At 36.9% G+C, this 120,375-nt stretch overlaps 18 protein-coding genes across 22 annotated transcripts; 9 read left to right on the top strand and 9 right to left on the bottom strand.

Moving 5' to 3' along the window:
- Positions 1-6,632: 6,632 nt before the first annotated feature.
- LOC113752797 (AP2-like ethylene-responsive transcription factor At1g16060) lies at positions 6,633-8,499 on the top strand. The gene is made up of 6 exons (XM_027296856.1): positions 6,633-6,960; positions 7,215-7,303; positions 7,388-7,461; positions 7,555-7,605; positions 7,707-7,783; positions 7,928-8,499. The coding sequence occupies exons 1-6, from the start codon at positions 6,633-6,635 to the stop codon at positions 8,497-8,499; spliced, it is 1,191 nt and encodes a 396-aa protein (XP_027152657.1).
- Positions 8,500-10,232: 1,733 nt separating this feature from the next.
- On the bottom strand, positions 10,233-12,520 carry LOC113753212. Its single transcript, XM_027297315.1, has one exon. It carries the CDS (start codon positions 12,383-12,385, stop codon positions 10,358-10,360), a length of 2,028 nt encoding a protein of 675 aa, XP_027153116.1. The 5' UTR covers positions 12,386-12,520; the 3' UTR covers positions 10,233-10,357.
- A 178-nt stretch (positions 12,521-12,698) lies between these two features.
- LOC113751239 (uncharacterized WD repeat-containing protein alr3466-like) lies at positions 12,699-22,666 on the bottom strand. Its single transcript, XM_027295176.1, has 9 exons — positions 22,296-22,666; positions 21,271-21,457; positions 20,979-21,076; positions 19,907-20,012; positions 19,424-19,641; positions 18,939-18,981; positions 18,380-18,630; positions 17,694-18,147; positions 12,699-12,802 (listed from the first exon to the last, which is right to left on the bottom strand). The coding sequence occupies exons 1-8, from the start codon at positions 22,487-22,489 to the stop codon at positions 17,742-17,744; spliced, it is 1,503 nt and encodes a 500-aa protein (XP_027150977.1). The 5' UTR covers positions 22,490-22,666; the 3' UTR covers positions 12,699-12,802; positions 17,694-17,741.
- A 2,529-nt stretch (positions 22,667-25,195) lies between these two features.
- On the top strand, positions 25,196-28,910 carry LOC113752992 (V-type proton ATPase subunit d2). Its single transcript, XM_027297066.1, has 10 exons — positions 25,196-25,598; positions 26,449-26,569; positions 26,812-26,919; positions 26,995-27,097; positions 27,555-27,635; positions 27,731-27,816; positions 27,929-27,988; positions 28,082-28,130; positions 28,226-28,360; positions 28,538-28,910. Exons 1-10 carry the CDS (start codon positions 25,418-25,420, stop codon positions 28,667-28,669), a joined length of 1,056 nt encoding a protein of 351 aa, XP_027152867.1. The 5' UTR covers positions 25,196-25,417; the 3' UTR covers positions 28,670-28,910.
- A 2,776-nt stretch (positions 28,911-31,686) lies between these two features.
- Positions 31,687-35,644, top strand: LOC113751318 (plant cysteine oxidase 2-like). The gene is made up of 5 exons (XM_027295285.1): positions 31,687-32,407; positions 33,666-33,784; positions 33,897-34,059; positions 34,489-34,707; positions 35,233-35,644. The coding sequence occupies exons 1-5, from the start codon at positions 32,215-32,217 to the stop codon at positions 35,358-35,360; spliced, it is 822 nt and encodes a 273-aa protein (XP_027151086.1). The 5' UTR covers positions 31,687-32,214; the 3' UTR covers positions 35,361-35,644.
- Positions 35,645-46,372: 10,728 nt separating this feature from the next.
- Positions 46,373-49,164, top strand: LOC113752796 (probable WRKY transcription factor 72). The gene is made up of 4 exons (XM_027296855.1): positions 46,373-46,444; positions 47,368-47,913; positions 48,007-48,120; positions 48,271-49,164. Exons 1-4 carry the CDS (start codon positions 46,373-46,375, stop codon positions 49,162-49,164), a joined length of 1,626 nt encoding a protein of 541 aa, XP_027152656.1.
- A 1,291-nt stretch (positions 49,165-50,455) lies between these two features.
- Positions 50,456-55,888, bottom strand: LOC113751142 (translation factor GUF1 homolog, mitochondrial). Of its 2 annotated transcripts, XM_027295020.1 has the most exons (11): positions 55,346-55,888; positions 53,956-54,685; positions 53,355-53,511; positions 53,213-53,267; positions 52,674-52,741; positions 52,498-52,602; positions 52,281-52,352; positions 51,951-52,064; positions 51,563-51,703; positions 51,238-51,297; positions 50,456-50,992 (listed from the first exon to the last, which is right to left on the bottom strand). In XM_027295020.1, exons 1-11 carry the CDS (start codon positions 55,712-55,714, stop codon positions 50,827-50,829), a joined length of 2,037 nt encoding a protein of 678 aa, XP_027150821.1. In that variant the 5' UTR covers positions 55,715-55,888; the 3' UTR covers positions 50,456-50,826. The 2 variants fall into 2 exon arrangements, with proteins under 2 accessions (XP_027150821.1, XP_027150822.1); XM_027295021.1 differs by lacking the exon at positions 52,498-52,602.
- Positions 55,889-57,312: 1,424 nt separating this feature from the next.
- LOC113753046 (ubiquitin-conjugating enzyme E2 2) lies at positions 57,313-61,179 on the top strand. Its single transcript, XM_027297120.1, has 6 exons — positions 57,313-57,531; positions 57,869-58,005; positions 58,123-58,148; positions 58,869-58,958; positions 60,246-60,334; positions 60,796-61,179. Exons 2-6 carry the CDS (start codon positions 57,881-57,883, stop codon positions 60,922-60,924), a joined length of 459 nt encoding a protein of 152 aa, XP_027152921.1. The 5' UTR covers positions 57,313-57,531; positions 57,869-57,880; the 3' UTR covers positions 60,925-61,179.
- A 465-nt stretch (positions 61,180-61,644) lies between these two features.
- On the bottom strand, positions 61,645-61,986 carry LOC113752795. The gene has a single exon (XM_027296854.1). The coding sequence runs from the start codon at positions 61,984-61,986 to the stop codon at positions 61,645-61,647; it is 342 nt and encodes a 113-aa protein (XP_027152655.1).
- A 4,608-nt stretch (positions 61,987-66,594) lies between these two features.
- Positions 66,595-72,333, top strand: LOC113751585 (protein IQ-DOMAIN 31-like). Its single transcript, XM_027295638.1, has 8 exons — positions 66,595-66,683; positions 66,895-66,951; positions 67,728-67,848; positions 68,300-68,590; positions 69,089-69,292; positions 69,911-69,991; positions 70,595-71,615; positions 72,008-72,333. Exons 3-8 carry the CDS (start codon positions 67,774-67,776, stop codon positions 72,037-72,039), a joined length of 1,704 nt encoding a protein of 567 aa, XP_027151439.1. The 5' UTR covers positions 66,595-66,683; positions 66,895-66,951; positions 67,728-67,773; the 3' UTR covers positions 72,040-72,333.
- Positions 72,334-72,869: 536 nt separating this feature from the next.
- Positions 72,870-74,097, bottom strand: LOC113754459 (outer membrane protein assembly factor BamB-like). The gene is made up of 2 exons (XM_027298875.1): positions 73,660-74,097; positions 72,870-73,537 (listed from the first exon to the last, which is right to left on the bottom strand). Exons 1-2 carry the CDS (start codon positions 73,915-73,917, stop codon positions 73,103-73,105), a joined length of 693 nt encoding a protein of 230 aa, XP_027154676.1. The 5' UTR covers positions 73,918-74,097; the 3' UTR covers positions 72,870-73,102.
- Positions 73,983-76,347, bottom strand: LOC113752794 (polyvinylalcohol dehydrogenase-like). The gene is made up of 3 exons (XM_027296853.1): positions 75,749-76,347; positions 74,050-74,260; positions 73,983-74,000 (listed from the first exon to the last, which is right to left on the bottom strand). Exons 1-3 carry the CDS (start codon positions 76,345-76,347, stop codon positions 73,983-73,985), a joined length of 828 nt encoding a protein of 275 aa, XP_027152654.1.
- A 4,423-nt stretch (positions 76,348-80,770) lies between these two features.
- LOC113751088 (aldose 1-epimerase-like) lies at positions 80,771-83,456 on the top strand. The gene is made up of 4 exons (XM_027294952.1): positions 80,771-81,050; positions 81,150-81,199; positions 82,315-82,438; positions 82,538-83,456. The coding sequence occupies exons 1-4, from the start codon at positions 80,879-80,881 to the stop codon at positions 83,275-83,277; spliced, it is 1,086 nt and encodes a 361-aa protein (XP_027150753.1). The 5' UTR covers positions 80,771-80,878; the 3' UTR covers positions 83,278-83,456.
- Positions 83,457-83,974: 518 nt separating this feature from the next.
- Positions 83,975-87,362, top strand: LOC113754363 (3-dehydroquinate synthase homolog). Of its 3 annotated transcripts, none has more exons than XM_027298755.1 (10): positions 83,975-84,065; positions 84,246-84,526; positions 84,776-84,942; positions 85,114-85,212; positions 85,317-85,385; positions 85,451-85,591; positions 85,702-85,791; positions 86,124-86,291; positions 86,954-87,029; positions 87,120-87,362. In XM_027298755.1, the coding sequence occupies exons 2-10, from the start codon at positions 84,349-84,351 to the stop codon at positions 87,245-87,247; spliced, it is 1,116 nt and encodes a 371-aa protein (XP_027154556.1). In that variant the 5' UTR covers positions 83,975-84,065; positions 84,246-84,348; the 3' UTR covers positions 87,248-87,362. The 3 variants fall into 3 exon arrangements, with proteins under 3 accessions (XP_027154556.1, XP_027154555.1, XP_027154554.1); XM_027298754.1 differs by having other exon boundaries at positions 83,976-84,065; positions 84,227-84,526; positions 84,809-84,942; XM_027298753.1 differs by having other exon boundaries at positions 83,976-84,065; positions 84,227-84,526.
- A 1,222-nt stretch (positions 87,363-88,584) lies between these two features.
- Positions 88,585-91,968, bottom strand: LOC113753517 (vacuolar protein sorting-associated protein 29-like). The gene is made up of 4 exons (XM_027297690.1): positions 91,660-91,968; positions 91,162-91,357; positions 89,871-90,008; positions 88,585-89,208 (listed from the first exon to the last, which is right to left on the bottom strand). Exons 2-4 carry the CDS (start codon positions 91,291-91,293, stop codon positions 88,900-88,902), a joined length of 579 nt encoding a protein of 192 aa, XP_027153491.1. The 5' UTR covers positions 91,294-91,357; positions 91,660-91,968; the 3' UTR covers positions 88,585-88,899.
- Positions 91,969-93,500: 1,532 nt separating this feature from the next.
- Positions 93,501-99,678, bottom strand: LOC113753227 (probable serine/threonine-protein kinase PIX7). 2 transcript variants are annotated; one of them, XM_027297329.1, is made up of 6 exons: positions 98,395-99,678; positions 96,792-97,132; positions 96,566-96,701; positions 95,705-95,841; positions 95,491-95,614; positions 93,501-94,343 (listed from the first exon to the last, which is right to left on the bottom strand). In XM_027297329.1, exons 1-6 carry the CDS (start codon positions 98,774-98,776, stop codon positions 93,829-93,831), a joined length of 1,635 nt encoding a protein of 544 aa, XP_027153130.1. In that variant the 5' UTR covers positions 98,777-99,678; the 3' UTR covers positions 93,501-93,828. The 2 variants fall into 2 exon arrangements, with proteins under 2 accessions (XP_027153130.1, XP_027153131.1); XM_027297330.1 differs by having other exon boundaries at positions 96,792-97,129.
- Positions 99,679-103,649: 3,971 nt separating this feature from the next.
- LOC113753228 (homeobox-leucine zipper protein ATHB-20-like) lies at positions 103,650-105,147 on the bottom strand. The gene is made up of 3 exons (XM_027297331.1): positions 104,833-105,147; positions 104,352-104,734; positions 103,650-104,213 (listed from the first exon to the last, which is right to left on the bottom strand). Exons 1-3 carry the CDS (start codon positions 104,957-104,959, stop codon positions 103,830-103,832), a joined length of 894 nt encoding a protein of 297 aa, XP_027153132.1. The 5' UTR covers positions 104,960-105,147; the 3' UTR covers positions 103,650-103,829.
- An 11,321-nt stretch (positions 105,148-116,468) lies between these two features.
- On the top strand, positions 116,469-118,847 carry LOC113751472 (uncharacterized protein At3g28850). The gene has a single exon (XM_027295496.1). The coding sequence runs from the start codon at positions 117,362-117,364 to the stop codon at positions 118,685-118,687; it is 1,326 nt and encodes a 441-aa protein (XP_027151297.1). The 5' UTR covers positions 116,469-117,361; the 3' UTR covers positions 118,688-118,847.
- The last annotated feature ends 1,528 nt before the right edge of the window (positions 118,848-120,375 follow it).

Here is a 120,375-nt window from a genome sequence, read left to right as displayed (position 1 = left end):
TTTATTTTTTTAATCATAAGATTGAAACTAAAATGATGAAATAAGTATATCTAATACAAGCCAATGTGTAATATATATATATATATGAGGGAGGTATTGTAAAAATTACAGGCAAAAATTGGTCAAACTTTCTTATACAAGCAAGAGGATTTCATCTTTTATATTTGGAAAATCCATAGTCCAAATATGCACCTGAAATTAAATTACACCCCAGAAATGTCAATTGTAAAGAGAAAAATCAGTAAGTGTTTGTTTGAATTGTAAGTGGGAGTAAGATAAACAAATATACCCATAGTAAAAGAAACATGAAGAAAGCGTCCCATGGATACTATAGGAGATGATGAAATCAAAATTGCGTAAAAGTGCTGAAAGAGGAATACTCGATGTCATGTATTATACTCTATTATTGGAGATAGATCGATTTTTGCCCATTAATGAAAGGTGGGCTTGAACAACTAATCAAATATTAGAGGAAAAATTATAAAATTCAAAAATATTTTACCAGAAATCAGTTAAAAGCACAATTGAAGCTGAAACAAAAATCACGAAAGTTCTCATCTTTAGGTTCCGTTTGATAAAACTGAATCTGAATTCTGAAGTCTGAATTCTGAAGTCTGAATTCTGAAATCTGAATACTGAAACAATTAATTTACTGAATTTTAAGCACTGAAAAAAATATATGAATGTCTGAATTTTAATGCTAAACCTATTTATGCTGTTTGATAAATATTTATAACTGAATGCTTAATAAGTTTAATTTGACAATTTTGCCCTTATATCCTTTCATTCAAAAAAGAAATAAAATCTATGATTTAATTAGTTTAAAATTGTTAGGTATGAAAATGACAATATTTATTTTTAAATCAAATTAATATAAAAGATGAAATATATTATATGAGGAGTATGGAAAAGATGTGAAAGTCATTAAAAAGGGAGAAAAGAAAAACTAAAAATCGTTAGATAGAGAATATTATGTTGTTTAATTAGATAAGAATTTTGAACATAATTAACAAACAAGGGTAGATTTGGTAGATAAGATAAGGTAATTGAAATAATTCTATTGATTCTTATCAGAATTAAGCATTCAGTTAGGATTCTTGTGCTGAAAAAAATACACATAGGTTCAGCACTGCTTAACAAGTTCAGCAAATAGATTTTTATTTATCAAACACTCAAAACATCTGAATGTCTGAAAAAATTCAGATTCAGCACTTTTTTATGTTATCAAACAGACCCTTAGTTTTTTTGAGGAGACACTTTTTTTTTTTGTACCAAAGCCAGAATGACTTTTACGGCATTTTTCTTTGAGGAGACACTTGAAAGCAAGTTTTGAGAGCCTTCGCTGGTTGTGCCTATAAATTAGAAAAATAAGAATAGAGAAATTATGCTTAGAAAGATAAAACTTTTATGAACTTCTAATAAGAAATGAAAAGAGAGGGACGGGGGCCTAGGGAAGGGGATGACAAGTTTTAACTTAAAATTTTAATCTTTTACCTTGAGAATTCAGAGAAAATTCCATGCAAGTTGATTAATACACAATGAAATTAACTGTCAATTCCAAGAAAATGAACTAATACTTAAACCTGATTGCAAAAATGATGAAATTAAAAAAAACAAAAGAAGAAAATAAAAATTAAATAGTTGATCCTTAAATGCGTGGAAATTGTAGATTACGATGACAACAAATGGATTTAATGTTCGATGGAATTTGTAATCAAGTGAATCTCAAATCTGGAATTTGTAATTGGGGAGAATAAATTTTTCAGAGATAATAAAACAAACAAATGTCCCGTTTGGCAAATGAGTTTTTCGAATGTTCGCCTAAAATTTTATTGTAACTTACTGTAAAAGTTGTAGGAAAAATTTTTAAGATGAAAAACTTTTTTTCTTTCTCTCTTTTTCTCTTTCTCTTTCTCTTTCTTTTTCTTTTTTTTCTTTTATTTCCTCTCCATTTCTTCTCCCTTCCCCCTCCCCTTCTCTCTACCCTACCACCCTCCCCTGGTCGCAAGTCTGGGGGAGAGGGAGAGGGGAGGGGAAAGGAGGAGGGAGAAAAGAAAAAAAAAAAAGCTTCTTTCTGTCAGCGCTGGAAAAGGTGTTGGGTAGTGGTGGTAGGTTGAAATGGGGGAGAAAGAAAAAGAAAGGAATAATGAAAATTTTTTTGTGTGTAGTTTAAAAATTTGAAAAGTTTTTTTAGGTTACAATAATTAAAGTTATTAAAAAACTAATAGTAAACAAATTTGGACAAAACCTCATTTGCCAAACAAGTCCTTTGGAGGAAAAGAAATTAAACATACCTTAGTACACAGTACAAAATCCTATAGAAATATGGCAAAATGATAAAGAAGAGAGAAAAGAAAAACTTCAAAAGAATGGTCATTACAATTGTGCTGACTATTAAAGGACAAAGATGAAGGATTAGTATGGGAAAAAATACAAACAATTAGAGTAAGAGAGAAAGATGAAAAATTAGGTAATTAGACAGATAAAGTAACGATAGCAACCATGATTACACATCTAATTACAACTTTAATTAGCCACTTGAATTACAAAACACATAAGTAGTTTCCAAATCATTGATACCATCAACACAATTTGTAGTAGACTTTTGGAAACAAAATTAAGGGCAAAAACAAAATTTCACCAAAAACTCTAACAATCAATTACTTGCACCACATGCCACAAATGTATATAAACCCATGCTGAAAAGACAATCTCAGCCCCTAAGAGGCAAAAGAAATTCAACACAAGAGTTTGACTAAAAGTGCTTTTTATATAATATAAGAAAATATTTAAAAATAATTAAATAAGATAAACTTGTTACCTTTTTCTTTTTTCATATTGCACCCCCGATCATTAATAACCGCTACCCTTTTTCCTTATTCTTCCTCCAATGCTGCTACTTCCTTTCCCTATGATTTTCTTTCCGTTCTCTCTTTCCTTCCTCTTCTTCTTCTATCTTTTCTTTCCTCTCTTCTACTTCTTTTCCCATAACCAGTCTCTTTCTTTCCTCTTCTTAGTGAACTTCCCATTCCTTTCATTCCCTACTGGTTGCCGGTTTGGTCACGACTGTGACTAGTAGGGGAAGAGAGAGAAGGCAGGATGGTCACATCTAATTTGTGACTAGATCTGGGAAAAATGAGGGAGAGGAAGGTGGTTGTAGTAGAAAAAATGGGAATGGAAGGAACAGGAGGGATGGAGAGGGAAGGGACAGGGGAAAGGGATGGAGAGAGGAGAAAGAGATAAAGGATGGAGGCGTTAGAGGAAAAAGAAAGAGAGGGGAGCAGTAGTAGTAGGCGGTAGAGGGACGGCATCCTCCTATAATAGTTAGTAGTACTGAACAAGCGAGTTATCGATGGTTGTGGTAAGTAGTCGTGAAAATTAACAAAATTGGAAAAATAACCCCATAACGTTTTAAATTTTTAAAAATTCAAAATAAATCTCTAAAAATACCTAATTTATACAACTATAGTAGAAAGTTTTCAAATATAATATTACCATGTAATTTTTTAAAAAATACCTTAAAAAAACCTAATTCATACGGACACTTTATTTTTATGGCCAAACGACTGAACCTCATATGCCAACTGACAGGTCAATATTAGAGAATGCTGAAGTGTATGCTTATATTTTAGATTAACATTAGAGCACACTGAAGTGTACACCTATATTTTGAAAACTTGAATTAGGTAGTGTCTTGTAGGCCTGTCAATAGGCCGAGTTTTGACACGGATCCGACCTAAACCCGTTTAATATTTTCGGGTACGGGTGTAGTTACAATTTCATTTACCCAGACCCATTTATGCTAATCTAAAATTGGGTCGAATACAGAATATTGGGTTCCGATTCGAATTCGACCAGGACCCGTTTGAATAAGTAATTATTTTGATAATACATTTGAGTATTTAATATTTGTTTGGATATTTTAGAAAGGGTAAAGAACAAAAAAGCTCTATGTGGTATAACTATCTTACAGAAAAATCCCTTATGATTTCAAATCATACGTGGTGGTACCTAATGGATTGAAGTAATTTGAACATTCACAAAAATCGTTAAAACAAACGGTTTTGAGTGACACGACAGAAATGCCCTAATAATATAAGCAAAAAATAGCCTAAAACAAACGGTTTTTGATTCATTAGTTTCATTCACTAATAATAAAAGTAAAAAAAGTCAATTTCTACAAGTTTGGAGCAAATTTGAAGAAGAATCATGATTGTTTTATTAAGATATGAGGAGCAAAATAGGTATTTCAGGTTAAAATTTACCTTAAAAAACTATTTTTTGGAAGAATCACGCACATTTCCGGCGCATTTACATCACACGCGTTAAATTTAACAATTTTTGTTGATTTTCACCTTACTTCAAACAATGAGATACCTACCGATGTGAATGATTTGAAACTATATGGGCTTTTCTGTAAGGTATTTATACCGCATGGGGCTTTTTTGTTATTAATCCTTTTAGAAATTGTAATTTGTAGGCATTAGAATAATTATCTAAAATAATTTGTGATTTTAATTGGAGTTTGTGGTATGTAATTAATGTCTGTTTAGAAAGATATTTTCTTTTTTGGTCGGGTATACCCGACTCGGACGTAGATGCAAAAGAATAAGTTCAAGACCCGTTGGATATCTGGGTCAAATTTGATACAAGTATGGCTAACGGGTTCGGGTCCAAAATATTCAATTCTGACTCAGACCCAACTTGTTGATAGCCCTAGTGACTCGACCAAGTTTAGGGATCAAAGATATACGGTTCGATTGAAGTCAAATCGGTTTAAAAACTGGGTAACATCATCATAATATCATAAATATCTATTAATTTTATATAAGTAAATAACATAACGAAAAAGAAATAAAACTTGATTTTACTGGTTTTGCCGGTTCGCGATTGAACCCAATTTTTTTTTATCAAATTTGACTGAGTTATTGCCGAGCAGTTTTTTGGGTAAACTCGGACTAGAAACCTGCGTGATTCTTACTTTAATTGGTCAAACCGATCAATCCAATCCGAATTTAAAAACACAGCTGTACTCATATAATTCATCAAGTATGATGAGTTGCCTAATCAAATTTTGCAAAAAACCGGATTTCATTTTGGTAGTTGATCATGTAATGGAAAAAAAAAATGACAAAAAGGGATCTAATTGTGTGCTGAAAATTGCTTAAAAAATCTTTGGCAATGGACATTAAGAATGGGTAGAGTTATCGAGAATACTAAAACAATCATTCACGCAATTGTAACTTTTTGTCAAATTGAAATTAAAATTAATTCTCATGCACAAGCTTGATAGTGTATATATTGAAATAAATAAATAAAAGATGAATCCAAAGGAATAAATGTTGTTATGAATCTCTTCTGCGCATTCGAACCCATAATCTTTTCTCTTACTCAGGTAAACAAATTGCAGAACGTCAATCCTTTTTCCCATTCAAAGTAAGATGAAGGAAAGAAAAAAGCGCTTTTGGCTGGCTCGGCAATATTTGGGAGCGGTAATTGCCTCTCTTCATTCCTTTTATTGTCTTCACTTATTTGTCACGCCTCCACTTTAAAGTTTAAGCATGGCTTGCGACTTAATTAATGGTGCAGCTGTAATATCATCTGCGTTGCACTGGGTCACGATCCAAACCCGTCGATCCTTCAAATTACCTGATTTATTATTAGCTCATGCATTCTGCTACAATTCTTGAAACTTATTGGGAAGAAAATTATACGGTCGATGCCATAGATTATATCGTCTAAAATTTGCAAGTCAGTGAAGGAGACAAAAAGCTAATCAATCTGCTTCCGCACACAGTTAAAAAGACTAACCGACCGCCACACGTCAGACAAGAGAAATTGACCAGACGAAATTTCCAAGGAATAATTCCTCTAGCTGGTAAATAGACACGTCTGGCATTTTCGTGGCATTTGCTATGGAGTTGAGACCAACTTGAACAGGCTTCATAAAGGGGTTTATGCTACACAAACTGCACAACCGTGAAAATCATATGATATGGCTCGGAAAAGTACAATTCTAAATGGATTAATTGGAATTGATGGGTTATTCAAATATTACTTATTTATTAAATGGATATTATTCGATAACTCATCTATACCCATATGTAAAAATTTAACATATTCATATTCATTTATTCATAGGCGAGTACGAGTAAAATTAGTTAAATGGATTTGTTTGTCACTACGACCATATCAAAAATCATAATCTACAAACACGAAATCTACGAACGCAGAATACGCAAGATTTGTTTTTGAGAAAACTAGCACAATAATCGATTTCAATAAGCGGCTCCAAGAAGATGCACCCCAGCGGAAGTTAATCGTATGCATTTGATTCCTCGGGCCGGCAAAGAGTAGAATTAGTGACTACTCATTGCTTGTCCTCAAATCTTTTGCCCTTCGTTGCTCTTATCGCCTGTATTTGTTGTCTTTTTGTCAATCGCCAGTTGTTTACTAGAACAGACGAGACATAACAAGGCCAAAACAAAACCCATAGATGCATTCCCATATATATATATATACATGCATGACCTCGCCTGGCAAAAGCGTAGGAAAAGCATTAGAATTGAAGCTATAGTTGGCGTGGAAGCGAGAAGAAAGAAAAGCAAAACCCATCCGATACAAGACGTCCAATGTCAACTTTGATCAAGAGTGAAGAGAGTCCAGGGAGACGTCGCATGTGCACAGCGGATGCTGGAGCTCCCGGTGGTAGGTCTGTCAAACGACGAAGAAGAGATCAGCAGACAGCTGCAGCTGATGCCTTTCCACTCGCCTGTCCGGGCCAGCAGATGCAGCAACAACAGTTGGAGCAAGTTGTCGACCTATCTTCCGCTCCAACCACTGTGAAAAGGAGTTCGAGGTTTCGAGGTGTGAGCAGGCATAGATGGACAGGTCGATTTGAGGCACACTTGTGGGACAAACTTTCTTGGAATATCGCGCAGAAAAAGAAAGGAAAACAAGGTACTCGGAAATGGCTGCCTAATCAATTACGATATACAGTTTAGTTTTTGTGATTGCTGCAGTTTAATAGTGGTATCTAACGTTGGGAATTTCATTCTCATTCCTCCAACTCCATCCTGGCACAGTTTATCTTGGTAAGTTGTTTGACCTTTTTCATAAATTTGGATTCTGGTTCTCCCTCCTCTTTTTTTCCTTTTATGTTATGAGACTCGTTTTACTTAAAAACTATGTACCTTCACAAAAATCATTATTAGGAGCTTATGATGATGAAGAAGCTGCAGCAAGAGCATATGATTTGGCTGCAATCAAGTACTGGGGAACTTCGACTTTTACTAATTTTCCGGTAACATGCGACCAAACAGAGAGCAACAGTCTTATCTGCTTACTATATGACATCCACCTTCTCATCAATTAATGTTTCCTGCAGATCACTGATTATGAGAAAGAAATTGAAACAATGCAGACAGTAACAAAAGAAGAATACCTAGCCTCACTTAGAAGGCAGACAGCTCTCAATCTATTTTACAGTTGCACCGATTTTGTCTACGATGACCATTTTCATGCCTGACTGTGACTGAGCTTTTCTCATTGCAGGAAAAGCAGTGGCTTTTCAAGGGGGGTATCCAAGTACAGAGGTGTTGCAAGGTAAACTTTTCACCTCATAAAATGGAATTAACTGCATTACAAATGATTTAAATAGCTTAGCTGATTCCGATTCCATTTTCCGTTAAAACTCATAACTGCAGGCACCACCACAACGGAAGATGGGAAGCCAGGATAGGCAGAGTTTTTGGGAATAAATACCTCTATCTAGGAACTTACAGTAAGTCACGATAGCAAGCTGAGACTGCAAAATCAAACTTGCACTTTAAGAAATGGACCTTAGGTAGTAAAATGGAAAGTAGTGATGGTACGATACAATTAATCAAGCATGTGTGATTTACTCAAGTAGCACCCTCCTTCACAGGTACCCAAGAAGAGGCAGCTCGAGCATATGATATTGCAGCAATCGAATACAGAGGGATCAATGCCGTGACCAATTTTGACCTCAGCACTTATATCAGATGGTTGAAGCCAGGAGTAAACCCTGCAGCTTCTGCTCAAGAATCAGAGCCAATCATACATCCACAGACTCCACCGTCCCATGACTTCCGTGCAGGAGAGACCAACCAATCCTTTATCTTCCAAAGGTCATTCAGCACAGGGGACCTTAATAAGGAAGAAATATGTGAACGACAACTACCAGTTTATTCATGCAATAAATCTTCTTCCCCAACAGCACTTGGCCTCCTACTCCGATCTTCAATTTTTCGCGAACTGGTCGCGAAGAATTCAATTGTCTCAGACGAAGAAAATGACAGCGAGAGTGGAAAAGTTCAGCCGCAGGTAGTTAATGATGAATACTTGGCTGAGATGTTTGAGGACGGAAATGGAGCTACCCCATTTGGTGTAACTTCAGAGAGTTACGGCATTGACTTGGAGGAACCATTCCGTTTCAACTATGACTGTCTGGAGAATCCACTACAAACAAGATTATGATCAAAGCCTCTAAAAACTAGTTGATCGAACTTTTTCTATCTGCTTCCTGCGTAAAATGAGAATCTTGTATAAAAGAAAAGATAACGTTTCTTTTTTTAATCCTTCCTCCCTCAAAGATAACGTTTCTTTTTTTAATCCTTCCTCCCTCCCATATTCCCTCCCTAAACCCCTACCGCAAACCTGCCAGGCAGGAGTGGAACTCCTGGCTTGACAGGCGGGAGCATAGCAACAGCCCAAAAGAGGCTGGCTGTTGGTTATTAGATAACGTTTCTTCCTATTTATCTGGCAATAATATCCGGTTATCAAAAGTTGGATGTGGAGATGACTTTTAACATCTATTCTTCTTTGTATTGCCATCAGTCATACACTCGGACTCTTACCAAGTTCCCTTGGCCTATTATGGCCATGTAGAGTGCTAAAAGACTTCTCCATCTCAGACCATGATTTACACATAAGTAAATATTTATAAGCTTAATCCAGGAAAAAACAACAGAGGCCGTCTTTTTAATGTCTGAAGAGAAAGAAGAAGGTAAATTGACAAAAGACCGCGCTAGAACTATATGTAACTAACACCTCTCCTTATACTCCCATAGTCACAAAAGAATTGATCTTTTAACTTGCTACTTCCATGAACATATTTCTTGGCGCAAAGCCTTGGGCACCTACTGATCTCAGAAGAGAGTATTGCCTATGCCTCAAGTTCAGACCAGCTACGTCCAGCACTGTTTGATTATACATGAATTGTCACCTCATCAAATCTTTCGGACACAATAATAGCCACATTTTCTTTGCACCTGTCTTACAACCTACCTGGTCTCCTGAACTGCCAAAATCCACACATGCCAAGAATTAATCATTCAAATCTGCAAACCAACAACCTTCATACCATGCAAAAAGGTAAAAACTGTTTATATAACTTCTGGCTTTGACAAATCTGCAAACTAAAAGACTTAGCAGAAAGGTAACAACTGTTTATCTAAGTTGTGGTTTTGCCAAAGGCATCCCATGATACCATAGCTCAATGACGAATTAGAGTCATGCACATATGGAACCCCTCATAGTTCATACATCTGTTGTTACCAAAACAAAAGAATTTGACATGAAGTTAATGAAAGAAAAGAATAAGAATTTAAACAGTTCTAGCAAGACTTTTAGAGATGGATTACATTCAAACATGCAAGTAGCCCTTAATTATTTATGCATGTATAGATATTGAGGTAAAACACTTTATCGTCAGATGGAGAAGAATTATTGCAAGTACAGCAAGACGATGTCATGCAGAAGTGAACAAGTAACAGAAAAAAGGAAGGATCAATCTAAAATTTGCTAATGATATTAAATCAATTCAAAATCTATATACGCCAAAAAACCTCTCATATGCATATTCCACAAAAGTCTAATACCATGTTGTAGAACAAATCAAAAGTATAATCTGTAACTCAAGTTCATCAGCTACCCAATTGTACAAATAGCTCCCAGAAAAAGATTAATCCGTTTCAAAATTTGAGGGTGCTTAAAGGCATGGAAAGATAGTAATTTCAAATCCAAACTTCAATAGATGGGAGTTGGAAAGTTCAAGATACCACCGTTATTAGGAACCCAACTGCATCATACAATAGAGTAAAAGAAAAACAAGAAGAAAAGAACATGAAAAAAAATTAAAAAAAAGGAAGATATCTGAAAACAAGAAGTCAAAAAATTGAAAGAAATAAATAACAAAAAAGGCAATCAAGTATGTAAAACTGCTGACAATTGCAGCAGCTTCCTTTCAAAACTAAAAGAAAGTATACAGCTTAACTCTCAGGAATACAGGTCTCGTATCAGTTCAAAACACGAAATACCTAACAACTCAAAAGCTTCAAAACTGTTTTCTCTTATTCTGAAACAATGTTTCTCTTTTTGCATAAACATAAACGAGTGTAAAGAAAACACCAGCAGCCATAGAAACTGAAAACCAAGGGAATGGGGGGTCCTTGAAGCAAGTAAGTGAGGCCTCCAAATCTTGAGATGCATGATAAACAAGAGAGTGAATAGCATACAAATCGTGGTCTGAAGACCTCAAGTAGTACAAAGCCATATCATAATCAAAATGTGATAATGCAGAAATGGCTTTGTCTAGCTTGTACTTGAATAGGTTCCATCTCTGCAGGAACTCAGTCTGCTGATTCTGCCTAAGAAGCTTTTTCTCTCCACCATGTGCAGAAATGGATTCAAGAACATCCAAAGCACTTCCAATAGTGTAATTAAATGACGTCAAAAGCACGTTTCTTCTGGCTGCATCCTTCTGCACAAAAGAAAATGAAGAAATGTCGGAGAAGGGTCCAAATGGAGTCTGTCCAACACTCCAGGTATAATCTACCAGCGTACTGTTGTGCCTAGGGCTCCAGACCAAATGCGTTGGTGACACTCCCCACATACTCTGCAGAATGGAACCAACAAGAGGTCTCTCAAGTTGTCGAGTCTGTGTGAACACATGGCGGCCATTGCAACTGTAATCACTCACAGTCTGCGTATTCTTTGTTCTGACAGCGATTACCATATCTTTAAATGCAACAGACTGGTGATACCGATCAAGCAACAAAATCGTACTAGCATCCAAATCGAACACATATACAGGAAGTACTCTACTCCTGAAATCTTCCTCAGGAAGCCCTGCCAATCTCCTGAACTCTTCAGATGATTCAGAAATTGTCTGATGTAACCTTCTGGAGTCCAAGTACTCACTAACAATCAGAGTGTAATTATCAAACAAGTACCTAGAAGTATACGAAGTAGTTGCCCTCCAAATAGCAAAAGAACAAATCGAACACTCTGATAACTTGACCTCATATTTCTTAAAACTCAACCTCTGCTCACCCAATAGCAACCCTTTATCATTAATCTCGTCAGTAAAAGCTCTCTCTATTGATTTCCAGTCTAATCCAAAATTATCCGACGAAGAACCATATATATGTATAAACTGAACAGTCAACGAATTCTCAAAAGGCACTGGAATTCTCAATGAGGGCACAAATAGTACCTGATAAGCGCTCCAAACCAGTGATGCCAAGTCTGCCAGCATCGCCTTCTGCGACTTGGGTTGGCCGTGCATTGCTGCTAGCGGATGAAACTCGCCTCTTGGCAAGACCCCATCACCAGACAACGCCGGCCCGTAGTCCACGGGGCCGGCGCCCAAATCGATCCACAAGTAGCGATCTTTCCCCGTCCAGATAGAGCCCATGCACTTGGTGACCCCTGGGGACGGATCCCCGGGGGTGTAGCTATAGGCATAGGACTTGGACTGAGAGCCCAAATGGAGAATATAAATGTAAATTCCGTCGATAGGTTTTTCGTTTTCGAAGTCTTGCTTTATGATTTCATCGATCAAGGAGTGGGGGACGGAGGCGAAAGGCAGCCGGATGGAGGATGGAGTATTCGAGAGATGGGTTTTGAGAGCTTCGGAGAGGTGAGAGGAGAGCGAAGAGGAGGAAAGGGAGACTTCTAGGTGGAGGGAATGTGAGAGAGAGAGGTGGTGGGAGGCGTCGGAGGAAAAAGGGGTGATAACGCGGAAGCGGTCGGAGGAGACAGCGGAGGTAAGGAAGGAGGAAAGGAGGGGAGGGGAGGATGATGTAAAGGTTGGTCCCACCAGCTTCACGGTAATCGGGACGGAGAGTTGGAGGGAGAGAAGGGAAGCCGGAGTGGGCGGGTTGACAGCGGAGGGGTGAGAGATGGATCTCTTGAGGGAAGAGGGAAGCAAGAGGAAAGAGTCGTTGGTGCCTTGTGGGTCCGTCCGGTATTGTTGAGTCAGGAAGGAATCTAAGCCCAAGATTCCGGCGGAAGCAGCTATGGTGCTGAGGTATATGAGGAGAAGAAGGAAGAGAACGGTGGCGGTGGTGGAGCGACGCATCTCCAGGATGTTGAAAGGGGTTAGGGTTTGGGAATTTGGGAGGAGCTGCGATCACTCAGTCGACGGAGTAGGAGCAAGGAAGGTGAGAGTTGAAACACTGAAGTCGGTCGAAAGGCGGACAGAGGGACGACTTTCAACTTTCTTCCACTCGCCAACTTGGGCGCTCGCTCTACCATAAGTTTTTACTCTTCCATTTCATTTTTTTTTTTTTTTTTTGAAAGTTCTTTTTTCCCTGGGAAACTGTTGTACGAGTACTTTTTTCCCTTCATTTACCAGTTGATCTTAAATCTTTTTAATTCCTGCTACATTCGTCGAATCCTGAAAGCAAAGTTGCGGGAAGCTCTTGAGGATTTTCAATGGGATATCGTTCTCACAAGCGCTTTCTACAACGAAATACAACATGAGCAACAAATCTATGAAAGGGAAAAATGCACTTTTCATCCTCAAAGTTTGGGGGCTTGACCAATTTTATCCTCAATGTTTAACCCCAAACACATTTCATCCTCAATGTTCCGTAATTTTGACCAATTAAGGACAATTGACGGGAATTGGAGGACAAATCAAAAATTGGGACGGAACTTTGCACGTGAGAAGCACAATTCGTTAGATCCAACTTTATACCCAATATAACCGGGTCAAAGCGAATGGATCCATTTTTTCTAACGGACAAAAATGCACAAAATAGCAAAACGAAAGGAAAAAAGCTTCTGTCTTCTCCTTCTTTCTTCTCCGTTGTCAGCCCTAAAAATTTTTGTGCCAATCTTTCCATCCACTTTTCGAGCATCTGCTAGCAAGAAGGAGGGCATAGACGGCATCCGTGGAGCATTTTAGGTGAAGAAAAATATGACATTGCGGAAGAAAGAGCTCCACATTTGTCCACCCCCAAATTACGGTATTTATACCCAAAATCAACAACTACATTGCATAAAGATATGTGTTTTTTTGGAGAAGGAAACCTGATATGTGGTCCCTTGTGTTTGTACTGTTTCCCCACTACAATTTACGGCTATTTTTTTTCCAGATTTGGCCATTTGCATGAGGTATAAATAAATCAAAAAATTTGTCTTGGTTTGATTATTATAGTGTGAATGTGGTCCCTTATGTCTGATGATAGTTGCCGATTGACTATAAATTTGTGGTGAGAGTGACTAATAAACAATAATACTTGGTATATTTTGCCGGCCATGTGTATCTGGCCATGTGTATGGAAAAAGTGAAAGTGGTCCTTGTTTGGTAGTTTTTGTGTGGGTCAACAATTTGTTATGCTGAAATGATGAAGCATTTTTTTTTCCTGAAGAGTCTGATCTATATTATTTTCTTTTCTTTAACCAGAAACGGGCAGCACATTTATTACATTAAGATGTCACCATGGAGGCCTCATTTCATATACTCCTGATCCCCATTACGAAGGTGGAGATTTGTGTGTGTTTGACTATGTTGAGAGTATAGGTCTAAGTGTTTTTGAAGTGGATAGATTAACTGAGAGTGCTGGTGTATATGGTCATAAGGTGTACTATGGTTGGGAAAATAACACCTTTAGGAGGATAGACAGCAGTAGGGAGTTAAATGGTTATGTTAAGGGGGAGGTTGGACCAACTAAGGAAGTTAACTTATATCTTGAAGTATCTTTTCATGAAATTCTAGTGCAACAACTTGGTTATGATCCGTATGAGGTAGATGAGACAGAAAATGAACTCCAAAATGGTGATGGTAACAATAATATTAGGGATGAAGGTCAAGGAAGGTGTGCTGCTAATAATTGTGATAATGATTCTGACGCAAGTGATGAGACTTTTTTTTCAGCTATTGATTCAGATTATGAAATAGGTGATGATGCTGATGATGGTATATTTCATGATAATGTTGACAAAAATGCTGAATGGTTGGGAGTAGATAATCACAGGAAAGAAAATGTGGTTCCTGATCCTTTGAATGAAGCAGAGGTGGTTCCTGATTCTGATGAAACAGAACAGGTTCCTGATTCTGAATCTGATTTTGAAAGCATTCATGAGTCTGATGATGAAGAGTCTAAATTGAGGTCTCGTACTTTTGATCCTAAGCATATTGACAATCCAAAATTAGAGCTGTATATGTCCTTCACAAGTCTGAAACTTTTCAAGACTGCTGTACATAATTATAGTGTGAAACAAGGCAGGCCTTGTAAGTTTGTGAAACAAGATAGAGTGAGGGTGAGGGCTAGATGCAGAAATAGTGAATGTAATTGGGTTATATATGCTAGAAAATTAAGTGGGGATGGAACTATTCAAATAAGAACATTTGAAGATAATCACACATGTGGTTTTACATATGATAATCCTCTTGTGCATTCTGGATGGGTAGCTAAGAAGTACTGTGAAGAGTTTAGGTGTAATCCTAAATTAGATTTGGAGCATTTTAGGAAGACAGTAATGAAAGAAAATAGGTGCTCCTTCACAAAAAATCAAACATATAGGACAAGGAGAAAAGCAATGAAAATTGTTCAGGGCAGTGAAAAGGACCAGTACAGCAAATTAGGAGTTTATATGCATGAAATTCTAAGATCCAACCCTGGTAGCACTGTTATAATGAAAACTGTTGATGGCTTTAGAGACTCAAAAACAGGGAAAGGCAGATTTGAGAGGCTGTACATTTGTTTTGCTGGAGTGAAGCATGGTTTCCTAACTGGATGTAGGCAATTTATTGGAGTAGATGGTACTTTTTTGAAAGGATCAGTAGGAGGAGTTTTGCTAGCAGCTGTTGAGTTGCACATGCCCATCGGAGGGCCCTAGGATGCCCAGCAAACCTCCCCTCTCATCCTCACCCTTCAGGTGAGGGTTTGAGAGTATGTGTTTGATATAAATAGAACAGAAACGCAGCTTTTAGTCATTTTACATAAGGGGGAAACCCGCAAGCGGGTTCCAGGCAGGCAGGAAAACCCGCAAGCGGGTTTCAGGCTATTTAACAAATTACTTAAAAAAAAAAAATTTTTTTTACATGCAAGCTGCGTTGAGTTGCACATGCCCATCGGAGGGCCCTAGGATGCCCAGCAAACCTCCCCTCTCATCCTCACCCTTCAGGTGAGGGTTTGAGAGTATGTGTTTGATATAAATAGAACAGAAACGCAGCTTTTAGTCATTTTACATAAGGGGGAAACCCGCAAGCGGGTTCCAGGCAGGCAGGGAAACCCGCAAGCGGGTTTCAGGCTATTTAACAAATTACTTAAAAAAAAAAAATTTTTTTTACATGCAAGCTGCGTTGAGTTGCACATGCCCATCGGAGGGCCCTAGGATGCCCAGCAAACCTCCCCTCTCATCCTCACCCTTCAGGTGAGGGTTTGAGAGTATGTGTTTGATATAAATAGAACAGAAACGCAGCTTTTAGTCATTTTACATAAGGGGGAAACGCAAGCGTTTCAGGCAGGCAGGCTATTTAAACTTACTTGCTTTTCTTGAATTCCTCTCCTCAACATTGCTCCTTTCCTGCATATTGTCCCCCACTGCCTCCATCATTTGCTTTCTTATGCCCTCCGATTCCTTATTTAACACGATTTGCTTTGATTTTATTTAGCAAAGGATGAACTAGCCATTGCTTTGCCCAATTACCTCTCCATCTGCCTTACTTCACCAGCGGTTCCTTCACCTTTTAATACCAGTAGAAGCATTCAAAGTAGCTTATGAAGGGAAAATATTCTGCCAGGAAAATATTCTCCAATTCATATTTTTCACCTATTGCAACTTTCTTCTGTCACTGTATCAGTCAAACTAAGGGTATGAAGGGAACTAAAATACTCTCCCTCCTCCAAAATGCTTAATCTATTGTTACTTTTGCTTAGAGGGGCTGACATTGTTAAGAAAATGTCAATTCAAGGGGTGGTAGGAGAGATTTCCAAAATGTGGAGGGAGCTTAGTGATATTTCAAGAAACCTCAGGGGAGGTTTCTGATATTATCCCTTGCTTTATTTCATTGAGAATGCACTTTAATTGTATTGAAGTTATGATATACATATATGGCAACTGTTTTCATGTTCATCTGTTTGTATTATTTGCATTTATATTCCAACTTGGTTTATCAGTACATGTGGGACAATCTTGGTTTATCAGCTTAGTTGCCAGTTTGGTTTATTTGCATTTGTTTTCTAGCGTGGTTTATTTGCATCTGTTTGTATTATCAGTACATGTGGTTTATCAGTTCATGGCCATTTTATATTTATGATATGAACAACACTTTGACAAGGACCATTTTCTTACACTCAACGCATAGCTTTACAAACAAAATAAATTACAGAGTTCATAAATTGCATTGTTGCCAAATACATTTCCCTTCCTAAATCCCACCTTTTACATAAATTGCAGAGTTCATTTGGAACCTTTGTACAAACAAAATAAGTCCCTTTCTATACCCTGCAATTGGATATTACTTCATAGGAAAAAATGCAACTCTCGTTCCAACAACAAACACAGCCAGCTTCAAAATGTTCTTTCTTCTGCAATTTTACCAAAATCACTCCAGTCTTAGCAGCAACTTGCCTCCCTTTACTTTTTCCTCGCCTTTACTGCTCCAACTCAGTACTAGCAAAACCACCAAAAGCACAATTATTATAATAAAAAATTTCTCCCTCTTACGCATTCTTTCAACTTGTTCTTCCATTTTGTTAGTCTTTTTCAGCAAACCAGGAATGAGAACTCTCCCTCTTGGACAAATTGGCTCATCAACCCATTCAAAGTACCTGCATCTCTCGGGTCTCTACCATAACAATAATGACATTTCTCAGAAATTAGTTAGCTAAATTAACACATTGAAGGACCAACATTTTTAGACAAATATTTCTTACCGGCCACAGAGAGCAACCAAGGAATCTTCTTCCCGAATTCTCGCCGCGCCAACAGGTGCTCATTTTTGTTCTTAACCCACACTTGCAGAATGGAGTTGATGAACCACTGGAGACTTCAGAACTTCTGCTCCTCATTTAGGCAAAAATGAGAGCACAGGGAGCTCCACTGCCAGATGCTCTGAGGATGAATGTTTAAAGCTGCAAAGATTGGCAAGAAAATTTTGGGGTTGAAGGGCAGAGGGAAAAAGGACAACAATGGAGCTTTTCGTCCGTCCGTTGCATTTTGTTCCTTTAAAGTTAGCTCCATTCGGTTTTACCCATTTTTTGTTGGGTAAAACCGTTGGTTGTAACGGTCAATTGGATATTTCCCGTCAATTGTTCTTAATTGGTCAAAATTACGGAACATTGAGGATGAAATGTGTTTGGGGTTAAACATTGAGGATAAAATTGGTCAAGCCCCCAAACTTTGAGGATGAAAAGTGCATTTTTCCCATCTAGGAAATGAAACGCAAAGTTGTCCTAAAGAGAAATGAAACTACACATTTGTTAGTCATAAGATTCATCAGTGTCGCTGTAAGAACTCGAATCCCAGAACTTTGAAGCAGGAATGCTGTTATCAGATGAAACTGGTTGAGTAGCACTGCTGAAATCTCTGTAGCATAGTGAACCCTCTCCTCCATTGCTGCCAGCAGTAACAATTCTGCATCCCCTTACGGCCACGGCCGAACAGCCAAAACCAGGTGTCGGATGATCTGGAGCGCAGTTTAACGAATTAGTAAATGCACCAGTGTCGACTTCCCAAACCTTTACATAACAATCATCAGGCCCGCCTGTAACTATCTTGTATGCGTCCATGCGTATATGCTTAACTGGGCCTTCATGTCCATCCAGCTCTGCTAACGGTTCTGCTTTGAATGTCTCAGAACTTCTCCTAAGGTCCCAAAGTTTTGCACTGCAATAGTTTTGGCATCATTTATCACCTCTAGTATCTTAAGATCAAAGAAACAAGGTAAAAAACATGGACAGCAAGGAATGAGCATTTCATCTCCAGATGCTGCATTAGTAGCATGCTATTTTTCCTCTTTTCTTTTTTGGGAGAACAATTATATGCATGCAAATACAGGTGATAACCTCCAAGTGATGAAAAAACATCACATTGACTAGTTTTCAAGAATAAGTTTTACCTGCCAGTTGCACCAGTGCATATTAAAGATCTTGAAGGCAGGACATCAAATGAATGCAGTTGGCTTTTGTGCATCACTGTGGAGACTTCACGCATTGTCCTTAAGTCAATTACAACAACAGAGGACCCAGTAGCAACATACAGCAATGATCCATCGCACTTCATACCCACAGGTACACCATACACAGAAGTCATTCCCACACAGCAAGAAGAACGAGCAGCAGAAGACGTAAATGCGTCCCATACTCTCACCTACTTGATATAATTTAAGCATGCTTAGATCAGAAGCTAAATTATCAAATTCTGTTATTCACCAAAGCCATTAAGGACGCTTTAAGTCCAACTAGACAACACTTTCTGGTGATGCAAGTGGTTCTTCTGTTGAAATCTATAATAGGAATTAGCAACTAAAAGCCCAGGTTATGTGCCATTGCAACCAATTTACTATCCCTATCATCATATTTCTTTCTAGGTATTCACTAGAATAACCATCAGAAACTGATTTACATGAGCAAACTGACAACATAAATCAGAAAGCTAAATTCAGAGAATCAAAGTACCTTGGAGTCCTTCGACATGCTCACTAAAAGAGATGATCTGTGCCTGAAGATAACAAAGAAACAGAATGCTTCAGACGGTTAAATAATCTTCTGGAAATGCATATTCTAAACATTCTACTACAGATGAATTATTTAGGGTAGAGCAACTACAAATCAAGTCATATATCAAGGTCTGAAAGAAATCCACTGCAAAAAAGGCAATTGCTCCATGATTCAACGAGAAATGCTTCAATCACATAAAAATTTCATTAATTAGATTTGACTAAACAAAGACTAGCACTTCAATAGAAAGGCTCCTGCTTGTTTTGCAGTGCATATCATTAAAGTGAATTGATCTATTGTTTTAATATATAAAGGGGAGAACCACAAAAAAACTGAACATCCTATCGCACGTTTTGCAAGCACAAGCAATACATACAGAAGTCAAAGCAACCAATAAGATATCAAAAGCCCAAATAGTAAGCTGCAACACATCTCCTACTTACCCAGCCACTACCATCAGTATGACAGGTTTCTCATGGCCATATAGCGTGCCCTTCAGAGCTTGTTGGCCTCGTTTTCCTTTAGGGTAACTAGACCAAAGCCTAACAGTACCATCAACACCTCCACTGGCAAATATTTTCTCATTGCTATCACCCAACAGTTTATCTGAAAGTGTTGTTACTCCACCACTATGGCCCCTATAACATCGGTAGCAAGAGCCCTGCAAATCAGTGATATTGATGAACTTCAGAGGGCAGATGCAAGTAATTTGACAGAATAAGGACAGAATTATGACCCTCAGATAACATAAATCTCAGATAAATTGCAGAAAGGTACTGTAATTCTTTGGGAAATTTTCCTTGCTGAATAATTTTCACAAAATTAACTTTTGTGAGTGATTCGTCATAAGATTTTCTTTCATACACCTTCACAAAACCATCCAGTCAAGGAATATAAAATAAAGAAAAAGAGATTCCTCAAAACACCTTTGACCACAGACGAATTGTATGATCACAGCTTGAGGTGACCAAGACAGTGCTGTTTCTAAGCTCCCCACTTCGGCATACAGTTGTGTCACTGAAGGAAAACAATCTGCATACAGATCAATTGTCATCAAAAGTTTGTCTAAAGCTGGGAAAAATGATCAGCAGAATTTTATTCATCCTTATCAGAAGCTGGTTCACAAAACCAGTAAGTAGCAAATTGAACCTCAGAGATAAACAATGATCAGCGGAATTTTATTCATCCTCATCAAGAATCAGTTTACAAGACTGGTAAGTAGCACCAGAAACTCTGGACAAGAAGGTCTGGTGCCTACTATTCCCATTTTGCATCTATCATTCAGCTAATCTGGTTGTCAAAACCACCGAAATTATGATAAAAAGAGGTGTCGATAACCATCAAGCGAAATGGGTAGAGAGGAAGAAGTAAACAAAGGTATGATTTAGAAGATCATATATCACCAGATAAGGACATATATCTGCACACTTATGTATGAAATCAAAAAAAGAAACATGAGGATGAGAAAAAGTAGGGTAATGAAGGTAACAAATCAGTGGAATATGAAAAGAATATCAGGAACTTCAAATCAAACTAACAAATGGTAATTCCAGAAAGATGAGGACGGTTAAAAGCAGAGATTTGCTGAGCATCTCAGAACACATTGAGAAGTTAAAAAATTTCACATCCCCAGTTAAAATACTTCAGAACAAAATGAACACCTGAACTATTATTCCCGACAGCCAACCAGGATACCTCAAACGTGTCGAGGTAACGAGATATTATTGTCCATAAACGACAAGAAAATGCTAAAGCTAGCTTTCTTCATGAATACAAAAGAGAGACCAGTGAACATAAATATTACTAAAAGATCTTCTCTGATAACTGACATTAGCCTTATTAAATGGAACAAGTTTAGCATGCAAACCAATCCATCAAGTGATAATATTCTACCAATTTTGACTCTTTAAAAAACCCATGTCCAACCACCATCACTCAATAACCTTTCATTAACTTCATGGGTTTGCCCAAATAAAATGAGAAAAGAGAAAAAATAACCTCATACAAGTTATTCTAGCTCGGTGATCATTAAGTGTTAAGACAGAATCATATCCTCCAGAATTAATCCCAATATCCAATGTGCGTATCACGGGACCCTGCACAAGAATGTTTAATAACAAGCGTTATGTAGGACAACCTGATGCCAAGGAAGACTACTTATGATTATAGTTGTATGCTATAGCAATTCTGGAAAAGAAAATATGGGAAGATCATAAGCACCTTCCAGATGCCATCTAAGTTTAGCAAAAATGGAGAGGAGGAAAAGGCAGGAATCTTGTAATTTTGGTACCTCTGATAGTATTATACGATTGTCCAGAAAGAGTAGGTGATCATGAGACTTTAAATTGAATAAGAAATTATCAATCACAGGATCTTCAAACTTCAACTGCTGCAATGCAGTATGCCTGGCCAAGTATGCATCCCTGACACTTGATTTTTGAGAATTGTAATAAGGTATTGGTGAAGGCCATCTTGCTCTGGAAGTACCCAAAGAGGGGGGAAAAACACACACAAATGAGAACCAGAGTTCTTGAGAACATCCATACTGAATACCATCATCTGTTGACAGCTAAATCAGCAAATTCAACAATGAATAAAGAACAACCAAAATATGAGCTACTATTGATTTTTTTCCACGTACAAATGAAAATTTAGATTCTTGCATAGTTGTTCTTGGATTGCAAACATGGCTTGCCATTTTAAGACTTACAAAGTTAAAAAAAAAAAACTGTAATTTTCAAATTGATGTATTTACAAATTAGAAGCTCAATTTGGTCCTCATCATGAATCTGGAAAAATGTAGTACAAAGACGTCATACATCTAGAGCACGCAAAAGAGAATACAACAGTTAAGATGAATTACAAAAATGGATTTCATTGTCTTGAAAAAACATTAAAGGTTTTCAGAGCAATAACCAGGTTGACACGTGGGAAAGAATGGCTGAAACAAAAAGAAAAAAAGAAACAACCACTGAATCACAGTGAGTAACGAAGAGCTTGAGCAAACTTTGCAAAAATTATCTGACACCACAATGTCAGACAAACTTCAGTAAAGTCTTTTTCCTACTACATAATACAGAAACAAAAACAGGATGTGCCAACGGAAGCAAAACAACATCCATAAAGTTCTAAACTTGTGCAACAACGACGTGCAGGGAGAACAAAAAATTGATGCCAGGAAAAAAAATACCATATCCAAGCTCACATTGTATATCTCAGTTCCCCGTTCACATACAATATAACAGTAATTCCACATTTTCCCATAAAAAAATTAAGTATACGAAGCGGCAACGTTATAATGAGAGAGGAGGAAACCTGGAGAGGGATTGCCAGACGGAATCAGAATATGCAACTGCCCTGAGGTATTTACAGGACATGGCCATGTTTGAGATGTCTTGGAGGTTGAGATGGCTGGTGCAGTGGACCAGGGAGTCCATATTTAGATCCATTATCGTCGTGGGTCTCTGCTCCGCAGATGGCAAAGGGTCGACAGTATTATTTCCCGACATTTCTTAGTATTTGATTAAAACCCTAGCTACCAGAGACATCTGAAATTTCAGAACGAGCTACCTTCCACCAGCGAAGATGAAGAAAGAGTGTCAAGACAGAATTGATAACGAAAACACCCGGGCGTCGCATTCATTTCTGGAAGTTTGGCGCCTTGAAGTGAAACTATTGCGTGTCCGTTCACCAAGGGCTCCGACCTGTCCACCGCAGTCATCGTGCGGCATTTTGGACTCTACATTATAGGGATAATTTCAGAAACCTCCCTTGAGGTTTCATGAAATATCACCTAGCTCCCCTAAACGTTTTCAAATCTCACTTAGCACCCTTGAAGTGATAGTAGGGCCATATACTAATATCAAAGGTGATGAATTGTCAATAATACCCTCATATTTAAATTTTCTGAACTTGTTTTTCTTTCTCTAAATTTCCTACTTTTCTTTAACAATGTTTATACAAACAAACATACCTACATACGTGTGTGTGTGTATATATATATGTATGTATAATTGAATTGTAAATGTCAATGAAATATTCAATGCATTTGGAGAAGAAAAGCTGCAGGTTCTTTTTATTTTTTTTTTCCTTTTTTGGTGTTTCACAACTTTATTTATTTATTTATTCCTATTCATGTAGAGCGCAAGAGAAATAAAGTAATTGAAACTCCAAATAGTTTTTCAAATTCTGACTTTTTCTATAATAAAATTTTCATATTTCACACCCGTAAAAAAAGTCTGTCTATTTTAAGTAAATTTTTTGTATGATATTGAAATTGAATTTCATCTAGTATTAAGTTTTTTTTGCTCAAATGTATAATTTTACATGCTAATTACCTTCAACGCTATGAAGGGTTCTATTTGTAGAAATAGTTTAAAAAATAGTATTTATTTTTACTATCTCTTCCTACTGTAAAGGTAACTATTGGTTGTAACATAAAATCTTATCAATTTTTATTTCTTCATTTTTAAGATGGTTCTAATTTAGTATATTTTTTTTCTTGGTTTGTAAAATGTTCATTTTTTTATAGTTTAAGGGTATTAAAGGCACTAAAATAATCTCTCTCCTCAAACATGAATTTTTTAATATTACTTTTGGTTAGAAGGGCATCCAATGTTACCAAAATGTCAATTTAAGAGGTGCTAAGTGAGATTTTGAAAATCTCAAGGGAGCTAGGTTATATTTCATAAAACCTCAGGGGAGGTTTATGAAATTATCCCTACATTCTAATATGCCGCTGGCAAACGGCGAAGCCCGATACTTGTACAGTTGTACATTGTACTACTATTATGAAACCACCCAAAACAAATTCATTATTATTATTATTATTATTTTTTTGTCAATACAGAGGTATCGTGTTCATAGACTGGTTATCGTACGATCCAACTATTCCTCTGCAGGTCGGGAGAGGCTACCCAACATCACTCCAATATTGCATCTTATGTAAATGTCCAATTTGACATTAATTGGTGACTTTCTTAATGACTTATTGACCGTGATTGTTTTTGGTTCTCTGGGGTTATTTGATATTTCTTGAGTGGGGAAAAAAAGAAAGAAAGAAAGAGCTCCTAATGTCTAGGGACAGGAGATTTTTCAATTTGAGTTGCTCAACAAGTTTTTTTTTTTTTTTTTACAACATTAATCTATCAACTAGTTATAGAAGAGTCGAAGCAAAGTTTTGTGATGTCATTTCAAGTGACCGCAATACTAATTTAATTTAGCATTTAAATTTAATGAATTAATATCTTAACAACGCATTTGATAACAAAAAAATGAGTATATGAATTAATTAAGTGGTATTGAATTTTTTAAACAAAACATACTCTCAAAAAATAAATAATAAACTATTTATTTATCACTTAATGTGATATGCAATCAAATATATCGTACTTAACAATTCAATAATATAATGGATTCAGATTTCGAATTTCATTTTCAATTTTATTAAACGCATCCTAAGTTTTTAGTTATTCAAAGTTAACAAGATTTAAATAGTCATATAGGGAAAATGAGCTAAAATCATCACTAAGAGTATTCAAACTTCCAAATTTTGGGTGAAACAATTTAAATCATAATGCATTAAAAAATTGATTTTTTAATTTTGGTAATATAGTTTGGGAATGATTTTTAAAATTTGATTTCTAAATTCTCAACGACCAACTAAATTGTAGAATTCCATATGCTAATAGTAAATATTATGTATATTAGATGCCTATTGATATATAAATTTATATAAATGATTTTTTTTTTTTATAGATTGTGATATCCCATTCAATGTGTTTTCTATTAGTTATTTGCCCTACTTTTTCTCTATAATAACATTCAAGCTGTATTGCATCTTCCAAGGACATGAGAAAATCATCTTTCCGTCACAAGATGGTACAAGGATGCAGTTATAGAATTTACTTAACGTAGGTTATATATATATAATAACATTCAAAAATTGGAGTCTCCAATCCATGTTGGTTTGAGTATATTTAGGAAAAAAAAAAAAAAAACTGTTACGTATAAGATGTGCTTCACCAACTTGTTCATCAAAAATTTTTTTAAAAAATGCGGTATTGAAAGCACATTAATTAGGTAGAAAAAAAAAATCTCTCAATAGTTAAAACCTCGCGTCAAAGCTGTCAAAACTCAGAAATAATAATAATAAAAAGGAAAAGAAAGTGAGTGACGCCGATGAAATGTGGAAGTTGATCTCCCTTTCCATGGTAATTGATACCTGAGTTGAGCTGACACGACACGATTTATAATTACATTTACTTTACTCCTTCCCTCGGACAGGTTGCTTCCAACAGATACCTGTCGCTTGCTAATTGAGTAGTGATCGTTAGGGTTCTCCAGAAGGGGGGAGTCGCTTTCTCTCTCGCATATCCATCGATTTCCCAAATTATTGTCCAGATCTATTGCTGAATTCCCCAAATAGAATTCCCAAAATGTATGGATTTGAAGCTTTAACGTTCAACATTCACAGCGGTTATCTGGAGGCAATCGTCAGGGGCCACAGATCCGGACTGCTCACTGCTGCCGATTACAACAATCTCTGCCAGTGCGAGACCCTAGACGACATCAAGATGCACCTCTCCGCCACCGAATACGGCCCTTATCTGCAAAACGGTTCGTTTTTTTTTTGTTTTTTGTTTTTTTTTTTACCTTGTCAATGCCTTTGGGTTTTGCCTTCTTTATTTCAACGCTAACGGAGATTATAGATACTCGTACCTGTATGGTTCGTTGTTTTTTGTAATTGAATTGGATTATAGTTTTATATCGTAGGCTTTAATATGTTTATTTTTGTGCAATATTGGATACTTTGTTAATAGCTTGTTAATTTATTCTGATTTAGCGCGAAAGCAAGAAATTGAGCTGAATTCTACTCCCTTTTTTTTTTTGGGGCCGAAGTAAGTTACTCGGATTGATGCTAATGTGCATTTTTATGCTTGCTTAAGGTGCTATGAATGCAGATCAACATAACGGTGTGACCATCGCATTACAAATGCAATGCTCTAACCTCTGAGCTAAGCGGGCTCATATAATATCCATTTTATATGGATAGGAATTCCATAAACTATTAGAATCTTAGTTAGTAACTATTACTTCTTATCTATTCATAATCAATATGGATCTAGAAAAGAATAAAATAGAATTTCAAATAAATTATTGAATATTATGGAGCACAACGATTAATATAGCGATTAGAATTTCGGTTTTTGTATGAACACTGATCCCAGTTCTAGTGATAGATATTAATGGAACACCTTTGTTGTTAAGCCGGAATACTAATGGATTAGTTAGCAATTGAACTTAGATGTGCATGTGCATGCTTGCTGGTGCACATTTTGCTTGATGTTTGATGGATCAGCTTTGTCCTTTTTCCTGCAGGATCTGTCTAGTTGAGGGAATAAAATAAAACACGATATGAAATTTAATTTTGGATTGTTAATCGTGCATTTCTTTTTCGAATTTGCAGAGCCATCGCCTTTACATACGACTACAATTGTGGAGAAGTGTACTCTTAAATTGGTTGATGAGTATAAGCACATGCTGAGCCAAGCTACAGAACCCTTGTCAACCTTTTTGCAGTATATCACGTATGGGGATTTTCAGATTTTCTTCTGTTCATTTGGGTTATTTGAATTTTGTGTAATGCAATCAATCATAATGCTTTGCTGTATTTGGTTTGCTTTTATAGTGGATTGGAAGAATCTGCTTAACAAGCCATATCTCAAAAAATAACAGTGGCATACCTGGGATAGAATCTTAACACATTCTTTTCTGGAATAGTAATTTATTCTCTTGCTTGCGGCGGAAATAACACTTGCTTATTTTTCAGATACGGCCATATGATCGATAATGTTGTCCTAATTGTAACTGGAACATTGCATGAGAGAGACGTTCATGAATTGTTGGAGAAATGCCATCCGTTGGGAATGTTCGACAGGTAAAGTATTTTGTCGTGTCTTTTCGGTTACTTTGATTGTCAGTAAGGCTAACATTTAGTCTTTTGTTTACATAGTATTGCAACACTGGCAGTCGCACAGAATATGAGGGAGCTTTATAGACTGGTGCTTGTAGACACTCCCCTTGCTCCTTACTTTTCCGAATGCATTACTTCTGAGGTACTGATTGTGAAACATTTTTGCTTATATTCTATCATACAAGTGAAATGTATTGCTTTAACTACTAGGCTCTTTTCATTTCTAGAATATGAATTCTGGAAATTATGCAGTTCCTTGTGCAGAATCTGTATTTTTACACCTTTTTAAGACTTAAAAATGTTGAATCTAGCACTTTGGCCTGTACATGGGTTGATGGTGCCCTGTTGTTTCTTGATATGACGGATTGATTGTAAAGGGATATGATTCATGTTGTACATGCCTGTGAACTGCAAAGGAATGACACTTGACTCACAGTTCCTGTTTGCACAGTTGGTAATCTATCAGAGCAAGTGTGAAGATGAATTTTTTCATCCTGCATAAGCTATCTCATCTCATTTATGAGGAAGTGTCATCACGTGCAATACATTTAATGTTGCCCTTCTAGTTCATGATTGATGAGGCTTAGTTTTATATTTAGGACTTGGACGACATGAACATTGAAATCATGAGGAATACCCTCTACAAGGCATACCTTGAGGACTTCTATGATTTTTGCCAGGTAAAGACAAATGTTTCAAAAATTTTCCTTGTATTAGATTTTGAAGAAGTATGTCATGCTGCAATAGTTTACTAGCATGTGAAAATGTTAAGTAGAAACTTGGAGGTGCCACTGCAGAGATAATGTCTGACCTGCTTGCCTTTGAGGCTGATCGCCGAGCAGTTAATATCACCATCAATAGGTTGGTTTAACTTCCTTGAGTTTTATATTTGCAATCTGTTTTTGAGTTATACTCTTGACTAGATTCTGCATGGCACTTGTGCTGCTATCTTATGTTCTTTTCTTTTTTGCAGCATTGGGACTGAGCTTACTCGAGATGATCGTAGAAAATTATATTCCAATTTTGGCTTGCTGTAAGTTGTTTGACTAATGCCTTGCATCTTTTGGGATCTTATTATGCATTTTCCTCTCTTTTTTTACCCTGATTTGTTGCCTTTGTCCAACAGTTACCCTTATGGCCATGAGGAACTTGCTGTTTGTGAGGATATAGATCAGGTACTCTCCAAGGGTTTTATTCAACAAATATATCAGCTATTCATTCACTTGTTTTTTTCTTCATGGTGTTTCTTTTTGTCACCTTGCATTTGTAGGTTCGTGGTGTCATGGAGAAGTACCCTCCTTATCAAACAATTTTTGCCAAGTTATCTTATGGGGAGAGCCAGATGCTTGACAAGGCATTTTATGAAGAGGAGGTGAAACGACTTTGCTTAGCATTTGAGCAACAGGTTAGTTTTCAAGATGAGAGCAGAGTGTTCAACTTATTTTGATTTCTTTCAACTGTAATAGCTTAATGATGATATCCACATTTGTTGTTGCTGTAGTAGATATCTTTATGGGTGGCCATAATTTTGTCTGTAGTTCCTTGGTTGATTAATTTTAACTGTTTCCCGTTGGTTTTGTAGTTCCATTATGGTGTATTCTTTGCATACATGAGGTTGAGGGAGCAGGAGATCAGAAATTTGATGTGGATATCTGAATGCGTGGCTCAGAATCAGAAGTCTAGAGTGCATGATAGTGTTGTTTTCATCTTTTAGTTGATTTACAACTATTTTTGGAGCCTTACATTTTATGTATATTCAGTTCCCAGTTGGTCCCTTGATAAATTATGAGATGGTGTCCTGCGCTTGGTCGATTTCAAATAAGCTGTGATGTGGGCTTGATCTGTTAACTCTGATTGGAGAAATCTTGTACCAATATATCCTAGTAAAGATTCTTCTATGTATGATTCCCCAAGGTACTCTTGATTTACAGGTTTTATGAGGCTTTTTTCCCCAAGGTACTTTGTGAGTTTCTTATTTTGCCTAGGCGTGTTTCTTTGGTTCTTGGAAAGGCGGCTTCATGCATGTACTGGACAAGTACTATTTCCAGGAGTTTTTGTGTTTCTTTTTGGCAATAGTCAGTTTTTGTGTTTCTTTGGAGCTGATTTGCGATCTATCCCACCCTGACCTAGTTTTCGACAGGCTGTAGGCATAAGTCCTGATGCCCTCAAGGCAAGAGGTTGGACCACAGGGAATTACCTTTCTTTTGTAACTTAGGCTCTCTAATCTATACATTAAAAGAATTCGGTTAAACTGCGATTGTGTTTCGATTTTAATATGTCATCGGAAATCCTGACGTTGGATGCACGCATTAGTTGCTGTCAAGGTTCTATTGGCTCTTTCCATATAGGAAGAAAAGTGTACTCTCCCCTACATTCTACAAGAACCATGATTCTCGTGCTTTGATTGATTTGTCTCTGTTTGCTATCGTAATGCATCAAGGTAACTAGGACAGCCGGATACTTTTTCTTAAAAGCAAAGATCAGAACAAATTTTAGGACTGATCTAATATTATGAAAATATAGTAGTAGCATTTTTATACGTAGGGAAAAAATTAGGGTGAAAGGTCAATGGAATACCATATAAATTTTTGGATTAACGGACGCGGATCTAAATAAAGAAGGGGATAATTGCAGAAACCTTCCTTGAGATTTTTAATAATTTCATTTAGCTCTCTCAATATTTTAAAAGTTACACGTACTTTCCTTGTCATTTAAAATGATAATACTACTCTTAAATATTTTAATGAAACTCTCTTGTTTGGTATGTTTATATTTAGAATGACATTTAAAATTAGTTTTTCATTCTTTTTCCTTCTTATTCTTTTTTTATTATTTTTTTGTTAATAAAACTATAGAATTACCACTATTACCTCTAGTTTCTATTGTTACCAAATATCAAATTAGTGATTTTTTTATGAGTTAACTTATATGTAATCCAATATTTTTGCTGATCTTTGTTTTCCATTTTTTGATATTAAAATTAACAATAAATGACAAAGAAATGGCCTAAAATCATTACTAAATTATGATAATTTTGCTACTCAAAAAATTTATAAATTCTAAATAAATTATTTCAACATTTTTTTTGTATCTTATAAATCTAAATTTATAATAAAATACCAATAAAAGTATCTTATCATAGTGATAAAATTATTATTAGAGTTGTTTATCAAATAATAAGTATGAACATGAAAATTTTAGCACATTTTTCTTATAATTATACTAGATAATCTTATAATTGTATAGAAAAATAAATTAAAACTCATAATACAAGGGCATTATTAGGTATTCATTTAAAAATTTGACTAAGTCAATATTATTTTAAGGTTTTGTTACTAAAATTATCAAATCAAGGGAGATCGGTGTAATTTTTCAAACTTTAGGGAAGTTCAATGAAATTATCCCATAAAGAAGATGCGTAATTTGGTTATGCCACATTGATTTGGTGATTTGACATATCATGGACGTGTGAAGTTCATCATGTTTTGCTCTTCATATCGCAGGATTTACTAAAGTACGAATAGTTAATAAATAAAGTATTTATGCATTGCAAAAACATATTCAACTTCTGTCAATGGCTTCAAATATTTGGACATAACCGTATGGGCGCTTATATAACAGAAAGAATATATTATGCCGTTGGCAAACGCCAGCGGATTTGCTTGGCGGTTCGGTTGGGTGTTAGGGTTCGACCTGCTACCTGTCAAACGTGTCATGCTCTTGAAAGGGGAGTTTTCATCGCTGCCACCTTCCTTTTATTCCCTTCCCATTGGGATGGATTTTTTGCTAGTCAGTTGTGGTAACAAAGTAAATACCTAATGAAAAATCATTTTTCGGTGATTGCGAAATATGATAAGAAACTCTTTATTAGAGTATTTATGCAGTGTAATTAATTGTTGTTAGGCTGCTAATGCAAATAATGAGTGTATTATTTAAAATATTATTTAGAATAATCACTGCAGTACTTTCTGGAATGTGATATATGTGAGATCAAAAAAATAATTTAAAATATTGAAAAAATAAATTAAAAAAATGTATTTATAATGCAAGTAAAATATTATTTAAAATAATTTAACAATCCAAACACACTCAATATTTCGTACAAGCGGTATGACATATATAAATTGATAATTTACGATCCAAACACGTGACATTTTTTCATCATCGATAAGATTGACATTATTATTAATTTTTTCAACCTCTATGACGGAGACTGCTTTATGAACGGATATCCAGTCGGTATTTAACCAACCTAGTACATGAATGTAAATACTAATAATCATAAATAGTTTGTTTTAGTATCTAAACTACTCCCATCTTAATGACTAATGAGTGCCTAATGAGCACTGGAGACCCTTTGTGAAAAGAAACGGTGGAATCTAATTAGCAAGACAGACTAAAGTCACTAAACAAAATATTACTACTATTTAAATAAAATAAAAAAAAAAAAGTTTGTTGGTAAGGCGCACGTTGACACAAATAACACACATTATTAACACCTCAATAAGTGCAGGTTGTTGAACGGTTTTGTAGCATGATCCAAGGAGAGGGGCAATGAGGCGGTACGAAGATGAGGCTGTGATGTAAAATGCTAAAAATGCAGGGGGCAAAAGTGTGATTACAGTAAAATGGGAGTAAGACGAAACAAGAAAGATAAAAAGCATATAGTAGTAAAATAAAAGAATTCCGCTATCGGAACAGCCCACTGGAATACGAGGGATGGCCCGTGGTTTTCCCCTCCCTTCTCTTGAAACCAACTGTTTTCGTAGCAGAACAAGTATACCACCTCGCCTTCCACTCTTCCCATTTAAAGGTCCACCTCATCCCGTGCCAACCCGTCTCTCTCCCTACCCCGTCCGTCCGTCCGTCGTCATCATCAACAATCCATATCCAAAAACTAACAACATTAAATCACAGAGATCCAATATTTCACATCTCTTGTCTTCTTTTACCGCCTCAAAGGTTTCTTTTTGGACACAGGAAACAGCAAAAACAACGCCACGCTGGGATATATATTATCGGTGTTGCCCAAATACCATCAGCCCGTACAGAAGCATCCCAAAACCCAAAAAAAAGTTCTGTTTCGTCGTCGTTGTTGTAGGTTTTTTACTCCTATCTATGTTTGTATCCCCAGTTTCAGGTCCCAAGAGTTTCTCTTGAATACCAGATCACAGTTTTCTTTAATTTACCTGAGCCCCAAAAGTTGAATTTTTTTTTTCTTCATAAATTGGGGTTGAAGGGTAGTTGACTGACATACAAATGGGGATCGAGAGAAATGTAAGCAAACCAAAAGGTAAAGTGTACGGCGAGTCTAAGAAGAATAGGCGAAAGCAGAAGAAAACAACAGTAGTGGTTCAGAAGCTTTATGAAACTTGCAAGGAAGTATTTTCCGATTGTGGCCCTGGTGTTGTACCTTCACCCGATAAAGTTGAACGGCTTAAGGTTGTTTTAGGTATGATCATCTCTTTGTTCAGGTTCCGTATTCCAGTTTGTGTTTTGTGATCCTTTTCTTTTCCGGGTTGTTTGTTGTTAGTAGCAAAAAAAAAAAAAAAAAAATTTTTTTGGCTTAGTAGCTAATGTTCTAGTATTATTGTAGTAGTATTATTATTTTTTATGCAATTCAGCGAGGCATAACCTTTTCAGCATAATGTACTTGTGTCTGATAATGTACTGTAGTCATTTCTTGTTCCCTCACTGGCAGTGTGGTTAATGACATTTTGATTTATTTTCAGGTTTACTTTCCCCATATTCATATTGAATCATGATTCCTGTTATTGGAAAGTCGGCAGATATTTGTCCTTGTGTGCTTTTCTGGTAGTCTGTTGCCTTTCCACTTTAACATTGTATCGACCCGAGGTTCATTTAGTACAAAAATCTTTACAAAGTACTTGCACATTCTAATTTTGTGTCCGATAGCTTTTATGAATGACGTGTTTGTGTTTCACTGTGTGTTTCATTTGATCAAAAGTTGTCCCAGTTCCGCTTTTCCCTGCAAAATTGGTACTGGTTTCTGTTTACTCATTAACATTTGCCCCAGTTCTAATTCCTGTGATTGGTCTAATTAAAAAGGCCAACAGATTTTTCAAGAAACACTTTCACCATAAAGAGATCCTTATGGAAAGTTTTCGGTTTAAAATTTTGATGTTCGAATTGTCTGTTGGGTTGCACTGTTTAAGAAATTCTCGTCTGATCTTAGTTAAGATGCAAATGGATCCTCATGCCTTTACAAAGCTGAGTTAATTTTGGTAAGATTGTAACAGAAGTTTAATGTTCACCTGGGGTCAAAGGTGGAGTTGTTAATAACTGAAACCCTTGCCGTTCTGTTGGAATTTGTGACATGGCCAGCCCGGGCAAACCTGGAGTGGAAAAAACAAAAATCCGGAAACAAAATTTTTTTTTTAAATATTATTTTGCTTGCATTATAAGCACTTTTTTTCAATTACTTTTTTTTATTTTCAATTACCTTTTTTTTTATCTCTCATACGTCATATCACAGGAAAAAAATGCTTCTACATACACGTTTCCTTACTGTTTCCCCTCCCTTTTTTTTTTTTTTTTGTTTTTGGGGGGCGGGGAGAGGGGCTGTAGGCTGATGTTTTCTTTCATTACGGTGGTCTTGAATTTACCGCAACAAGGCAACAACATCCAAAAAAATATTGCTGAAGAATGCACATTCCTTTGCTCTGATAATCTTGTTTGTATGCATGCAGATAGCATGACTGAAGTAGATGTAGGCCTGAGGCCAGATATGACATTTTTCAAAGCAACAACTGGCGGAGAAATCCCCAGAATCACGTATTTACACCTCTATGCATGCGAAAAGTTCTCGGTATGTTGTTGTTCATGTTCATGACATGTTACTGGATTAGATTATTTGAAACTGGTTTGCTTCTTATGCCTTGAATTTTGGCTTTGCAACCTTATGTATTCATTTTTTGCAGATTGGAATCTTCTGTTTGCCGCCCACGGGTGTCATCCCGCTTCATAATCATCCTGGAATGACAGTTTTTAGCAAGCTTCTTTTCGGAACCATGCACATCAAGTCATATGACTGGGTGGGTAACGGACCTGATGCCATGGCTCTGAATGCTGATCCATTAGAAGGTATGTCTTCTCTAAAGCTGGATGTTACTTTATTTGATTTATTTCTCATTGCTTCTTTTGTCTTTTGGTTGAAGTTGGAACTATTTTTCTGCTTGTAACGTAACTGGTGTAAAAGATTTTGATGCTGCTTTTGATGTTGATAGTGCTGAAATTAGATGTTTCGTGCTTGCACTGCATCGAACATACATTTAGGAATAGATAAAAACAGCGAGTGGATCCGTTTTGCCTTCTGACATTGGTTGCTCCTAATAAACGTTGTCCTTGTCTTTGAGTAGCTAGAACCCTACGTGCGGTCCCTGCTAAATAATTTTTTTTTTGGTATGACATGTTAAACGTGTGTAAATAGTAGCCAGGTGCAATATTTTTATTTAGCCAACTTGTTCTGCTAAAAGCTTTAGTGGATGGCTCATGCTTCATGAGGTTATGCAGAACATCCATCAAGAGTACGGTTGGCGAAAGTGAAGGTCGACTCTGAGTTTACTGCTCCGTGCAACACTTCGATTCTGTACCCTGCTGATGGCGGAAACATGCATTGCTTCAAAGCGAGGACTCCATGTGCGGTACTTGATGTGCTTGGACCGCCATATTGTGATCCCGAGGGCCGCCACTGTGAATACTACATGGACTTCCCATTCACAAAGTTCTCAGGTTAGGGATCATGCATTGCACGTGATTTTAGATTGTTGCTCAATTTTTACTGGTTGACTTACTTCTGCTGCTGTGATGCGCACTCTCTAGTTGTACATTGACTCGTTGTTAGGAAAAAAAAAAGAAAATTAAGTTTTAATATATTATTGTTGGCTCCTCTCCTTATAAGACGTAAAATTACATAGACGTGGGGGGTGCTAGAAGACACAGTTACTTTGAATGTACTTCTACCCTGATCTCCAGGCCTTTGCTTGCTGCTTTGCCTAAATTCTGCTGCTAGATAGTGCTACTTTTTGATGCAAGTATTATTGTAATCATGGGATATTAATTTGTCTTGTTGGAATAAAGTGGCAAATTTTATAGTATTATTATTTGTTGTGGACTTTTTGAGTGTGTATGGTAAGAAGACAGATTTTGTACGATTGATTGTTAATGTGCAACGAACTTGAGAGTGAGTATTTTATATTTATATAAGCAAAGCATTCATTCACACACTACTGGTTCTTTTGATTTTGTGTGACTCAGTCGTCAACAGCATATCAGTGCCTGTGGAAGAGAGGGATGGGTATGCATGGCTTGAAGAGAGGGACAGACCTAAGGATGTAACTGTAGTTGGGGAAGTGTACAGCGGGCCAAAGATAGTGGAGAAGTGAGATGTCTGTCCCCAGTAGCATACTTTCTGACCGGTTGATCCATTGGAGCAGAGTGCAACATTTTGATGTGTACATACTAAGATAGAGAGCTTGAAAGAAAAAATGAAATGATTTTCCATAGTGCAGCACAAGGTAAGATTGTGGGAGTTCGTTCATCTGTTGTTAGTCAGTCAGTCAGTCAATGGTACTGATGAAAGACCACATCCTCTTTTTCATCTTTTAATTCTCTCCGTGTCTTCGAAATCTGACACTATTGCATATGAAATTTGAAGTATTTCCTTCAATCCTTAGCAGTTCTGATTTTAGAAGAAGAAAGATGATAACACGGAAATCGGCTGACGGATAAATAATATATTCCGAGCGCGTTCTGGTTTTTCTTTCTAGTTCTGATGCAGAAATACGTACGTAGTACTTGCGTATGAAAAGTCGGACCCGTTTGTTTGGTACTAGCTCCTCGCCAACCTTTGCGCGACTTCCATCCCAAAGTCCCTCCCTGCTCCAGTTTCCAACTTGGCAAAATCTCACGGGATGCCATCTTCATTGGTTCCATTTTCTTGCTTTCTCCCGGTACCAACAAAGTCCTATTATTAATTATTATCCCCGCCTGCGGGACTTATTAATTGGCATAGCTCTCTCTTGTTCAAAGAACTTCGGTCTGTCAAGTTTTGATATCTTAGCATGAGGGTGGTAATAGGGACAGACCCTTTGTCATTTGGTAACATCATGCTACTTTTTTTTTTTTTGGGGCCTAATATATGTTTGGCGCAATTGATTTTCTTCTTCTCTTTATGGTAATATAAGGAAAATGTTAATTGTATTCAATTATTTATAGGATTAATCTTTGCTACACAGTTCGTACACTGTCAGCATTTGATGATTGACAATTATGTAAAATTTGAATTTGAAAATTCAACTTTTGCACATGAATCCAACGATGACAGTGTATACACCGTATATGAGAGATTTACTCTTATTTATAATGACACTTTTACTATCTCTTTTATCATATAATCTAATAAATGAAAATTATATAATAAAAATGATAATAAAAAAGTATTATTTTAAAAAAGCATAAAGTAGAATTAATAATATAGGATAAATTTTATATATACTGACGGTATATATATTATCATGGTTAGATATATGATATATATATATATAATTTAAGTTTCAAATTCAAATTCGAATTACGTGATGAAAATGTATATACTATTAATATATATAGAAAATTAATCCAATAATATATTGCAAATTTGCAAGTGCTTCGTGTTTTTGGCGTGGTGGTGTTATATTGGACCCTTTAGATAAGCCTAAGAACATACCTGCATCTGGGCGAATTTCTCAGAATATTGTTAAAATTAAAAATCGTCACAAAATTGGTGCTGTTTGATGGAGGGTTCTTGATTAGGGGTTGCCGCAACTCCGATATGCGGTTTCAAGTAAAAATAATTTTTATTTTTATTTATTTTGGATTGCTTCAGTTTCCCTTTTTTTTCAATTCCTTCAAATCATCGCCGCTCATTTGATTAGCGGTGAAGGTTTTTTTTTAAATTTTTCTTGCATCGCTCATGAGATGAGCGGAAATAATTTTTTTTTTTATATATTTTTAATTTTTTTTTTGCAAAATTCTTTTGATATATTGTTCATATATGGAACGATGGAACGATTCCTATTCCTGTAAAAAAATGAGTTGTTCCAAATAATTGTTCCACAATGCAATCAGAGAAGGGGGAAACCTGGTGTACATATATTCAAGACGGTTGAAGACGTGGTGCTTTTTCCATTCTGATTTATGTTATATCCTATTTGCCACGTTGAATGAATTATATGAAATGAGGATCTCAGGCTATGTATTACTTATTGCAGCCTTCATCTTATTCACTTGTGGAACCTGGAAATGATCACAAAACTAAGCATTGCCTTCAAGGCTGGGTTTACTCCTTAGTATGCCGCTTGTGTTTTATTAAAAAAAGAAAAAAGAATAAGGAGAAAAAAGGTATCGCCACTCATCTCATGAGCGGCGATGCCAAAAAAAAATTTAATATGAAAGTTTAAGTTAGTCAAAAAATTCTTCATGATTAAAAAACATAAATAAATATGAAAAGAAATCTGCATTGTTAAATGCAGAATTTGTCATAACTTGGAAATCTTTTGAAAAATCTACTATTTTATATACCGATAAATGGGTTTTGTAATTTGGATAAAAGATTATTCAGAAACTCTTTTTTGAAATTAATATGTAATACTTTTCTCAAATGTGATATATGAAAGATGAAAATACAGTCATAAAGGTGACACTTTTTCTGATGTGAAATACAAAAGATGAAAATACAGTCATAAAAGTAACTAACAATGCATTTATATATAATAGAAAAATCTTTACAAAAAAATATATCGTATGTATAGTGCAAATCTTTCTTGTTTATCTGTTCACTTTGTAAACACCAAATTTTTGTCAATTTTTAATATTTTCCTAAGATTTTTCTATTTAATAATTTATTTATTTTCTTAATTTTAATGTGCATTTTTCTTATTTTTGCAGGTTTGTTTAGAAAAGAAAAGAAAAAAAAACAAAAGAAGAAAAGAAAAATAACAAAAAAACAAAAATAAAACCCATTTGAAAAAAAATCTCTCTGCCATATCCCTTTTTTTTTGCTAGTTGCACACAACATACAAAACACACTCCCTCAATTCACTCTCTCGAAGGGAGGGGAGTGACAAGAAAGGACTTTTTGGGGCTCAAAAAATCTGTTCTCTCAGCTCAGACAGAGGACAAGAAACAAAAAAAAAACAAAAACAGAAGGAGAGGAAGCAAAAGCAGGGGCTCTCCCTCACTCTCTCGGCTCTCTCTTGGAAGTCAGAGACAAGAAAAAAAAAAAAAAATTACTCAATCTCCCTGACTCTTCTCTCGGCTTGGCTCTCAATTCCCCCCGGCTCATTTTTTTTGTGAACAACATACAAAACCTCACCCTTTCCCTCTCGGTTTTTCCCAACACACTCACACACAACAAAAAGAGGGGCAGTTACCAATTGGATAATCATAGCTAGGAATTTCCCCACAAAGCTCAAACGAGTGACTGCAATATTCTGGAGGTAGTTTCTTTCTCGTTTTTTTTAGTTTTGTTTTTCACCTTACACTCATATTTTGTTGCTTATTTTCTCCTGTTCGGTTGCCTTTCAGTGTTGTTGTTCTGTTGTTAAAATTTTGGGAAATGGCATGAGCCAGTTTTAGGAAAAGGAAATGTTTATTATGTATGCATGTTAACTGTTTGGTAAAATGCCGAAAACGGAAAAATGGATTAAAAAGCTGAACATTGTGCATGTTGTTGTCAAAACGGATGACCGTTAGCTAGCACCAATATCTGAAAATGTTGGGTTATTTAAGTATTTTGAAGTTTTGAGCCTTTAAAGGCATTGAAATATTTTCTTTATTTTTGGGGCTGTTTTGATTTAATGCATTCTTTTGTTGTTGTTTACTTGTCAAACTAAGATCATAGTCGTATTGTAGAAGTCATAAGGAGGGTTTTGGCATAATTTTTATGATTTTTGGTGAAGATGTGAGGGTTTTAAAAAAAATAAAAACTGAACTGATTTCTTGGCATTTTGGCCACTTTTGGGTCATTTTCTGTAAAAACTAAGTCCAAAAATGGAACCTACGCGAAAAATGGAGTGGGGAGGTGTATTTTGAGAAGTTTTGATCACCGGAAAGGTCCCCGGCGGTGGCGGTCCGGTGGCGGCGGCGCCACCATGGCTGCCAGCTGAAGCTTCTTCGGTTGGCCGAAGAAGAAGGAAAGGAAACGTATGGGGAAGAAAAGAGAAAGAAAAGAAAGAAAAGGAAAGTGGGTTGGGTTAAGTTAATTTTTTTAGTGGGCTTGTTTCTTATTTTTTGGTTGGGCTAGAAGGTCGGAGCCCATGTTTTTTTTTGGTTGGGTTTGAGGGATAAAATGACGGGCTGGCCTGCTCGTTTGTCTGGATTTTCGGTTGGGCTTAGGTAGTATCTGGCCCAAATAAATAAAAATAACGGCCTGATGGCCTTTCTTCTCCCAAATCAGAAACCGAATTTTGCACTTTGGCCCCTGATCTTTGGAGTAGTTTTACTTCGGCCCATAACACTTTAAATTCTTTTCAACTCGGTCCTTATAGTAATTGTACTTTGGTCCCTGAATTTTATCTTTTATTTAATTTTTGACCTCTGAACTTTGGAAAAATATAATTTTTATCCCTGAAAGTTTTTCAATTTTTGCAATTCAGTCCCTGATGAATTTTGACTCTCTTTATTATGATTGTTTCTTTTCTTTAATAGCTAATTATGCTGCTTTTGAATATACTTAATTTTGAATATTTTTAGATTTACTTAAATTTCTTTACGTCTGACATATTAGCGTGAATTTAGTACTTGTATTATTATTTTCTTTTTCAATTAAATTGGTGCCATGATCCTTTTGTTCATTGTGAGTATAAATAGGACAATTTGACTCCATTTAGTCACCACTTCAAACGGGAGGTACTCCTTTTTTATTATTTCAATGTCAATTACGTGCTCTTATGTGCTCCTATGTGTTCCTATGTGTTTATATATTTTTATATGTTTTATTTATTTGATTTAAATATTCATTCAAATTTTCTTATATATGTTTTAGTTAGTTTTTATAATGATTCGAGAGGTATTTAAATACCTCAAAAATGTAATAGATAGGATAATTAGATTTGTTTTATTATATTTTTCCCTCCTAGATTGTAGTTAGGCGCTCCCCGGTGTAATAGATAAGTTGCGTGTTTATGTGGCTTATGTGTTATGTGTTTTATCCGCTTTTCTTAGGATTTTGGCATCTAGATATTATGCTTACGTGTTATGTGTTACGTGCTCTTATGTGTTTATTTGTTTTAATTTATGCTTTATTTGCTTCACTATGAATTGTTAATGCATGACGTCACCACACTAGTCCAACGCTAGTTGTGGCTTCTCCCTCCGCTTACTTGCTAGTCCAACGCTAGTAAGGATTTTTAGAAATGGGTTAGTCCAACGCTAGACCTTTTAGGTCGTCTTGCGCTAGATTCATCTTTGTGAGCTATTCACTACATTCTCATGCATATTTTCATTTTTAGGATCTTTTCTCATTTGCATGATATTCCCTATTATATTATCCCTTACCCTCTGTAGGTACAAATCATGTCATTTAGAATTGCATCTCATTTAAGCTAGTTCATTTGCTTGTTCATGTTAGGATAATTATTTTTCAAACATGGGAAATGGGTGATTATAACTTTTTAGTTTAAATACCCTATTAATCCATGTATAAGAAAATTATGTCACAAGTTTTTGCTTCCCACACCCTTTATGTTGCATTCCCTTTTTCTTTGATCACTTATATATATGTATATAATTTAATTTCTTTTCTTTACTTTAAATTCATCATTTGCATACTCGTGACACCTTCAAGGAGTTATTTTGGCCTTCGCAATTAATGCGATTGGTTCAATCAAACCCTTGAATGAACATTTTGTCCCTTTTGATGTTTTTTATAAATTTATATTTGCATCCATGTAGGAAACATCCAAATATGATAAAATTAAGGGTTAGATTAGGAAAATTTTGACTAAACCTCGCAACTAGCTTAGACTAGGTTGAAAGGGTGCCTTAGGTTTGAGTCAGTTGAACCTTTGCCTTCCCTTTCTTCAACCGTGACTCTCGAACTCATTTTCTCTGTTTTCAAAGACCTGGAGTTGTCGAAAAGGGTTTTATTTTATTTTATTTAAAAACGCTTTTTGGGTGACTTGGTACACCCAAACTCGATACCAAGTGACGACTCCTATTTTTTCTTAAAAAATCCTTTTAGACTATATTTTTGGACCCAAATTGTCGCATTTTTTTTAAAGTCCCATTCTAGGTCCCTTTTAACTTGTTTTAAAATAAAATCACATCTTTTCTAAATCACCTTTTTATTTTTATTTTTCTCGCGAAAAAATGGGGCGCGACACACTTAACTATAATTATCTGGTACATAAACTGATCAAATTTATGATTAACAAGATATAACATTTATTTTTTCACATCATTGTGCGGGACAGCATGACTTGCGTTTAACCTGCGAGTGTTTGATGTCACCTTGGAAGTCCTGTTCCTGAATTTGTCCTTTCTTTTGTTTGGCCTCTTTGGCAAATGAAATATATACCTCAATAAAAAAAATGAAGAAATATATACCACAAGATTTTGCATCGCGGCTGATGAAATATGTAGCACAAGATTTTGCATCGCCGCTCATGAGATGAGCGGTGATGCAAAAAAAAAAATAAACAAACTTATTGCGGCTCATCTCATGAGCCGCGATGCAAAAAAAAATTTTAAAAAAAACCTTCGCTACTAATCAAATGAGCGCGATGTTTTGAAGGAATTTAAAAAAAAAAGAAACTGAAGCAACCCAAAATAAATAAAATAAAAATTATTTTTACTTGAAACCGCACCTCGGAGTTGCGGCGACCCCTAATTGAGGACCCTCCACTGGACAGAACCAAATTTGTGACGATTTTTAATTTTAGCAATATTATGAGAAATTCACCTTGCATCTGGCAAACCCCCTTGTTTTTTTTTTTTTTCGGTGTATGGCACGGTTGGGAGGGGGGGAATGGGAATCGGTTATCTGGTACCCGATTCAAAGGCTAGACATTCCATATTCGCTATCTTGTACAAAGTTAACTAAGATGAACAGAGGAGGGTCCTGGTGAATATAAGGCCCATAGGCCGAAAATCGAAAGTCTAGTATCCTTGTTCAGCCTTAGCTCAGTCCGAAGGTTTTTGTGTCGTGCCACCACATTATAAAGTTATAATTCATAAAAAATAAAAATTTAGAAAATAAAAAAAATATTTATAAAGAAATACACTAGCACCAAAATTTAACTCTATATACTCAAAATTGATTTCTTATGAACTCTATATTTTTTTTTCTAACTGTTTTTTAACCCATGACCTATGCCTTTGAGGTGCAGTAATCATTATAAAAATCAACTCAAAAAAAAAAAAAGAGAAATCATACTTCCACTTTATCACAATCATAAAAAATAAAAGATAAACAAAATTTATTTTATTTTAATTTACAAATGAAAAATTGCATAGTCATCCCAAAAGAGGATTTAGAGAGACTGTTGGATAAAGGGGCGAGACAAGAAATCGATTTTTTTTTATATATAATATTTTGAATTCCATTTATTTGATATGTGAATTACGTATCAAGTGAGGATTAATATAATTAATCTTCTTGCAATCACTAGGGGAGATAAGTAATATTTTTAAAATTTCAAAAGTGTTAAGTGATAGTAGGAGAAACCTCAACAGAGGTTTATGATATTATCCCTAAAAAGTGTGAGGGTGAGTGCTAGATGTAGCCGATAAGAATATGCTTATGGGCATGAAAAATTAAGAGCCCGCTTGGATTGCATCTTTTGAAGAGTTTTTGGAGCAAAAAAAAATTTACTATAGCACTTCTTTATGATATGATGTATGTAAGATAAAAAAATTATGTAAAAGAAATATTCGCAAAAAAGATAAAAGAAAATTTAAAAATAACAATCAATCCAAACAAGGCCCAAAGATTTTGTAATTGTCTTCTTCATGGATGGTCGTACTGGATCGTATGTATTAGTTGCAGTTGAAAACTCGCATACGTGCGAATTCTAATTACTACTCGCTTCATTAGCTCATACACAGTCGTTGTGTACGGTATAAATAATACTAGACTCCTACCGCTGCATAGCCATATATTATAGGCATAGCAAAGCCATCTTCAACCTCAGTGGCTGATATTTTGTCAACTAATATGCTTTGGTCAATGCTCTTAATCAGTCTTTACTTTGTTTTTAAATACTAAGTACTATGTTTTTCCAAGACGCTGCCAACCCTTCAAATAAAATAAATGCTCGAGCTAATACTAACCCTAATCTAACGTTAAAAACTACTACTACTACATACTAAGTAGTACTTAATTGCCCGATTATCTCATTCCTTTGACCTAAATCACTAAAATAAATCACAAGTTGGCCTCAAAGCCTCCACATATTCAGGTCAGTTATACAAAAGCTTGTCCGGATTGTCTGACAACGGCGGGGCCACCATCTTAGTCATATCCCTTGAATAGTTACTGAATGCGCATTAGTAAATGCAGTACTGGAGTGATTTAACAAAATTAATTACAGGTCAAGAAAAGTAGCAGTTCATAATTATTTTTCCTGTTAATTTTTTTTTTTTGGGCTAAGATGGAGGCAAAGGGACACATACAAGTCATACTATGATAATTGCTGTAATTTTTCTTTAAGTGTAAAGAAAAAGTTTTTTTTTAAAAAAAAAAAAAAAGAAAGAAAGAATTGAGCGGTAATGCCTGCTAACCCATTATCATTTATCAGCTGTTGAGTGTAGTAAATTGATTAATTTGGTGAGTTACACCCACCCGGATCATAACTTGGATTATATATTTTTTTTTGTAGTTGTTTGCCTAACGGAGCGGTTAATTAGTCTGCGTATGCATCACTTGAATTTTACGAAATCAGTTAAAAATCTGATTCTCAAGATTTCCACCGTCTAAAATAAAGCACTGGGTATATGATGAAAAAGCATTAAACATGTCATTTGGATGTCTTAAAACTTAGGATTAGAATCTCTGAATTAAATATTCTCATGTATGTTTCTTCAACTACAAAAATCTTGTGGTCTACTGGTCTTGGTCTTGCTCTGGCATGCCAGTACCATATATTCAATATATATATGATTAATTTTCTATATACTGACAGTGTATATGTCTTAATCATTAGATGCATGAAATATAATCTAAATTTGAATTTAAAACTCAAATTTTACATATGTATCATATATCCAATTGAGATAATGTATACACGTCAGTGCATATAAGATTTACTCACATATATATGGTTTCCTTCTTATACCTGCAGGCGCTACATCTCTCCCTCAACTTGACCGCCGTTTGATTATCAAGGGTTCAGTACAGTTCATCCATCTATTTTTCTTTTCAAAAAGTCTTAGCTGATGAGAGTCGCAAGTTCAAAGGATAAATTTACTACAACGGATCACCCTTTTTATTTTTTATTTTTTAACTTGGTTTGGGCGTCAGGGGTGGAAGAATTCGACATCTCCAAAGAAAGTACAGAAAGGAAAAGGAAAGAAAAGGAGACACCGGTGCCATTCAGTAGAATCAGTACGCCTACTGGCTGTAGTGTGAAAGAACAAAGTAGTCGGCTCTAGTGCAGTAGCTGTTGGCCTGTTGCTGCGGCGAAGGGTCCGATTCCCTAATCAATTCTTATCACTTTACATTCCAATATAATATCGTCGCAGTATGACAAAATGGTGACTATAGATAAAAAAAAAAAAAAAAAAAAAAAAAGATATGCTGAAACGATAGACAATACAAGCATGATGATTTCTAAAAATCAAAGAACGAGCCATTTTTAGTCTATGTCTATAATATTAATTGTACGTCATCTAAAGTAGTAGGATTTTTCTTTTGTCTCATACCCTATTTGCCTTGGAGACATGGACCCTAGCTAGTTGGTCTTTGTAAACTAATCCGGTCATGGAAAGGAGAATACACTCTGATATCGGCCCAGAAAATTAAAAATCGTGGTTGGCAGATTAACACTTTCATGCTCACCAACGATAATGCATATGAGACTCGTTGATCGGTATAGTAGTGTTAAATTGTCAGATCCCAAGAGAAAGCAAGAAATCTTGAGGTCAAAAGACCCGAGTTAACGAAGTTTCTGTTTTCTTTTCTTTTCTTTTCTTTTATAGGCTTAAGAGTTAAGAATCGTATGTTAGGAGGGTTGAACGTGCCTTCAAAATTTACTGTTCCTTGAGGGGTGTTTTCTTGGAACTCGTTAACAAACCGCTCAGTTAATGCTTGACAGCATGAAAAATCTGCAATCATCGAAAACAAAACTAGAGTATGGTCGGCATTCGAGGTGATGATGACCGATGAGACACTCAAATTTCTCAAAAAAAGTCAGCACTATATCCACATGAAATATATCAGGGACAAGGATACATACACTAGCTTTAACATTACAGGTGCCCCCCAAGTTCAATTTCTGATTACTTTTTCTAAACAAGTTCTGGTTAGATGGAAGTCTATCTAGAATTAAATAATATCATGCTTGGCACTACCCTTTTCATTTCGTGAAAGGGTATTGCATGGATGGAAGTTCTTCTTCTTCTTCACCTTGTTTTGATTACGCTAGTTGTAGTTGCAGTACCATCCGCAACACACATCAAGGCTTCTGTCAACGAACTAATATACAGTTGCTATGTGAAAGTGTTATCAGTTTCACTTATCAGTTCCACCTCCTGAAATAAATTATTTTTTCCTAGAGGAATTCGAATTTTTCTGACTGAAACCTAAAAAGTAGATGATGAGAATTGAGTGTATTTTCAAGCAAATTTATCAGAACGAAATCTACTTGCCAGTACCGAGCCTGCGGAGCATAGAAGGTAGGATGCCTCCATGGTGCCCTGACTGGTTGAACAATAAAATCCTTAACATTAATTATACACCTCAGTTGATAATACAACACACTTGTATTACAATATTTGTTGACTACCGAACTTTTCGTTACATCTTTATGTAATGCATAGCTCATCTGTCATTAACGTTGAAGTTGAATTCTTCCTTCAAGTTCAATTTTTTTTAGTCTCTACTTGTTTAAATACTAGTACTAATTATCAGTAGTCTTTTTGCCATTTAAAAAACATACATGATCTATGCGGGCAGTTGACAATTTTTTTTTTTTTTTTTTTGAGTGTGTGTGGAAGGACGAGAGACTTAGATTTAATTCACATAAAATAAAGGTAATAGTTTCCAACCGACAGGCTATTTTAAAAGAAGAGATACCTGCAGAGATAGGAATTAATTCAAGAAAGGCTACAAAGAGAAGTTTCGTCGTCTAGCAACACAGAGTTGGGGAAGATTGAACATCTTCATCTATATATCTTTCTGGAGAGGTACGGTACTCCAATGGCAGAAGATAAGATAAGTGACGATTCTGTTAGCCATCATGCTGTGGAATGCAGTAAAGAAGCTTTCAAGGTAAACATGTCGAATTATTTATTTCTGTTTTTCATTTTATTATGTATTTCAAAAAATAAAAATAAAAAATAAAAAACAACACCTATAGTTCTTGGACTTGGAAGAAAAAAACCACGCACCCTACCGTTTTTGTTGTTTATTTTTATTTTATTTTCTTGTTCTTGTCATTTTATTCGTGGAAGTTCAACTTTTCTCCATCATTCTTGAAAACGAGATGTACTGTGAGTTTTGAGTAGTATCTCACTAAACACTGGAATTTTATTCAAATTTCAACAGGAGTTTTCCACGATGAATATATAGCTTGTCAAGAATTACAGTTTTTTACATGAAGGATCAGGAGCGGATATATAGCAATATCCGATGGTTTTATGATAATGAATACTAGGATGTTCAAACCCGAGCTATCTTTCACTCTAGAGGCCACCACCTTAATGATCTTTACCATCGGATCAAGGTTTGATTAGTTGTTTTATTGCAATATCTACAAGGAGAAAATGCCAAGATCCTGAGAATGATCAGTTTTTAAACTTTTGCAGCTAATTTAAGAACTAATGCCCTTTTTCAGTCAAATATTAAGATAGTTTCTCAAAAATAGGGGATTGATTCTTTCAAGAATAGTGTATTGGTCAGTAAGAAATCATGATCAACCAAAGTAATCACGATTGACCTATCAATTACCCCTGCAGCTATGGACATATATGTCATTTATCCCTAGGTCTTAGGTCGATTGCCTACTATCTAATACATGCATGTCCTAATCTAGGACTCTGTAGTTGTTGAATTCAAGCAAGTAGGCTGCCAGTCACTAGAAATTATAATTAGAATGCAAGAACTCCTACTAATGCAACCGGTAAGGGTTGACAAATTGACGGGATTATAAACGTTTTAATCTTATTAATTCTTTCGTATCTTCACAATTTTAGGATGATGAATTTGAATCTGCAAAAGCAGAAATGAGTGAAGTCAGAGAAGAGAATGCCAGGCTAAAGACACTGCTGGAGAAAATAGAGAAGGACTACAAGTCCCTTCAAATGCGCTTTGTTGATATTTGTCAGCCAGAAGCCAATAAGAAAAGCGATCATGATCCACCTCCTTCAGGAAATGGACAAATTGAAGAACTTGAACTTGTATCTCTTTGTCTTGGAAGAAGTCCAAGTGACCCAAAGAAGAACAATAATGATAGCAGCAGCTCTTTCAAGAATAGAAAAGAGGATGAAAATTTGAAGGAAGGTCTTAAGCTTGGTTTAGACTTCAATTGTTTCCAAGACTGTAAATCAGATGCTATAGATCTCAGCACCGATCCAAGCCCTGACAACAGCGCATTAGAATCCAAAGAAGAGGAAGCTGCAGGAGAAACATGGCCACCCAGCAAAGTTCTGAAGGCAATGAGAAACGAAGATGACGATCTTTCTCAAGCTAGTATTAAGAGAGCTAGGGTTTCTGTCCGAGCAAGATGTGATACCCCTACTGTAAGCATTTTAATTACATCGTGCATTGTAGAGTCACTTTTGATACGTAAATATATGCACATTTTTTCTGATTTGAGGATCGATCTCCTGCAGATGAGTGATGGATGCCAATGGAGAAAGTACGGACAAAAGATTGCTAAGGGTAATCCTTGCCCTCGAGCATATTATCGTTGCACTGTTGCTCCTTCATGCCCGGTTAGGAAGCAGGTTATTTGATATGGCATAAAACGATTAGTTTTTAATTTGTCTTTTGGCAACAGATCTTTTATCATTGAATTAACATTTAGCATGTCTTCCCGTGTCAGTACCTTATCTGATATGTACAAGGTTCTCGTTGTCTAAGTAACTTCTTTTCAGGTGCAACGATGTGCTGAGGACATGTCCATATTGATTACTACCTATGAAGGAACCCATAACCATCCACTTCCAGTTTCAGCCACAGCCATGGCCTCAGCCACAGCCGCAGCAGCGTCCATGCTTCTATCCGGCTCTTCGAGTTCTGAACCTGGACTCGGACCAGCAGCTACGACTAACTTAAGAAGCAATCTACATGGCCTAAATGTTAACCTGTCCGACAACTCAAAATATCATCCATATTATCTGCCTAACTCTTCCTCATCTCCATTTCCCAGTATCACTCTGGACCTTACCACTAATCCATCCACTTCATCTGCTCAATTCAACATGTTCTCCTCCACCAGCCTTCAATCTAGACTTCCTTCAACAAGTTTGAGCTTCTCACCATCACAAACAAACGTCCCCCCAGCACTTTGGAGCAATAATAACCTCAATTATGGTGCAATATCCTATAACAAGAACCAAATGATTAGCACTTTATCATCTGGAAGAACGTCCCAAGAGCACCTCTACCAGCCATTCAAGCAGAAGAACTACCAAGCACCAGCCTCACAGCAGGCTTTGACAGAAACATTAACTAAAGCAATCACATCAGATCCTAGTTTCCGTTCAGTTATAGCAGCTGCAATTACAACAATGGTTGGTGGAGGTGGTGCAACTCCAGCAAACATTAAGGTGGAAAATTTAGGCAAAAAGTTGAAGTGGGATGAGCAAATGACCGTCACCTCTTCTAATGGTTGCACATCAAGCTTTCTGAGCCAATCATCATCTTCAGCTTCGCAAAGTGTGAATTTGAGGAAGCAACGAACTCAGCCGGCATTTTCGGTATCCATTGGTGCTCCGTCCGCGACTCCTGTTGATGACATGGATCAAACCAACTCTGGAGAGCCATGATAGAAATTAGGGATAATTGCAGAAACCTCCCCCAAGGTTTTGGATAGTTTCAGTTACCACTCCTAAAGTTTTAAAAATGTCACTCATCTTTCTTATTTGGGATAATTGCAGAAACCTCCCTTGAGGATTTTCATAATATCACTTGACTCCTCTGAGATTTTTAAAATCTCATTTACCACACTTGGATTGATATTTCTTATAACATTTTAACCCATTTAGAGGAAATATAAGAAAGATAAAACTTTTATTCTAATACTACCCTTATGTTATCTTACTTTTGAAGTTTACAACAACAATAAAAACTGAAATAAGGTTGAATTTTCATAAGGTGTAAATTACTTGACTTAAACTATTTATTTTTGTTATATTAGAACCAAAGCAAAATTTATACCTTGAAAAATTCACACGTATGAAGAAATTATTTTAATTTTCAGTAGAACTTAAACTAGATCATGTATTAAAATATATTTCCTAAAAAAATCTTTTGACTTCCTTCTAACTGTCCATGAAAACATTCAAGGTGTCAATTACCCATAAAAATCTTTTTAAGTGATTAACTTCAACTAGATTTAATTTACCCACGTTCTTTGTTGTCCAACCACGACCTCGATATAAAGAAACATGGGTCATTATTAGATGTCAATTTATTTTTTAATCTACATATTTTGGTTTAAATTTTTATTTTATTTTATTTTTGGTTAAATACTTATTAAGAGATAGGGTGATGTTGTCGATTTGTGATATTTAATAGGAATATTTAGTATTGTCAAACCGATATAAGCGGTAAATAAAATTTTAAAAATCTCAACTCTTCGGAGAAATTAAGTGATATTATGAGAAACCTCAAAGGATGTCTCTAAAATTATCCCTTCTTATTTTGAAAATTTTATAACATTCTCAACTCAATTCAAATTATATAATTAAAATACTTAATTTTAGAAATACAAAATAATTTATTTCAACAATACCTGAGCAGATGGTAATCAGAAACATTTTTTACCGGTTCACATGCAACTGGCACCTAAATACTTGGCCAATCAATTTCTTGCCCAATATTGGGATTTTGCCATAAGCAAATCTTATATGCATTGACAATATATACATTATTATCGTTGAATTTATGACATCATGTAAAAATTAAATTTTATATTCAAATTTTATATTATTGTCATTCATCTAATAACAATGTATATATTATCAGTGTACGAAAAATTAATCCTTTTTCTATCAAAAGAGTAGAATATCAGCAATTTCTCCTACAAAAATTTTTTGTTATGTTACAGTCCACAAAAAAGGACAATCTATTGAAGATACGCTATATATTTAAAAAAAAAAAAAAAGAAGAAGTCCAAAGGAACCGAACTACGACGTCAACGTTATTGCCGGTCTTTCCGATGCTCGACCAAATACGCAAAAGAGAACCCAGCATACAATTTGGACTCCGTCAATTGATCCAAACCAGCAAGTAATTCGGCTACCTTAATTTTTTTTCCCCCTTTTTCAGGAAGGCTGCCTTGGTTGATTCAACGATGCCACAAAGATAATCCGAAACTCATAACGATGGTTTAATTACCAAGCGAACTGTTCAGGAAAACTCAATACTAGACAAAAATCTCTTCATGGAGTATGGGCATGAACGATGAGCAAAGAGCTCTCCTATCTTCATGAACTCTTCAATAGCTCATGAAAAGCCTCTTGAGGTATATCAACAGAGCCAACACGCTTCATTCTCCTCTTCCCTTCTTTCTGCTTCTCCAACAATTTCCTCTTTCTGGTAACATCACCACCATAGCACTTTGCAAGTACATTTTTCCTCATAGCCGAGAGCCTAAAAGACAGGAAGCAGAGAAAAAGAAATCTGGTAAAGAAAAGGGATATCAAAGCTTAAATTTTTAGGCTGAATTCAAAGTTTACTTTGACATCCATAACATTAACTTGGCTTTTAGCACATAACAATAACAGGTTCACACAGCAAGAGACACCAGCAACCACTGTGGTCTTAAAACATTATCCAAGAACTAATTTGATGATGTCGTCCAAGAGTTTTTCTTTGAAATCAATTAAGCAACTTACGTTTCTCTGGCAATGACCTTTGATCCAATGGCAGCTTGTATTGTTATCTCAAACATTTGCCTGTTCAGTTGTCAGGGTCAGAAACTGAGGGAGTTCCCAATAAAAATCAGACAAAAGCTTCATCATAGTGCTCAGATAGAAGATTATTTGGGAAAATTGTTTAGAATGAACCTATAGCACTTTCTAGGATGTAATGTATGTGAGATACAAAAGTAGTTGGAAAAAAAAAAGGTGATTGAAAGACGTGTTTATGAAAATTTTCCCCAAATAATGGGCTATCTGAACAAAAATTTATGATGAAACTACTAATTTTTTATCAACTTACCTGTCAATGAATTTCTTCAGCTTCTCCACAAGTTCTCGGCCAACACGTTGTGCCTTTGATTTATGGACAATAGTCGCCATAGCATCAACTGATTGACCATTTAAGAGAACATCAAGTTTCACCAAATCTGAGGTCTGGTATCTGTTAATAGAACAAATTTTGAGACAGGCCCCCCCCAAAAAAAAAAAAAAAAAAAAAAAAATTCAAGCCAAGTGAGCTACTGATTATACAAAATGACACGACTTGATGGGAAGATTATTGTGGAAACTCTAATGCACTTCACATCTCTTTGATGTCTCTCTATGCATACATGTGTGCTTTTATGTGGCTGTGTGTGCATGAGAGAGAGCAAGACAGAGCGGGTTGAGCGGTGAGGAAAAACACTTACCCTGCATCCTCATAATCAAATGATGCGTATCCAGATGTTATACTCTTCAATTCGTTGTAAAAGTCCACAACAATTTCTCGTAATGGTAAACGGTATTTCATAAAAGCACGTTGACTGAAACACATTGAATATGAACGATCAGTATTTACATGAATCTTGAACTTTATAGAAAGCAAATAAAAATGCATTGTAGGTAACTGCAATGAAACACAAGATGAGGAAGTTAACTCAGCCTCAGTCTGATAGTCATTGTAGACCCGCATCAACTAAAAAGGCTAAGAAAATTTTAGAAATTAGGAAGGTGGTAATCATGAAAGAGTGTCGATATACCTATCGATAAATGAGTACTCTAGCTGCTCCCCCCGCCGCTCAGAGCAAAGAGTTATAACAGACCCGACATACCTTCAAGTGGAAAGGCAATCTAAGTAAATGACTTCCATCATCTAGGTTTCAGCAGCACACATAAACAAAGCACAACAGAAAGCTTGCACACTACATAGAAAATTGATAGGATAATAATAGTAGCTACCCCAGTGTGAGAGCTTACTCACTAGGGATAATTATCGTAGCTACCACAGTAGGTTCCAAGCAAGCTGTCAAACGATGCTTGGGATTTGAAGGCAATGTAGCAGGATTCTGAACTATTAACTTGCTGAAAGATGGATAAACAAAAATCAGAGGAGAAAGCATCCATACCATATTCGTCAACATATATCCACATACCTTCCATCTGAGTACTCGAAAATATATGGTACAGTCGGAACAGTTGAAATGACATGTGCTTCATGTTCCTATTATGCATAAATCAAAACTTCATAATATAAGTAAGGCAAGGATTGAGAAAACTTTGTTTGGAACAGTTCATAGAGTGTATAGCATGTTCCGTACAAGAAACGGACAACATAATAAGAATTCAAAATTTTCATTCTTATAAGCAGAAATACTAGTTCCTGCTGTTCTTCCAGGAAATAGAAGCAACTATTATGTGGGTCTATTGATCAACCTAATTAGCCTTCAACTTCAGACTTTCTCAGTGAAAAAGTTGTTCCCTCAACAATATCAAAATAAAATCAGGAAAAGACATATCTATAACTTAAATCTCAGGTGCATTGACTTTTGAACAAGCTAAAATTTGTGGAAACTTTCGACACAACAATTGCAACCAGCAGAGCACAATAAAACGTAAAAATCTAATACATGCATCCACGATCCAACAGTCAATCATTTTTTATTTAAAGATTATGAAAGAAATATAACAATACCTGTTCAAGCCTCTGGTGAAAAACATCCATGTGAAGTAACCCCAAGAAACCACACCTATAGGCCAAAAAACAAACACGTGAGGAGAGAGTAGGCAGGAAACCAAGACAAACTCTAAATTTGTAAAGCTTAAAGAAGGTAGACCTAAAACCCATGCCAAGTGCTGAGCTAGTCTCTTTAGTAACAGAAACACTGGCATCATTGCACATCAGTCTCTCTATAGCATGGTTAAGTGCTTCAAAATCAGATCCATCAGCAGGATATAGGCCAGAAAATACCATATGTTTTGCTGGCTTGAAACCTTCAATTAACAAAAGCACGAAAAGCATTATCATAGTTAGGAAAAGCTATGGATAAATATGGAATATAATTCACAAATTAGCAGAGAAAACAAAACCAGGTAGGACGAATTGCCCAGATTTCTTCTCCAGCTGACAATGACTGAAGTTAATTAGATGCATGGATTCATGAATCAAAAAGTGCAGCAATACTCATCCTTCGCCTCTTGGCAGGTAACTTTAGTTTCAAAAAATGTTAACATCTCCACAATAACGAGTCAGTTCAACAATTCCCTTCTTTGAGACTTCAATTCAACATATTATTATCAAGACAACAACTACTTAACAAGAGCAGCAAATGAAGTAAAAGTTCAGAATCTGATCATGAGCCAGTTTTTTAGCATTTCATAGTCTAGGATCACCTGATATTAAGAACACTAGTAGGAATTAAGAAAACCATAAAGTACCTGGAAGGGGTTCCACAGTGCTTCGACAATGATGAAGAGTGTCTCCAACACGAGCCTCTTTAGTTGATCGCATGCCACTGACTACATATCCAACTTGTCCAGTTAAAAGCACTCCAGTAGGGATGAGTTCAGGATGCATGATCCCAACGTCCGAAATTTCATAGGATCGACCAGTTGCAGCAGATGAAATCTTATCGCCCTTTCTTACAGCACCATCAACAACTGCTACGTGGCATATAACTCCCTTGTACTCGTCATAATAAGAATCTAACAAGAGCATACGTAAAGGGGAATTACTTTTTCCAGGAGGAGGAGGTATCCGCTCAATGACAGCCGGAAGAACCTTCTCCAAACCTTGTCCTGTTTTTGCAGATGTTAACAGTGCGTCACTTGGATCAAGATCAAACATGGATTTCAATTGTGCTTTCACACGGTCTGGATCAGCAGTTGGCTGATCAATTTTGTTTATAACAGGGATTATAGCCAAGTTGGATTCAAAAGCTAAATAAAAGTTTGCAACAGTTTGCGCTTGGACCCCTTGTGCTGCATCAACCACTAAAAGGGCACCCTGGCAAGCTGCCAAAGATCTCGAAACTTCATAGCTGAAATCCACATGCCCAGGCGTATCAATCAGGTTCAGTAAAAAGTACGTATCACTCCCCAAGAAGTTGTGCTTATGAAACATAGTTGCTGTCTGCGCCTTAACAGTTATTCCTCGCTCTCTTTCTACCTAAGCCGACAAGAATGTAACAACAACAACAAAACACATATGTTAAGAGAAAAAGAAAGCAACGAGGATAGGGGAAGAAAAGCAAGACTTTTGTACACCAGCTAAAATCCTGTGCATCAGATGATTGTAGAACACCCACTATCAAGTATGTCAAGCAGACGACTTGAGCATGCCATCAAGTATTCCACACCCTGCAACCAGTGATTACTAAAATTGTGCTGATGTAGAAACAATACCTCTCAGATTTCTCTCAATTGAGAGGAACCTTGACTACTTTTTGATTACAGTCTCAGAAGGTCATTATCTTTTTCTTCTGCATGCAGAATCCCTCCTTTACGATCCACACAAATAGTTTACAATTTAAGCACATACCACTGACTACAATTCTTTAGTGTAATTCAACTTTGTAAAATGCTCATCCACTTCACACAAAAGTGTGCTACTAAATGTCAAATCAAGCAATTTTTCTAAACTAAATTCAGTGGAAAAATATAGATACCATACTATAGACATACCAAATGACTGCAAAAGAGATACCAGTATATCAGCAGCAGAGAACAGAAACTTTAGCCCCCCAGATAAACGTACTTCATGTTCATACCAACATAACTAACAAGACTCTGGAAAAGAATTCGGTATATAAGTAAAAGTACTAAGTACCTGCAATTTGTCAAGGTACTGAGGTTGACCGTGTCCTTTTCTAATGGTACCAGTGAGCTCCAAAAGCCGGTCAGCTAAAGTGGACTTCCCATGATCAACGTGGGCAATAATTGAGAAGTTACGAATTTTATCACAAGGGTATTGACTTAAATCTATGCTTGAACCGTCTTTGATGCTATGTCGACAAGAATGTGAGCAAAAGAAGGCATTTTGACCCCAACCCAACTGGCAATAGGGTGAAACCAATCTACTATTACAACTATTGGCTACTGGGGCTGTGCCGTTGTTGGCCCTGCCTATGAATATAAAATGAGAAAATTGAGCGTATTTGGATTTCAGGGTTTTAGAGGCTCTGCTGAGAGAGACCATTTTCAGGGTTTATCAATCAACTGTGGGAACAAAAACAACTAAACAAGCCTGAAGGTTCTCTAGTGACGTGTCATTGAAACATTATGATGACGGAAAAGCTAAAAATGGTGGTCTCAGAGTCGCCGGCTATGGTGTCTTTGGGAGGCCGGCGTGTTTGGTGGCTGGAGAGGGCTTCATTCATTCAATTTAATTAAGACAGAAGGAAAATAAGTAGTCATTTAGTTTGTTTGGACAAAGGAAATTTGGAAAAAAAAATTTTGCCTCACAAATCCCAATCACCTTTTTATCTTCCTAACCACCTTTTTATCAAACATACATCACATCACAAAAGTGCTACAGTAAATATCTCAAATAAATCATCCAAATAAACTCTTATCCAAACAAACTCATTCTTTTTCTGCAATCTCAATGCGGCCTGATTAAATTTAAACTTACCCCCACCCCTGAAGTTGGGAATAGTTACAGATTTTGCCATCTAGTTTCTGTAATTATTTTGGTAGCCACTAACTTCCTTCATATTTTACATTTCATGTCCGCAAGTGTGGCAAGGCGCAAGCCCCCTTCCTTTTGCAAGTTGTCAAAACCAGATTCCTATATGAGGAAATTAGTCGCTCGGGCTCCTAAATTATTCTTTTTGCACTCTTTTGACCCTAGAGTGATATATTATTGCAAATAATTCCCTCAATAAAAATTGTATTACGTTTATGGACTTCACATATCCTTTATTGCCTTCTCCCAAAATAAATATAAAGATGAGGGTCAAATTTCAAACTACTTCTTGAAAGTCCATTAATATAGTGGGAAAGAATGATGGTAATAAAACTAATTGCATTGCTAAACTTCATCTCGATCAATCTAATATACATATTTATCAGTTTGCGTCTTTTTACAGGTTTATAATGCTCTGACATGGGTCATTCATTACTTATTTTATTCTTTAATAAACTTGATTGGTATTATCCAATGGTTATATATTAATTAAATTTAAATGTTTAAATTCCGATGAGACATAAGTTTAAATGTCTAAATTGATAATATTTTTAGAGTAAATCTTATATGCACAGTCAGTGTATATATTATCACAGTTAGATGAATGAGACATGAAAATAATTTAAAATTTTACATATGTGTCATATATTTGACGGTGATAGTGTATATATTGATCTAAGAATAATAATATATACATTAACAATATATACAAGATTAATCCATATTTTTATTCGTTTATAATTGAACATGAACAATAGTAAGCAGGAGCACCACAACATTTGCATGCCAATGCTGCGTCAAGTCTAAAACTAGTTTTTTTATGAGTTCGTTTGGATAAGAAGTTATTTAAAATATTTATTTGAGATAATTATTGTAATACTTTTTATGGTTAAAAATTATATGTCCGATATAAGCAAAATGCAAAATTTGAAATTTTTGCATTTTGTACTGCCTGCCTGCCAGGGCAGCATACCGAGCACAGTAGGAGCAACTTGGTGAAAAAGATCTGCAGCTCCGAATCCGGAATTTGATCTGTAAGACCTGACGTGGACCCCGCGATACGATAAATACACAGCTTAATCCGTGGGTAGATACGCGCATAAAATATGCCTCACCAGCTTATATATGACGCCAACTCTCCCCCATAATCTCCTGCCGTCGTCTGTGTAAAATATATGAGAGGCCGACGGATCTCCAACACTGCCATAGAAGAGAATTCCCCAGTCCCCTGTCAACTCTGCCCGAGGCCGATCATCCATCTTCAATTCAAATCTCTCGTCTCCCCGGCGCATCACCATCTCTAATTTTGCTGTCGCTTCTTCTTCCAGGTGGTAATTCTATTTTCTCCTTCCATAGTCATTTGTGCACAAGCTTATGGACATGGTTATATTTCTCGCATTTGTATATAGGTTTGTTTATGTCTACAATCTAGTGTTTAGGCATCCTCTTTTTTTCAAATTTTCTCTTTTCCGGCTGAGATTCTGGTGATGTGTATGGATCTAGGGTTTCTGGTTTGTACTTAATGGGTTTTATTCAGGACTTCTAGATTTAGCTGAAAATTTTTCAAAATGGTATCTGAATTTCCTGGCGTTAGATTGGTTTAGTATCTTGGATGAGGAAATTTGCTTTTCTGTGCAAGAACTGAGCTTACTTTTGATTATTCAGGTGGCGCGGAGCATGTCGACGCCGGCGAGGAAGAGACTGATGAGGGATTTCAAGCGTTTACAGCAGGACCCTCCTGCCGGCATCAGTGGTGCCCCTTACGATAACAATATAACGCTTTGGAACGCTGTTATATTTGGGTATTTACTGCGTGTAATTTTGAAGCATACCTTTTTATTTAAGCAGCTCTCGGCCCTAATATTAATTCGTGTAGCTTTATATTTGATTTGCTGATTCCGTTGGTTTTTAATGTGCAGCCCAGACGACACTCCTTGGGATGGAGGTAAGACAGATTTTGCTGTTAAACATGAGTTTTAATCAACTTTTAGCTTGAACTGGATGTGGTTCTTTTTTTAAATTTCTTTTTTTCTGGAACATACATGTTTGTAAGCCCTCCCTTTCTTCCTTAAGACATGTTTTTTGCTTTTCTTTTTTGGTATTTTATGCTTTTAATTATTGTATTTCATCCAACTACATTTTTTCGATGGTGGAGTTTATTGAGTAGTTTGAGGCATCCGTAATCACACATTTTCTTTTGGGATTTTGTTAGTGGAAATTGGACTTTTTGCAGGTTGAATAGGTCTTAGTTGGGCTTTGTTGTTATATCTATTGCTTTAGTAATTTGTTCAATTTATTCCTCATTTGTGGATCTTGTTGTGCTGTCCTTTGAAACCTTTTGTAGGGTATGCTTTTTCTATTTCATGACCAACAGATGGAATTTTTTCATGCGTTAAGTGGCATGTTCTCTTTTGGTCTATAGCTGTGATTTTAACATTCTATGTAACATAGAAGCTGATGGCTTTTTGTCATTCCTTAAGTGGACCATTAGCATGACATTCACTTAAAAGGTAGCAATAATCATGTGCATTTTTTTTTTTAATATTTGGGGGACAACATTAGTTGACAAGGCTTAGGACACATTCTTTTTATTTTCAGCTACGACGCTATGCATTCGTGTTTTTGGTGATGTATACATTCATTTTTTGCTTGTTTTGTTTGCTAGGTACGTTTAAGTTGACACTTCAGTTTACTGAGGATTATCCAAATAAGCCACCGACAGTGCGGTTCATTTCAAGAATGTTTCACCCAAATAGTAAGTGAATAATGTTCACCACTTCCTCGAGTCGGATGAATGGTTGCTGTTAAAATGATGGTACAAGATAATGTATCTTTATTGTAGTAATGAATTAGCAAATAATTTGATATCTGGACAAGTCACGGAAATATGCTCAAGCTTTGTTATCAGCTTTATTCTGAAATGTGCTTTCTTGAGGAGAGTTGCATCTTAATGTGCTAGAACTCTGTTGATTGGTGGTCCTATTTGGAGAACTTATGATGAGACGAAGGAACTTACTTAAGGTTTCTAAGTAGACTTCCTCTCTAATTATTATACTTGCCTGGAGCGCTATTCTCATCGTGTGCGAGATCCTCAAATTTGCTTTCTGTCTTGGCTTGGTGAGTTGCTGGAGTTGGGTTGGAGTGGACAGTGATAACCATGTAACAGGCTTTTGCATGTTTGCTTATTGACAAATGGCGGGGAATGATAAGATAATGCAATCATGATGGTGTTTATCTAGTAATACAAAATGCTGTGCTTAATTTCTTGCTTTGATATTTTTCCTACCTCATGCCAATAACATTTTGCTTTCTTAGAGCTTACGAGGTGGAAATCTCCATGGCCTTGATGAAATTCATTTGTAGATTATTTCTCATCTTAATTGGCTTTTACACTGGTCAAAGTTGTACCACGGAATCACAGGGAAAGTAGGCTTTGGGAACTGAAGTGTCATGGCAGATTCTGGGAGGGGCAAAAGAATAGGGACAGGGAGAGTTAGTGGTAACGAGGCAGAATTTTGGGGTCGATGATTGGATTGGCTGGGTGCTTCTGGGGGAAGACCACTGTGTTTTGGTGTGAGTAAACACAGGATGAGTGGCAGTGATAGCAGGTGGCTGATAAATGAAGGATTAGACTTGCTTTTAAAGTATGGGCCAACCATTTAAAAGTAGTTTAAGGTTTTTCCCCCACTTTTCCTTTTCCAATTATTGGTAATTGTTTATTATTTAATAGGTCTCTATTTAACTGAAGTAAACAACAGGCAATGTCTCTGCAATTTAGTGAACCTACAGGGCAGATGTCTAGTTTGTGGCACAAACCGGAGGAGAGGTGGGTTGGGAGAAGGGGGGTTGGTTTTGAAGTGTTACATTCTATTTTTTGTTTCATGGGGGGAAAAATTGGTCCGATCTTTGGTTGGTTGCAGTAGTAGCTATTTCTATACATCTCAGTGATATAGTTTTGTATGCTTTTCATTAGCTTTCAGTGTGTGTGTGTCATCTGTGGTTTGGTTAACCACTGCATCTCTCTCTCTTCACTCTTTACCAGTTTATGCTGATGGAAGTATTTGCTTGGACATTCTGCAAAATCAGTGGAGTCCGATTTATGATGTAGCAGCTATACTTACATCTATTCAGGTACGATAATTGTGTTAAGCATTTCATCATTTGAAACATAAAAGGTTGAGAAATTTTTGTGGTTCACATGTGAATGAAATTGTGATGATTGCTTTATGTTGTTGTGCATTTTTTCTCCGTTTTATTCAGCATTACATGGGTAGGCTCTTAACGTACTTGTGTATAATCTACGTATATATATACACACCCATACAAATGCACTGTTGTGGGTTATTTGTAGATAAGCATTTTATAAGTTCCCAAACCATGAAGTATGCCCAGCAAGCATCTGTGTGCTTTTGGAGTGGGATCAGATTATTTGTTCCTTAACTACTGTTTGTAGGGCATTAACTTCTGCATGGTATATATACAGTGCATTGGACCATGGTGCAGTATTAATTTGTTTGTTTGTTCTCTTCTTTTAAAGCTTTTGGAGGTATTTCGTTTGCTTGATACACAAACCTTACCTTTATGAACTGCAGTCGCTGCTTTGTGATCCAAATCCTAACTCGCCAGCCAACTCTGAAGCAGCAAGGTTGTTTAGTGAGAATAAACGTGAATACAACAGGAAGGTGCGTGAGATAGTTGAACAGAGCTGGACAGCCGACTAGAATGACTCCTTGCAAAGGTGAAGGAGATTGCTAAATGATGAGCTAAGCTGGGTAGCAGAAACTCATTTCTCCTGGTTAGAATGGCCTGTGTTTCTTTGAAATGTCGTCACTACATTGTTAACTGATGTAGTTGAAACAATTTGGCAAATTTATGTGATGTATTGGCTTGTAGGGACTCAAGTGTCACTTGTCCCGATGGATTGGCTTTGCTTGGATTGCTATTTTCCGTAGAAAAATTTCGTCATTTTCCGTGAACACATTTCCCCATTACCTTTTTTCCTCACATACATCAAATCGCTACAGTAATTTTTCCATGAAAAATGACGGAAAATGCAATCCAAACGGGACCTTATGTGAGTCTTTGTACATAATGCCTTTCTTGTATTCGATATGCGTGGAATAGTAGGGGTGAGCATCGAATTCGAATTCGGTAGCTTGAAATCGGTAATTTTCGGTAAATGGTTCTGGAAATATTCGACCTAATTCGCATTCGAATTAGACACTACTGAATTCGAATTCAACCCGAATTCAATTCGGTAAACAAAAAAATACCGAATTACCGAATTCCAGAAAACTGCTTCTTCGGCCCATTTTTCATCAGCAAATAGCAATGCTATTGAACTGAGCCACAACTTACAAATTGTTCGAATGTAACTGATCACAAATCACTCCAGAAATTCGAAATCAAAACAACACACAATTCACATTGATCATTAAAATTCAGAAATCATAATTTAGGACCCTCTTGGAGAAGTGAATGGTAATAGCTAATTTGAGCATCAAGAACCTGATTCCACCACCGGGGAAGATCAGAAATGAAGCAAGATCCGCAACGGCTGCTGGGCTGTAGAGTAGAAGCATCCCAGTTCTGCTGGGTAGTTTGATTCCCCCTCCAGATTTCTGTGAATTGACGTTCCAGAATTTGGAGTACTTGAGGTGATTTCCCAAGGTTTCTGAGATACCCAAGTAAGCCAAAAACAAGAGAGTTATCCCAGATAGGGCTGTTGTGTAAATCGAAGGAGATTCTTCCTGGTACACAAGATCCTGCAACAGTTTCGCCATCTCTGCTTCTCCTTTGATCGATTTCTTTGAGCAAAATATTCAGTATTTATGCTTTAATAAACTAATATACGGATAATAGTGGAGTCTGCTCTAGTCCTATAAATTGACGAAGATGAACTGCCCAGGTGTGAATGGTTTTAGGTTGTCATAACGACGAGGCTTACGTGTGTTTGTTGAGTTGTGAATCTTCTTCCGTCTTTCGCTTTTTGTTTCGTTGGAAACGACAAAAGCTTGAGGTATAATATTATTCGGAATTTCGAATTTGAAAACGGTAATATTTTACCGTTTTACCGAATTCAATTCGAATTCGGTAAATCCGAATTCAAAAACCCCAAAACCAAATTCGACCCTAATTCGATTCTTACTAATTCGATACCACCGATTTACCGACCGAATTACCGAATTCGAATTACCAAATTGAAATCGATTTCGATCGGTGGTAATTCGGTAATTACCGTAATTGCTCACCCCTATGGAATAGTATGAAATTGTTTTTACGCAAGCAGTCATGTCATGACTTGCAGGACTCTGTATCAAATAAACCACGACATGGCTAATCAGTTGAACGTCTTAGATCTATAGGCCAAAGCACTTACCAGTTCAAGTCAACGGACCGTCCTTGGTTTTCTCTTTTTTTAAAAAAAAAAAAAAATTTCAATGCTAAATTTTCGGTGAAGCCATTAAAAATTGATGGAGATAAGTGGGATAAAGTCCAGCAGAAATTGAGTATGGAGTCAAGACCCCTCAAAAGGAATTACATGTCAGAGCGGATGTATCACCTGAATAGTAATATGGGACTTGTCTGGTAACGAATGGGGGCACTTTCTGTCGAATGTGTGGTTATATGCAGCGGACGCTTGCATCCAACTGCTACTTGACGGATTGTTTACATTTCAAGGATGTTGGTTCAAACTCGGCTTTGTAGGTTTGTTTTGCTTCCGCTCCCGCTCCCGGACTTAGCTCACCTCGTTTAGCAGATTACTGCACATAGTTGAATAATGACTAGTACTAGTATGTTTTATTCTTCTGTACTTCTGGGGAGCTTGTTGGGCCAATTGGCACGCGATTGCAACTTGGATGAGGGTAGACACTATCCGTAGCCCTACGGTAAACTAAACCGGAGATTGCTACAGTGGGGATGAAATTGGAGCTGTAGAGGGTTACCGTCCGTGAATGCGAAATGGTTTTAGACGAATTCTCCATAATATCATCTCGTTTTTTGTAGAAAAAATATTTACGTTTTTCGTGAACACATTTTTTAATCATATATTTACTTCAAATATATCAAATAGTTATAAAACATTTTTTTTTTATTAAAACTCCTAAAAATAGCACTTCAGACGGGACAATCTCCGGCAGATGCACCATGTTCAGCATTTGGAAAACATTTTTAAATGATATTGTATCAACTTTTATGATGTGATATATTAATATGTTCATATTTTGATAAAATTTTTAAGAGCTATATGGTAACATCTTTTATGATGTGACAACGTATGTCAAAATAATAAAAAAAAAGGTGTTAAAAATAATAATGCATTTATGATGTAATAAAAAATATTTACAGACAAGTGGATCCAAACAGAGAGAAATAATCAGCAGAAGAAATGCAACCTGGCGATGGGCCCTGGCTAAAGCCCAATAATAATTCAGTTGCTGTCAATTTAGCTCCTCTGTGGATCTTAATAATTTTTTATCTGTTTGGTGCTTCATCACATCAACGTTCAACAGTTAGCACCGACACGATTCCACTTTCATCACATCAAACATTGCTTACTAATGTATCAACGACAGAAACTTAAACCATTAATCCTTTTCATCTTTCGGTTTTGGTTAGTGGAAAAACCATCCAAAATTGGAACGGATTACGAAGACAAAAACAGCGACGACCACAGCGCTGTGGCTCAAGATCAAACTGTATGAATCCTAAAACAGTAGTAAGATGGGTTGTCATTAATCAGGTAATGATTGAGATTTTCGTCAATTCGTGTTTTATGATCTTCTTTTGTTTTTTTAACCTTGGGATAATCATGTCAATAAGCTTTTTTGACTTAAATAAGTGTTGAATAATTAATATAAATGTAGGATGACGGATCTCTTAGTCGGGGAGACCCTAGCTGTAGTTGTGTCGGTAGTTCATCATTTTGTTTTCATCAGGAAAGCTGTGTGATGGCATGGGATTTTTTTTTTTTTTTTTTTTTTGGGTGACCGACTTTTTAGGTTCTCTTCTAAGATCCTTGGCGGGGGTGGGCAAAAGATGGATTTTAACGTTGTGCAGGAGTACAAGTAGTTGTTGAGCTCCCATATCATTCATCGGTCACTCTTCTCGTCCCAAATTATTGGTCGCATTTCAAAATTTCAAGTACTGATGTCAGCGGATTTATTATCAAAATTGCACTCAAAAATTTAGATTTTAAATTTGAATTTAGTATTAAAAAATATAGATAAATGTGAAGATAATATTAGAAACGAAAATTGAAAATAATTTTGATTTTGATGCAATGGCAAATGTAATAGAATCATTCTAAAATGAAAAGTATAACACTTGTCAATAATATTACTACGATGATTTACACTCCAAAGTCCAAACAAGTTTGAGCATTTAATTTGCTAGCCACGAAGGCAGGCTCACCTCTATTTCCTAAGTGATCATAAAATATCTCAATGCAACTAATTCACCTCAATAGTGAAAATCAGCTTATCTGTAATGTTTTAATTAGTGATCATGGGGACGGATGTAATGTGAGACATTCAACTGTTTTTTATTTTGGTTTGTTTGTAACAATGGGTCCTTTGTGCTCGAGTATGGTTTTTGTCGCTCTTCAATTCCACGGATGGTGCACCAAATCAACTACCGGCCGGGGCCCTTTCCAGGTTCAGGTTCAAGATGCTTTGACACCCATTTAGCATTATATATATATATATATATAGCATTATATACATATATATATTTACACACACACACACACAGGAGAGGGAATCTTCTCTCAGTATTAACTAAGCTGAGTGAACAGGCTCCAGAGTCCAGGCTGTCTCTTGTACTTGGATTCGGGGCTGGAACGGTTGTCAGTACAACTGTTCTGAAAGCTTGTGTGCATTTTGCATTCGGTGTAACATCATTTGTACACGATGTAACACTAGAACAACAGCAATAACGTTAGTACAAAATTTTGTGAATTCCATATATGTTAAAATCTGGACCTTACAAATTTGGTTGACCAAATCTTGGCCATTAACTGACAGGGACGGTAACCGTCCCCCTCCCCTCCTACTCTTCTCTTCTACTCTTCGCTTCTCAGTTCTCACATCCTTCCAAGAATTAATCAAGCAGACGTAATTAAGATTCCCTTCTACTTCTAAGCTTAGCAATCAAGCAGAGACGTAATTAAGCTTAATTGCCTTCTACTTCTAATCCTTAAGCCCATCAAGTAGGTGACAAGTTAACCAGCTTTCCCAAGTCAAGCAATTAGTCGTTAGTTTTTATTGTAAAATGCCCTTTATTACACTAATAAAGTTCTCCAATTCCGGACGCCTTAAGCAGACCTTACGTGGAATATATAATCCGTACTAGATATATTTTCATTAAATTCAAGTATGTGTGAAAAGACATAAGTAGAGAGGGGAATTTTCATTGGATTCCGTTTAGTTTGGTCTAATTTGCGTAATTTTTATGCTAGTATTCAGGGTAAAATTATATGTTTTTAATATAATTATAAATTTTACATCACTTAATTATACAAGTTAATAAATTTTATGACTACACTAAAATTATAATAAAAGTTTATATCAAATATTATAAAAATTAACTGGACAGAACTTAAATGGAGAGGCTTCGATCCCAAGCCCAGACGGAGCTTTGGAAAAAAAAAAAAAAAAAAGATGCTGTAATTACTCCTTTACCTTTTTCGGTTTTCACACGTCATTGTCATTATCCATATCTAGTATCTACTCACTCCCCCGTCGGTCCTTAGATGCTCGTGAGGTATTTGTTTCCTGCTTGCGAATATGCCCACTCTTCGAGGAGTTAATTCCAACTTGATCCTCTAAATTATAATAATAATATATTCGGACTTTAGAGCCCCTCAAAACTTATTAGTATTCATATTGGATTGCAATTTTTTAAACAAAATTCATTACATTTTTCGTGAACACATTTTTCAATCTCACATGTATTAAATTGTTAAAATATTTTTTTCATAAAAAGTTCAGAAAATGCAATTCAAACAAAGTCTTTTAAAATTCAAATGCATTTATTTATCATTTTGTTCCTCTATCTAAGAAGAATTTGGTTATTGTAGGGAAAGAATGATAAAGAATAGCCATTAGAGTGAATTTTTAAGAAAAGCTTTGAAAATAAGGGTATGGTCTTGTTTCATTATACACTTGAAAAAAACAAAAGAGTGGTCGAACCTTTGGAATTCTATAATTTGGACAATCAAATTAAAGTATTGGTGTACCAAACAAGGGAAACAAAAAACAACTTTTTCAAAAAAAAAAAAAAGAATTTAAAGGGCCAATAGGGAAAAATAAATAAAATAAAAGAAATTCAAACCTCGTTTTAGTACACAGTAACCACCAACTTCAGTAAAAGCCACTGTAGAACGACAACGCAAACGCAGCTATACAGCAAACTCCAGAGAGAGAGAGAGCGGTGGTGGAGGGTCCAAACTCATGAGTACACAACGAGATATATCATGGTATGGGCCTCCAGCAGTTTTCTTTTTTTTTTGCAACTTCGATTTTACTTCCATCCCAATCAAACATTCACCTGAAATCTTGTTCCTTTGTTGTTACTATTTCTTCTACTACTAGCTGCTTCTTGTCAAGCTGCACTAGTACTAGTAACTGTTCTCTTCTTTCATCATCTGCAATCTGGTAGTGTGATTTACTAATGGCTTGTCATTTCAGGAATGCTAATAATTTTGCGATCTTGTAATTACTAAAACGGCCCTCTTAATCGCTCAGGTACATGTCAGATCTGAACCCACATTTCCCCTTAAACCCCATTTCAGTTTCGTACTTGGGTTTTTCTTGATTGAGCATGCTAAAATTTGTACCTTTTTTCCCTTGCTTAATTTTAGTGCAGATCTTGCTCAATTCGAATGGATCTCTGCAGTGAATTTTACTGGGTTTTGGCTTAGGCCATTGTTGTTTTTACTTGGTTTCTTATGTTCTAATCAAACTATTGCTGGAGGACTTTGTAATTTGATCTATGATTGCAATTTTGGACTCTCTGTAGGCTTTAACTTAGACCTGATTACCATTTTCTTGTACGGGGGAAAAAATTAGTTGAAGACGCATATTAATTTTTTTTTTTAAGGCTTCATCTTGTTGAAATCACATGCAAAGAAATTGATCGTCGGTTCTTAAAATTTCGTATTCAGCAAAGTTAGTGATTGGTTTTCAGCATGTTGGTCAGTTATTATGGTTTTTCTTATAGAAAGATGAGACATTCATTGCAAGCTATGTTGTAGATATTCATTATAGCAAGGAAAAGGTGTATGATCTGTTAGTCTATTGGATTAACAGCTTCAAGGTAGTCCATCGAAGTAGCTACGTGTAGCTCTTATTTCATTGGACCTATGATATAGGATTAGCTATGATCCTATATGACTTCATTGTTTATGAACTTATGCGTGAGGGTTGGTTTTTTATTTTAATTTAATTTAATTTTAATCTTATATTTTTTTTTTTGGCTTCTAGTAACTCTTTATAATGAGGCATTAATGGTGACAATGCAGGGGGTGATTGAAGTCCCAACTTTTTCTGATATTGGCTTAGTCAGTGATGGGGAAATCTCCTGGAAAGTGGATCAAGACTGTACTCTTTGGCAAGAAACCTTCCAAGTCCAATCTATCAAAGGTATGATTGCTTCTCTTGAGCTTCTGTGAAGTTAATTTGTTTGGTTCTACTGCCTATAACATTAATGTATTATCTGTAACCTGAAGCTCTGCTGCTTCCCTTTTGGATGTACTGTCTTTCGTACTATCCTGAAAGCCTATGTTCCCCATGGTCATTGCATTTTGAAATCTATTACTCTAATTCTGGAAGATACTGTTCTACTTATACCATGGATTTTACCTTAATATTTGTGTTCATTTAAACCCTGCCCCTTTTTCTTGTTTCTGGGATGTCCCGTTTACTGTACGAATGATATCTCTCACTGAAACTTGGGAGTTTTCTGTGTATAAGCTTCTTCAACTGTCAATAATTGCTTTCATTACTGCAATTATATTACCCCTGCAATTGAGATTTCATAGGAGTATATGTGGCCTGAAGTAATGTTGGTATCCAAATGTGATCCTCTCTGAAGGGTGCCAAAATTCAGAAAAAGGCTGCTCCTGATCTACCAGAAGCGAATCTGGATGTAAGCCCTCCAGTCATATCAGATACATCATATCAAAGCACTGATGGAGTTGGTGACAGGAGGGATCCTGAAAAGGGTGTTCCAGGTGGTTTACAAGGTCAAGTAGCTTCTTCATTCCCTCCACAGCTTGGTGTGGATCTCCTTGATTCCACAGGTTTGGATCCAGCTGATAATGTAGAGAGAGAGAGGCAAGAGCAAGCTGCCACAAAAGCACAAGCTGCTTTTAGGGGTTACTTGGTAATTTTTCATTGCTTCTCATGTTGTCATATTGTGGTCAAGTCAACATGTCAGAAGTGATTCTCGGCCTTTTATTGTTCAGTAGTAAGAATGCTTTGAATTTCTCTTTCTATTGTGAACTACGAGCTTGTCAAGATATTTTCTTCAGCACCTGTACGATAAAAAGGTTTCACCATATTCTACTTCTTAGTGTATGTTGTCCATGATTGCATTTCCCTTTTAACTATTACCGCATTAAATTTGATTATGGAGTTCACTGCTGTCCAATGCATTGGATGGTTAATGTCTCTTACTAGAGATGTAAATTTACTGTAGGCTGTTGAGGAATTCCCCCTTAGTCAATGTTTTGGATGGTAATCATGTTATGCTCTTTTTTTATGATCAAGTACTTAGTTTTATTAGCAATTTGTTGATTGAGATCTTAACATTTACTTTGAGATTTTGGCTTTTATATGTTAATCAATTGATTTTCCCTGCACGCATTAACTATACTTGAAGGCTCGTCGCGCTTTTCGGGCTCTGAAGGGCATTATAAGGCTACAAGCGCTTATTCGTGGGCATTTGGTTAGACGGCAGTCTGTGGCTACTTTGCGTTGTATGCAGTCAATTGTAAAGATACAGGCTCTGGCTCGTGGACGAAGGGTCAGGCTTTCAAATCCTGAGCTTCAGCAGCTGAAAAAGTGCAGGCTGCATGAAATTCTGGTAACTCTTCATATAGTGTTCCGCTTAGCTGTTCATCTTTCATAGTTTCAGCTGCTTTAGTTCGTGCCCCTCTGCCTCCTGATATTGGGAAGAGGGTTGACCATGCTTAGTAAGGTAGATCATCTTCGTTTTCTAGAAACAATAATGTTGCTCAGATACATATGGGGGTGAACCTATAACTTATAAGTTTCTTGTATTTTGGTTGTAAGTAAAATCAATTGTATATAGACAGGATATTTTTTATCCTTTTCTTTGGGTTAAAGTTCACGTTGTTTAATGAGTGTTGTTGGTTCTACATCTTGGACTCTTATTTTCCATCACTAGTTATTATCTCTGCCTTCAGTTGTTACAGGACGCTCTTACACATCTTTTGTTTCTGAGGCACCATCGATTACATGAACAATTCTATAGTTGTCATGCATGATTTGGCCCTTGTATTTTCTTGAGGTGTATATCCTCAATCAAATTAACGTAAATATGTTGACCAACATCCTTAGTAGTTACTAATCTTCTTCCTTTTCCTCATTTTTTCGTGGTTTAGTTACTAGTTGGATTAAAAGCATGTAAGGTTTGGCAGTCTTTGGTATCCCCTGTCTTAAATTTTTCATGCTACACCAGGGTTCTAGACGGGTGGATTTACTTGGAGTTGATAGAGCTTCCAGGTCAGAAAAGCTGGCAACAAATGCATTCGTGAACAAGGTTCATAATATCTTTTTCCCTGTTACCTTGCTAAATTTCAGCACGTTTGATGTTTCATGTCAAATTATCACCTCCAGTATTATACATGGAAAGTGTACAATTCATGAAAGGTTCTAAAACCTTTTTGCCATCTTCTGGGTCCAGATATATTTCCCTATTTACTTAGTGATTCTCTCTTCTTCTTCTTCTTCTTCTTTTTTCCCCTCAAAAGAATGTACTCAACAGGGATTTAGTGTATGCTTCTTCTCCATAATTAAGCAGTTGCTAACTTGTACGAGAACCAATCTAGTTGCTATGACATGCAACTGCTATACCTGGTCCTCCATAGTATATTGGTTTTAGTTTGAATCGGCATATTCTGTTTGAACTGTATGGTGTGTTGTTTGCTACTTTGATGTACAGGCCTTCTTGAGGCAAGGCAAAGTAAGCGGGTCTGCAAATCCTTTATGGCCCTATTTTCTGATACTATCTGCATAACTCTCCAAATCATCAAAACTTCTTTCCCTGCAGCTCCTATAACTCTTTGCTTCAAGATGGAGAAGAATAAATTGGTTCTGCTTCTAATTATAAATCTCATTTGTGATGGTTTTATTTTCTGTGTAGCTTCTTGCCTCATTGCCAACTGCCATGCCACTAAGCCTTCAGTACGACCTGGATGAGCCAAATGCAGCTTGGAATTGGCTTGAAAGATGGTCACTGCTTAGCTTCTGGGAACCACTTCCACGACCAAAAAAGATTCTTGATGCGAAGCCTCAAGGAAAGCAGGGAAGCAGACAGGGTTTTGAAGCAGAGCCAGGAAAATCAAGGAGAACTTTCAGGAAGGTAGCTACGGCAGGCAATGGTGACAATAATATGCCAAGTTCCTTGGAAGTTGAAAAACCTAGACGCAATCCAAGGAAACCTAGCAGTCATCAAGTGGAATCTGTTCAAGAACAGCCCCAAAATGAACTGGAAAGGGTGAAACGTAGTTTGAGAAAAGTTTCTGCGACAACAACAGTAGTTTCTGAAAATTCAGAAGCAGAAACTGAGAAGCCTCAGCAAATTGTAAGAAAAACACCAAGTCTTCCAGTTTCTGATGTTACTGAACCAGTGATTGCTGATCTTTCTGAGAAACCAAGCGAACCAGCTGTTGTAGTTGACAAAGTGGACAAAACAGAAGCATCTTCAGAGCTCTTGATGGTGGATGAACCTGTTGAGCTGCCCCATGTTGCTTGTCCTGGTGTTGAGCAACAATCCCCTCAAGATGATATGAAAGTTGAAATCAATGCAACGGCTGATGAGGAACTAAGTGCGAAGGAAGATCAATCTGGCAAGGAAAACCAAAAAAACAGGAGAAGGAGATCATTCCCTACAAAGCATGAATATCCTGAGAATGTGTCGCAGAATGCACCAAGCTTGCCAAGCTATATGTTAGCAACTGAATCTGCAAAAGCAAAACTTAGAGCACAAGGATCAGCTAAGTTGAATGAAGATGCAGTTGAAAATGGTTTTGTCCGGCGTCATTCTCTCCCTTCCTCAACCAATGGTAAATTGAGCTCATTGTCACCTCGGGTGCAAAAGCCAGCACAAGCAAATGGCAGAGGAGGGAGCAAAACTAACAAATCACTGTCAGCTTCTAGAGATGGTAAGATTATTTAGATATAGCGTGCAATAGTCTTACCATGGCTAAGTGTAAAGCTTTGGATGTTATGCACTGGATTGTCTGCATCAATTAATGGGATTTGATTGTCTCCTAGTATAACTGTACAAAGGATCTCTACTTTCCACTTGGTTGAGTTGACATATTGCAAGTTAAAATTCTTTGGCCAATGGTAACTGAAAGGATCATAAATGGGAGAGCATTGCAGCATGCACTTTCGTTTTCACACATTTTCTACAGAATGGGTTTCTGAAATCATTTTCTGCTATTAAGTGCTTGTTTGACTTGCATACCTGTGTTCCTGTTTGTCTGAGGTTGTTCCACTTTAGTTTTTTAAACTTTTTTAATGACACTGGTTTTTCCGCCTGCAAATTCAGAGAGGGTGCTTCAGCCGGGATGGCGGAGATAAAGTCTTGCAATCTGCTGGTTTGGCAATTGTAGAGGACCGGCTGTCCTGTGTGATGCTGTGTGCGACTTCTATGTAAACATGAACAGGGACTTGACCAGTAGCATTTGTTTGATTATATTGCATGTTTTCTCATGTTTTCTGCTGTAGTGCTGGTGTTGCAAAGGAATGTATAGTTGTAAACCCAGAGTCTGTCGCTGATCTCGTATTGCCTGTGTTCTATTGATTATTCTTGTGTTTTATTGTCAATTTTGTATGATGATGTACGTGCCTTTGTAAAAAGTTTTTTTTCTTTTCTTTTTTTTTTTGTTTTCTCGTCAGTATTCTTTTCCTCCAGGTAGCAGCAGATCTATGTTGGGTTCTAGTGTCGCAGAAAGCAAGGGCAAGAAGTTTCTCCGGGGTGAGAATAAATCTCCAGTTTTACTACAGCCATAGATTATTGAATTGACTTCTCTTAGATGAGACCGCCTAACAAAGGCGAGTGTGTTCTGGCGATCAAGGGTTTCTGGCGGAAATTAACCGCTATTTTCTTAGAAAATGTTAACATTTTCCCTGAAAAAAGAAAAATATACGCTCCTTTACACCACACAAACGAAACGGCAAGTCAAGCTAATGTGGTTTATTTTCTGAGAAAACCGAACCGTCTTCTTCCAACGGCACCAAATATTTTCATTTCGAACTGGCAAATGGACGGAAAAATGAAATAGGAAGATGTAGTTGGTTAATCGGGATTCCTACAAAAACTCGTAAATAGTCTGTCAACGTTCTGTTTTTGGTTTGTTAGGGTTCATGCTAATTTCATATTGACGGTTGTATCATTGGTAATAATAACATCCTGGTTTATTTAATGATGATGATACAAATTTCTCCTGGTTTATTATTATATTGACGAAACGTAACTGGTATAATGTATTGCATAATCATTTCTTTCTTGTTCTTCACAGGCCGCCTTTCCTTCCACGACATGATCAGCTCAAGAGTTGACGTGTGCAACGCCAAGAATGCCGCGGAGGATATGTCTTGGCTGTTGGCTGAGACACGAAACAACGTAGAGGAAAGAACTTCATTATATGCAGAAAGCGAAGAGATGGGTTCCGGCGGTAAAGGCTGGAGCTCTGTACCCATGCCCCACATACATGCATCCATTGCTTACTGACATGCCACCATAGACGGAGGCTCCAGTCTCATAGGACCATAATATCTTCCCAGTTTCAGCGTTGATGGCATACACGGGTCCCGTTGAATATGTTGAGCCCCCAAAAAGGACACCGTTGGCTATAGTGACGGGATTAACCGTGGCATTCTTCGGATCAGCGGTCGACCACAAAATTTTACCGGTTGGAGCGTCCATCGCCACCCAGCCTCCACCATTTGTGACTTTCTTTGATGGCAGAAGAGTAAAGTTCATTCGGTTGCTGTTGGCAATGTTTGTGTATATCTTCCTTGTATCTGTTGCCGCACCCCAAGTACCTCCCCCGCCAAGACCTCCGGGACCAGCTTCCTGCATCATCCATTGGCAAATTAATTAATTAATTGAAACTGGCATTCTTACCAAAATCAACACTAATATTCAGATAGTATCCAAATGCAATGACGACGACGTGTACAGCGAGATGAACCTACGGTAAACCAAATAATGTTCCCATCATCGCGATCCAAAGCCCATGCAAATCCACTTTTCTGGACAGCCACGACAACGTCTAGTTTAGTAGCATTAAGTTCGATGCTTAGCATCATTGGTTCCTCCCCAAAATCAGCATCCGGGTTTGGCCCACTTGGGCAATTAGGGGTTGACAAATTATTGCAAGCAAAGAACCAGACATCGTAGCCTCCGAGCTGCCTGTACCACCTGATTTTCCCATTGTCCATGTCCAGTGCCATTATGGAATCCGAATGGTTATCGGGCTCAATACACTCGTCTGGATTTGTTGGTGTAGTCTGATTGTTTAGTCTTTCTTGACAGTCTTGGATGCGTTGAGGAGCCGAGTACAGATTTCCAGTGGCAATGTATACGTGATTTCTTGAAGCATCGATTGATGCGCTGCTCCCCCATATGGCTCCTCCTGCGTAATCTCCCCGTTGCCCATGGTTGTCCGGCAAGGTGAAAGTCTTCCACAAGATCCTGCCGGTTCGAGCGTCTAACTTGACGAAGCTACCGCGAAATGTGCAGCATTCCTCAATCGCAGCGTTTTCTTCTAATGAAGACACTCCTACGTAAAAACCTCTGCCAAGCCAACAGACAAGGATAGTAAAATTTTTCAGTCTTCCACTAGGCTACTGACTACTGAATTTATTATCAATTCAATTGCAGTCATGAAAAAGTCAAACCAAATACTCGACTCTAATCAAATTAGGATAAACCACCTTAGGGAGTTGATAATCATGATTTGTGAATGTGGCTTTGTGCAAGACTAGGAATGAAATTTTAAAAAAAAAACTTTTCTTATTTTATTATAATTTTTTCATTCTTTTTTATTAATCTTTTCTACACTTACATGTATAGCGTTAGTAAATGAAAAATATGTAAAATTTGAATTTAAAATTCAACTTTTATACATGTGTCATAGATTTAACGGTAATAGTAAATATGCTATTAGTATATTTTTTCTTTTTTTTTTTTTTGATAAATGAACTTTTCCATCTTAAACAACAGTCACGCAAGTCTCTCCTTCCGCAATACATTTTTGTGCATTCGGATCAAATGTCTCTCCAGTTTTATAGAAATGCAAGGTAGATGATTTAGGTAGGTACCTATTCAAGGGCTATTCTATAAACGTCCAATTTTATTCCCGTTAAGTGCTTCGAGTATAGAAGTCTGAATTCTAAAGCCATGCATATTTACATTAACCTGGATATAGTCTAAGAAGACCAGTTCTAAATACTACAACCACTCAAGAAAACTTTTTGATGAAAGGTTAGTCTTATCTAAACTTCTTAGCGGCTTTAATGAGGAAATTTCGACACATAGCTTTAAGCAACTAGAAAATCTTTATATTTGAATGGTCGCATCACCCTCGAATTTACACAACAAGACTTTTTCGCAGAATAGACAGCCATATTTCACAAGACACAATTTCATTTTCATCCATCATAGAAATTATATATTACCCCAACCCCAAGCATCGCAAACTACTAATCAAAATTCCTATTTTTGCCTCCGGGCCCTTTGTCCAGAATCCAGATAGAGGACAAACATGAACTTTTTGCCCGTGCATGAGTTTGAAATTGACTCCCCTATCCAAAGCAAATAAATGAACAAACAATTTCACATTATTCATGAAAGATAGACTAACTATGGCCAATGAGTTGCGATCTCGCAATGGAGTGGGGCATGTCTCTGAATCAGTTCTGCTCAGAGATACTGATCAACTTGGTTGTTCGTTTGTATTTAACGTGTAGTTTAAGAGTTTTGTTTTCACGTAGCGAGGGCATACGTACCCTGAAGTGTAAATTTCTTGGTTTTATCAGTTAAAGTTTCACATTTACTCAAAAAAAAAAAAACTATAGCCAATGAGTAATCTTGAAGTGAAATAGTAGCTAACACTGCAAGAATTTGATTTGAACAATGCATTCAAACGGTTAATCTAAGCAAAGATGTTGGGACAAAACTAAAGGAGGGAGAGAGAGAATGACTTGAACAAGAGTAGCAGCGTGTAATGATTAAATGATGTACTGGAAGAGAAGGGCAGAACGCAGGACGTGGCGTGCGTACCCATGGTAATAGGTTCCGGACATTGTGATGATAGCGTAGGGATGGGTATCCAGTTGAGTTGACCATATCAGCCTGCCAGAGCTCCGTTTAATGGCAATGACGTAAGCAGGCCCCGTGATTCCTAGAATCAGCATATCCAGATCACCGGCCACGACGGTGGGAGTTGATCTGGCTATGGTTGAGTTGAAGCCCAGGAGTTGGCCCCCACTGATACCGGTGAGTCGTTTCAGATTCTGTTTCCACACCAGAGACCCATCACAGGCTTTAACCGCGTACACGTACCCATTCCAACTCGTGAAATATACAACCCCGTCATATACAGCTGGGGTTCCGGTTACCAGCCCCCCTGCATTGAACTTCCATTTTAGCCCCAGTCTAGATGCGGTTGCAGGGCTAATTTTGGTTTCCCCGGAGGCATATCTGCGGTTGTATATGTCTCCCCCGTGGTTTAGCCAATCCCCCCGTGGCGAACCAAAACGTACGTATGGACCAGCAGCACTGGCCGCGGTGCCGATAATTTGAATCAAAATGCATGATAAGAAAGCTAGGATGGCAAAAAACTGGGGAGCCCGGTATTGGTGGCGTGCTGCAGGTGCCATGGGATATGTAGATGGTGTACAGAGTAGCAGTTCTACTTCTATATCAGTATGCTCTCCAAACCAAGTTGAGATTGCATCGTAAGTCCAGCTTCAAGAAGGCGGTACTTATAACTTGGATCTCTGACTTTTGAATTGATATTCAATTTGTGCTAATTATAGTACAGTGTTAGAGACAAGGGATAATAATCTTGAAGCCACAAGGGATTATAATGCCAGTTTCAATTATAGTACAGTGTAAGCCTCCCGACATTTGCAGCCACCTCTCTTTGGAAGTTTGAAAAATTACGCTTACCTCCTTTGGTGTTATGAAAATATTATAATAATCTTGACAACTCCGCAAATTTTAATTAAAAAGTTAGTGAGAAAAAAAAAATCACATTTTGCAAATATTTCTTCATTCAAAAGTTCTAACCTCATCTGACCTAATACATTATATCCAATTTATAGGTCATTCAAATGGACTTCTTGTTTAGTTTTATAACTAGCCGACTAGTAGGAATGCACTTTTTAAAAATAGTTTCTTCACAACTTACTTAGCAAAGGAAAAAAAAAAAAAGAAGTCCAAATATTAAATATGATGTCTTGAAACATGGCCTAAATTTTATTATAAATAACTATCTTAAAATTTTTTACTTAGCAAGTAATGCTGATATTTGATTTCTTTAGTCATTTAATTTGTTTTGCAAATCAAATAGGGACAGTATAAGATATTCATTAGATTTTATGTATTTACATCACCATTTATTACCAAAATATACTTTCTAAGAAAGATTTTTATAATTTTTTAAATTTCAAGGGAGGTGGCTACAATTGTCAATGAGAGGTTTCCAAAATTATCCCTATAGATAAGGGGCAGCCTGAATCAATTATGTCTGCCTGCTCACGGCTACACTAATTGACAGATGGTCCAAGTCGCGTATACGTAATTGCATTAGAATAGCGGCTTAGCCTATTTTTCTTCAAGGTTGGTTATGGGGCCATTGCTATCTAACAAATCAACAAAACCATCATGTTAATGCACCTAGATTAAACCAAATATGTACAAAAAAAAAAAAGTGGATAAAGAGACACTAGTAAATAATACCTATTAAGAGGTATCTATTTCTATTTTTGGCATGTTCTCCTGTAAAAAAGTGAGAATAAACTATAGTGACTCGAGCGAGTCCTTCATTCGTCCGTACAAACAAAAATGGTTTAATACTGGTTTAAGGCTCGACACAAAATGCACTGACAAAGACAAAAATCACCATAGCAACTAGTATTATGGAGCTTTGTATACTAATCACAATGGTACAAAACGGTTTGGAGGTCTTGACTTTGATACCTGATTTTCTAATTGACCAAGCAACTAGTATTTAATCTAAACTTGAAGTCTATATTGACTTTAATTTTGGCTGCGGCTACGATCGTGCACGTTACTATCCAACTTTGGCAAAATTTAAGCCATTCCTACAACTTGCTTCACTAACATGAACCACAAAGTTAATCTCCCAGTTTCATTTTCAAGACAATTTCATCTACCATAATTCATATGACGTCTATGACATTATTAGATGGTGATAATTCAAGAAATTCGAGGAAGAGACGGCACCCAGTACTTCATCAACGGCCGCATGGGAAGTCGGCGCACCTCATATAATTCCGCATAAAGTAATGCTAAACTTTAAATAATCCTTTCCTTATGGATGTCCTGCATACAATAATTTGGTTTGATCTAAAAATATATATATAAAACAATCAAATAAATTAGTGAATCACACATTGATTGCCAGAAGAGCGACGAGAAATTTCAATTGCTGAACATAATGTGAACGGTCCCACACATATTGTAGATCTTTGTCCAACAGAAAAAAAAAAAAAAAGGTAGAAAACAGCTTTATCACGACATTTTGTTGGAAATTTTGTATACTCTGGTTCAATGGTTAGGGAGAGTCTCTTAGAACTTTCTCATGCATTAGGTCGATGAGGTTGAAGTATAAACCTGTCGACCTAATGTATTACGAGAAATCGTTATGCTTCATTTCTTAAAAAAATCAGAAGTAGGGCATTTGTTTGATCTGGAGATTCATACCCCAACCTCCTTATAAGTCGTCATGCTTCCTTTTCTTTAAAATATTCAGAAGTAGGGCACTTGTTTGATTTGGAGGTTTATACCTCAACCCAACAAGTCTGATCGGGCTCCTTCTCCTCCGCATTGTAGGAGTAGGAGTAGGGTAGATTGTTGCAGTTAGATCAAAAAAAAAAGAAAAAAGAAGATTGCAATAATCCTTGTAATGAAAAGATTGCCACCAATGTTCGGAGCCCAGGCCTGAAGATGTGTCAATGACTTTTGCAGGAACCCACTTCACAGCCCCTGGTCCCCAAGCCCATCGTTGAATTGGGATTTGTTTATTCGTTTTTTCTCCTCTGGCGTGAGGAAGGTTCTTGTGAGAGTAGTTGGCCACCCTCCAGAAATCTTTCTTTAGTTGAAGAGAACTCAATGTTGGGGTTTCCTCAGTCCTGGGTAACAAAAGCTATGCCCCAGGTTGGTGGCTTCTTTTTCTTACTCTGGCTTTGGGAAACTTTAGCATTATTAAACAAGAGCTGTGTAAATTTCAATTTCTTGAAGGGGGTAGGCCATATTTTTAATTGTCACTGGGTCATCATAAAAAATGTTCATGGATTCAATTTCAGAGGCCAAGTGTCTTAATTACATGGTTTTTTTTGCCTTTTTTTTTTCTTTTCCTTTTGACATCTAATGAAACACACAAAGGGGGCCGATCAAGAATCATTATTATAACATCGTGGACCGTGTTTATGGTGAATTTAGCAAATGTAAATAAGTAAAATAATTAGCTACTTGTGTTTGGCAAAAACTTGATAGATCGGCTTGTTTGGAAGTGAAGTTTTTGGCCTAGTTTTTTAGCTACTAGTTTTTTAACAACTTTTGCTACAGGAACCCCAAAAAATTTATCAAAGTTTTTTACCTACACATTTCAAAATAATACACAAAAAACTTTCCCTTCAACTTTTCTTCTTCTTTTTCCTCCCCACCCAACCGGCCACCACCTCCACCACCGCTTCCGGAGCCGGTAACTATTCCGGCCAACTTTTGCCGGCCTTCCTCTTTTTTTTTCTCTCTCCCTCCCCTCCCCTTTTGACCGATATGTTAGTTTCCAAAATCTCTTTTTTCTTTTTTTTTTTCTTTCTCCCTCCCCCCTCCCCTCTTTCCCTCTGCCTTTCCCCGCCACCTTCCCCCTTTGTCCGCCGCCATCTCCTCCCCTCATCACCAGCGCACGCCGCCACCTTGCCGCACGTCTCTCTCCTCTCGCGCATTTCTCGGTCTCCGTGGCCGGACACCGCTGCCCACGGCCGCGCGACTCCAACGACACCACAGCCCTTCTCTCTCCCTCGCAACGCCGACGAAGCCACCACCACCTCGCGCGACTCCAGCCCAACTGCCGCCTCTTGCTCGCGCCACGCCTCCTGGCTCCACCGTGCGCCGCCGTTCCTCCTTGGCCGCAATCCAAAGCCCTCGCACGTTCTCTCTCCTCTTCGCAACTCCCACCTCGCCGTCATTCCTCTCAGCTCCCTCCACCACAACGCACGGGTGGGGGAGAGGGGTTGCGGGCAGAGGGAGAGGGAGGGGGAGCTTTTGCAGGGGTGGCGGGGCTGGCGGGGGGAGGGGGTGGTGGGGCTGAGGGAGAAGGCGGGAGGAGGGGGTGGCGGGGCTGAGGAGGAGAAGGGGAAAGGGAGGAGAGAGGTGGCGGAGGTAACGGGGAAGGGGAAGGGGAAGGGGGAAGGAAGAAGAAGAAGAAAGAAAAGAAAAAGGAAAGAAAGAAAAGGAAAAGAAAGAGAAAGAGAAAAGGAAAGAAAAAAAGAAATGGGAAAAAAATTTCACCTTAAAATTTTTCAACTTACAAAAACTTCTACAGTGCACTACAGTAAAATTTTAGACAACTCCCAAAAAACTCAGTTCCAAACAGGCCCTAGTCTCGTAGATCATCATACGGTCCAAACTTTGCCATATCTTTAATTTTTAGATTGATGAGATAGGTGTGACAAAATTTGAAATTCGTGATCTGTATAGATCGAATCTAGTCTAAGTGTTTGCCCTTGTGTTTAACTTGGCAGAGGATATATAAATAATTGATACCGATGTCGGTAAAATTGGTCTATACTTACTAACTTGACTACCGTCCGAACTCAAAAGATTCCCAATTCATTTTCCTCAAAGCACTCCTCTTACTAATATATATATATATATATATATATATATATAATATAGAACCCTTATTCTCTCAGAAGCCGACAATTCTACCATTTTATGCCAAAACAAAAAACATACACATCATTTAAATAATAAAAGAAAAGAAAACCCATAATGTTCCTTCTTATTTACACACCTTAATTCACGTGCTGGTTCCAGCTAAGGTTTACTTGATGCAGACACCACTTTATTGAACTCCTATAAAAAAACTGAACCATCAAACCTCAGCCTCTCCGACCCCTCCCTCTTCAAGCCATTCCTCAATCTCCCAGATAGAAATTAATGTCAAGACTTTCATTCTTGTTAGGTCTCATTATCGCAACAACTTTTAGGGTTGTTGTGAATGGCTCTGAAGGTGGACTTGAGATCTACGAGCTCAAGAAAGGAGATTTTTCTTTGAAGGTGACGAACTTCGGTGCGAGGATCATATCCGTCGTTCTTCCTGACAAGAATGGTACTTGTCGTTTGCCCCTTCAAAACTATACAATGCTTTTATGGAAAATCCCAGCTCATTTTTCATGTTTATTAATCATTTATTCCCCAACTTGTTCAGGAAAGCCGGCAGATATTGTTCTTGGTTACGACTCCGTTAAAGATTATCTGGTGAGTGAGTTTTTGTACCTTGTGAATTGGTTTTTTTCATGTTTGCTAGCAAACTTTTATGGAACTTTGGTCTTCTGAAATGAAAGCTGAGTGGCTTTGAGGATGGTGCGGGGTGTGGGGAGGATGCTTCTGCTGCGGATGACTTTTCATCTTATCTCTTTATCGTTAACCCCTTCCATTCTGCAGAAAAGTCAAGAAATGAACGTTTATTTTGTAGGGTTGCATAGATAGGCTACAGGGGTTTAAAGGAACTTGATCAACGTCGTGGGGGTGGGGGACCCTTCTTTTTCTTTCTTTCTGTCTTTCTTTCTGTCCCCTGGAAAAAATTACAATGTGGTAACTCCCGTAACGCAACGGCAACCCAGCCGGCCATTAGGAATTGTAGAACTAGGATTTACACCTACTCCATATTTATTTTGATTAACTTGAGCACTAGCCGGCTTTTGAATCAGTACGCTGTTAAATTTGGAAAACTTCGTTGCAATTAACTGTTCTACTATTCCTTTTGTTTTGGTTCTGATCAGCAAAGCGCATATATATATATATATATCCTCGTTGGAATTAGAGCATTTGGGAATTGGGATACCTACCTACTGTTTCACGTTGAATTTTCTCATAGGAAAAAAAGACGAATTGCAAATTGAAGCATAGAGATGCTTTTTCTAGTATTTAATAATGATACATTTGTTTGTTTTCTAACATGGCATTTTTCTAATGAATCGACTTAATTGGATGGATGTGCGTTCATTAATTTATTATATATTGGAGCTAATTGCGAAAACTTATCCGTTACAGTCATTTTTTCGAACCGTCCTAACTCCATTAATAAGCTAATTAATAACGGGTCTGGTCCAGGGTTAGTTAGCGTCTGCTTCCACTGCACAGTAAGGTCATGCATGTGAACAGATAACTTTTCGGAAATTTTTTAAGCTGTCAAAACTTCATATTCACCTGAGCAAATCTGTTCGAGCTTAAAATTATAATGGGAGTGATCGATAGAGTTATTATTATTTTTTTTTAAATATATATGTATAATGGCCGTCTTCTTGTATGAGATCTGCCTTTTTCCAGCATTCATGGACACCATGTTCTAAAACCCATTAATTTTCCTGCAGAATGATACAGCATATTTTGGAGCTGTAGTTGGTCGGGTTGCTAATCGGATTGGGGGTGCTCAGTTTACTCTAAATGGAGTCCATTATAAGCTTGATGCCAATGAGAAACAAAACATGCTTCACGGTAATTAATTTACTCCTACATATCATCCAAAAATAAATTTGATTTATCAATATCGATTACTACATCTTAATGCAACATGTCATGTCATCGGGGACACAGGCGGTAAAAAGGGATTTAGCCAACTTATTTGGAAGGTGGAGGAGTACGTGAAAGATGATGCCAATCCTTTCATTGTATTCGCCTATTACAGCCTTGATGGAGAAGAAGGATTCCCAGGAAATCTCCTAGTCAGAGTGTCCTATGCTTTGCTTGAACCGTACAAACTCAGGGTGATAATGGAAGCAGAAGCACTAAACAAGGCCACTCCTGTGAACCTGGCACAACACAGTTATTGGAATCTTGGTGGCCACAACAGCGGTGATGTCCTCTCTGATGAGGTCCAAATATTTGCCTCACACTTCACGCCTGTGAACAACCAGCTCATCCCAACCGGAAAAATCTCGCCCGTTAAAGGTACCCCGTATGATTTCCTCAAACCCCACACAATTGGAAGCCAGATAAACCAACTTCCAAGTGGTTTCGATATCAATTATGCCCTGGATGGTGGTGGGGACGAGGACAACGACATGAAGGTGGCTGTCATAGCACATAGTAAGAAGACTGGAATTGGGATGAAGATATCAACGAGTGCTCCAGGCTTGCAGTTTTATACTGCTAATCACTTGAAAGATGTGACGGGAAAGAATGGATACGTCTATCAGGCTCATGCAGCCTACTGTTTCGAGACTCAAGGGTTTCCGGATTCAGTGAATCATCCTAATTTTCCCTCGCAGATAGTTAATCCGGGAGATGTTTATACCCACTACATCCTGTATGAATTCAAGACCAAACCCGAATAGAAGCCTCCGACTCATGGACCGCCAAGAGCAACTGAAGCCACCTTGATTTGTGTTTGGAATCAGCTGGAAAGAAATAAGATCTTCATGTTAAACTCACTGTCTGATTCTTCAACCATTTCTGAAGTTGTTCATGCACATTGTCAAACACATAATATTAAGATCTCCGTAACTACCGAGTACTGCCTTTGAGAGAGAGGAACTGAATCAATCATTATTAGCAATCTGGAACCAATAGCTCTTGAAGAAGCATTAAGACATGGGAAAAAAAAATCTTGAATTTCGCAACCCTTGAGCGGATTGGAAAGGATTAACAATAACGGTAGTCCTAATACAATTGCGACCCAATAAACTTTCAGATAATGCCAGATAGCAACAAATATTCTATTGGCGATCCACTTGTGTTTCAAAGGGAACGAAGGCCGTCAAATGCATCTGAAAAAGATAAGAGGTGCAAGAGCTCAAAGAGTCACATTGAATCTTTATGTTCTCTGGATATGACATCCAAGCCCCATGCCCTAGGATTGACTCTGCACTATCCAAATCACACGCCTTTCTTTCCCGCCTTTAAAACCATGCTCTCGATGAGCCTTTCGAATACAGCGCATGTCCCATGAAAGGCGTGATTGTGAACCACGCCTTCTCTGGAACTGACTATATATAAATAACAGTTACGATTCCACCCCACCTGTAACTGGGAATTGAATGATTTTGAGTCAGCAAATAGCTGCCCATGGCTTTTCAGTACCGGTCTTCACCTTCCTACCTGCAACTTCAAGCTGGCGTTACTGGTTTATTCTCAGTCTTTTAACCCCTCTTCCCCCTGCCCACACATCTCCACTATATTTCAGTTATTACTTTGATATTAGAGCTTTTAGGGCTTAATTTAAAAAAGGCCTCTGCAAAATTTTCCAACCAATTTTTTGATTACAACACGCAAAATTATCTCTAGGCAAATGGGATTGTTGCAGATTCGTCAATCGTGGATTAAGGAATGCTGCTAGTTCCAGCACTACTGCTTCTAAGAAGAAAAGGGCAGGACTTTTTTTCAGGAATCGTTGCTCTGCGACTGCAATGTCTGCTAGTGTACGTAGCAATAGTAGCAGATCAGCTGATCTTTCTTCAACCTGGGGCAAGAAATTGGTTTGGATCTGGACAGAGAATAAACAAGTCATGACCACAGCCGTGGAGAGAGGCTGGAACACTTTCATTTTCCCCTCAACTTGTCGCGACTTAGCCACTGAATGGTCATGTAAACCACACATTCTCTATCTTGCAATGTTTGATTTTTTTTAATTTTCCTTATATTCACTTTTGTCTATGTTTGTTAAATCCTGATTCTTCTTACAAAAGATTTGATTGATTTAATCTTCGAATTTCATGTTCGGCCAATGCGGTTCTGCTGTTTTCATTATTGGGTTAGGAATGTTGTTGGCACGTGTTGTATTTACTTCTTTTGTGAACAAATTTTTTTTTTTTTTTGCTGATTTGAAATGTGCAGCAATTGCATTCATATGCCCTCTCTTCATTGAAGGGGAAGAGGTTTTGGACAGTGAGAGCAAAAGAATTGCGGCATTCTCTGATATTACCTCTCCGCAGCAATTAGAGAAGCTCCAATCATGGGATGACCTAGCACAGATTGTTGTTGTTAATCTCCTGGATTGGCAGGTCAACTAGTCAGTTTCTCTTCTCAGGAGTGGAGTCTTCTTTTCTGTTCGGCGTGCTCTTATTAGTCAATTGTTTGGTTTTTAGCAAAAGTAACTTAAAAAATTAAATTCTATTTTCAAAACAAAGTAACCGATTCTTGTTTGCAATGCTCTTTTCTCATTCGTGTTTTAGGTGATACCTGCAGAGAATATTGTTGCAGCTTTTCAAGGATCTCAGAGAACGGTGTTGGCTATCTCGAAAACACCATCTGAAGCTCAGGTTTTTCTTGAGGTAGTGCCTTACTGCCTTAAATTTGTTGACCTTTTTGGTTTTCATGCAATTTCTTTTTTCTTCAATGGATACAGCATATTTTCATGTAAGATTTTACTTAGTAGGCCTTGGAGCATGGTCTGGATGGTGTAGTCCTAAAAGTTGACGATGCAAAAGCCATACTGGAGTTGAAGGTAATAGCTAATATTAGTGTTTTTCTTAATGTGGCCCTGATCCTTATAGTGGCATACATTATCAGGACTACTTTAACAGAAGAAATGAAGCTGATACTCGCTTGAACTTGACCAAGGGCACTGTCATGAATGTTCAAATGGTTGGAATGGGTGACCGTGTTTGTGTGGATCTGTGTAGCCTCATGAGACCTGGTGAAGGTCTTCTGGTTTGATCTCGGTCTTGTGTCTCAAATATAACTGCCGTCTGATAGTACTGTTGACAATTTTCTTTCCTATATTAGAATGTTGTTCTTACTGCAGAATATTCTTAACTAAGGTTGGCTCATTTGCGAGAGGGCTCTTCCTTGTCCACTCAGAATGCTTAGAGTCAAATTACATTTCTAGCAGGCCATTCCGGGTTAATGCAGTAAGTTCTGGCTTGAATTGTTCAGATTTTTGGAGAGAGAGCAAGGCGAAAGCAGATTTACCATTCAACCTTTTCTTTACTCAGTTGTCGTTGTAAAATTTTGGTGAAGTAAGAACATCAAATTCAGCTTTTGATTTCCGGTTTCAATTGTAAATGCATTTTCTCAAGAAAGCAACTTTTTGAAGCTTAATTATATTAGTTAGAGGACTAAGGTTGAACTTCATCCCTATCCTTGATTCCAGCTGTGCTTGCTCTTTCTTTTATCTAAATACAGAACTGAGTAGGTAAGTTCACCCAATGTCAATGCTAATAGTGTGATTGGATACTATTAGGGTCCAGTGCATGCATATGTTGCCATTCCTGGAAGCAAGACTAGCTACCTCTCAGAATTAAAAACAGGAAAAGAGGTCATTGTGGTCGATCAATCGGGAGTGCAACGAACTGCTATTGTTGGTCGTGTAAAGATAGAGAGTAGGCCATTAGTTCTTGTGGAGGCAAAGGTTTGTATCCATATCTTATCATAACAAGGCTTTCATTCAACTTTTAGTGAGGCCACGGAATAATAGTTTAATATCATTCCACATTTTGTCCAAATAATTCTCTGCAAGCTAGTTCATACATTACCATCCGGTCGCAGCTGCTAAGCAGAGGCTTTCATCCATGAGTTGCATTCACGTTTAGACAACAAAAAATCAACCCTTTAGATCAAATTACTCGACGCATAGGTATAAATAGTTGATCTAGTTAGCTAGACTTGCTTGAACATGAATAAAGGAGAAATTTTCAATTATAGTGCAGTACTGTGGTTGACTCTTATTTAGAGAATAGATGTCCTGAGGCTCCTGAATACCCGTATACTTGAGACTTTAACAATAATCTGACAAATCCGATCAAGAAGGGTCTTTTAAAGAGTTAATAGTAAGCTGCACAGAATGGAAATATCATGTTTTTCTTTGGTTCTTGTAAAGATTCAACAAGGAAGAATGAATATATCATGATTTAAACTTAACCTCCAGTTTACTAATTGATGGAAAAGAATAAGAAAATAAAAAAGTTACAGTTTTCTTATAACAGTATACCATAAGAAAGATCACCAATCAGCTTACCTGCATTGTTAACATTGTTTAATAGATTTTGACTATTGGATAATGTCCTGCCACAGGGAGATTCAGAGAATAAAACTTGCAGCATTCTTTTACAGAATGCTGAAACAGTTGCATTAGTCTCCCCGGTTGGAGGTGAATCTTCATTTTTTTTCCCCCAATGTGTTGGATCTTCTGTTTGCCCTCTATTTTTGAAACTTATTATCTGTGCAATCCATATAACAGGAGAAGGATGTGGAGAAACAGCAATTCCTGTGACCTCATTAAAAGTTGGAGATGAAATTTTGCTGAGCGTGCAGGGAGATGCTCGGCATACTGGAATAGAAATAGAAGAATTCGTTGTGGAAAAATAAATATCTTGATGAATATTGAATTTATCGAAAAGTTGGGTAGATGCTTGAACTTTGTTTTTTGGATCAGAATTGTACTATAATCCATCCGCATCTAATGGCTCATCGATGTTCTTTCCTTCTCCGGCCAAAAGAAGATAAATCCAACATTCCGTGTGAAATCAATAAACAAGCTATATGGAACAAAAAAGGTTTCCCGATCTTCATGTAGGAAAAGATAGAAATGTTGGAGGGACATTTCTCAGTGTTCTCTAGATTCTGCAGCAAGTGAAGAAAGTCCAGGCAGAAAAGCTGCCCTAGTGATACAAGTGTGGTGGAATAACTGCCCTGTGAGTTGGTAGACTTGTAGGGACAACAGTCAATGTTTATCTGTCTCTGTAGCGTATTTCTTGGTATAGCCATGTATCGATACAGAATAGGGGCATGGACAACTCGTCCATGGCCGTTCACGGTTGTAATTCACCTTCTTTGCAGTTTAATTTTTCGGAGTTAACGACGGCTGTTAGTAAGGGGATGACTTGCAGCATTGGAATCTCTGGTTAGAGAACTTGGAAGTGCAGTCTTTCAAAGAATATGTGCGTGCGATATCCCTTCGGCTGTGCCGGGAGGTTGCATGAATAAAGGCCTTGTGCGCAATTGAAGTCGTGACTTTTTACGTCTTCCTGCCTTTGGTTGGATATTAGTGAAATCGTGTTCTTTGTTGTAGCCGCTTCAAAGTAGATTACCGCATTAAAAAAGGAATAACACGAAATAGCCATCATTTCAGACATTTAGTTTGAAAAAACCAAGATCATCAAGTCAATTTCTCATTGCGGTTATGTGATCCTGATGGATTGGCTTTTTTTTTTTTTCTTTTTTTTTCTGATGGAGTGGGTGTCCGGGTCAATCCTTACGGGATCCGACTAATCCCACTCCGGCCCGGGAGGAGAGGCTCCATCCCCCCGAACACGATAACCACGGAACTCGGACCCTTGCGGGCACTGGACACCAGCTCCAAAGGAAGCTTGCTGAGACCAACCGAGTTGCCCATGAGGGACAAGCAATTTAGTGGGAAGTAAAGGTTGAACCCCTGACCTCCCACCCCACTAAGAGAGGTGGTGGCTACTGAGCTAGAGCTCTGTGGTTAGATGGATTGGCTAATAAGTGGTGGTTTCTTGGTGAATTCTGAAAACCTCTGCGACTTATCCGGGCATTTTTTTGATCCTTGACCGTTTTCCAAACTTTAAAAGCACATTCAGCATTGTTCGCCCAAAAAAAAAAAAATGTATACACTATTGAATCCGAATGCATGCTACATGTGTAGAATTTGAAATTTAAACTCAAATTCAAATTATATGGCATACATTCAATCGCTAGTGTATACATTGCTAATGTCAGAAAAATTAATCAAAAAGAAAAAGAAGACTAAGCACATAAGACGACAGTCTTTCTTCAGATATTTTTGAACGGTAGGAAAGAGTGCATGTAGCTACAAGTTTGGCCATGCTGCATGTCTCAGGGTTACCTTTCCCGAATTATTTCAAATGAGCTAAACAACTGTGAAAGGAACACCAAAAAGAGGAATGCGAGTGTCAGGGGGAGAAAAACTAGAAAAAAAAAGAAGTGAAAGCTTTTTACACAAGTGTCAGAATTAGTTAGCATAAGAAGAGCACATATCAATGGGCAGAATGGGATGTGGCTGTGCCTGTCTTCTTGAAGTCTATCTTGTCAACCTTCACTTCTCCATCAATGAGTTCGTAGACATAAACCACCACGCGAAGGCCATCAATATCCATGAGAACAAAACTTGGATTCACATCATAAGTGATGCTGCTATAGGCACCAGTGGCTGATCCGGGATTTATTACGACTCCAGCCTCGTGCTTGTAGGCCTTGAACTGGTGGGTATGGCCAGTAACCAGAATGTCCACATCTAGCTGTCTCTGAAGCATGGCAAGTGAATCAAGGTCTCCCCAAGGCACAACCTTTGAATGTGAAAGACAAGATTGTTAATCAGTAAGAATACAGTGAAACAGATAAAAGAAGCCCATTAAATCAATTGATAAAAGCAAACAGTTGACAATCAGAAACAGAAAAGTGGCAACAGCATGGTGTTCTAAACTAATTAATATCATCAAAAGACCAACTTAGAACGGCTAATTCTAGGCAAAACTCAGATGGGAGTGCAAAGAGAGGCCTTTGCTTATTCCGCAAGGTCAGTTCAATTGGAAGTCTTCAGAGATGTGCAGCCATTAACGCAATAGCAGAGTTTTCAATTTTTAATTGGGATGTGTTGCCAACTTTATTTTGTGCAAATGAGAGACTAATAGCGTCTCCAAGTTGCTGAACAGTCCCATCACAATTTACAGCAGTCAAGCAAAAGTATATGATCAGTAACATTGTATAATCCCAATCCATCAACCTCTTGTTCCCCAAGCAGGAGAGAAAATAAAAGGGAGGAGAACAGTAGAACCAAAAAGAAAAATGAAAAGACACTGCAACCTTCAGAGGGATCAAACACTACATTCCTAAGGTGCAGAACCCACCGAACGCAACGTACAGTGCTCTAAAAAACTATACGTAAAGCTGGTAGAATTCCCAGAACCATTTTAAAAGGTACAATGTAGGCAATAAAACGAAACCTAACCTGGTGACCATGGCATAGCCCAAGCTTAAATTGTCCAATTGTAAGTGTTTTTGTCTCTGGATATCGAGCATCTTCATCATATTCACCTCGAGTAATGTGTAAGCTTGGGCAAAGGTTCTTCAGGTAATCATGAACTTCCTGATCATGGAAAAAATTATCATCAAGTATGCAACAATGCAAGACGACAAGATCTAAGCTTCCGAATCCTTGTCAGTGAAGATCAGGTAAATTTAAAATTCCAGCAGAACTATAACGTCCCTAGAAGAATCAAATAATATCACATGAAAAATCAGTCTAGAACTTCCCATCAGGCTCAAACATAACTAAGATTAATATTTAGATTGGGCCAACTGTGCCTTTCTCATAGCTTTAGGCTTCAAGTTCATAGGATCAGGAATTTCAGAATCAAGCAGCATTAACTAGTGGCTACTCCAAAACGAAAGAAGAGAAAAAACCATCAATTTGTTTGAAGGAGCAAACAATTTGTTGGGATCTCCTAGAAACAATAATTTGTCGGGATGCCAAAGGAACCAACAGTTTGTCTGAATGAAAGAACTTTCAAGCCCAAGCTCCTGAAGAATTCTAAGAACTGTTCCCAAAGTCTCTACAGAATATTCAACTTATAAGTCAGCTTCAGTTTTCCTATTGCAGAGCATAATTTACTGTTGAAAAGGCATCAGTTCACAAGAAATCAGATTACCATCCTGTAAGAAACCGTTTCAAGACGGGGAAAGACATATACAACTCCCTGGAATATACAAAGGTAGTCCCATCAAGGCCTTCACGCCTTGATAGATAGTAAGGTAGAAACTGATTCGCACAATAGTGTATGGCCTCATTATTGGACAAAACTCGTATGACTGTGAATCATACAAGCATGATTGACATCATACTCCTCTAGGAAGAAACAATGAATCCTTCTTCGCGAGAAGCTATGAAGTGAGATAAATACAGATTTTTGGGGTATAGAATGCGTGCATCATGAGCAGATTGTTGATCATTAGTTCATTGAGAAAAAAGATACTAGTCGCAATTTGACACAAAACATACTGCATTACAATTCACAACCAAAGTAACATCATTCAAGTAAATATGCAACCAGATGGAAAGTAGCCCGTTATCAATCTTAATACGAATGAAAATATGAGTAACATAGCAGAACTCTGCTTCAAGTGCCAAACATACTCTATCTACCGCACTCGCAGTACTTCAGAAACGATGTGGTTTACTTTAGAAAAGATGGATGGGACCGAAGGAGGGTGCAGAAAGTTAAGGAATAGCGCAGAGTTACTTTGATACAGAGATTGCCAGTGCAAATGATGTGTTGAATCTTGCCAGGAACAAGCATGGACTTGAATTTTGCTGGAAGATCAGGAGCTCTATACGGGACGTGGAGATCCCCAATCGCCAATACCAGCACCATCTCTTTCCTTGCAATTTAAATGTTTTCCTTTGAACCCAACTTTTTCAATTCTACAGAAGTCGAACTACAAGACAAGATGATTAAATTAGGTATCAATTTATCAGACGCCCGACGTAATCAGCTAACTGAATTAGCACTGTACACGCACACCCAAATCCCCCAATCCCAGAATACGCCTGATAACTTTATTAGCATATGATCGCGTACAAATATAGTAAGTAGTTAGTATGTGATCTTCAATTATTAGTAGCCTAAAACTGCTGCGGTACCAAAGGAATTTTTATGCTAAGTGTATGAAAAGTTAATGAGAGTCGATTAAATGAAATTATATATATATATATATAAAAGTAAAGGGGCACGCATTACCTGAAGCTGAACAAGTGTCTGGAAATTGACAAAGTAGGTCTCTGTTTCAAAGTGTCTTCGATAACGACGATGGCATTCGCAGGGAATGGATACTGAGGAGGGAGAGAGAGGGGGGGGGGGCCGATTCACATCAAAACATTGCGTTTGAGAGGGATCTATGGATGGAGAGACTGTCGTCTGTCTAAACTCCACGCTACTCTATTACCGCCGGAATCATGGCTCCAGGCGACCGCCTTTTATAATTGCGTATTCGCTCCTCTCACTTGCCGACCGCCGGAATCATAACTTTTTAAGAGGGTGTAAGTATTTGCACTCCAAAAAAAAAGCCCTAAGTATTTTATCCTTCATTTTGTTATTTAATGAAATGGCACAAAAATCTATCATATATTCTAAGAGACATATTATAGTCCCTCTCCATATTCACCAATTACTTTTATCTCTTCAATTCCCTTAGTTTTCCCTCCTCTTAAATTAGTTTTAAGTTCCTATACAACTAATAATAAAGAAAATTCCTAATAACGATGATTTTTAAAAATGCTCTGTTTATATGAGTTGTTTCATAGTCCTTGAAACAATGTCAAATGAATTTTAACAACATATAATATCGCCATTCCAGAGAAAGCTCCTCACACTGAATCCTTATTATTGTTAAAAATGACTTATAAACTCATAGTCTAGACTAAAAGACTAGTTTAAAGGTGTCATTATGATTTTGGCCAAAGAGTGGTGGTTGCCAAGGGCACCATTGGTGGCACAACCTATTGCCGACTCTGACTATTTCTCCATAAGGTTTAGATTTTTTTTTTTTTGTAACAAAACGGATGGAGGAAGAAGACTAAGAAAAGGATGGAAGAAAATTTTAATTTCATAGCCTTCAAAAGTAGGTATTTTGGGTCATTTTAATATCCAGGATTTCTTAAAATATTTTGCATATACATCCGTTTAAGTTGGTAATAGTTCAGTTCTCGTCGATCCCTTGATTGGATCCCTCTTCCCCTAACATAGAATAGGAGTTAGTGTAGTATAAAATCTAATTAAAAAAAAGGACATTGATCACATAATTTTTGCTGATGTCACCAAAAACAAACGGTCAAACGTGTGTTGACTAACGGTAAAGGAGTCTTTGTTACAGATTTGTGTATATGGGGTTCATTTTGTTATTTGATCAAACCTCGGCGATTGATTAATAGTTTGGCTAAACCTCAAGAGAGATAAATATAATAAACCGTTTTCGAAAGGTTTGGACCTGGATTAAGTAGGATCTAAAATCTATCCAAACCCATGATCTTTTAAATGTGACAACGTTCACTTTCAAATAGAGGTGTTAATTACAATCTAATTACATTAACTCGCTCAAATCCGTCTACCAATAATCCATCCAAACCTACCCATTAATTTTGAACTAGTCTAAATGGGTACCCAAATAAATTTAAATTTCTTATCAATCTAATAATAATAAATACCATTATTTCTTGTCAAACAACATACCAAAAACAAAAAAGAATTTTAAGTGACTTATAAATGGATAATTGAGTATTACCCATATCCATTTATTAAATGAGTATCCATTTTTACCCATTTATTTAAATAGTTATAAATGTATTGACCCAATTATAAATCGTCCATTTTGACATCTCTACTTTCAAGCTACTCAGCCATCAATCATTCACATGGACGTCTAAAAAAGAAAAAGAATCGGCCCTGCAAAATGGAAAATATTATGATCTTAGAAACCTGGAAGTTAAAAGCCTCCACAACCTCCTGTAAGCCTATCTAATTAGCATGCGGATTCCTAGAAGCAAGAGGAAAGGGGGAAAAAAGAAAAGGAAATGACAACCAAATTATTAAACCAGAACTTAACAAATAACAATCTTGTCTTGAACGGGAAGGTGACTACAAAATTGCTTCAGAGTCATCAACATGTGCTGTGCTCGATCGAACCATACACAATTCTTGATTCTCTCATCAGTATCTGACCCCGATTTCATATTCCAACAAAAGAAAAGTAATCTAGAAACCCCTTCAGCTGAGGGCAAAAGAGAGAGACTCATTTGCAACTTTCAGGTTCACCAAAAATTTCAACTTTACAAATTCCACCTCAACGGACAAGAGATGTATCAAAGTAACAGAGAAGGGGGGCCACGAACATTAACTCAAGGTTCTAGTATTCTAAACCTTTGGTTTTGGCGATCTATGCAGATTGTTCTCGTGACAGGGAGAAGCCTGTGGACGATTTGGTGTGGAGAGGGTCGGGTTTTGTTGCCCATTCTTTTCTGGTAATGCTGCCTGAACTCTACCACCGTTTTTAATAGCTTGAGTAATACTTGCTCGCTCAGCTTGAAGGGCCTGAAAGTAGGACGAGGAACAGGCCATATCCTTCAGGTCAGGCAGAGGCTTTAAGACTTCAACTACTTCACTCATCAAAGGTCGGGCTTTAGCATCACGGGTGAGGCAATGAGCAGCCAACTGAACTGCCTTCTGCGCACCTCTGATTGAGAACTGCCCTTCAAGACGGGGATCTATCAGCCTATAGAACCTACGCCTTTCCCTCAGATAAGGCCTCGCCCATTCGACCAAATTATGTTCTCCATTTGGTCTGGTTTTATCCATAGATCTTCGTCCAGTAAGCATTTCAAGTAAAACCACTCCAAAGCTGTAGACATCACTTTTTGATGTGAGATGTCCTGGCACAAAGAAAGAACAGTCTTAACATATATGACAGAATATTAACATTAGATTATTAGTTGAAATCTATACAAAAGGCTAGGGTTAATGAAGATAAGAATACCCTAAGATTGCTTGCATATCTTGAGATTTTGTAAAGTAATTCAGATTTAAATAGCAAATGAGCTTTGATTTAGCTATAATAGGTATCAACTGTGCATTAAAGGAGTAAGTTTAAGGCAGATAAACAACAGAAGCATGGACGTCAATGAGCAGAATCCACGCACAAGAGCCACAAGGAACCTAAAAACAAGAAAAATAACCACCCTCCAGAAGCGGCTAACTTTGATTATTTTCTCTTTTGCTGGTTCAGTCGCTAATAACAGATGAAAATATCAAACGGGATTTGAAACTACATTATATAGAAGGGCGTGCTTTCTTGATAGAGAAAATGCAATAATATTACACAGGAGAATGTCTTTCCTAAGATACATACACTTCCATGCGTGCTTATATTTTGTTAACAAAAAGAAGTTAATAACATTCCTTTTAACAGATCAGTTCAAAGTAACCTAATCATCCCTGAGCATTAAGTGTTAATTTAAAAACACGAACATGTCTACCCTATCAAGCCTTATATCTCGTATATTCAAGTGCTGGGGTCAACAAATTCATAACATATGCGACAAAGGGCTTCCGTGATACATCAGAACAATCTTTGATAGGACTTCATTATTACTAAGAAGGCATTCTTTCCTTTAATTACCTTATTTAATGATTTGATTCAGCCATCTGATATAGTAATAAAAAATAAAAAAAATAGAAAAGAAGAATTGCATGGGTTGTTTATCCACGGCCAATCCTTTCAGGAAAATGCCTTCTCAAAATTAAAGTAACAGTAAATGATTAAGCAGTTCATGGTTATGGAACTGCCATGCAGGAGGATAGAAATTGGCCAGCATCAGACTTGTAGCAAACTTGAATAGCATGCTTCAAGGGCAGCCTATATACACCAGAAGGACACAATTTATACAAATAACCATATCTTGCTTAACAATATTGAGTTAGATTAAGACATAAAAATGAGAGAGTGAAGATATATTAACAAAACAGGGAGAAAAAAGTGAAAGAAAAATAATGCTGCAGATGCAACTTATTCAAGCTCACCTGTCATGACATATTCAGGTGCAGCATAACCATAAGTTCCCATGACCCGTGTGGATACATGAGTCTTATCCCCCTCTGGGCCATCTTTGGCCAGTCCAAAATCGGAAAGCTTAGCATTGTAGTCCTTGAACAAATTTCCGAACAAACACTTAGAAAAAACATGGAAATAAAACAACAAAGTCAATTCCTACCCTTGAGAGTTTAAGACATTTACCGCATCCAATAAAATATTAGATGTTTTAAAATCTCGATATATAACTGGCCTTTCAGCTTCTTCATGAAGAAAGGCAAGTCCTTTCGCTGCATCTAGAGCAATTTTGATTCTGGTAGACCAAGGAAGAGGAAGAGACCCTACAGGACATGGAGCAGAAAGTGAATTACAGAGAACAACATACTGATTAGAGATAAAAAATTTTGAGTACAATTTCATACATACAAACAAGAGCTATTCGTAATCTATGATTCTGTCATGGAAAGAAGAAAACAGAGAAGAAAGGATCAAAATAAGCAGAAAATAAACTTTAAAAGTGGGTGGTGGCAGAATTATTTTCCACTGTTACTTCCTCAAGGAGGCGGCCTTTTTCTTTTTGTGGCAGCTGAACATTCCAAGTTAGGGTTTCCTCTTTTTTAAGTTTCCATAAATTTTAGCATGTGTCACAATCCAAAACCAAGCACTTCTCTAGGCTGTAATGTAATTTCTATTCAGCATGCATGAGGATATGCTAGTTATACTAAAGCAGTCGGTACATGGCCTTTAAGCTCATATAAAACATTTATACTGATCATGCATCAGCATGCAAACTTAAGCATTATTAGCTCATTGATAAATCCGTCTCAATCAATTTTTTTCCAGACTGAAGCAAAAGCGTTACATATTTATTGATTGATCAATCTTTATACACGAGACAAAAATGTTTAAAGAATCAACACACAGTTTACGATGTGATAAAATGACGTATGCCATAGGTTTACTTACCAACTTAGTGATAAGAAAATATCATTTACAGAAAGAGCTAGCTCAAAAAATGTATCTGCGGAGAATATGAGTAACTTAGAGAAATAACAACATACGTACTTCTAAACAAGTGATTCTCCAAACTTCCCCGAGGCATAAACTCATAGACAAGCAACCTTTGATCACCTTCTATGCAATATCCTATCAATTTAACCAAATTAGGATGGAGGAGGTCACCTAGATAATTTACTTCAGCCTGACAAATGAGGATGGATGGAATGTGAAGAGATGAAAAATTAGTAGAAGAATAATCCCAGAGAAAATCAACAAATATCTAGTATCATACCAACCACTCCTTGTGACCCTGGAGTCCATCATGATTCAGGGTTTTTACTGCAACAGTGAGCCCTGAACCAGGTTTCACAGGAGTTGGACCATTTTCATTGATCCAACCTTTATAAACACAACCAAAGCCACCCTCACCAAGGAGATTATCTGGTCTAAAACTTCTTGTTGCAGACTTCAGCTCATTAAAGGCAAACTTCCGAAGCTGAGAAGCAATTTTCAGTTCCTCAAGTATGTTAGGAGTGGATGGAGTACTTTCTGCAATGGTAGAGCTCGAAGATGATATAATGGGAGCAACTGGTTGGTCTCTGCTAGTGTCATTAGATGATTTACTTTCTTCTGCTGTAAATAGAAAAAAGCATGCAAGGATAAGTGTCCCATGCATATTTGTCTAAAATGACAAGTCAACGGAACACTACAAAAGAATTTTAAGACCAGACAAAAGCAGGACGCGTAGCTGTCCAAGGCAAAAAGCTTCAACAAGGTTCTAAGTAACAACTCCTACAGTTTCTGTAAAAACTGCATGTTTGAAAAATTTGTGTGCCAAGGGGAAGAAAAAAGGACAACATATAAAAAGAACTTAAGCACAAGCAATCGGTATAAAAGTTTCACACCAGCAATCTGTATTTTGGATGATAGCCGTTAAAGCAAAACCACGAAATAGCAACTAAGCTTGTTACCAAAAATAATATTTGCTAATCAAATATTTTTGTTCGTTTGTTTATTTTGTTCTTGAAGCCATGGGTGATACCATTTCAATAATACTTTCTTGCCCTTATTTGAGTGCTTTTCCCTAAAATCGTCTTTTCTGTCAATGATCAATAAGAATGAAACTAAAAACTGCTAAGGCTCCATTCTGGAGACACAAATATACCAAACCAACATTCCCCCAGAAAAGCAGGGTAGGGAGATATTGTGATTGAAATAAGGCTACTCAACCTAAATAAAACATCATATAATTCTATCCTGGTGTGTTACATTAATAGTGAATCTACAAATTTGCAGAATTTATAACTAGGGCATTAAAGAAAATTCCCCAATTTGACATACGTGCATAAGCAAATCCAACTCATTTTGGCTTCAATATCCAAAAGATTTTATTTCTTTCAATTATGTGTAAGCATTTAAAACCAAACAGCATTTTACTTGATTCTCGGAGCTTACATCTATTGAAGAGGTAATGTGCTTGGAGGTAAAATCATCAACTGAAGAGGTAAATTCCATAGAATGAAAATGCTATAGATTTTCCACAACCAGCAATTAATCAGTATCATCCTATAGATTTTCCACAACCAGCAATTAATCACGCTTGTTTAGGGCAAGGGGCATCCGAGATAAATGCTAATTCAACAACAAAATCAGAGCGGTAAAATTTGCTTGTAATTTTGGACAAAAGTCACATTGAACATGCAACAAGATAATGTGTTGGAACATGATCCGACAGATGCAAACGCTGAAAACAAAATTGTATGTGCAATAGAGAAGGGACACAAGCAGAATTGGAGATAACATATATGCACGGACAAAGATGGTGGCGCACTACTATACTCCTCAAACAGTAATAATAATAAAACACAAGAAATTGGTACAGCAGTGTGGTATACCTAATTGAGTGCTGGAACCACTGACAGAGCTATCAACCTTGGAGCTTGGGGACATGCAGCTCCCCAAAAACCTCAACTTCATCCAACACCCTCTTGTCTCCATGGCATCATCATCATCATCATCATCACAATAATCTTTCCTCGTCTTGCCGATTGATTTCCTCAATCCCCGAGAGCCAGCATTGATACTTTCAGGAGCCAACCCCATTGTTCCAATGAATCCACGGTGTGAATTCCTGACTGATAATCGTAAAACTAAACCTTCAGTAGAGTACGAGGACAAATCTCCCCTCTTTCCTCCCCTCTTAATGTCAAGATGCTTTCCTTTCCAACTAGTTCGTGTTGTTTTATAGGATTTGTGAATGAAGGATTCCAAACTCATTAATTATAGAAAAAGACAAAATTCAACCAAACCCACTGGATACAATAAATATCAAGAACCACCAAAAGGAAGTGAAAATGTCAAGCACCAGCACTAAGGCCACTTACCTTATAGGATTTCAAGAGTCCGAAGTTAGCAAATTTTGAACAAATCCCATCAATTAAAAAAAAAACTTTCAAAAATTAGCAAAACTAAAGCCACTTACTTTATAGGATTTCAAGAGTCGGAAGTTAGCAAATTTTGAACAAGGCCCATCAATAAAAAAACAAAACTTTCAAAAATTAGATTGTACCCGGAGAGAAAAGTTCGCTCTCATTACGGGAAAGTACTGGTACCATAAAAGGAATACAAAGAAAAGCAAGAAGAGAATGAATTTCTAAATGAAAACCCACATGCAAAGATAATGATCCCATAAACCCAAAAAAGAATCTAAGGCCATTTCCAGACTCCACATTCTCCAGGGGAATGCAGAAAAGCCCAATGTTTGAGGATCAAAATATGCAGACTTAATTCTTGCTCAGTGTACTGTCGTACAATCTCTCATTGAAGATGCGCGCAAAGCAAAACAAATGTATGTCGTGAAGTGTGAACCTAATAATCTAATACTACTGCTACTATGCTAATATACTGTATATCTCTCTTCCTCCGTTAATCAAACCCAAAATATATGTATATCAGCTTGAAAAGATAAGTGTTTTCAAACAAAAAGACCAAGGCATGGGCTGCTTTCAAGGCCAAGGCTAAAGAACAAAACAAAGAGGAGCAGAGAGAGAGAGAGAGACAGTGTGTGTGTGTGTGTGACTGTGGTGTGCGTCTGAGAGAGAGAGAGAGAGGAGCGAGAAACGTGCGTTTTGCGTGAAAAGTAGTGAAGCGAAGGGAGGAGAATTGGATAAAAGAAAGGGACAAAGATTACAGGAATTTTGATGAGACTAGTTTTCTTTTCTTTTCTTTTTAAATGTATTATGTTTCGGATTGGTTTTTTTTTTTTTTTTTTTTTCAACAAACGTGTTTCGGATTGGTTGTTTATGTGGTTTTTGACCTGGGTTTTCTTCGTCGTTGGACGTGAAGGCATCCGTTTGATTGTTCCGTTCTTCAGTTAAATGACTTATTAATGTACCAAACGGGCTAAAGTCTAAACCCAGATGAGTTAAAACTCCAGGTCTAGGCAAGAGAATATTCTGAATTTGCACTTTCGTCCTAAATTTGCACCTTCATCCCATTAGTAACTTTATACTGCGTGTGCCCAATTTTGTGCACGATGTGAGTTTAGCATTTCCCCTTCTCAATTGTTTAAAGTAGCTACATCCGTTTGGTCAATTTCTTCTTCTCCTCCTCCTCCTTTTTTCCCTTGCCTAGCACTACATCAATAATTTACTTCTGAGAAAGATAACGCTAATATCATCATGTAACTAAGGTAAATCCAGAGTTAAGAGTTTACAGTCCGTGGGGCATCAATCAATAATTACTATATGCGGCCTACCATGTTGCAATATAAGATGAATCTTTAAATCGCTGATGAATTAAGCCACTAACATGTTTGGATTGTTATTTTCTAGAGTTTTTATGAGAAAATATACTGTAATAACTTGATATTTATGAGGTAAAAAGGTAATTAAAAATATGATCATGAAAAACGTAAAAAATTTTTAGAGAAAAATGACAATCTGAACAAGACCTTATCCAACTACCATAGCAAAATCACCTTGCTTAATGCCTTTGGTTACCTTTTAATTTATCTAACAAATTTTTATGTTATTTTTACTTGGATTTTGTACAGTATACCAAGTGTAGTTCACTCTCAGCGCTATGCAAATAAAAACCCATTTAAACTTAAGAAACACACTTCTATTCTACGTATCCAATCCCTTTTTGCAGACAAGTTGTGTTTTGCTTTAAATGGTTTTTGGCAAGTATTTTGAGGTATACTAACAAATTTAGGACTTCTCAATCTTATCATTCCTGTCACAATGCCCACAAGTGTTGAAGACTTTTGGCGCAGAGATGACCCTCTCAGTTACAAAGAGTATTCAAATCAATTATCGTCTCTTAATAAATTATGCATTAACATAATCTGATACGTACTATTATGGACAACATGTTAGGCCCAGATGAATAGATTTATGCTTGCTTCTCGACAGAATAACTTCATTGCCATATTCATTTGTGCTGTTTGTTGGATGCATTAGCCTGTCTGTAGTTTAACATATTACACCATTGGCCTTTTATTTAAGTTATAGATGCGTATTAAGCTACAGCAAATCGCTGGTAAAAGAATTAGACGAGCGGTATTATTCAAATCAAATTATTACAGTATATATTTATTTTACATTTAAAAAACAATAGCAATCCATACTTGGACCCTTGCCTTATTGGTGGTGGTGGTCAAGGATTCAACCCTTGCCTCCTATCTTGTCACTTAATTGTAGCATCCTCTGACGGAATTTTTTCGTCAGCTCTCCCTTCCTTTAGACTAGATTAAAGTAGGTTATACAAATGTTATCGACAAAAAAAAAATAAAATTAAAGATTCAAGTAATATTTTCCCATCTTTAAAAGCAACTCTCCCTCCCTTTAGACTAGATTAGATTAGATTATGCAAATGTTATCAAAAAAAAAAATTAAAGATTCAAGTAATATTTCCCCCTTTAAAAGCAACGTCTGCCAAAATATTTCAGAACAAAAAGAACAGCAAAGCCTGCACCGTATAGAACATATCATAATCTTTTTTTTTTCCCCCGTTTTCCGGGTACAAGAGTAATGCCTGCATAAAATAGAACGCAAACTAGCAACATGGATGAAAGGGAACCACATATAACAGCAAATGGCGATTCAACCGGACAGATTTGTTTTTAGGCCCTACTCGACAGTGGCTTGTTTGCTGGAAAAACACAAATAATCATATATACAGCTCTTTAGCTTTCATTACAACGACTTCATCTTCCAACAATTGGTGACAAAACATAAATTCTTTTTTTGGGCTACAAAGTTTCATTGTTACACATTTGGGCGTTAGTCACGAGTGTGAAAAAGTTGACAGATAATTCACACTCGAAACCAGAATATCGTCTCTCTCGCAAAGGTAAAAAAAAGAGACACTTACTGTTTTTCTTTTCTGGGTGGAACCATAGGATTTTTTTTCCCCCCGACATTTCTCGATTAACAAAGCGTCGAAGACTTCTTGTACTTCTGAGGATAAATGCCCGCAACCTCCGGAGCCTGGACCTGAATTCCAACTATATAGGGCCCAACATCTAACTTGGCCCATGAAGACAAACTTTCATGTTCATGATGCTTCTGTGTTTAATTTTTTTGGACTTGACTCCACTCCCACGAATCCCACATCTATATGCATGACAAGTATTCTCATTTATTAATATGTGTTTTCATACATAGCCTGTAGCCAATGTACATATTGCGAAGTCCCTTCCTCCCCCTCAACTCCAAACAAAAAAAAAAAAGAAAGAAAGAAAACTATATTCCATGAAATTGATCATGTTGAGCGGAAACAAAACAATATTCCCTGACATTCTCTGCATTGATTTTCTGCTATTGGTGCCAAAGGCTCAATATCAAGCCGGAACCAGGACAAATAACGACATAAAATTTTATTTCCCATGGATTTCATGACTTTCAATTAATTGAAAAAGATGTCGTCAAAAATTTCTTTCTCATGCAAGCATTATTTGAAGTGTACATGGCACCAATACAATTTCACACCAAAAGTTTTCAGTGGTGACGGGGACTCTTTGAGTCCTCTTTAATATCATCAAATTTAAGGTTTGAATCCATTAAAGTACTCTAATCTTAGAGTATTCTCAGTCACCGTCAAATTTAGGGTTTGAATCTTGAGTTTGTCTAACAATTGAAGGATGATAAAATGTGAGAAAATAATAGAGGAATTAGTGGTAGCCCATACTTATAAGAGTGAGATACCCGTGCCCTCCCTGAATTAGCTCTTCTGGTAGCAAGCGCCTCTTCAGGCCACGCTTACCAAGTTTCGAGTCTTGCCTGAGCTACCGCATCCGAGGGGGTAGGACCTCCCTCTCGAGCTGCAGGGAATTAGTCAGGCCGAATGGCCGAATACCCCCTTGTGTCTGAAAAAAAAAAAAAAAAAAAAAGATACCCGTGGTTTATTTAAAAAAAGAAAAAAAAAAAGGAAGTTCACTTGTCAGCAGGAGAGTTCCAAAACGTCCCCTTCAGAGTTCAGACAGAAGATGAAAAGAGTGAGCTGTTCCCATTCCCACGGGAAAGCTCCCTTCTCTTGTTCTCGTCTTCCCAGTTCCCACCACTTTGGCATCTTGCTTCTGCACCTCGAGGGAATATGAATTTCTGAGTCGATTTGTGTCTTTATTTTCTAGTTCTTGATTCTTTAAAATATTTTATTGCGTCATTTCCACATCAATGAACCTTTCCAACATAGTCCACGTCACAAGAACGTTCGTTCCTCGAGCGATTGTGCCGAGTACAGTACAGCGACGAGTTCGTGAGATGGTGGAAACAAATTGGAAATTCAGTGCAAGATGGAATCCATTTGTTTATGAAGGCATCATGGCCCATGCCAGAGTAGAAGAAGACCCTACTCACTTTCCCCTGCGACTTGCGATTATTGCCTGTAACATGGATCTTCTATTTATTAATGGTTATTCCCATTAGTAATTATATAGTAAATCTTTTTGCATATCGACCCAGCCTTCCAAAATGTCGTACGATATCAAAAAAAAAAAATTTTTTTTTTAGCAAAAAAAATTAGAAAGAGAGTTTCGAATTCGAACTATATGATTCGCGTTTGCAGAGAGAGCGCTCGCTCCTGGCTTCTGGACTTTTGGTACAAGAAAGAATATCGGTGAACATGACTGACGTTTTCAAATATGAATTAGCAGTTTCTGTAATCATCGAAAATTGAATTTGGTAGTAAAAATACTTCTAACTGGTACAGATATCGAGTACGTAATTTTTTCACAAATTAAAGGTCAGGGCTGGGTGTATGTCGCTACTGATCATGGTATACCGGAATTCTGGTAAAAAAAAAAAGAAAGGACAATACTACCATTGAATCAACGAAAATTTTGCTGGTTTGGCCATGTCGACCATGGAGAAAAACTAGGCTGTTCCTCAATATTGTTGAACGCGTTGCATAAGGCTTCATCCGAGGTGGTCTGATCGATCCTAGGACCTTGGAGATCTGGTCCCAGTGAGGCCTGGAGGAGATGATGAGTTGGACCAACTGCAGGTTGCTCCATTGTTGAAGGAAATGGCATATGATTACTGGTCGGATGAGAGTTTGGGATTATAAGTCCAGTTTCTACTGATGTGGTACCCAAGTTGACATCAATGCTGTTTTCGCGGCTTCCACTGCTCCAAGAAGCCTCATTTTCTCTATTATTCAAATTGATTGGTTCTACTGCAGCACTTAATTCCACGCTTTGTAGAGCCACTAGCTGCGGAATTTACATACATGGAGAACGAACAAAAAGGATCGAACAAGAAATCAAAGAAAATCTTGGAATTATACGTACGTATGTCTGTAATTGATTTTTAAGTAGCAGCAATGCCAATCAGAATGTAGGAAAACGTACCTCAGAGTGAAATCGCTTGTTCTGAGCCCTGAGGAGTTCATTGTCAGCCTTGAGTATTTCGACTTGTCTCTTCAAAACCTCATAGTCTTTTTCCATTTGCTTAGTCTTCCATCTAGCTCTCCTGTTCTGGAACCATATGGCGACTTGCCTTGGTTGCAACCCCAGAGCCCTGGCTAGCTGCATTTTCCTCTCTGGCTCAAGCTTGCTACCCAACTCGAAACTTTTCTCGAGCACCTTCACCTGCTCCAAGTTGAGCCGCTTCTTCTTCTCCCCAAGTGGCGCAGCGCCGTCGTCAGACATGTCATCTTCTAGACGCAGCGCTTCTTCAGACATGTCAACCCCAGAAAACGACATGGATCTCCTCATCAGGGCACCAGAAATGCCTGCACCACCACCACCACCAAATAGTAATCATAAATTAAAACAAAGCACTAGTACTCATTAGAAAGGAAAGATAGAGAAAATTTTAATGAAATACTACCAGGGAAGTCATGATGTGCCGTGCAAGGGGCAGAGGGATTATTGCTGGAAGGAAGGCGGTCATGATCTTGATGGTTTTGAAACATGGAGTCGACCGGGAAAAAGGTTTCCATATTACCATGAATCATGAGAAACAAAATCCCCAAGGTTTAATTCATTCTGGTACGCGGAGGGTCTGGATTAGGAGTAGTTCTAGATTAAGCCTTATGCGGGGCTAATTATGAATGGCGATAGTAGAGACTAGAGATGAAGATGAGGGTGTGAAGAAGGAGAAGGAAATGGGAACATGGGTGGCAAAGATGGAGGAAGGCCAGCGAGCCGATAATAATATGTTTAAAAGGAAAGAAAGAGAGAAATGTGAGGTGGTGCCTATGACTCATAAAAAAGATTCTATTTACCTGCAATGTGACACCATATGTATCCATTTCTTAAATACAACAAATAATAATAATAATAATAGTAAGCACTTGCGCGGGTTGTGTAATTTTATTTCTGGCTGTTCTTTTCTGTGCAAACAAATTGTTGCATTGCATCTTATATTGGGAGGTCGAAATGCATAGATCACCCCACGTGTATTCCCTTGTAATAGTATACTACTAATACCTTCATTGCCCACTTTTTGGGTAATCAATTTATATATTGCTGCAAGTTTGGTATTGTCATCATTCGCTACATATTTTTGTTGAGTTTACCAAAAAAATACGACGATAATTAAATCCAATAAGGAAAACGTATCTATGTGTATATATATATATATATCTTACAAAATAAATTACTAACCATATTTATAAGCAATTCAGGCCCCCAAGACAACTAATTCATATTCATGTACCTTTTATCATAGCCAACAAAAATGTTGTTTTTCTCTCATTTCTTCTTTTTTCTTCGTTAAGAGTGTTCAACTAAATATTGCCCCGGCCGGGGAGGGGGAGCAAACCCCCTCCTTAATTAAAAAAAAAAAAAAAAAAAAAATTGGAGTTCAAGCAGAGACATGCTTAAGTAATCTGCACACGAGTTTAGATTTGCATTGTAATTTTATGTATAAAAAAATTATATTTTTTATAAATATATTTTTTAATTATTTTTTATTTTATATATATCAAATTTCTATGACATTTTTTTATGAAAAATTTAAATAAAAAAAAAAAAAACAATCCAGACGGGACCAGTCCATATGACGGGCTTGGAGAGGACGTCTACAAATTATAATGGTTTACCGCCAACATATTTCCCGCGTATAATTGCATTTACTCTTGTGGGCTTTGCAAACCGGTATCCGTTCAACGGACAGTATGCGCATTGTTTCCAAAAAAAAAAAACAAACCAGTGTCAAATCCTCTAGTCTGAAACCTAGGAAAAAAGAGGAGAGCTTATTTGTGAATTGCGACGTGGGAATTTTATGCCCATAAGTTCGACTTGTTATTAGCTTTTTTTTTCTTTTCTCGAAATCAGTGTTAAAAAGAAAGCACAAGTCATAGCGAGTATATACAACCAGTCAATTAGAGCCGGCGGATTTTGGCTTTCAGCTGTACAAGTATTTGAAAATATGGGGCCTATTTGAAACCTGAGTTTTTTAGGAGTTTGTCTAAAACTTTACTGTAATGCACTGTAGAAGTTTTTGAAAAAATTTTGTAGAAGTTTTTGTAAGGTGAAAAATTTTGTAAAAGTTTTTGTAAGGTGAAAAACTTTTTTTTCTTTTTTTTTTTCCACAGAGAGGTGGGGGAGGAATGGCACCGGACGTAGAGAGAAAAAAAAAAGACAAGAGAGGATGATGGCAGGGAGGAAGAGGGGGAGAGGGAAAAAAAAAAAAGAAGACCGGCACCGGCACCGGAAATTGGCGCCGGAATCGGCGACGGAGCCGGCAATGGAGGTGGTGGTGGGGGAGGAAGAAGAAGAAAAGCGGAAGGGAATTTTTTTTTGTTGTGTTTTGGATATTTTAAGTGTGTAGGTTAAAAACTTTGATAAGTTTTTTAGGGTTCCTGTAGCACAAGTTGTTAAAAAACTAGTATAATAAAAACTTGGTAAAAAATAGGGCTTCCAAACAGGCCCTATATTTGAAGCTTCTTATAACAAATTATTCAATCGATTTCAGAAAATGAAAAAAGCAATTCAAATTTTTGTGTTTGGTTCTTAAATTCAAGAGGAATTGGAGATGTATCCTGTAAAAGTTCCAGTAACAATGGAATTTTGATCTTAATTAACTAGTCCACCAACTAGTCGGATGCAGCAATGCGTACATGAGAACTCAGGAACAAGTATATGGATAATTCTTTTTATACGCTGTTAGTACATAATTTTTTCGCATGAGTGGATTTAGATCATGACATATAAACATAAATTCAAACTTAAAATTTAAATTATGCACGTATAGTATACACTTAAAATTATTAATGTACAAAAATTACTCCCCCACAGTATCAGCGCATAAAAAATTAATCCCAAGTATATTTGCAGTAATTAATCATCACATTAGTCCAGCAATTTTGAGCTGGACAAGAAAAAACTAAGAGCAAGAGCTGCACCGTAGCAATTGCCACGGCACATGCTTTCTCCAACCCTCGGGAGCTTTGTTGAAACTTGAAACGGAGGGAAAACCGTATGAAAAAAAATGAAGTAGAGAAGGTCAGCGTCAAAAATCAAGAGAACAACTTTCTTTTGTATTATACATAGTTACAAGTGAAGAGAGCTATTATAAATCTTAAATTTAAATTCGGATCAGTGCCCATGCATTTCAACAGCGATAATGTAGGTATTCGTAAGTATAGTACAAGATTAATCCAATATGGTACATGAACCATCACAATCTAACTTAACTTTGAAAAGAGGGACCTCCTTGCCGCGGCCTAACTTAAACTTTTCTTCTCCGGCCTAATCAATAAAGCAGCCCCATCTGGATTTCCATAGTAGTACCTATTTAACAAGCCTAGCTTTCTTTTGTATTTGTTTTGCTTGCACATCTCAAATTCCAGGCGTCCAGGAATGGGGAAAAATCGCTGGCAGAAAATTGGTATACGTCCGAAATCTGGTGATGGACAGAAGAAAATCAGAGGAATTAGCATCTGAAACGGATTGGCTAATAATTGCAGAATGCTTTTGGAGAAATGGTTTTGTGGACGAGGACTGGAACCTGCAGGGAAGGTGCATCTAATGGTAGATTTGAGAGGCTGCTGTTGCAGGTCGCTGTAGAACTGAGAATTTTGGGGGTGTTGGTGTCAGGTGTGGGTCTTGTTACTCACCACGCGAGTCTGGTCTAAAAATATAAAAGCTCCTCTCGCATCAAAATCACATGGAGCCACTCTCTCTCTCTCTCTCTCTTGGTTGGATTGTTGTTTAGTGAGGGACGGGATTGGAAAACTGGAAACGGGAAAGACCCCTTTGGATTTGGATTCCAGGTGGTGGCTCGGCTCCACGTTATTTCATGCTCTGCTTCTTCTCACATGTTGCCCCTCTAAGGTCTACCCATGTGTCTCGCTTAAACAAAATTTCTTCCTCTTTCTCCCCCCACCCTCCCAGCCCTCTCCCCCCTTTTATCATTTTTTTTATGTGATGAGATCATGTAGTAGTCTCCGGCGGCTCCATAGGTCTAATTAAACTTCCTAAAATGTGTTAGAACAGGAGTACAAGTAGATGTAGGTGCAGAATAGACTATTATCAACTATAAAAAAAAATAATCATGTGATAGTAGAGTCTTTCTGTTTTAATCATTTCGCCTTCCTGATCCAAAATTTCTCTAACTCGCTACAAATACTAATAAGTCCAAATTTACTTCGGGGGAGGAGAGTAGTGTAGGTGAAACGTCCAAAATTTGAGATGTTCTATTTATATTAAGAAAAAGAAAAGAAAAAATTTCAAATTTACTGATTTACCATAGCCTGTATTTGTAACATTGACCCCGTCTTTTATCCTTTGCCTGTGAGAAACCAATCATTGTGTATACCTGCTACAGATGTCCCTGACATGGCAATGCTCTTTCACAAAAAACAAAGTACTAAAAATTAAAGCGACTGGTAATAAACTACGGCTAAGCGAAATAATAAGATACTATAAAACATGTGACCGTATCCAATCCATATCTTTAAAGTATAATCAAGTGACTAACACATCCACCTCTCTCGTCTCTTCTGTAATCCATATAGCTTTTTGTGTTAAATTGTTTCCGGCTACCGATTTTTGTAACTTTGAAACAAACAGATACCGGAAACAAAACCCTCATTCCTTATTTCCGTGACTTCTATAGACAGAGGATAGATGAAAAAAAAAAAAAAAAAAGGTAAATTTTAAGTATACATTGACCTATTAATTCTCTTTAATTAGACATGTCATTTAGGAGATAGGAAATAGTTAATTAAAATAACAACTTTTTTCACATATATAAATGTAACCGAGTGTAATGATTTTTAATATATTCGCTTAGGCATGATTTAATTATACTAATGATTGGACGCCCGTCAAAAAACCATTTTTGGAAGTTGTAATAATTTTGATACCGTCATTAAATGATCAAAATCATCTGCAGCGGTATATTCTACCAAGATCACCTAAAAATTTTAGTAGAGTTCAATTTTGATAAGATGATGGGGATTGACTAGCAATTAATTTATTTAAAAAAGAAAAATATAAACGGGACATCATAAAACGTGGGCCACAACCTCACAGGTTTTGCAGTAGGCCGCCTTTGATTAGGTGAGACAGAAATTCCCAATCCACTGGAGGCACAAATTAAACTCCTTGCCGAGTCAGGAGACTGACGACGTCAATGATTTTGGGCTTTACATGGATTGAGAAGGCACTAATTTTGGGCCTTGGGATTTACAAAACTATTTTGAAGGCACTAATTAATTTCATGAAGATCAATTCTGGGGTCAACAATTGGGACGTTCACATGTTTTCTACAGGGTAGAATAACTTCGTCAATCCCTAAGGACATAAACAACATATCTCTAGGCAAGTGTTCATCTGATGCTCTAATCTTGGGTATTTGACATTTTAACATAATTCTAAAGGAAATTTTATAAAGTTTTGATCCATCCCATCAGGGAATCCCAAGTCATCCTCAACAAGGTGGGGAAAAGAAAAAAAAGGAAAGATTTTTTCCTTAAACAAACAATCCTCCAATTCGCTTGTATTATGGATCCTCAGTTTCCGTAAGTAAAAGCCTGAGTAAATGATAAGAGCAGATGTGAAGAGACGAAGTCCTAAATCAGTTTGCTCAAGGACTTACAAAGAAGTACCACATCAAGTGTGCAAGAATCCTGAAGTATTTGATTGTCCTCCTGTCTTCCAAAGAACAAAAGGGCACGCACTTGTTTTTGTTTGGTAATCGTTGGCCATTTTCACAAAAAAAGAAAGAAAAAAGGAGACAGGAATATACTAATCCACCAAAACCCAAAGATTAAGTAGAGTTAGTGGAGTCCATGAACATGGGGATGGAGGAGGAGCATTTGGCAGACAGACATTCCGCCCAAGAAAATCCACTAACTACACCACGCCAATCTCTTTATCATTTTGACCCTAAAACCTGCAGGTTCAAACTATTAAACTACGCTATCTTATGCCACTATTTGCCTAAATGTTCCTTTTAATATCATCATTTCTCGTAATTTGCGTGTCCAGATGAGAGCTGGGAAGAAGAGAACTGCTTTCATGCAGTCAATAATAAACCTGCAGGAGTATTGCACTTGGCATTAAGAAGTTGGAATTAATTCATTGCACGTACGTTTTCTCATTTCGAAATAGTAGGATACAGTAATAATTAGTAAGAAGTTACGCATTGAGGCCTGAAGGAGTACAACTGGGGGTTTATTTATGTCTGGTGATATCATCATAATTTTGGTCTTCGTCTGCAGTGCGAGGTAGGAATCGGATATGATGGAAAGAGTGTCCACGTGCTGTCACGTGTGGCTACTCCAGGGGGCACGCTGGAAATGATAACCGGAAGCAATCCCCAGGCTGGCGTATGAATGAGTACTGTTTTCTCTTTGCACTTTGCAGAAGTAAATAAAAGTAGTAATAGTGCAGGTGGGGGAAAATCCTTGAACTTGAAGAGGGCTTTTGCTGGTGGCAACATCAATGCAGCAGTAGCAATAATAATGGCTGCGTTTGGATTGAGTGTTTTTGCACCTGTTTTTGAAAAACTGTTTTTCACATTCCAAATGCTACAGTAATGTGTATTTTAAAAACAATTTCAAAAACACCATATCCAAACAATATATCAAAAACAACTCCAAATATATTTCAATTATGTATATTTAATTTGTATATTTTAATAAGTATATTTCAATTTGTATATTTTAATTATGTATTTTAATATGTATATTTCAATTATATTTTAATATGTATATTTCAATTATGTATTTTAATATGTATATTTCAATTATGTATATTATATATATATTATATTAATATAAATATATTTATTTCAATTATGTATAATATTATATATATTATATCAATTGAAATAAATATTATATATTTATATAAATACATTTATTTATATATAAATTTATAAATATATTTATTCAATTTTGTTTTATAATATATATTAATATGTATATTTCAATCATGTATATTATACATAAATTATATTAATAATAATGTATATTATATATATTATACATTTCTAATACTATATATTTATACATACATATTATAAATATTTTATTTTATTTATAATATATTTACATAAATATTATATGTTATATAAATTATTTATCATATCATATATAATATATTATACATTTATATAAATGTACATTTATACATAATATATAAATATTTATGTATATTTATAATATACATTTATATTATGTATAATATATAATATAATACATTTATATTAATATACATAATATTAATTTTACATTTATACATAATATTAATACATGTATACATTTATATTAATTATATTAATACATTTCTACATAATATTAATATATATTTATAATTTATTAATTTATACATTTATATAATATTCATTTATAATTTATACATTTTTAATAATATACACTTATACATTTAAATATACATTTATATTATGTATTATATATATTAATACATTTATACATTTATATTAATATACATAATATTAATTTTACATTTATACATAATATCAATACATATATACATTTATATTAATTATATAAATACATTTCTACATAATATTAATATATATTTATAATATATTAATTTATACATTTATAATATTCATTTATAATTTATACATTTATAATAATATACACTTATACATTTATAAATATATTTATATTATGTATTATATATAATATAATACATTTATTAATTTTTATATGAATATATAAATATGTTTATTTATAAATATCTATAAATGTATTATAAATGCATAAATGCATATTTATATAAAAATATAAAAATTATAATTTATACATTTATACATTTATATAATATTCATTTATAATTTATTTATTTATAATAATATACATCTATACATTTGTAAATATAAATGTATTATAAATGCATAAATGTATATTTATATAAAAATATAAAAATTATAATATTCTAAAAATACTCAAAAATATGTTTCAAAAATACCTCTAAAAATAATCCAAAAAAATCTACAGTAAAAGTTTTTCATATAGTTTTTGAAAAACAACCCCAAAAATAACAAATCCAAACGGACTTATTTTTCAGATTCAAAATGCTACAGTGGTGTTTTTGAAAAACAAACCCAAAAACAGCTAATCCAAACGGAGCCAATATGTATTAGAGTATATGGTAGTATGCATTCTCCAAAGAAATGCTTATGTGGAGACTCCTGTGTTGATGAGACAAACTCGTCTCTTTTTAAAGTGCCAGATCAAAGATACAGATTGTGACATTCCCAAACTTCTAAAAACTTTAAAATCAGATTCGAGTCTCATGGCCATTATGATTGCTACACGCCAGTCCTTTTCTCCTTTCAACAAATTAATTAATGAGGCACCCAAGATCAAGAACATCTAAAGGATAATAAACTAGATTTTCATTTAACCGCAAAATCCTATCGATATAGGCCCCGCGCTCAAGTATAAATTGTGGTGAATGATTTTAGCATCAAGTTTTACTTGGTCTTGGTAGTTGTGCTTTACTTTTTCCTTCCTGGTGTTCAAGGTGTCTAATTTTCCAGTTGGAATTTGTCTTGTGCTTTTCTTTTTCCTTGGTATTCAACATGTCTAATTTTCCAGTTGGAATTAAATTAATGCTTTTGAGGAATTAAATTAATGAGACAAAAACAGCAACAATAACCAATAAATGAGAGGGTCCAGACAAAAAAAAAATTTGTTTTTGAATAAAGGGTCCAGAAATTAAAGCGAGTCTACAACACATCAAAGGGCTAACAAATTAAAAGTTCATAACAGGGCCGGCCGTGCTGATGACTCTTCCAAGGTGAATTAATTTAGATGTTGGCCAAGGTACAATTGGTTTAATATAAAAAGTGTTACTAATATATTGTAGATGTTGGCCATATTATCTAGGGCTGTCAACGGTCCGGGTCTAGACCCGAATCCGGATCGGATCCGTCAAATTTATCCTGATATGGGTAGGGATTTAATTCCGTTACCCGAACTCGGATCTGGATCCGTTTTGACAAACAAAAAAAACCGGGTCGGATACGGAATATAGTATTCCAACCCGTATTGGACCCGGATCCGGATATAAATGGATTAATAATTTAAAATATATTTATTTATTAATATAATTTGATTAGGATGATCTATTTGAGTAATCAATATAATTGGACCCGGATCCTAATCAATATAATTTGATTAGGGTGATGTATTTGAGTAAGGTTAATTTGATTTCTTTTCTTATTTGATTTTTTTTTGTATTAGTTAGAAATTAGTTTATAAATATATTTTTTTTCTCATTTTTGTTAGGAATTATAAATTTTGTTATTTTTTTTTCGGGTAGACCCAGATCCGGATCCGAAACATAGAGTAAAAGACCCGTCAGGTAAATGGATCGGATCCGGATCCGATATAGTGTGCCGGTCCGAGTCTGAAATAATGAATTTTGGCCCGTTGACAGGCCTAATATTATCCACCTAAATATTAACAAAAACTTTAGGGAAAGAACTTAAATTCTTGCGGGCAATTAAATGGTAGCTTCACTTCTTATCCATCCAATAGAGAGTCGGATAACCCTAATTTGAATTCCAACTTTTGCTAATATCCCTTAGTATTTATTATCTTCTCATTGCAAGGTTCAAGAGGAGCGTTGTTAAGTTCTTCTACCGTCCAATTGCTTTCTTTTTTTAATTAAGAAAAAAAAAAAGTAATCAACGCCAACGATGTGGATGGATCACAGGCTGATAATCCATGATTGTTCTGACCGACGCCGAAGGAAGGATGTAGATTGTAGAGCCTAGGAGTCAAAACCGTGAGGCTGTATTTCCAACTTTAAGGTTCCCACAAAGGCAGGGCGTATCTTTCAATCTCTTCACGGACGCAGAAGCTCGTATCAATGTTCACGCGTCGGACGGGATTTGACGACGTCACCGAATTTGACTCTTTATATACCTTTTTCCTTTACTCTTGGCTAATTCCTTTGAATATCTATTTAAAAAAAAAAAAATTGAAGTCTGCTAGGCTGATTCAACTCGACGGTCTATATGGTAAAATCAAATGGCATCTCTGCTTAGTAAGCACGACATGCCTTTAATTCCAAGTCGACGAAATGTTTTTTTTTTTAATTTTAAAAACACATCTCGTTGAATTTATTAGACGATGATGTCTTCTCAGATAAAAATTATAAATTATGCTGCTTTAAAATTATTACATGAATTTATATAATTAACTAGTGCAGTTATATAATTAAAATTGTTCATGTAATCAATCGTATTGTTGTAATTTGAAATATATAACATTATTGTGCTTTAAAAAAAAGCAAAAAAAAAAATAGAAAAGAAGGAAAATTTAATCGTGACAAATGGTGAAGTTTAAAAATAATACTAACTACCATTGGAATGATAAAGTTTAAAAACAATGCTTAACTACCATTCAAGCGATGAAATTTAAAAATACGTAAAAGAAGTGATAATATAAACGCCTAGTGTGCTTCTTGCCCTTGCTCCTTATCACGTCGCGTTGTGGAGAGGTAGCAAAATCTATTTTATCAAAAAAAAATTTTGGATGGCCATTTTTTTTTTTTCGGAAAAGAATCACCCCTATTTCCTGGGATTGGGAAGGCCTGACATCTCCTAACTTCATCTCTTTTTTTTTGGCATCATTGCTATCGAGCTAACTCAGCCTGACATCACTTGGGGGTTAGTTAATTCTTAGTAGCAGGGTGGTTGTGTGAGTTCTAGTCCCACATCGGGGAAGGGGTTGGGGTTTGCTGGGTAGATAAGTCTCCTGGGGCTGCTCCAAGAGTTGCCGGCTTTTGGAGTATGCTCTGGGATTTAGGTTTGTTGAGTCAGTAAGTAAGAGTCAATTGACTTCTTGACAGAAAATAACTCAGCCTGACATCCTTCAATTTTTTTATTTTAAAAAAAACTACCGGTTGGATCGGAATCCTTCAATTAAAATTTTTTTTTCAAGCTTGTCATGCTAAACGCGGTAGGCACAGTGGAAGAAAACCACTCTATATTCAAAGGAATTAGCCTACTGGTGGTATTTCGCACCCGTACACACCCAAGATTCAAGGAATACTGTGACAAAAGTCCGGAAAGTAGCCCACGCAACGACTGCTCGAGTGGGCCTTCTTTCGAACCAGAACCACTTTCGTTCACAACTTTCTTTCCAAGAGACTTCACTAATTCATCATGTATTTTGTTCCACAATTTGTAAGGAGAAAAGATTCAACACCTTTTTACAAATCGTTAAATAAATTTTTCATCCTCCACTCTTAAAATAATAATTTTATATTTCTTATAAAATCAAGTCGATAAAATAATAAATTTTTTATTCATTCATTTTTAAAATAATAATTTTATAAAATCAAGTTAAGTTAGTAAGATTTAATTCCGATTCTATTATATGACCCGACATACAGTCATTTTATCATGGACAAGAAGGTCAGAGCATTTGTAATCAAACAAATAAATTGATTCATATTTATTTTTGTCCTTTTTTTTACTTTTTAAATCTAACTTTGACTTTGCTAGAGAAAAAACAAAACATAAATCCAAACTCCAAATTATTATCACCTACGCGGTAGTGGCTATTTCGAGTCAAATCAAAACACTCTATTAATATTTAATAATAACTTGTCTGAAAGGGAGGGTTAAATGCACACCTTACGGCTTACGTGTACAATGACTTGGTCGGATGAATTTAACCTCCATCTTTGGGTTTGAACTTTGAAGATGCAGAAAGTGGGAAGCAGGGTCGCGGGGCGTGTGGGCGCAGGGGACTGGCATTGAGATTTGAAGAGGCCAAAGCGAGGAAAGTCATTCAAGCAATAATTCCCGCATTCTACTACCCTTCCTTCTTTCCTACTTGCCACCTTCCGCTGTTCCCACGTCTTTTTTTTTAATTCCCTACAACTAGCACTGTTTCATGTAATGCACTATTTTTAACTTTTCTTTTTCAGAAAAAAAAAAAGCATTTTTTTTAATGGAAAACATATAGGTACAGTGCAGCATTCCATCTCCATTCTCCAATCCAAGTCCAAAGCCAAAAGGAAGCGTCTAAATGTCCCCGGCGAGAAGAGGGGTCTTTTGAATTTGTCCACTTTTCCGTGGTCGCCATTAGGGATATTATTCTTTCTAGAGAGGGAAGGAGTAGGGAGGAGGGCCCTGAAAAGCCAGAAGTTCCAATTACCTGCTGCTGCTGAAACGGTCTCTTCCATAGGGTTCTTCTTCTATTTTCTTTTTATTCGCCAATCGCCATCGATCCCCTCTTGACCTGCAATTTCCTTTCCTTCTTCTACTTATTCGTCCATTTTACTTCTAATCCCCTATGTTCATTGGAAACAATTGCCAATCTTGTAGAGGATTAATTGTTTCGTTGCTGTCGCGGTGCCAGTAATATATATACATATACATATATATGTTACAACAACCTCGACTTTCATCTGTAATTATCCTGTGCGATCTTCTCGGGTTGGATTTATCAGTAAATTAGGTGCTCTGCTCTTGCACACAGCCTGAGAACCTTCCATTATCTCATCGATCCCAGCGTCTCATTTTTCCTAGTCTTACATTCAATCAAGCGGGCGGTAGTTTCTTTATTTTTTTCCTTTCTTTTTCGTCTTTCTTAATATTTCCGATAGAGGCGCCATTATCCCAGTTCCGCTTGTTTAATAATAATAATAATAATAATTCCTCGATTTTGGCACATTTAATCTTGGAATCTCCTCCCATCGATCCAGCTCGTTCATTTGGGGTATGTTCTTTTAAGTCCATTCCCCGATCTCCATTTCCTAACCCCCCGGGTATATCTCCAATGAAATTTAGCATCATATCTTTCACCTAACATTCTAGTTCTTGATTGATTGGAGAATAGTACTCCTTTTAGAATTAATCAGGATTGTGGTGGTGCCCTGATAAAAGATATATATACATAGTTGGAATAATGGGGTGCGCAACATCAAAGCAGAAGGTATGCCGGAAATGTCAGGAGCCTTATTCTCCGGTGCGGCGGAGCTATTCAATGCACGCCTCCTATCACCCTCCTCAAAAGGAAGGCGAAAGCTATCATCTCGTGGCTCTTACCTCCTCTACATTGGGTTCTCTCAAGCTTGATTTGTTAGATCCAAATCATCCCGCCTTCAAAAGAAAAGGAGACGAAGGAGAAGAAGAATCCTCCGTTATAAACCCAGTCTCAGAGCAAGATGACGATAATCATTCGGTAAAATCAAGGAAAGAGGAGTTCGCCGTGGGTGTCATCGAAGCTAAAACTTGGTCGAAAATGATCGACGAAAAAATCCCAAAAGTTGCTCCCAGAACGCCAATCAGAACTCCTCCTGGGGAGCCGGAAACTATCAATGCCTGGGAATTGATGGAAGGGCTGGAAGACACTAGTCCTCTTAGGCCCGCCAATCATCATTTCCGTAGCTTTTCTTTCCACGTGGGTTCCAACCATCAATTTCCATGCTTTGTTGACGATCAGCACACCCCGAGAGTTCATGATGACGGGGAAGTGCCGGCGGTGAAGCCGGTATGGTTGGACACAGCCGATAGTAGCGACTCCAATTCCAATGAGACGTCAATAATCTCAGAATTCGATCCTGAAGTGATATCTGCTTTTAGGAAATCACTGGAGGAGCTCCCGCCGGCCAATCCCTTCCATCTCAAGCCGCTGATGGGTGAGCAGGCTTTGGACGGCAAAGATGAGCCCTTGGAAGCAGCTGATCATGTCAAGGAAAGAAGCCCTTGGACTGCCGCGCCATGGGGTAAAGACAGGTTAATTGTGTATTTCACAAGCCTAAGAGGGGTGAGGAAGACGTACGAGGATTGCTGTAATGTTAGAATTATATTAAAAGGGTTAGGCGTTAAGCTTGACGAGAGGGATGTTTCAATGCATTCCGGGTTCAAGGAAGAATTGAAGGAGCTGTTGGGAGAGTGCTGGTGTAAGGGAGGTGCATTGCCTAAGGTGTTTATTGGTATCAGATTCCTCGGTGGGGCGGAAGAGATACGCCGAATGCACGAGGACGGGCAGCTTGAGAAGGCCGTGGAAGGATGTGAATCGGCGGATGATGGTGGCGGCGGCAATGCTGGTGTTTGCAACGCATGCGGGGATATTAGATTTGTTCCTTGCGAAACGTGTTGCGGGAGTTGTAAAATTTACTATGAAGGTGAATATGACGAAGAAGAATGCGAAGATGCTGAATACGGATTTCAGAGATGTCCCGATTGCAATGAAAATGGGCTTACACGCTGTCCAATTTGCTGCGGTTAAGTTTGATTAATCTATGCAAAAAGATTTTGCATCTTGGTTTCTTGATTTTTTTTTTTTTTTTTTATAATACTACTTGTGAGTGTTTATTGTACAGTGAGGAGATTTGAGAATATGAAGAGGCGATTATGAATGAGGAATTGTAGGTAGGTTGTTCTCTAAATCCAGTTTGTGTCAGCACTGAGGAATACTTCCCCAACAACGCATCATCATATCTGTTGTGGGTGTGACGAATGCCAGGTAAGATGAGGAGGGCTGTATACTTTTTCTTGTTCCCCTCCTTTTTCCTTCTCAGGATAAGTAAAAGTATACACTTTTTTTTTATTATTTATAATTTGCAATGATGGAGTTTGATGTATGTATGCTCCCTTTTTTTTTTTTTTTTTTTTATAAGTTCAATTCTTGAGTGTGCAACCAAAGTTAGTTGTCTTTGTTATTTTAGGATTGGGCAAACTCTCCTCTAGTTGCTTGTGGAGAGTAACTAAATTGTGGGTGTTTTTCTGTATCGAAACAACGAAAGGAGTAGGCAACCAATGGTTTTTCCTAGAATTGAGAAGCTTTTGTTCGGTGAGGTCAAGCCATTCTTCTTCTTTTTTTTTGTCGACACAGGGGTGTTCGGGTCAATCCTTACGGGGCCCGACTAATCCCCTGCGGCCAAGCCATTCTCTTAGGTAGAAAGCAGCAGAAAAACCAAGGGTTGCCTATCCCACGACCGCCAGGACTCGGCATACACATAACAAAGTGCAGCAGGAAATCTTTGTTGGGTCAGACGGCACAAATAGTTTTCTATACACTACTACCAGACTGACTGACTACCTACCAGTTACCAGTTACCAGTTACCAGTTACCCGTGGTGGATGTTTGACCGGTTCAGTTCAACCATTTGTGTTTTGGGTATAATCATTCTTGGTGCAGTAGTAGTTTGTACGCTACTCCTCCCATAGTAAGATTGTCAGCATAAAATGAGAAACAGATTTGACGCTGGGAGCTACTTACAAAATACGCAGCAAGGAATAAATACTACTAGTAATTTACTAATATCGTTTTCCAAAGAGTAGATGTATAGTACTACTAGTCTATTACCCATTATTAACGCCTTATTTACTTGAGCAAGTTGATTAATTCTCCCAGCTTTTATCAACCATTTCATATTTCTCCTATTATACCATTAATGCTGATGACAGACACAGAATCACTGGAGAGAAATTAGGTAGACTTGATACCACAAATATCTCATCTAGAATGGGGAGGAGGAGAAGGAGGACGACCCTTTGCTCTCACATCAAGGAGCAGTAAAACACTTTTGGAGGCCATATCCTATTAATGTACAGTAGCAGTGGTAGTAGCTGATGGTTGGGGGGTTGTGAAAGTGTCTCGATGCTGTTGGCTGGATGATGCTGAGACAACGGCGTTCTGACATGAATTGACGTACGATCTTCTGATTACTCCACGAAACTAAGTACAAACGGGTCTGCAACATTGTGGTCCTAAATTCGATCTTAGCATATGTAGCGAGTGCATGCTTTCATTATTGGCCTAGATTTCCTCATTCTATAGTCTCTATATATACTATTGATAACAATAGGATACTGCGACAACATAGTGCCATAATTTTAGACCCCATCTGGACCATATCGTTTCATTCATAACTGAAAACCTTGCAATATGCTTGTGGGCATTTACCCGTTAGG

The sequence above is a fragment of the Coffea eugenioides genome, chromosome 11 (assembly GCF_003713205.1).
Source record: "Coffea eugenioides isolate CCC68of chromosome 11, Ceug_1.0, whole genome shotgun sequence".
NCBI lineage: Eukaryota > Viridiplantae > Streptophyta > Magnoliopsida > Gentianales > Rubiaceae > Coffea > Coffea eugenioides.
The sequence above is the reverse complement of the archived record's forward strand: the minus strand, read 5'-3'. Positions and strand labels throughout refer to the sequence as shown.

Bases quoted from the DNA above. Each gene is read 5' to 3' on its own strand.
- LOC113753228 (XM_027297331.1), bottom strand. From the start codon at position 104,959: ATGATTCATGGTAATATGGAAACCTTTTTCCCGGTCGACTCCATGTTT. The intron at 104,735-104,832 runs GTAGTATTTCAT...GTGGTGGTGCAG, and splicing joins GGCACATCATGACTTCCCTG to GCATTTCTGGTGCCCTGATG. The intron at 104,214-104,351 runs GTACGTTTTCCT...TAAATTCCGCAG, and splicing joins ACAAGCGATTTCACTCTGAG to CTAGTGGCTCTACAAAGCGT.
- LOC113754459 (XM_027298875.1), bottom strand. From the start codon at position 73,917: ATGGCACTGGACATGGACAATGGGAAAATCAGGTGGTACAGGCAGCTC. The intron at 73,538-73,659 runs GTAGGTTCATCT...TGGATGATGCAG, and splicing joins GGAACATTATTTGGTTTACC to GAAGCTGGTCCCGGAGGTCT.
- LOC113752796 (XM_027296855.1), top strand. From the start codon at position 46,373: ATGGCAGAAGATAAGATAAGTGACGATTCTGTTAGCCATCATGCTGTG. The intron at 46,445-47,367 runs GTAAACATGTCG...TCACAATTTTAG, and splicing joins GCAGTAAAGAAGCTTTCAAG to GATGATGAATTTGAATCTGC. The intron at 48,121-48,270 runs GTTATTTGATAT...ACTTCTTTTCAG, and splicing joins CATGCCCGGTTAGGAAGCAG to GTGCAACGATGTGCTGAGGA.
- LOC113751318 (XM_027295285.1), top strand. From the start codon at position 32,215: ATGGGGATCGAGAGAAATGTAAGCAAACCAAAAGGTAAAGTGTACGGC. The intron at 32,408-33,665 runs GTATGATCATCT...GTATGCATGCAG, and splicing joins ACGGCTTAAGGTTGTTTTAG to ATAGCATGACTGAAGTAGAT. The intron at 33,785-33,896 runs GTATGTTGTTGT...CATTTTTTGCAG, and splicing joins ATGCATGCGAAAAGTTCTCG to ATTGGAATCTTCTGTTTGCC.
- LOC113753212 (XM_027297315.1), bottom strand. From the start codon at position 12,385: ATGCGTCGCTCCACCACCGCCACCGTTCTCTTCCTTCTTCTCCTCATA.
- LOC113751088 (XM_027294952.1), top strand. From the start codon at position 80,879: ATGTCAAGACTTTCATTCTTGTTAGGTCTCATTATCGCAACAACTTTT. The intron at 81,200-82,314 runs GTGAGTGAGTTT...ATTTTCCTGCAG, and splicing joins ACTCCGTTAAAGATTATCTG to AATGATACAGCATATTTTGG. The intron at 82,439-82,537 runs GTAATTAATTTA...TCGGGGACACAG, and splicing joins GAAACAAAACATGCTTCACG to GCGGTAAAAAGGGATTTAGC.
- LOC113753046 (XM_027297120.1), top strand. From the start codon at position 57,881: ATGTCGACGCCGGCGAGGAAGAGACTGATGAGGGATTTCAAGCGTTTA. The intron at 58,959-60,245 runs GTAAGTGAATAA...ACTCTTTACCAG, and splicing joins AAGAATGTTTCACCCAAATA to TTTATGCTGATGGAAGTATT. The intron at 60,335-60,795 runs GTACGATAATTG...TATGAACTGCAG, and splicing joins CTATACTTACATCTATTCAG to TCGCTGCTTTGTGATCCAAA.
- LOC113751472 (XM_027295496.1), top strand. From the start codon at position 117,362: ATGGGGTGCGCAACATCAAAGCAGAAGGTATGCCGGAAATGTCAGGAG.
- LOC113752794 (XM_027296853.1), bottom strand. From the start codon at position 76,347: ATGGCACCTGCAGCACGCCACCAATACCGGGCTCCCCAGTTTTTTGCC. The intron at 74,261-75,748 runs GTACGCACGCCA...TTGGCTTGGCAG, and splicing joins TCCGGAACCTATTACCATGG to AGGTTTTTACGTAGGAGTGT.
- LOC113754363 (XM_027298753.1), top strand. From the start codon at position 84,008: ATGGCTTTTCAGTACCGGTCTTCACCTTCCTACCTGCAACTTCAAGCT. The intron at 86,292-86,953 runs GTTTGTATCCAT...GTCCTGCCACAG, and splicing joins TAGTTCTTGTGGAGGCAAAG to GGAGATTCAGAGAATAAAAC. The intron at 87,030-87,119 runs GTGAATCTTCAT...TCCATATAACAG, and splicing joins ATTAGTCTCCCCGGTTGGAG to GAGAAGGATGTGGAGAAACA.
- LOC113753517 (XM_027297690.1), bottom strand. From the start codon at position 91,293: ATGGTGCTGGTATTGGCGATTGGGGATCTCCACGTCCCGTATAGAGCT. The intron at 90,009-91,161 runs GTAACTCTGCGC...TTCCATGATCAG, and splicing joins CTGGCAATCTCTGTATCAAA to GAAGTTCATGATTACCTGAA. The intron at 89,209-89,870 runs GTTAGGTTTCGT...TCACATTCAAAG, and splicing joins GGCTATGCCATGGTCACCAG to GTTGTGCCTTGGGGAGACCT.
- LOC113753227 (XM_027297329.1), bottom strand. From the start codon at position 98,776: ATGAGTTTGGAATCCTTCATTCACAAATCCTATAAAACAACACGAACT. The intron at 95,842-96,565 runs GTACGTATGTTG...CATGTCCTGTAG, and splicing joins GGAGAATCACTTGTTTAGAA to GGTCTCTTCCTCTTCCTTGG. The intron at 94,344-95,490 runs GTGAGCTTGAAT...TCTTTGTGCCAG, and splicing joins ACCTGAATATGTCATGACAG to GACATCTCACATCAAAAAGT.
- LOC113752795 (XM_027296854.1), bottom strand. From the start codon at position 61,986: ATGGCGAAACTGTTGCAGGATCTTGTGTACCAGGAAGAATCTCCTTCG.
- LOC113752797 (XM_027296856.1), top strand. From the start codon at position 6,633: ATGTCAACTTTGATCAAGAGTGAAGAGAGTCCAGGGAGACGTCGCATG. The intron at 7,304-7,387 runs GTAACATGCGAC...TGTTTCCTGCAG, and splicing joins CGACTTTTACTAATTTTCCG to ATCACTGATTATGAGAAAGA. The intron at 7,784-7,927 runs GTAAGTCACGAT...CCTCCTTCACAG, and splicing joins CCTCTATCTAGGAACTTACA to GTACCCAAGAAGAGGCAGCT.
- LOC113752992 (XM_027297066.1), top strand. From the start codon at position 25,418: ATGTATGGATTTGAAGCTTTAACGTTCAACATTCACAGCGGTTATCTG. The intron at 27,636-27,730 runs GTAAAGACAAAT...AATGTTAAGTAG, and splicing joins ACTTCTATGATTTTTGCCAG to AAACTTGGAGGTGCCACTGC. The intron at 27,817-27,928 runs GTTGGTTTAACT...TCTTTTTTGCAG, and splicing joins GTTAATATCACCATCAATAG to CATTGGGACTGAGCTTACTC.
- LOC113751239 (XM_027295176.1), bottom strand. From the start codon at position 22,489: ATGTCGGGAAATAATACTGTCGACCCTTTGCCATCTGCGGAGCAGAGA. The intron at 20,013-20,978 runs GTTATTTTTTCT...ATCTGTATGCAG, and splicing joins GCTAGAATAACTTGTATGAG to ATTGTTTTCCTTCAGTGACA. The intron at 18,982-19,423 runs GTAAGTAGGAGA...TGTTATCTTCAG, and splicing joins ATACTGATGGTAGTGGCTGG to GCACAGATCATCTCTTTTAG.
- LOC113751142 (XM_027295020.1), bottom strand. From the start codon at position 55,714: ATGGTCTCTCTCAGCAGAGCCTCTAAAACCCTGAAATCCAAATACGCT. The intron at 54,686-55,345 runs GTACTTAGTACT...TTGTCGGCTTAG, and splicing joins AGTACCTTGACAAATTGCAG to GTAGAAAGAGAGCGAGGAAT. The intron at 51,704-51,950 runs GTAAGTGTTTTT...TTCTATTAACAG, and splicing joins TTTGATTATGAGGATGCAGG to ATACCAGACCTCAGATTTGG.
- LOC113751585 (XM_027295638.1), top strand. From the start codon at position 67,774: ATGGGGAAATCTCCTGGAAAGTGGATCAAGACTGTACTCTTTGGCAAG. The intron at 67,849-68,299 runs GTATGATTGCTT...TCCTCTCTGAAG, and splicing joins CCAAGTCCAATCTATCAAAG to GGTGCCAAAATTCAGAAAAA. The intron at 71,616-72,007 runs GTAAGATTATTT...CTGCAAATTCAG, and splicing joins ACTGTCAGCTTCTAGAGATG to AGAGGGTGCTTCAGCCGGGA.